At 40.0% G+C, this 139,298-nt stretch overlaps 1 protein-coding gene across 1 annotated transcript; it reads right to left on the reverse strand.

The window, feature by feature from the left end:
* Window positions 1-14,037: 14,037 nt before the first annotated feature.
* On the reverse strand, window positions 14,038-87,981 carry TPPP (tubulin polymerization promoting protein). The gene is made up of 4 exons (XM_086743087.1): window positions 87,891-87,981; window positions 75,049-75,363; window positions 42,299-42,452; window positions 14,038-22,636 (listed from the first exon to the last, which is right to left on the reverse strand). The coding sequence occupies exons 2-4, from the start codon at window positions 75,357-75,359 to the stop codon at window positions 22,442-22,444; spliced, it is 660 nt and encodes a 219-aa protein (XP_086599213.1). The 5' UTR covers window positions 75,360-75,363; window positions 87,891-87,981; the 3' UTR covers window positions 14,038-22,441.
* Window positions 87,982-139,298: the final 51,317 nt, after the last annotated feature.

Consider the following 139,298-nt stretch of genomic DNA (forward strand, 5'->3'; position numbering starts at 1 on the left):
TAATGAAATAGAAATCAAATTCAGTCTTCAAGTAGAAGGGGTTTTTTTAGCTTTTCAATTGGTGTCTTTACTGAAGAAAAGACTGCAGGTGTCTTTTTTTTTTTTTGCCTGCCTGTTACCTAGTCATTGCCTATACCTGTTGTGGCTGTCTCTGAATTGCATGTAGACTGGCCAAAAAGTGCTGCTTGCTTAGCACATAGTGTGCATGAGAGTACTTCAGGAGCACAGGGAGGTAATGGCTTAGGTAAACAACAGGTAATTTGCTAATAACTGGAGGTAGTCTTGTGGAGGAACAGATGCACATGGGCTGCATGAAAGAGGATACTGAGCTAATACTGACTGTTGGATACATAAATGAAAAGAACGTGTAGCAAATCTATAGGTATAAGGTGTCATACAGACTGCTAGATATTGACTCACAGTTTTACTAAGATTGCTAAATCTCTCCTACCTCACGATCTTCAGAGATATAATGGACACACATCTTGTGGTAGAATTGACCTAGAACTGATGCACAAGCCCCTGTACTTCATTCCTCCTGTGTGACAGAAGAAATAGAATCATAGAATCATGGAATAGTTTGGGCTGGAAGGGACCTTTAAAGGTCATCTAATCCAACCCGCCTGCAAGGAGCAGGGACACCTTCAACTAGATCAGGTTGCTGAGAGCCCCATCCAACCTGGCCTTGAATGTTTCCAGGGATGGGGCATCCACCACCTTGTGACCCAAGGTGGTGACCTTGGGGTGACCTTTGGGTTTGACCTTTGGGGTGACCTTTGTGACCTTTGGGTTTCACCTCAATGTCACACGTTAGCTATTTGGTAGTTCACACTCTCCTTGCTTTTCTCTAGTAACAACACATAGTTTGGTGCTTTAGGAGAAAAATCTTTGTCTATTTAGCAGAAAGGTTCTTTTTTCCTCTTGATGTAGTCAGTGACCGCGCATAGAAGTGAACTTGCATTGCCAAAGTGAGGTGAAATTTTCTTGTACCTTAGACTTTCCAGTGAGGTTTGTCATCAATAATTTTAACCTTAGACTTTGAGGTTTATTTTAATTATTTGTGATGAGGTTTGTTTTTATTTTTTAATTTTTTTTTTTTTTTTAAATAATAGAAACAGTTTCTAGGTCTGTTAGGACCCGAGACCATTGCCTGTCTCTTCCATGCCTTGTGCACCACCTCGTGGCCTCTTTTAGTATCGCACCAAAGAGTCCTCCTTTCACAGGTCCATGAAATGCAGTATTTGCTTGTTTCCAAAAAGATAACTCACACTCCAGGTACTTTGGATAGTAACAAAATATGTCTTAATTCATACCTTTAACTTCCAGTTGTGTTTAGCAACATCATAAAGAGTTCTTACCTTAACATACGGAGTAATAATAATTAGTGGCAATTTATTTTAAATTTAGCCTTCACTAATTTAGAGAATCAGGAAGGACAATACTTTCAAAAGTCTTAAATACTGTTTGCATGAAACCATGTGGAAAGAACTCACTAAGACTTGGCAGTGAAGATGTTTTACATGGTTGAAACTAAGTCTTGATATTCTTTGTTACCCCCATCATGCATACAATCAGATTTACTTATTGGCTTTTCACTTCTGTAAATTTAAATTTGTGACTCAGTTCTATTTACTATAGGCAATGTGTATTAAAAAATATTCCAGTAGTTCATACATCCCTTATTTTTCCTTAAGCAAAGATCCTTTTACGTCTAGTAACTTGTATACAAAGTGATGGCACTTTTTGCAGTTGTGTGGTATATATAAAGTAATCCAAAGCAAGTAAAATTTTACTGAAAGAGCTAAGCTTCTTCAAAATAATAATAATAAAAAAAGATACCTGAGAACTAGTCTGGAAGTGGTTTTATAATCTCCAGACCCAGTTTCAGAAACTAGGTGAATTTTCATAGTAAAAAAAAAAATCAATACAGATTTTATTCTTGAAAGTAATTTTAAAATAAGGATATTCTGTGGACATGACTGTGTATTTTTTTTTTTTTCTTTTCAGACTCACTAGAAATAGTGAATTACCCACTTGCTCAGAAGAGCACATGCAAGCTCAGGAGAGTTCTAGCACACTCTCAGCATCTGAACTGCCCAGCCATAGAAAGTTGTACAATGAAATAAACCAACCTACTGAGAAAGAAAAACTTAATAGACTTGCAGAAAAATAGTGAACAACCTAATGCTGGAGTGTCAATGCCTAAACAAAAAAAAAATCATTCGTCACCTCTCTGGAAACTGTACGTGATCAAAGAACAAAATTGGCAGACAGGTAAACACTAGAAAAGAGAGTTGATTATTATGCATTTCAAATGTTAAAATGGACCTTTAATGACAATTACATTTTCTTAGATTGTTTTTCAGAAATTAATACTGTTCTGTCACTCAATACCTTTTTTTTTTGCTTGCAAAAATAAGAACTGTTGAGCACTCTGTTCTCTACAACGCCAGGCTTAGGACTCTCTAATGTTTTCATTCATTTGGTAAGAAATCAGAAGACCGTGGTGATGGTATGCCAGTCCTTTATGGAAAGATCCATGCTCTTGTCCTGTTCATTGGAATAAGTTTTGCCAGAAGGCTCTCTGGCTTCTGTGGAACAGCACAGTAGCAATTTGTTTTACACATGTTTGCATTATTTGTGATCCCAGTTTGTCTTTTAGTAAAATCAAAGATGGAATTTTGTTAATTCTTTGTTTCACCTTTGGGTTGGGCAGGTTTGTAGTAACGTTACTAGGAACTTCTTTGCAGGACAAGTGAAACTGTATAAAGTGGAAGAGGTAGAGAAGTAGTAGAGAAGCTATGCAAAAAGCTTTTGCTTAAGGCTCTGTTTGAGTCTAAGAGATTAGAGTTTTGTAAAAATTATTTTAAAACTGAAGAATGAAAGTTTGTAAAGGAAATTTTTCAAGAGCTTTAATAAAAGTAAATGCATTCAGACTTTTCCAATGGCCAGCAAAGTGGTGCTTGGGGTTTTCCCGAATGAGCTAGAGCTTGTTGAACTCTGATTAATACTAGAGCTAAACATAGGTATTGTCATCTTGAAGAAAATAAATGTTTTTTTTTTTTAAGGAAAAAAACCCCTTAGAACTACAGAACAAAGTGTTGAGTATATGTTTTAGGGCTTTTTAATACATACACAGTATAAAGGCATTTTGGCAAAACCACCTGATTGAATCCATTTTTGTTGTATATCACATTTAACTAAGAGATTACTCCAGTTTGAAAAAACACAACCTTGAATTGAAAGTTTTCTACTTTTTTAGATTCTTTCTTGATTCTCTGGTCATCATTTATCATGATGCTGTTTAGGGACATTTGTTTCAGCCATGTAAATTACAAAAGCTATGAACAGACATGCATTCTGTTAAATGTGTATAACTTTTTTTTAAAACAAAAAAAATAGCCCTGCTATTGCTATGGCAAGATAATTGTAGTTTATGAAAATAGACACTCTTGCTGATAAGGCAAGGGTAAAAATAAAGGCAGGAGAAAATATCTTAATTATAACCCAAGATTAAATTGACTTTGTTGAGGTTAAACGGTTTTGTGTTCTCTGTTCATCCAAGGATTTCAGTTAGAGTTTACACATGGTATTTTGGAGTAGAGATACGAAGAGTTTTTTTTCTGTTGGCTCTTTTAACAGTGCCAACATCTAAACACTCTGAGCTGACTGAGAGATTAAAATAGCAGGCGTAATAGTGTCATATAAAACCATGTCTCTGTCTTCTCTTGTTCCTTAATTTGTGAGCTGTAAAAGTAAGTCTTCTGAACTAGGTAGACCGCTTGTAGTCAATTCCATAAGTGAAAATATGGATATACTGAGAAGAAGCTCTTCTCTGCTGGGTGAATATAAAAATGGATTAGTATTATTTTATAATTAATTGTTTGTATTAAATTATTTTCCTATAATAATATATTATTTATATAAGAGTTAATGATTTATATTTATTATTTCTGTATTATTAATTAAAAAGTAATATTTAAATATTATAAATTAAGTACAGTTTTGAACAAATATTTCTATAAAGTGAAAGTAGTTGGAAACACCACTTAATGTTTAATTAATGAAAATGTATGCAATTACCTGTAATAGCTGCTGAAGCTCACTGACTTTACATCACTGCTGCAAAACATGAAGCAAGGAAGCAGTGATCTGCGTGCGTGCATGCGTGTGCGTGTGTGTGTGTGTGTGTGTGTGTGTGTGTTTTATACAACATCACTCACACAACTGCAGATGAAGAAGAAAATGGTCACGTTTACTTACATCGCATAGTTCTGTGATTCAGTGGTGATGCTGAACTCCGTTGAAAACACTCACTAACTTTTTTTTTTTTTTTCCTAAATTTGTTTTTAAATATGCTCAGACTGCTTTGAAATAGCAGTTGGATCTGTTTCTGGAAGAAAGCACCGGTTTCAAGTCTTTGAAATATGGAAGGAAACACAGATATTTACAGCTTAAATGTGAGTTTTAAAGATACTCCTTCAGTAGTATTATCTAAAACAAATCTCAAACAACATTTTATGGTAGGTGTAATTCATACATGGTGGCCACATTGTGATACTTTTATTTCCATTTTAAGTGTAGCCAGCAGTCAAAAGGTGAAAGTATTTAACTGTTGACTGTGACCTCTCACCCAATAAGCATATTTAAATAAGCTAGCTTTTAGCTGATGCTTGCTTATTTAGTGACGTTTTGTACATAACTAGTTTAGATTACCTTAGCATCAATGAGGGTAATAGAATGAGAAAACACAAGTCTGCTGACTGTAAATTTAGGAATAAATTGTGTTCAAATCTAAGCTGTGTGTCATACTGTGCTTTTTTTTTTAGCCTGATGATCTAGATAACTGAGTAAAACAAGCAACGAGTTTAGTTTACCTGACTGCATGCATCCGCCTCCCTGTTTTTCTCATAAGTGTCATTGGATGATCAAAGTAGGGACCAAAATGGAATCTCTGCCAAAACAGTGTTTCTTCCGATGATAGCTTCATCCCTGTCTATATTCTCGAGTCAAGCCAGGATCACAGAAAAAGCATACCAATTGTTATTCTGTAATGGTAATGGCTAATAATATCCATCAGATGTTGGAAATGAGATGAATTTGCTAGTAAATGTGTATAAGAGGAACTCCTGTCTAAACTCAATCAGTCTATTTAATATCCAATCAATCTGCTATCATTCTTGTATTTTTCTCAGAAAAATCTGGTTTCTCCTTTTCTTGTGGATATAAAAATAAAAAATTTTTCGAATAAATCTTGTTATAAAGTAAATTAAAGGACTTGGAAATACCACTTAATATTTATCTAATCACTGTTTACTAACTCAAATATAAACTTGCGACATGAAAGATGTCTTAAGCGATTGTGTACACTGCTCCTAATGTCATTACAAACATCAATGATGAGAATCGCGTTCATTTTTTAATCTCTTAATTTTATATATAGAAAAATGTTAATTTGCTGTCTTGTATAATTATTTTGCAACATGAGTGTTGTACTTTGGATACTTTTAGTCTAGTTGGCTTTCATATTAAAGAATAGGATATATAACTTTTTTTTTTTCCTATGAACTAATGTTAGGATTGTTTTCACATAGTTGAAGACTTCAGTGGAGTCCAGCTAATGAAAATGTCTGAACGGAAATTCTGATGACACTTTTTCTTTCAGGAAGACTGAGGTTTTTAGAGTGTGGTTAATGGTTTTAAATAGATGGAAAAAAAACCAGTAGCAGAATATCAGGCATTTTTCAAAAATCTACTTTTTTTACCTCAGAAAAGACTGAGCTTTTGGGAAAGAAGTTGAAGAAATATAAACTGTAACTTATCTTACATTCTAGGCTCCCTCTTAGACAAGACTTTGACTTTTTTGGGATTTCTGTCCATAGGGCCTTGAAGCATTTTACAAACTAAGCAAAATAGTTTTCAGATGCAATGAAAATGACAAGATTATCAGTAAATGGCAGCTGTCCATTCTAACAACATATCTGCAATAAGTAAACAGGTTTAAAATAGAAAGTGAAGTTGCTTGATAATAAATACTGCCAGGAGAAGACCGAAGATAAGAGTACATTTAACTCTACTGGAATTTAATTGAAATACTCTGAAGCTGTATAGTTACATAGTTGGTGGAAAACTACGAAGTATTTGGTTATAATTTTAAAAACTGTTATGGAATCATTTGGCATGAAATTCCAAGAATTTCTTTAGGAATCATCCAGAAAATAGATCTTTGAATATTGTAGGAAATAGTCTAGGTTTTTCAGAACTGCAAGATCATCAACAGGTAACAAATGAAAATATTAGCTTGAAGGAATGACTTCAATACTGTGATAAACTTGAGGAGCCTTAAAAAACATGGCAATCACAAGTACATTTCTCAGTCCTAAGCATAAATGAAAGAGACAAAAAAGCAGCATATTTTTTTTTCTTCTCAGCATTCGTTCGACTGTTTTAAAAAGTTGTCTGTCCAGCATTGTAACACAATGGTGACTTGCTTTTTCTTCCAGTTCTGTTCAGTGCTATGAAGCGGTGTGTTGCTCTGCCTCTCTCAGTTGTGTATTCACCTTGCTGACAAGTCCCCTGCAGTGTTAGAATGACTAGGGGGCAAAAGGCGTACTTCTTTGGCTAAAAATATGCCTCATATTGTGAAAACCAATTTATTCTATCTCTCAGCAAGTAGCTGGGTGGTATAATGATTAAAGACAGACAGTGATTTCATATGAAATGTTGGAAATATTGAGGTAAGAGAGTGGGGCAAAGAGGCTTTGGGGAGGAAGAAGACAGATTTTTAGCAAAGGGCAAGCTGTTAACTTTTAAAAGTACAAGAATGGACAAGCAGCATTCAGAAAGATGGGCTATAAGTGTTGTTACCAACATTTTTCTCTGCTTTGTTCCTTAAATAAGTGGTAACATACAGAAAAGCATGGGTGGCATTTTGGGGAAGAATAGTCTGCCCCAGAAGCTGGGCCTGGACCCTGAGGCAGGCATTTAGGCATGCCAGCTGTTAGAAGGGGGCAGCAAATGACCCAGAGGTGGACCAGCACTTGGCATCTTTTCAGAGATTATTTTAAAAATAAGGCTATCCAACAGGTTAGATCGGATTTAGTCAGATTTTTCAAAGTGTCAGCTTTGATAGAGAAAGTTTACTTCCTCTATAACTTTCTTACAACTCTGTCACGTCTTGGCTCACTGAGTTCATTGCAGGGCTTTTCTTGGCTGGTGGGGATCTTACTCAGCATCTGTCTCTGCAGGTGTTCTGCTGTCGGTTTGCCCATGGTGAAACTGTCCTCTGCTTGGGTAGGTCAGATAAGAAGAGGGGATGGGGAGCAGAATCTTCAGGGCCTCTGCCTCAGGCCAGTAAGCCGTAACAATCAGCAGAGACAACACTTGCTTACTGTAGCATTGATTCTAGATTTAAACTTGTATTCAGTATTTTAAGGCCAAGTGTCATTCCTGTAGTTCTGAGGTAAATCAAATCTAAAGAAATGGGATTTTTCCATGGAAAGTAGGTACTTCTAAACTCATGTGAAGTGATAGTTGGAGGGTTTTCCTAATAGAGACTTCTGTAGATCGTAGATCAAAAGTTTTACAAAACAAACAAGCCCAAATTCTTGCTGTGTTTTGTATTTCTGCTGAAAATAGGCTATCCTTTTTGACCATCTGGTGACGGTCAATAGGCTGTGTGTGGCAACAGTATAGCTAATGAGGTGTCATTAGCCTGTCAACAACATGAAATGTATGTCCTCACCAAGATGTGAATGATCCAGACCCACGCATTTACTTTGAAAGCAGTCATTAGAGGGGACCTTTTAGGTGGAGCCAGGTGTACACAAATCCAAGAAAACTGGCAATATACATTTGCACCTATGATTAAGACTCAAGTTCTTGTTCATGAACCAGGAAATTTGTCCAATGAACTAGCAATTTATAAAAGTGGTGATAGTTTAAGCTCGTTTAGTGGGAAGAGGGAGGTGAGCCGTGCAGGGAGAGGTGGTTGGCTACATCTCAATTGCTAGGCAGGCTTAAGGTGAACTCTCTGTTCTTTGAGATCATGTTAACATAGCTGTATTTTGAAATAGATGAGCTTGGGCCTGTTTGTTTTAGGAGCTTGTCTGCTTTTCTGTTCATTTGTAATTTATGGCATTCTAGTTTGTATAAAATATCTGGGAAAAATAGCTACTTGTTCAGTTATGAAAATAAGGGTTGTTGTATGGTCTGCCTTCTAGTGGATCTATAGAGGAGTAAAAATTTGGGCTAAAATGAAATATACACAGTAATATGACAGTCTCATATTACTTCTAAAAAGAATTAGAAACACCACTTTGTTTAAAATTATCTCAGTGATGTTTAAATGAGATCAAGCCTGAGAGAAGATAGATAAGAAACAGAGAAGAGCAGAATGAGACACAGCTCATTGCCAACTGCTATTTATGAGGTTGCTGAGGTAATGAGAAGGTGATAAGGAGCACAGATTGTACATGGGACAAAATGCTGTGGTGCCGCTTTTAGGCAGACAAGATTTACTTTGGTAAAAGGAGATTATATCCATCAGGATGTCTCTGTCATGGTAATCAACTAAAATAGGATCTCAAAATTAACACAGAATATCACTTCATGCTGGTGACAGTGCCTTGGAGCAGAGCCAGAATTTCAAATAATGGGAAATGTTTTATACCTGTTTTTTATATATGTATTGATACATTATACATATAATTCTAGTTAAAGATATAATATATTTAAATTTAAATATAATTGTATTTATAATCTGTTTTTTAAAATATATTTTATATTGCATCTGGTCAGTGGTTCCAACATGTGGAATCTGCTCTCATTGGGTAGATATCAACGTATGACTACAATATTTTTTTCCACTAAGTAATTTACAAGAAATGTTTCTTTTATAAGTTTGCTTTGAAGCTAAAGTTCAAAATAGTAGTACTAAAATAGACTAAAACCACCAAAATACTACTGAAAATAAACTTTAAAAAATAATTTAAGTTAGCGGGGGAAAATGGACAAAATTGGTTGCCTGATTTTTTCTAATTTACAGAACTTTAATTTCTACTGAGAATCAGCAGACATGCACATGCCACAAGACTCAAGTTGAGCAATTTAACTGAAGCTATTATCAGTTAAGAAACACAATGAATCAATTTTTTTCATAACAACATAGGCAACAACAGCTATTACTAACATTGCAAAGGGGGCAAAGTATGACCATAGTATCGATCAAAACAGCCAGAAACACTCACCATTTACAAAAACAAAACCAGAACTACCAACAAAACCAAACCCAGCACTAACAGCCTGTCTCTGGCTGATCAAGACAAAGGGCTGTTAGGAGGAAACATGTTGTTCACTACAGACACTCCATCCAACAGCTAGCGCCTGGTTCCCTCTTTTCCCCTGCTGCTGCCACTGGGACACGCAAGCCTATGAGGGCCACAGCTATACTTCAGCTGCTGGTACAGCTTTGCCCACCCTTATGCATACCCACGCATGCTGTGAATCCCTTGAGTAACTGGGCTTAGATATGCAGCCAGCTCAGTAACTGGCCCCTGGATTCTGTCATCTTCAGTTGCCTCCCGTGTAGACACACACACCTGCAGACTTTACGGTCTCCCCAGTAGTTGGCCTGGACTGCCTGGTCTCTCCAATATGCTCGTCCAGTTGTCTCAGAGACATACATGTATTTGGCCCAGTCTTTGGGCTGCTTTGGTAGCTAAAGCCCCTTCACCTACTTGCTGATTAGGTTCAGCTTGGTGTTTGCTTGCAGTCACATGGCGGTATATATCCCCTCACTTCATCCAGTTGCTGGCACCACAGGTATATGGATTCCTAACACCCATGGTCCCCTCTGTAGTTGCTGGCACGTAGAACCTCACTCAGTTGCTGGTGCCACAGGTACCATTGGCTGTTGTGACCCATGGTCTGACTCTGATTGCTGGCAGTTAGACCTCCATATGCACATATGTACACAGAATAGTGAATCTCATCACTCAAGAAAATATTAGAAATGAAATTTAATGAGACAGGACAGCTGATACTTATGAGGTCCAGGGCATCACCAAACAACTCTACAGATCAGCCCCTTATGTCTCGGTTTTCCTGTACTTGTTCCTCCCCAAACCACCTACATCCCTGCCTTTGGTTCCTTCCATGTAAATCTCATAATGTTGTACAATTCCTAAATGGTCATGCCTGCGTAGGCCTGTTAGGCAGTAACCTGCCTTGATCTGTAAGGGGCTCCAGAGAGCCATTGACTCATCCCCGTGTGTTTCACACTTGGACAGTGAGGCTGATGGCTTCTCTAACAGACCCAGGAAGGGCTGTGACAGGGCCCCCCTCTCTCCAACTGGGTTATTTGGGTTCCCCCAGCTGCCATTGTGCCTTTGTGCTCCTTCGTGCTTGTGGAGACGGGCTATTTAATCACAGAGCAAATGATAAAAGTAGCTGCTGGACAATGACTGGCTACAGCCATAGTATGAAACCTGATCACTACTGACTTCGAAGCCCTGGAAACTGCCCTTCTTTTTCCTGGCAGTACTGACCCTGCTGCTTTAGCCATTCTAAACGGTGAATGAAAAAGAGGAAGATTTTCTTTGCTAGTTTATGATAAACTGGCATCCTGCCAGCTTACTGTCACTGCATCTAACAACTCTCTCCAAATATCAACTTAAATAACTGCCAGTTACAGCTACCAGAACAGTCCTGCCTGCAATGGGTTGGTTTTAGTATTCAAGTGCTGTCCAACAGGTAATCCACTTCAGTGGTGACAGAAGTGGTGACGACTCTTCTCTACTAATATTACGTATGTTTCAAATCCCAGTTGAGGCCATTTTACAATAGATGAAAAAATGTGAAAAAAAATGCGAGTAAAATAGAAGTATTTGTAAAATGCTGACCAGGATACTACTCCTAATTTTCAATTGCTCTTTTCTTTTTTTTTTTTCTTCTTAGCTTTCTTAGCCTGGGAAAAATAAAGCAGAGACAGAAGGAAACAAAATTAATGGGATCAGTAAAATAAACAATTAAAGGGCATGGTGCACAGGTTACTTCAGAAAATAAAGAATGCCTTTACTGAAGTCGCCTCAGTTCACCCACCTGCCCAACCCTATTATCACCAGAAAAAAAAATCTGATCTAACTTGTATTCAGGAGTGGAGGGATGGTTAAGGGCATGAATCCATCTCGAGCCAGATGGTGCAACACTAAAAGTAGCAGTTTAAGCAGAGTTGATCCTGAATTATTTTCTAAATCCTGCTTGTTTAAAAACAGCTGTAGCATCTGAAGTTTAACAGTTCCTTTTTAAATTGAGAGATTGTATTTAAATGCCAAGTAGATGGTCTATTTGTTTATCTTTTGTTGAAAAAAAAATCAGAATAACAAAAACAAGGGTAATGCATGAAATTCCACTGAACTATAGAAATACTACAATCACTAAGCAGCTTTCAAATGATGCCAAACAAATACATCAGCATAACATACCACATGTATTTTGTCTTGAATGGATGAGTTCAAAAAACCCACAAGGCCTAGTAAAGGCACTACTTTGCTGAATTAGCTTTCAGGTTGAATACATGGCATTTTCTTAATAAGGGACTTACTTCTCTAATACCTATTGGCATTAGATGGTCTTTTGTTTAAAAACAAATGTCAGTCTAGATATTTGGAGTTTATTCATGTTCCACCACATTGTGTAGAATTCCCAGCCTCTGCCTTTTGCTTTTTTTTTTTTTTTTTTTTTTTTTTGGTAGTCATTTAATAATGGCAAGAACGGCAATCAGTTAGACTCTCAGTACCTCAGCTGGAATTATTTCTTGGGTACAAACAAAACTACCTTGGATGAAGAGTGTAGTCTTATCCACTACTATAAAAGCACTTAATTAGATGATCCCAGGTACAGAAGCTATTTAGCTGGCTGACTCGGAGAAAATATTCCACGGTAGCCAATTTCTGTTCAATGTACAAACTTCTCCTGGTATTACAGTGTTCATAGAACTCAAGTAAAAATGGGATTAAAACCTATATTTTATTGTCTCTAGTATCATCTGGTATCAGGGATTGTTACAGAAAAAATTGTCTTGTTGCCACAGCAATGACATTACAGATGGTAAGAGTTTTTTTTGTTATAATTCCAATGAAGGTGTAAAACTGATGTTCCAGCTGACTAGTTTACCCACCTCAAAGAGGGAAGACACTCTTGTGCTAGCTGGAAGCAAGATTTATGATGTGATGCATTCCAGCAACTGCACTTGGCTATTCTTTCCTACTATCCCTGTCACTCCTTATATTCCTGCATTCGTTCCTGAAAACCCCTGTAGCTCTTGAGCCCTTAAGTGACCTATGGATGACTGTGTAATCTCTTGAGTTCACAGTTTTGGAAATAAAGTGATGTAGACCTGGAATAAATTTCTGGTTGGAATGCAAACCAGAGCACCAAATTTCAATGAGTTTGGTTTAGTTTACTGTATTAATAAAGTAGTGTAGCGATATAAATAGGAAGCTGAGGAAATGAGAAAAGGCTAACAAGAAGACCAGGTTTTATGAGTCCCCTTCCCCTGAAGACTCAGATTTGGCAGATGTAGCTTTTGTTTCAGCCTTTCTCAGCCTCCCCCCCCACCCCTTTCGCCATGCAGTCCTGGCTGTGGTAGAACACTCAGTAGAACCTGGAGAGATCAGCCTGCATTTGGCATATGGACGTGAGAGTAGGAGACCTAACTGATGCTGATGCGAGTGGTCAGTTCTGACAGTCTGGAACAGAAAGCCAGCAAGGGTTAGGTGGCACTCTGTCAGTCTCATCTCAATAGGACTGTGTCTGCACATACAATCTGTGTGTAGTTATCAACAGTAGCTACGCATAGAGAAAAACTAGCCCAAATAACAGTATTCCTGGAGTAAAGAGAACACATCCTGGCAGATGTTTTTTCATTTTTTTTTTTTTAAATAATGATGCATAAGTGGCATGTAGGGTCAAGTGGGCATTTCTAAAGGCTCCACAGGAAAATAACCAAAAATCCTCAACTCTTTTGAAAATACAGATCTTAGTGTTTTAATATTCTTACAGAGATTAATATTCTTACTATCTCCCCTTCCTTAAGGGCTTTTTTTCAATGGAAAAGAAGTCTCAATTTTTCCTTTAGTAATCCCTAAAGGTTTGGCTTCATTAGGTTTTTACAGTTTCAGTAACCATACATGCTCAGAGATAAAAGGAGCTTTAGCTGGCAGTTGTACTACAAACAGTATAAGGTCTCTATGCAGGAAGAAAAGCTATCTCAGGACACAATTTTATTAAATTTCACTTAAAAGGCATTTCTAAAGAAGGCTGTCCAGTGTGTGAGAACACCACTCCCAGTTCAAGAACAACTGGAAAAGAGACAGCATAGCTGTAAACTGTTTATTTATGTTTCCTTGTAGTTGCTAATCTAATACATTTCCAGCACAGCACTGTGCCCCGGTTATGTCACATTATTCATTATGTTATTATGATGTTCTGAGTTTAATTAAATAATTTCAGTCTTCCGTTTCTTGAAAAATCATGGTATTATTGCTACTGGGAAGCTGAAGAAAATTGTTATTTATGAATAAAAGGTCCATATTTGAACGTAATAGCCTTAAAACAATGTTCTGTGTAGCAACTTATTTTCCTTGCAAGTAAAACATTTTCAACACCACTCAGAAAAGGTGAGAGAAGTAACTCAGGCTTGTGAGACTGAGGACCAATCCATGTTAAGTAGCTAGCTAAGAAGAAATTGTTTCATGCCTGACAGATCTCACTTGGGGGATCACTATCATCATGGCTATTCAAGAATCATACTAGAGTTCTCAAAATGTTAATGGTCAGCTTTACTCATTATTAAAAGTAGGAAAATAAACGGTAAAGAAGAAATATATTCTTCTCAGAACCAGAGCGCTGGTTGTTCAGAGTACTTTGATGTAATTTATACATTCATTAGCAATTTGCTTAACATCTAAACTGTAAAATAACTGTTGGTAACAAAGTTTATCGGCAAATATAATTTACTTCAAGAAATCCAGGAACTGATGTAGTAACACATTTATTGATCACTTTACCAACTAAAGATACAATTTTATACAGTCAACAGCAGTAACATAGTTTATGAGAAGCTATGCTTTAAAAAATGGTGTTTACAATACAGATTTCACTACAACTTTTCAAGCCAAGCTTTTACAGTGCTAATCAAACAACTGCTGTACTTGAACTTTTTAGCCTAAAACATCAACAATAGTGTTGTAGACAAAGTAGCTTTTCCATTGTTAATGTGGGTTTAGAATTTAACAAGACAAGTTTAAAAGGTTTAAAACATCCATAACATTGTCATTACTTTAACATTCACACTGATAAAGTGATACATTTAATACTTTCTAGCATTAATAAACAGTGTAAAAATATATTGCATATATATATATATATATAAATTTGTTTCCTTTTCCTGAAAAAAACTAGTACAAACTAGTAGTATATGATCCCCCCTTCAAGTTTCTTTTACTTATTTTAAAGATTGAATAGTAGTAGTTTTAAATTAACAGAAACAAAGATACGGAAATAGGGGATCACTGTGGTGCTCCCCCATAACCTCTCATCACGGTTACTAAGCATATTAACCCCTTGGTAATGGTGGTTCCATTTTTGCTAACATCAGTTAGAATTTTGGCACTGACTGCAGTGGGGATAAGATTTCACCCAGTGTGCTTTGCACTGGATGGTGCCTGGCCCCCTTCATCAAGTGGTTAAAAATCTTTGCTTAGGATCTGTGTATCTATTATACTTAAGATCAAGAAATGCTATGCTCAAGTTGTTCATTTGCAATAATGAAAAAAAAAAAGGTTCAGTGTTAAATTAGTGAGGAAAAAAGTAAACTTGTAAGGTTAAATGATCATGTAAAATTTTTACCGTGTTGAAAATTTCACAGTGGACACAGTAGGCTAGTACAGCTGAATGTTAATGTTTGCAATGCCTGCAATTACAAATATTACAGGTAATTATTAGCACACAGCAGCTTCCTGGTCTTCTGGACCAAGATGAAAGACAAATGAAAATAAGAACAAGAAATAGTAAGATTCACTGAAGGTTTTTATCATGCTGTACACTGCTCCAAGGAAGACTATGTCAAGACCTATCTCCATAGCACAACTATTTAATGATTATATTTTTATAAGTGCTGTAGGTAACCAAAGACAAAACAGTTTTGTCTCTACACTTTATGATCTGTTCCTGACAGCATGCACATCCAGATTTGTGAAAATAAAGAATCAAAACATCTTAACCAAATTAGAAATGGATGTTGGCACAGCATGAAGAGATAAACAAGCTAGCAAAGGAATAAAGCATAATGTGGATAAATAAATGGTTCATGACTGAAGAAAATCAACCTCAAACATTCAAAAATTATACTTCTGTATAAATATATATTTGTCTTGTAATATTTAAATATGTGAAACATATAACCTCGCTAAGAATAAACTTCAATATACTTATCCAACATTGACCACTTACCTGCTTTACAGAATGTAAAGACAAATTACCTTGTATTATAAGCATTATACAAAATATTTTCCCTGCTGCAATAGTTTGACAAAGCTGATATATTCTGAACTTAGCACAAAGATAAACACAAACGCACTTTTGTTGCATCCTATAACTTGTGGTTTGTCCATGACTTTGCCATTTCATACACTACAGTGCTAACAAAAGTATTTTGCCAACAGGATTTTATATGCGACATCAGAGTTTGTAGGTTAACTGACCTTACACAAAGCCTTTGTAAAGAGCTAGTGTGTATTTAGCATGAATATTAGAGACATACAGCATTTCAGTTGCATTAACATAACCCTATTTAACAGAGCCCAGGCTACATTATTTCACATTATTTAATTTGTTTAAAAGTAGCATTTGAGCAAATGCAAATATACACAAACTCATCTGATGTAAACTGGAGCTTAAAATAATTCACCATTGAGGGGATACAGATTGCCATCTTTTTTTTCTTATTCTGTTGATCATCCATACTATAGCTTCTGATCAAAATGTAAAGATGGATGAAGTATGAGAGTATTTTTAGGGCTATATTTTTACTTAATTTGAATGTACTTCTGTTCATGTTTGTCATCTGTTCTGAAAAATGTGCAAAGCAACAGAAAAATCTTGAATAAAGATAAGTGAAGGTAAGGGCAAATTATCATAAGCGTTATCTTTAAGACCTTTACAAATGCTTACAACAAAACTCACTTCGTACAGTGCCATAAGCTTTACAATAATTAATAAAAATAGATGTATAACTATATTTGAAAATTAATTCATTGGCTGTTTACTTGCAATGGAATATGGTAGGTGCTTAACATTTTTCCAAATCAGGTTAGTTAGTTGGGTATTTCAATGTCAATTTCCAAAAGTAAGGTATGTAGTCTTGCCACTCATGTATATATATGCCCCAAAGTAGCACATACGTGCATGATTACAAAAGACAATTTATTTTTAAAAATACAATTTCAGACTACCAGTACTGCAAATGTCTGTCAAGAATTTGACAGACAGCAAATAGGCTGGGGTTTTTCCCCTTTTATTTATTATCAGGCTTGCTCTTGCCAAAGTCTACCTAAAGTGGATGATCAGTTAGTTTGAATGAAACAAGCCAATTCAAATGTTTTCTGACAACAAGGTAAAGAGTTCTATCTTAAACTTGTTTTGAAATCCACCTTCTCCATATGGATTTTGACGCAATATAGCCAAAGTAATATATTGAAAAACATGAAAAAATACCTATTATATTACAGTTATTTCTCCCTGCAAAAACAAATTACTTGGACAATTAAGACATGAAGGTTCTACTCTGCAATATTCCTTAGCTTCCTGAAGCACCGTTCTTAGCTGAGACATCTTTCAATGCATTGTTTTTTTAGTTTAAGGAGCAAGTATGAACGCAACTAAAGGTGTCTCACTAGTTTTAGGGTTCTGAAGACTGAAAATGAACATCTCAGTCCATCATTTCCACCTTACATCAGGTAAGCCAAATGGGCACTTTGGTATACAACATGAGTAACTGAATGTCTAAATGCTATTTTTATGGGCAAACACTCCAAATACAGGAGGTACACATGTATCAAGTTGAGGCACTCCAGACTGTGAGAATTTCAGACAAGTCTGAGATCTGTCATTACGCTTCAGGTATTTAATTTTACAAAGCTCTATGCCAGACTCAAGTCCATAGGCACCATATGACAGTCTTTTTTCCTGTTCCCACCTCAATACACCATGACTTTGTACATACTAACTGATGATGAACAACTGCCATGTATACACAGAGAGTGTCAACTTGTTTAATGAGGTTGGGGCAAAGTTAAATATAGGGCCCATACAGGGCATAATATTAAATGTTCTCTTTAGAGCACTGAGAGGAAATCTTGCTGAACAGCATTGGCTGCAGGACTAGAGTTTGGCCATAATAAGATTTAAGGTTTGGCTCAACATTTATACGGTTTAATTACCTAGCTGGAACCAAAGAGTATGAGTACGCACACACAAACCTGTACAAGCCTTGTGTATTACATTACTTATTACCAACTAATAGAGGAACCAAGAACGTAATATTCACACTACAAACAATGTACACAAAGGTGTAGTTACTTTGGCACACATGCAAGGCTAACAGTCACTTAAGAGGACACATACTAGTGCAATACATTATATCTGCTGTGTCATGAAGGTAAAAGATTTGTCTCTTGTCCAGTGGAAATAGAGAACTCTCATTCATGAATGACAGGCACATGCCCTCAGAATATATGCATCACTGAAAGGCTGGGTTATGTTTTAAATATCATACATGCAGGCACAAAGAATTAAAATTTATTTTATAACTAAGACAAGCCTTAAGGAAAAAAACCTACCAATGATACCTTTGAAATTTTGGTTTTGGAGAAAGGTACATGAGTATTTTCTCTACAGGTGGTTACAGATGGCTGGGATACCTATCACTTGCAAGCCAAACCCATAGCAATCATTTGCCTTTTAGTTCTGGCTAATTCCAGCTACCAAAAAAAAATATTAATTGAGCCAATATAGGGAAAACATGGGTAACTGAAATGCTAATTATTGAACAAACTTTCTATAATACCAAAAAGTTGTCAGAGGAATTTTTAATTTTTAATTTATGTAAGGTCAGTAAAATCCAAAATATCTTTGAAGGACAACCTCTATGCTGATGAAAAACACAAGTTGTGATATGCGAGTAGTTTTGAAATTTCCCTTTCCCTTCCCTAAAGTGAAAAAGAGATACGAAATAATGTAGGGTTTTTTTTAAAAAAAACAAGTGGCTAGATCTTGACCACTGTCCAATGTTCAACATTCCCTTTGGGACTCCAAATATTTGATTACCATTAATGACAACTGTTCACATAGGACTGTTGAAACAATGTATGTTTTTTAATATCTGCTTCTCAGTAACACTCTTGTGATAGCGTTGATAGCCACAAATAGAAGGACAACAGGTTTTTTATTATATTTCCATATTGATAAGATCGTTGCAAAACTCTCAATAAGTAGCTAAGCACATGGAGTGACTAGAGGGAATTGGTAAGCAAGCACTAATAAGAAAATCCATTTGACTTCTGCATATTTTATTTTAAAACTAAGTTATTTTTAGAAAATTATTCATAAAGACGATTCTTTCGCCTCAGTGAGGATTTTTATTTCTTGTCCTCAATCTTGCAAAGGCTTTGATGGTCAGGTTCAGCCTCAGTGGAGATACAGGTAAGTTTGTGTACTGCCATAGTATTTAAGGGTTTAATTTTAAATGAACAATATTCTTTAAGGCAGTTATTGACAAAAGCTACCTGAACTTTCTGAACACATTTCTTTTGGTAGCATGTTCAGCGGTAATGAAAGCAAACATAATTAGGAACAACATGGTTTTATAAAAGATGCCACATAGAAGAGTGCTGCATAGTATAAGATGCTGAAAATCACACTGGAAAGTTAGATGGAATGAGTTGAGATGCCCAAAAAAGGAGATGAGTGTAAACCTTATTAGGTATCTATGTCCTTACTTCAGACATGACATTTAGTTACAGTCTGGAGTATGGTGCACAGGAAGAGCATATGCTCTACAACACTTCAAGAGTTGAAAGTGGGTCACCTCCTGAGCTCTCCCTTCCCCTCATCTTTGAGGTACCAGCTGCGCTTGCTGTCCTGAGAGTTGAGGGAATGGCAGATGAACAAGAAAATCTACTTTACCTCGTCACCAAGCAGGTCTGGAACTTAGGCTAACATTCAAGCTTGTATTTAGGCTTTTAATTTCCTACAGATGTTAGTGAAAAAGTAAAAACTTAAGTAGGTGGCTGAACCCCTAATACACAGCTGCATGTGGTGCTTTTATTCAGAGCCCTTATCTTCCACACCAAGTGTAGTAAAAGGGAAAAATCTTTCCAAAGTACTATATTTCTAGCCACAACTACCCTTTGTCACTGTCATGTCAGCATGGCTCTTTTCCTGCGTCTGTTTGACTGAGTTTTAAAACTATCCAACTGCAACAACGAAGAAGAAACAAAGTGTGTTCCTCAAAATAAAATACTGCTATCTGAAGCATCTTCTCAGGTCCTGATCCAAAGCCTACTATGCCATTGAAAGTATTTCAAAGAACTTTGCATCAGGTCCATACAAAGTGCTTTGGTTCATGGTAGGGATTTTACACTGTACAAGTAATGCAAAGTAAACTCTAGCAGAACTCCAGCTAGTTCCACCAGCTTCTTCTCAGCAAACAGAGTAGCTCAATTTCTAGTCAATGTCAGCTCAATTCCTTTGCATGCCTTCTTTCTAATGAATGTGTTAGTCTCTCTCACACTGGGAACTAGCAACTTAAAACCTACTTATACCTTAAAACCTTCCTAACCAATCACTCCTCCTTTGTAGCAACAGCTTGGCATTACTGGAACTCAGTATTTGGGTACTTGAGAAAGCCTCTCACTTGTGTACCTCACATTAAGCATCACCTGATGTTCCACACAAGGCAGCTAGCTCAGATCAACAGTGTGCTGAAAGGGCTTTGCAGTAGACTGGACTTCACTTGGGCTGCGTCCAGATCATTTCAGTTACAAGTGAGTTATGAGTGAAGGCTTAAAGACAACAGGAAGAACAGGGACACTGGTTTTGCCTGTAACTTAGCTGAATGATTTATCAAGGGTTAGAGGCTTAGCCTTTTATGCATAAAAAGCCAGGACTACCCTGGAGCCTTCTTCAGGTGCACAGGTACCAGTGACCTAGAATAAGTTTCTCTACATTTAGACAGTTCAGTTTAGCCATTGTTGGTATCACAGTATGCTATTTTACATCTCAGAGTGTGACAGGTCACCAGTGCATCACAGGAGTGAATAATCCTTCCTTCCATGGACATTTTCCTTCATGAACAACGGGTAGCTCTTGGAAAGGCTTCACAAAGCTGGATGCTTCTCATCCTGACCATCCTTACATACATCAAAAATCTTCTCAGGTAACCAGAGCCAACCATGGGAAAAGCCATTTAAATTTTTACAAGAACATGTACTGAGTTTTGGCAAACTTCCCCCTCCCTTAAAAACAAAACCCAAAATAAATTATAAACAAATAAAAAATTCTCCAAGTCCACAAGGAAGTCTTTGCCTTTGTTTGCTATTGCTGTTTTGGTTTCAGGCTGATGTACAGGCTCAAAGGGTCACTGGAGGCAAAGTTACAAGAAAGGATATCATTCAATGTCAGAAAAACAAAACATGAACAGTTTAAGGGCTGAAAACCAGTGCTCTGTTTCCAGACACTGGCTAAATACAGACTGTTGACCTGCATGGCACATGACCACACACACTGCTCACTAAATTTTATGTACTCTGAGTGGGATGCTGATATGGGTTGGGGAAGAGCAATAAATTTATTATCCTTTATTCAGAGTCAGACATGAAAATCAGTGCATGAGCTCTTTTTTGAAAGAAAGCAAAGCAAAGTCAGAACTGATAGTTGACAGTTTTGAATACTGAAAATCTTGTCTTTCATAATTTTAGAGAAGCAGAGTAATACATTAGGGTACTCTCTTGCAGAAAGTTGGACCAGCCTTTTCTCTCCTTTTTACTCAACATAAAAAATGAGTTATTTTTATTCCTATTAAGCTGTTTCAGCATTCTGGGCCCCAGGGAGGTGACACTCAGCTGCCTGTACCGTAAGCCTGTGGAATTGGTTCTCCTTCTACAGCAGTGGAAAGCCATTCCCATCAATACTACTACTCCCAAGTTAGGCAGCAAAAATGAACAGATAATCAAATCCCTTGGCTTCAAACAAAACTAGCACAAAATGTAGCCCAGTTATAATAGTATATTTTTGTGGACAAATCGCACCTAGTTACATGGATATTAATTGTAAATGTCCTTATTCCAAGGGGATGGACACTTTCCTTACATATGTTATAGCTTAAAGGGAATATGTGCCAAGGTACGTGCATAACAACATTAACTTAATAGCAATCTGATTGGCAGTGTTTAGTCATAATCATTATTTTAAAGCATTGTTAGCTTAACTCCCTCTTCATTTCAAATGTGAGGCAGTGCAAACTTGAAAACTTACTGCAAAAAGTGTTAATAGACTTTCTTAGTACTGTCTTGTCCCTCAGGGGGACTAACCTCTCAGGTTAGTACAACAGCTCCACCCAAATCCAGCCAGCCAGAACCATGCTACAGTACACACAGTAACAAGCACAAAGTATAGACAGGAGGAAAGTAAGGGCTGGTATTTTCCACATCTTTCTGTTGAAATAAAATACTTTAGAACCTATATTGTCCTAGAAACAGCTTTTTTTTTTTTTCACTTTTTCATGAGTGGTGTATGTCATTACAGGCTAGCACCTTGTATATTACAACCACTTACTTCCCAATAGTATATTGTTGAATATTTTAAGGAAAGTGCCAGATCCATACAAGACCTTTTAAAAAAGCCCCCAAACAGTAGTCAAATCAAACTGCATAAATAATGGGATATTATTCAGAAAAATTGCTGTAAAAGACCCTCTTTTCAAGAGGTTCTCTTTGACATACTCAGGGCAACTGGACGTTTAGGAATGTTTGAGATCTTTTGCTTGAATTGATGAAGTGTGGTATAACCGCTCTGGACTTCGTGGTTTTGTTTTTTTTTGTTTTTTTTTTTTTCTGTTTAAAGTTCAACAAAATTATGGGGTTTTTTGTACCAAAATATTTATTTTTGCCAATATATGCATGAGGAATGTAATGAAGTGGCTTTGTGCTGCAAAAGTAGCTCAGCAGATGTTGAAATCAGTTCCAGTTCCTGAAAACAACTTCTTGATAACATAGTCTCAGCATTCACAATAACCAAAACATGTGGGATTCATCTACCTCATTCTTAGAAATATATTCTCTTTTCCCCTCTCTTTCTTCCTGTGTGTTGTAAACCCTCAGCCTTACTTGCTTCCTTGTACTTTATGATCGTATGTGCCTGCATGCTTATAGCCAGATACATATCCTGAAGCATCCACCAGATCTTCTCGGCCAGCTTTGCCTTTTCCTTTCCCACTGGGATCAAACCTCTCTTTGTGAGAACCTGTGAATTTTGATGTATCTGTAAGGCGCGATACAGTTGGAGATGAAATGGCTTTCTATTGGGAGAAAGAAAAGAAACAAAAAAAAACACATCAGAAATCAGTTACTACAGATATTTGTACATGCTACTGACATTTAAATCTTTGCTAATGATAGAGACTATGTAAGTAGCTACTCACTTCCAGCAAAAGGATATTAAAAATGTTTGTTTCTTGCCATTACATACAATGACAATAATCATATAGCCAAGAACAAAATAGTGCAAGTTATGTCAAAAACTTCTGGAAGACACTTTCAATATGAGATACTTCTGATTAATAATAAAGTTCTAAGCACCACAGATATGAAGAAGTCATAGGGAACAGCCATGTTAAAAATCCATTATGTCAACATCAAAGCATAAAAGCCTGGCACCACCAATAGAGAAAAAGCAAACCAATACACCTAGAATTCATTGCTTCAAGAGATAAATTTATTTGAAACTCTAGGATTCATGAGAGAAGTTAACAAACGAGAAGGACTTAAAGTTATTTTCAATCTTAGCAAATTAGCCATCTATGAAATGGCATTGAGCAAAGACTTTCCCCTACATTGCTTCCACTGAGTCATATCAGGCTACTTAAAAAAATCAAAGTTTTGCTGTCATTGAGACAAATAAAATTTTGACTACACAAACAGAAAGAAAAAGATGCTTCACAGAACAATATAGGAGCATGCTAACCTGTGTGCTTGGACTGGGAGCAGTCTCTTTGATCCTTAAGTTTACATTTTTACATCAGAAGAGAAAGCGCATTAAAGGAGAAGGGAAAACACAAGATTTTTGTGTAGTAGTGGAAAGGGAGCTAAGATGAACAAAGGTTGATAAAATTTGTGTATTTTTCTTATGTGTGCCACCCTGTTAGGCTGCATTTTAGAGACAAAAGTGACATGGGCTTCACCGTAGAGAAGTAAATGTTCTGGGAAATTTATCTGTCATCAAAAACCTCATTTGTCCTCTACCCATCCTCAGCCCAAATAAATGCTCATTAATGAGACCGACCAAACAGGCTTTCAAAGTAACATATAGCTCTTCCATAGGATGACATATGTCACACATCTTTTAATGCTGAACATTAAAAGATCAGAGACTTGGAAAAGATGCTTGAATCTGTACCAAGAACAGGATACCTGGATTCAGTTAGACTGGGAATGAATGCTGTAATTTATACACTACGGAAGACACAAGTCCTCCACACCATTTAAATAAAAGCTGTTTTGAGGGAGTTTGTCCACATACATAACTACTTAATTATGAGAATCTCAGGTGGTAAACTTCTGCTTTTCTTCCTCCAACCACACCTAACATGCGGTACTTAAAATACTGCACTGCTCTGCAGCGTTACTTTCAATAAGGCTCTGAGGGGAAAGGTGTTGTGGAGGTATGAGTTCTGTCATTATTTGCAAGAAAATGACCACTCGAGTATTTATTTATCAAGACAGCATTGCTGAATGACCTCTAGGGACTTTTGCCTTGCAGTCTCAGAGTACTGTTTGCAGAAGTCGTTATTTTTCTATATTGAAAAACAGAAATGAAGACAATGCTTAGGAAGAAGTATTACTTCTTAATACATATAGTTTTCTTGTTCACTCTGGCCTACTAGCACCTTATAACCAGGAAACTTGTATTCACACTAGAGCTAATTTTAAAAAAATATACCCTGTGATCAGTAATTGTGTTAGCAGCCCAGCAGATAAAATTAAATTGCAATAAAAATGTATAAGCTGAGACATCAAAAGCAGCAAAGTAAAAACTCCCAGCCTGGGGCCCAGCTAAGAATTTATTCTTTCTGTTCCTCAGGGTATTAGTAAATCAAACAAGTTGTACACAACAAAACCAAAGGATTGTCTGGCCACTGTAAATTACTCTGACAACTTGGGGAAACAAAGACACACATCTCTAAGAGTGCATAACCTCTTCGCTTCACCCTGGGCACTGGCACTAGGAATTCTGTGCTATTTTAAGTCTTACTTACGAATCACTGTTTTGTTTTGTAATTTAAGGGAAATGTGGGGGCTTGTACCTTGAACAAAAATTCTGCTACAAACCAGCAGGAATAAGCTTTTATGTGGTGTAGTGTAGTGTTTCCTATCATGTAGTATTCATGAGTAAGAAACCAGCCACCGCTTGACTGAAGAAAATCAGACTGCTTGACTGAAGAAAGTCTTCCACCAACCACCATTTTGAACCATGAAGCATCTACCGTAGCGAGCAGTACATGTGCCTCATCTAACTTGTGTAAATACACAGGCTTCCCATTTCATTTTCATTTTATGACCCCTACAGGTCATAACAGCTGCAGGAGGATACTAATAAAGGCTGACTGTAGGATAAAAATACATATGGGGAAGTTTCTTATGTTTGTTTAAATTATTACTAGGTCATTCTCCCTCCCAAAGAACATATGATGCTTCTTATTAAAGGCATTTTCTTAACTATTATAATACTTCTTGTGTGTTCTTAACAAACTTACTAAGAAAATTAAGATCCCATCCATGACACACCACCCCCCCGCCCCACGCTATGTAAGCCAGCAAGGAAAAAGCTAGAGCACAATACTTGCCAAAGTATCTTTCATCATCCCTAACACCGGAAGAAGCTGTTATAGAAGATGCAAGAAAGCTTATTGTATCAAAGGACTTATCAAAGGACTAAACTTTGCTCTGTGTTTACTTATATAACACTATTGCTAAAAGCCACAGGATGCTACTAATGACAAAAGCTGTTTGTATTGTAAACATGGAAATACTCCAAATGCCAGCGAGGAGCAGTATTAAGTATAAGTTGATTAAACTTAACATATATTTACTTTGCTTGTATTTCATCACCACTACTTCATGGAGAATCAGTTTTCTCTAAATGTGCATACACTCTGCATTCTCACATGCAGAGAGAAGTCTCAGAAACTCTAGTTGACTGCCTTTTTCTTTACCAAATTCATTCTCAGGACAGACTGCTATTTTGAGAATTTGTAACAGTAAGTTTAATTACTATTTACAAAAAAAGAGGACTACAGCTTCTGTCCTTTGTTTCAAAGAAGTGACATGATCTGTATGAAATTTGCTTCAATACCCAAATTACAATAAAAATAAATAAGAATTTTGGTATACCAACATAATTGTAACAAATATACCAAGACTTGTATGAGTGCAATATGAAAGGAAACGCACTCATACTAACACGCAAGAAAAAATAGTAGTAAACCGAAGATTAATAGAATGTCCTGTGTCAATAATGAAGAACATTCCCAGGGAACTGCTCCCAGAACATCATTCCCAGTGGTAAGCTTGGAGAACGTGTTGTTTATATCAAGCCAGCCTGTAGTCTGGCAAGACCACAACACAGATGACTTATCAGAAAAAAAAAGTTGCATCCTAACAAGATGATAGCAGTAAGGTTGCAGCATGCCACATGAGCCCTTCCTTTTCCTGTTAGTGTACCGGGAAAACAGCAACACATTTCAAGCCAACAAGCAAAACAGAGGATGGGCAACAGCTTGGTCTACAATTTACGAAGGCCAAACTAAGCTCCTGAAGCAAAGAACCAGTCTGTAACAACTATTGACTCTTAAAGGTCATGAAATATCTATTAAAAAAACCCCTAGTTTGTCATTGTCAATCATGAAGAAGCCAGGACACATAGTGATATCTCAGAGTGAGGTCATCTGCTCCAAATCCTCGCCCCCTCACCTAAAGCCAGTTGCCCAGGATCATGTCAAGACAGCTTTTGAACACTCCCAAGGACAGAAACACAACAACCTTCCCAGGCAACCTGTGATAGAGCTTGGTGACCCTCACAGTGATAGAACCTCCTGTGTTTCAGTTTGTGACCATTGCCTTTTGTCCTATCACTGGCACACTGAAAGAGCCTGGCTCCATCCTCTTTGCACCCTCCCTTCAGGTACTTATATACACAGATGAGATTCCCCCTCGAGCCTTCTCTTCTCCAGGCTAAACAATCCCAGCTCTCTCAGCCTTTTCTAATAGGAGCGATGCTCCAGTCCCTTAATCATCTTCAGTTCTCTTCACTGGACTCACTCCAGTAGCTCAATATCAGTGTTCTACTGAGGAGCCCAGAACTGAATGCAGCACTCCAGATGTGACCTCACCAGTGCAGAGCAGAGCGGAAGGAGCCCCTCCCTTGGCCTCCTTGGCAATACTTTGCCTAATGCTGCTCAGGATACCAGTAGACTTCCATGCAGCAAGGGCATACTGCTGGCTCATGTTCAACTTGGTGTCCACCAAGATGCCCAAATCCTTTTCTGCCAAGCTCCTTTACAGCTGGGTGGCCCCCAGGTGCAGGACTTTGCACTTCTCCTTGTTGAACCTCCCAAGATTCCTATCAACCAATGTCTCCAGCCTGTTGAGGTCCCTCCAGATGGCAGCATCTGGATGACTTCTCCTAGCTTCGAGTCATCAGAAAACTTGCTAAGAACACACTCTGGCCCATTGTGCAGATCACTAATGAAGATGTTAAACAGGACTGGACCAAGTATGACCCCTCTGAGGTACACCGCTAGTTACTGGCCTCCAACTAGGCTTTGTGACACTGGTCACCACCCTCAGGGCCCAGCCATTCATCCACTTTTCAATCCACCTGCGCTCATCCAGCCCCTACAGCAACAGCTTGAGGGGCTACGAGACTCCTATGAGAAACCATGTCAAAGGCCTTACTGAAGTCCAGGTAGACATTATCCACTGCTCTTCCCTTATCTACTAGGCCAGTCATTTCATTGTAGAAGTCTATGTACTTCCCCTTGGTACAGCCATGCTGACTATTCCTGATTACTTTCTTGTCCTTCATGTGCCTGGAAACGATTGCTAGGATCAGCTGTTCCATCACCTTCAGTGTCCTAAGGTGAGAAGTTTATTCATAAAGATTCCTTTAGGAGCTGATAACTTATTTCTAGTGAACTGCCTTTATGAACTGCATGTGCACTTAAGTTCTTTTTATCAAAATGCTGTTTATGAAAAACAAAACCAGCTATGGAGACTAAACTGGCAATTGAGTTAAGGGCAAAGATAATTAAAAGGGCAGCTGGGAGCTCATTCTTCTGTGCAACCCATCTCTTCATTACTAATTGCACATGGGCATTGAGAGGCACATAAAAGAAAAAGGCAGGTGAGGGAAGCTGACTATCTCTGATCAGTGAGGAAAAATGTAGGAAGAAATATAATGAACAGCACAAAGGGCTAGATGAGGACAATTTCACCTTAGCAAGTCAACACTCTCCCTTCTTTTTCATAATGAATCACAGACAAATGATTCTGTCTTGTCATATAGCAATTCTCCTTGAACTGTTAACTATCTAGAGTAAGTTAATCTCTCTAGTTACATTTCTCTAAAGGCAATAAATTACCTGGAACCCACCTCTTCCTTTCCTTTCTGTGAGCCCACAGAAGCCTCCATTTTCCTTCTCTTATTAACATACAGTTAACCACAAAGTTTTCGTATCACAGAAGATGCAAATGAATTCATTTTTTTTAAAAACCTTTCTCTTTAAGAGAAAAGTTTTACTTAGCACAAAAGAATCAAATATAATCAGCATATAAACTAATTTTTGAACACCAAAAGAATCTATCAAAGACACGTTCCAAAAATATCAAGACTTCTGTTCTCTAAAACTGACCATTCTTCCCTTCACTCAGTTATTTCCATTAACGCAAGCCAGCACCTATAATTTCTGTGTCTCTATCAAAAGAAGAGATCACTGACAAAAGACCTGTTCATTCACCAAGCTTGTATTTTTACTGATATTTTGCTGGACTGTTGTGCTCCTCCCAGCCTTAAGAAAAAGGTATTTTAAACATGGCTGTTGCTCCTTCACTGTCAGTTTCCAACCAAAGATGTGGCTACATGACTTCCAAGTTCATGGAAACATCTCGAATGAGTCAAGGAAGGTATTTTTGCCTCCTGCCTCTTCCAACTGAAAAATCCTTTCACACCAAAACCTCACTAATAAGATCAGAACAGGCCACAGTCTCAGAAGCAGCTATGGGAAATAAAAAGAAATATTACTTAGACCAGTAGATTTGCTAATTTAAAGTGATGACACATTTTTTTTCTTAGGAATTCAGTATTTTTCCCGCTTTGTGTCAGTGTTTTCAGAGAAGTGCTGCTGAGACAGTGGGGAGGAGCTTGGAGTATGTGGCAACCAAGAAGATGACAGAAGAGTGTGTATTCAGACTGAAAAAATTAAAAAAGGGGAGGCAAATCTTATTCCTGTCCTCAACATAGGTATTATAGTAGAAATAGAACCAGTACAGAAGTACATGGCAAAGAAACCCCAAACCAGTCAAAAACTGCCCTTGCCCTCCCAAGATAACGGACACAATTTGGAAGATAGGAATTCCAACTAGACACATGGGAAAAAAATTCTTCACCACTGTGGTTCGTCAAACACAGAAATGATTTATCTAAAGAGTCTAGGGATTCTCTGTTCCTGGAGATTATAAAAACTTAAAAACATAAAGTGACAGAACAATTTGGATTGGAAGGAACCTAATATGTGTCCTTATCCTCCATAAACTCCTGCTCATAGCAAAGCTCAGATAAGCTTGCACAGAAGCTTCTCCAGTCAAGTCCTGAACACCTCCAAAGACAGAGGTTCCACAGCCTTTCTAGGCAATTTGTTCCAGTGTTTGACCACACCCAGGGCAAAAACCAAAACCAAACAAAAAATCCAACATCTCATCCAACTTACAAATTACCCACGTTCCAACTTCTGGCTGTCTGAAACAGCCCTCATACCAAAGACAGGAAGTGAAAGCTGTAGAGTCTTTTTAAGCTCTGACTCTCAACAACACTGCCACATGCCTCCCTCCTCCTTTCCTATGTAAGACATCTCTGCAAACTTGGGCACACTTTGCCTTCTGCCTCAAGATAACAGACAAATCAAAGAGCAGTTTACAGAGCAAGTAGAACATTCCATTTTATCAGCTTTGAGAACTAGAATAAGTTTCAGAAACGTACTATCAATCTTTATGAAACAGAAAGGAACTACAGTAAAAAGGAAATGAGAGCACAGAAATCAAGAACATAAATTCAGTCAACACTACTGCAGAAGAATACAGCAGTTTGGTGAAGAAAAATACATCCACTGAAAGCCATGCTGTTGCACTCGCTTCGTCTGCTTGAAGCAGAGAAAGTGCATTAGATCAGCATGAGTCTTATGGACTCAACAGGACATCTAACTCAACTTTGGTGTCAAAGGCTATGAAGCTTGAGCTGCAATCATGAAAATCGAGTAACAGTATCAGACTAAAAGATTCTCCACACTTTCAGGACCCTTCCTTCCAGAACAAAGTTGAGGCAAAGAAGAGGGAGGACAATTCAGGGCTGCTATGGTCATGTTCTTCATTTTCCGTCAGCACTCATTACCATCCTGTAATAAACTGTGAACTGTTTGTTCATCAAACCTTGTCAGAACAATGGAAATTTACATAAAGTATGCAAGGTTGGCCACAGGCATCCCGCTATGTAAAAACGGCATGCAGGACTGCGAAGGGGGGGAGGGGGGGGCTCATGAAGACAAAGGGTATAAAACCAGTAACTTTCTAACCATATAGTCTGAAGAAGCAATTAGTGGGAGGGGGAAGTCTGTTTTCATGAGGAGTGAGAAACAGTCTCACATTATCTTGAGGGAGTGATTAAGAGGAGCAAGGATTCGAAAATAGGATGGCATCCATCACATAAATCTCCTTGCTCAAGGAAAACAGGTGGTTAACAAGGACATGAATTGGCCCAGACTGATAAGGACACTGCCAACTTGTAGGATCAGCACATTCCAGGCAAAGGTGAAAAGTACACCATGAAGAAGACCTACGGCCTTCCTCCCAAAAGACCCCCGAAGACCCTCGCCCACAATTCCTGGGAGAATTTGCGCAAGCGCGAAGGAGTGATAAGCTCATTAACATACGAAGCGAGAGTAGGCGGGTTTAGGTAATGAATATCTATAAGCGTCAACGAAATATTCATTGTTTTACTGTATAAGAATGGGCGGTTTGCTACCTCGGTGCGTGCCGTTGGCGTAGCAGGAGACTCCCTGGCCACCCAGTGCTGTTTTGCTTACTGGTTGCTTGCTTTAATAAACCAAATTTTTAATTGGCCAATCTCTGTCATTTAATTGGACAAAGAGGACAGATAAACTATAACAATCCTTTCTACAATGAATACAGTATAAAACACCAAGCTAATGCCAAGAAAGCTGGAGCATTCACCTGGCACAATGCAACAGGCTGACAACCAGGTCAGTGCAGCACCGCACACTTGGAGCTGCATTGCTTCCATTTCTGCAGCTAGCGCAGCGTGTGGCAAGCTCGTTAGCTGTGTGCCGTGCAGCTTTGCACAGAACACGGTACCATTCGCAAAAAGGCTCTCCAGAACCAATTACTGGGAAGGAAACACAGCAAGAAAAGCTACTGGACTTCAGGAATACCATACATTCAAAACAGACACAAAGGGCAATGGTTTTCACAATGAACTCCTGTCTCCACTGGAACAACTTGCCTGAAGACATTTTCCACTGCTTGCCATCACTGACAAACATCCAGGTTTGATCCAAAGCTGGTCCGCAGCTTAAGCTGAAACTTACTGGCTTGATGCAAAACACTGCACTAAGGTTTTCCAGGTTTTTTTTTTGCCTGAATCATGACTGTCCAGATAGTACAGAAACATTTCTTCCTGCCTTAGGTACTGTGTCTTTTTAGTAACCAGTCGATAAAACAAAGCACTGGAGACAAACGTTACCTAACAAAATGGCAGACCGCGAGCATTACTCCCCCTCACTTTTTTTCTTTGGCTTTTTTTTTAAAAATCAATTACCTTTTCTCAACTCGTGCTAAATTAAATCAACAAGATTCACACTCCGATGGGAGAGCTGCAAAAATGGGTGCTGGCTATTCAGGATACACTGCTGCTTGTCAAAATAACAGTAACTCAGTAACAGCATTTCTGTGTGGAAAAGCAGCAGCGTGCTGGGAGCGCTTGCACTGGTCTTGCTGGCTACGTGCTCTGTCAGCCATAATCATCCTTCCTCAGTTCCTCACCCAAAAGAAATGGCTTTCTGTATTTGCTCCTTCAACCATAAAACTTCAGTATCTAATAGCATTTCTTCCTAGAAAAGATTGCCACAGAGATTTGTTTTATGTCACAAAAATGTTCTGGGAGCCTTCAGAATAAGCACCAATGTTAGCAATCTTAATAAGGTTTTTAAAATTATTAATTTGCTGGTAACATCCAGGACCTTTGTAAAGAATAAGAACCTAAAAATGACTGTGTAATGGAAAAAAATTCTCAAAGGGAATCTCTTCCCTTTTGGGGAGATTAAATAGAGCTTAATTACAACATCTATGGTATATTAATCTTCTTTACGAGATGGATGATTTCCAGCTCATGTCCTTATTTAAGGAGTCAAACAACGTACACACATACACACATGGTTTGTTCCTATAAAATTTCCACTCTAACTCCAGAACAGCAAGTTAATTTCTATTGTCTGTATAGGAATATAAAGAAATTAATATTTTTCTTCCTGACACAGTCCTCATGTACCGTAACCAGCCCCCAACCACCTTGGTGGCCCTGCACTGGGCTTGTTCCAGTCTATTAATCTCGCTCCTGCACAGGGGAGCCCCAGACTGGGCACAGCACTCCAGATACAGTCTCACAAGCACCAAACAGAAAGGACGGATCACTTCCTCGGACCTGCTGGCAACGCATTTACCCAGGCAGCCCAGGATGCAGCTACGCTTCCTTGCTGCTCTGACTCACTCACTGCAAGGACTGCTGCTGACTCATGTTCCACTGGTTGTCCATCATGACCTCCAGAGCCACTTCCTAGGCTGTCGGCCCACTATCCAGACCATACCTCACCACTTTGGTGGCGATGAGACGGGGGCCAAGGCCTTGCCATAACCAAGGGATACTACAAGCCTTGGCCCACAGTACCAGTCACTTCTTCATAGAAAGCAATGAGGTCGATCAGGTATGACTTGGCCTTAGCAAACCCACGCTGGCGGCTCCAAATCACCTTCTTGTCCTTTGTGTGTGGAGAAAGGGCTTCCAAGAGGATTTGCTTCACAACCTCCACAGGGACTCAGGTTATGCTGACTGGCCTGTAGTTACCCGGATTCTCCTTCTTGCCCTTCTCAAGGATGTCTGTGATGTTTGCCTTTTCACTGGGAACCTCCCCCAGCTGCCATGGCCTTTTGAAGATGATAGGCAGCAGCTTTGCAATGACACTGCCCAGCTCCTTCAGCACCCTGGGATGCATCCTACCTGGTCCCATGGCTTTGTGTACATCTAATTGGCCCAAGTGAGTCTTAACTCTTCCTTTACTGCGGGTACTGCTTCTTGCCCACAGACTCTGCAGCAGGTCTAGGGACCCATGAACCCTGAGGGCAAGCCCTACTGGTGAAAAGGGAGGCAAAAAAAGGCATTGAGTATCTCTGCCTTTTCCAAGTCCCTTGTCACTAGGTCCCCTACCACATCGAGCTCTTAAAAAGCACACTTTTGCTACCAGTGTACTTACAGAAACCTCTCATGTTGTCCTTCACCTCCCCCGCTAGCCTCAACTCCAGCTGAACTTTGCATCTCCTTTCTCTGTTCCTTCGTACGTGGGCTATATTCCTCCGACATTGCCTCTCCATGCTTCCACCTCCTGTGTGCTTCCTTTTTGTGTTCAAGCTCAGTCAGAAGCTCCATGTTCATCCATGCTGGCCTGTTGCCATGCTTGCTCGACTTCCTGCACATGGGAATGGACTCCTCTTGTGCTCCGAGGAAGCTGTCTTGAAGATCAACCAGCTCTCATAAGCGCCTCTGCCCTCCAGGGCACTTCCTTGTGGGAAACTGAGCAGGCCAAGATCTGCCCTTCTGAAGTCCGGGGTTGTAATTATATTGTTTATCTTGCTTACTCCTTTAAAGACCTTAACCAGTCACCTCGCTGCTGCAGCCAATGCTGTCTTAGCTCTTCCATCTTTAACTAGTTCTTTGTTTTAAGTGTGAATAACAGGTCCAGAGTATCTCCTCGAATCATTCATCATCCACATTAAGAAATTTTTAAAATTTATTTTAGAAATCTTATGGATCACTTACTGCCAGTCATTTTAGCTTGGTTAGTGTCACCCATGAGTACCACAGCCTGGGATTGCAAGGTTTTTTCGAACTGTCTAAAGAAGGCTTTATCTATCTCCTCTTCTTGATTAGTAGGTCTGTAGTAGATGTCTACTACAACATCATCTGTGCTGATCTGTACTCTGGTCCTTACTTGCCAGTTCCATACTCACTCGTCACCTGCCCCAAGGGAAAGCTAGATGCAGTCAAGCTATGCCTTTACATAGATCACAATCTCTCTTCTTCATTTTCCACAGAATATTTCCTAAAGAGCCTCTATCCATCCATTGCAACACTCCAGTCAGAAGAGCTGTCTCACCACACCTCCATAACCCCAGTGAAGTCATAGCTCTGCAACTAATGTGTCCTGCTTGTTCCCCATGTTATGTGCTTTTGTGTACAGGCGTTTGGGATGAGCTCCAAGTTCTGCTGCCTTTACAGAAGGATGATAGCCTCCCTTGTCAAGCTTGTCTCTAGACACATCTGCTCTGCCCCTTATGCCCTTTCCCCTTCAGGTTACGGTAGCCTTCCATACCCAGTTTAACACTCTCCTCAATAGATTAGCAAGCCTAGTTTTCAAAGACAATCTTGTTCCACTTCATTAGATTGAATCCATCCCTGCTCAGCAGCTCTCATTCTTTCAGTCACAGAATCCAAAGCCCTGTCTGCAGCACAAGCCATACAACCAGGCATAGTCCATTTCCACCCAAGCTTTCCTCCTCCCTGTAAGGACTGGGAAGTCAAGACCAGAGCTCCATGTCCTTCACTCTCACTTCTGAACCTCTGTAGTCTCCCTTGATATGCTCCAGTGTCATAGTTCAGCCTCAGTCGGGGCCAGACTACGCACTCTCTCTGTCCCCACCCTCCGAGAGAACAGGGAGAGACAATATAAGAAAAAGGCTCAAGGTTTGAGATAAGGACAGGGAGAAAATCCTTCAAGTTACTGTTATGGGCAAAAAAGACTCAACTTGGGGAAAACTATTCATTTATTACTAAAGCCAGCAGGATAACGAGACAGAGAACAAGATAACCTACCCCCACCCCTCCCTCTTCCTGGGCATCCGCCTGCCCTGATGTGGGGTCCTCCACGGGCTGCAGGTGGATCTCTGCTTCTCCATGGACCTCCAAGGGCTGCAGGGGGACAACCTGCTCCACCATGGTCATCACCACAGGCTGCAGGGGAATCTTGGCCAGGAGCCACATTACTCCTCCTCCTCCTTCTTCACTGACCTTGGCATCTGCAGCCGTTCCTCTCACAAGAAAAATTCTTCACAACAGGCTGGCAGACACCTTTCAGGATCTCTTCACATCTCATCTCCTCTTCACTTCTTGCAGCCGGGCCAACTCCGGCCCAGTCGGCCACCCGACAGGAGGCCAGAGGGTGAGGCCTGCAAGGCCCACAAGGCTCACGCCTCCCCCTCTCTGCCCCTGCTCAGCTGCTTCACATCTCCCTTTTTTTTTTTTTTTTCTTCTGTTTTCCCCTTCTTAAATACGTTATCACAGAGGTGTTACCACAGAACATTCCGCTACCAATTGGCTTGGCCTTGGCCAGCAACGTGTCCGCCCTAAGCCCGGCCGAGTCCACTGAACAAAGGGGAGCAACTTCTAGCAGTTTCCTACAGAAGCTACCACCTTCTCTAAAGCTACCTTCCTCTCTAAACAAAACCAGAACATTCAGGTAACCTCTAGAGCAGTACTGTTGGTACCCATCAGGAAGAAGAGGAAGAGGTCCTTATCAGAAGGCTGGACAAATCTTGACAGTGCATCTACAACAATCCCAGATCCTGGCACCTACCAAACAACAAAACTCCTGAGACATGAGGTGGAGTCAGAAGATACATGCCTTGGTCGTTCACAAGAAGAATCTTCAGTAACCATCTGTGACTAGTACTGCTCCTGACACCTGGTACAGCACTGTTGCCAGGATATGGTGACACCCATTATGGAACAGGGAAGTGAGATACTCTGAGATGGCAAAAGTCGTGATCCCTCGGTGGTCAAGGGTGCCTCCTGTGACTGTTCACTCAACTCTGGCTCAAGTTTTCGGCCAACACACAGCTCATGCTAAGGCCTGATGTATGCTGGGAGCAGGGCCATTAGGTCAAAGCAAGGGCAACAGGTAGGCAGGACACAATGGACAGGAAGAGATAAAGATCATTATGCAGCCATTTCACTTGCACCTTGCTGTCTCCTGCAGCCAAAATTTTTGCATACTGATTGTCTGGCAGCCTCTTCAGAATTCACTAACTTACGGAAATTGTACAGACCAAATCGCCAAACTGAGAGGTGCAAGTACATCACTTTATCCAAAAGGTTTTTGAAGTTGATTCAACAACAGACAGACTGCTACTGCTTTTGTGCTTCCTAGCGTGATACAGGGGACACTCACACTGTGATAGAAGAGGAAAGGGGGAGCAACCTCACTGTGGTCTAGAGTACCACGATAACACTTCCGTCACTATTCTTCTGAAGATTGAGTGAGTGACTCAAGTGCTTTTTAAAGTAATGAGTCCAGATTATGATTAATCTATTGCACGCTGATTATTAAGAATTTGACCTGATCAGCAGAGGGTCCAAGTGACTGACAAGTACAGGTAACTGCAATTTTTGGTAATAGGAAAGCTATCCTAATTGCTAGAAATACTGTGTAACGATAAGTGGCATTGACTACTAAACCATTTTTATAATAACAAAAGTCTAATTATAGCTACAAACCTGTGGCTAGTTCAGGAGAGGTGCTATGCTGGACCTTCTTCTCACCAACAATGAGGTGCTGGTGGGGAATGTGGAGCTCAAGGGCAGCCTTGCCTGCAGTGACCATGAGTTCAAGAACCTTGGTGAGGAGGCAGCGAGGAGGCAGCGAGGAGGATGCACAGCAAGTTCTCTATCCAGGACTTCAGGAGAGCAGACTTCGGCCTCTTCAGGGATCTGCTGGGCAAAGTGCCATGGGATGAAGACCTGGAGGGAAGAGGGGCCCAGGAAAGTTGGTTGATAATCAAGGAGCACCTCCTCCAAGCTCAGGATCAATGCATTTCAGCAAAGAGGAAGTTGGGCAAAAACACCAGGAGGCTTGCATGGATGAACAAGGAGTTCCTGGACCAACTGAAAAACAAAAAGGAAACCTACAGAAGGTGGAAGCAAGGACAGGTAACCTGGGAGGAATACAGAGAGGTTGTCTGAGCGGCCAGGGATCAGGTAAGGAAGGCTAAAGCCCTGACAGAATTAAATTTGGCCAGGGACATCAAGGGCAACAAGAAAAGCTTCTTTAGGTATGTCGGGGACAATAGGAAGACCAGGGGGAATGTGGGCCCTCTCCGGAAGGAAATGGGAGACCTGGTTACCCAGGACATGGAGAAGGCTGAGAGGTACTCAAGGACTTTTTTGCCTTAGTGTTCACTGGCAAGGGCTCTAACCACATCGCCCAAGTCGCAGAAGGCAAAAGCAGGATCTGGGAGAATGAAGAACTGCCCACTGTAGCAAAGAGCAGGTTCAAGACCAACTAAGAAACCTGAAGGTGCACAAGTCCATGGGACCTCATGAGATGCATCTGCAGCTCCTGAGGGAACTGGTGGATGAAGTTGCCAAGCCACTGGCCATCATAGTCGTGGCAGTCTGGTGAGGTTCCCGATGACTGGGAAACGGGAAACATAACCCCTATTTTTAAAAAGGGAAACAAGGAAGACCCAGGGAACTACAGGTCAGTCAGTCTCACCTCTGTGCCTGGCAAGATCATGGAGCAGATCCTCCTGGAAACCATGCTAAGGCATATGGAAAATAAGGAGGTGATTGGTGACAGCCAACATGGCTTCACCAAGGGCACACTGTGCCTGACCAATTTGGTGGCCTTCTATGACGGGGTTACAGCATCGGTGGACAAGGGATGACCAACTGACGTCATCTCCCTGTACTTGTGCAAAGCATTTGATACTGTCCTGATCGACATCCTTCTCTCTAAACTGGAGAGACATGGATCTGATGGATGGACCACTCAGTGCATAAGGAATTGGCTGGATGGCTGCACTCAGAGAGTGGTGGTTAACGACTTGATGTCCATGTGGAGACCAGTGATGAGTGGTGTTCCTCAGAGGTCAGTATTGGGACCAGCCCCATCCCAAAGATAACATCTTTGTCAGCAACATGGACAGTGGGATAGAGTGCACCCTCAGCAAGTTTGCCAATGACACCAAGCTATGTGCTGTGGTCAACACACTGGAGGGAAGGGATGCCATCCAGAGGGACCTTAACAAGCCTGAGAGGTGGGCCCATGCAAAACTCATGAAGTTCAACCAGGCCAAGTGCAAGGTCCTGCATATGGGTCAGGGCAATCCCAAGCACAAATACAGGCTGGGCAGAGAATGGATCAAGAGCAGCCCTGAGGAGAAGGACTTGGGAGTGCTGGTGGACAAGAAGCTCAACATGAGCTAGTAATGAGCCCCTGAAGCCCAGAAAGCCATCCGCATCCTGCACTGCATCCAAAGAAGCATGACCAGGTCAAGGGAGGTGATTCTCCCTGTCTACTCTGCTCTCATGAGATCCCACCTGGAATACTGCATCCAGTTCTGGAGCCCCCAACATAAGTACATGGACCTGTTGGAAAGAGTTCACAGAAGGGCCATGAAGATGACCAGAGGGCTGGAGCACCTCTCCTATGAGGACAGGCTGAGAGAGTTGGGGCTGTTCAGCCTGGGGAAGAGGAGGCTCCGGGGAGACCTTATAGCAGTCTTCCAGTACCTCAAGGGAGCTTATAAGAGAGATGGGGAGAAACTTTTCAGTAGGGCCTGTTGTGAAAGGACAAGGGGTAATGGTTTTATAATAGAGGGAGGTAGATTCAGATTTGATATAAGGAAAAAGTTTTTTACAGTGAGGGTGGTGGAACACTGGAACAGGTTGCCCAGAGAAGTGGTAGATGACCCTTCCCTGGAAAAATTCAAGGCCAGGTTGGATGAGGCTCTGACCAACCTGATCTAGTTGGGGATGTCCCTGCTTCTTGCAGGGCGGTTGAACTAGATGACCTTTAAAGGTCCTTCCAACCCTAACTCGCATCCTACCAAGGACCCTTAAAAGAACAGGCCTGTCCCCATAGCATCAAGGTAGTGTTGGGTGACACTATCACTCTTTTTTTTCCCTTTTGTGTGGACACTAATTTCAGGCTCAGCTGACTCCAACGAATTTTGTTGATCCTCACCAGTGCTCAGAGTACTGTACCTATTATTAAATTAGAGATCTGTAGGCTGAACAGATCTGTGACTTCTTGTTGCCAAAAGTCACAGGCTTCCAGTCTTCTCCATCTTGATAGTCTCTGTCAACTTGGGTCTCCAGCTGTTGCTGGGTAGCTTGGGTTTTCCACAAATACCGTGTCAGTCTTTTCTTCATATTCCCTTCTAATCTGGAACCTCATAGCCTTGACCACGGCACATCTTCCACAAGAGAGGCCACCACTGCCCTGACCTCCAGGGAGAGGCAGGAGCACTCTGCAGCACAGGACCTGGATAGAGGGCTCCTCCCTCTGGAGCCAAGGACTCTGATGTGCTAATGGTAGTCCTGTGGACAACCATTACATCTTAATGGATGTTCATGTGCTGGACAGTATGTCCTGCAGCATGTTGAGACCACCATTGTACAGTCTTCAAGTAGATCTACATAGTCTTGAGTGAAGTTTCTGAGCCTCTCTGCACAACTGCAACAACTGCTATGCCTCATTTGCTGTGCTCTGTGGGCTGTACTCTAGCTTCTGTGCTGTCTTCCTAACAGGTCCTTTTTTTGTGAGGCTACAAAACTGTCCACATCACCATCACCCTGAGCACCCATCTTTTAAAGCTTTCAAGGTGCTGTTGCGGCTGTACTGGTCTGTCACCCACACCACTCTCACAGAAAATTTAACTGAACTGAGCCCTAAGCAACCTAATCTAGCTTTGCACTTAGCCCTCCTGTGAGCAGAAGGTTGAATGAGATCATATCAGGTCCCTTCCAATTGAAATTATGCTACATTTCTATATCAGGGACCCTGTTGAACATATGCTGAGGTTAAATTGGTTTCATTTTAAGAGCCAGCAATGACCAAAGGAAGTAACTGTTCCACAGGAGGTGTAGAAATGCATCCTACATAGTTACAGCACACAGCTTTTGGTTCAGGAAAAGGAAGAACCTTAGTCTTACTCTTGTAGCCTTTGCATAGGAGTGAGGGCAACTAAGGCCCTAGACTTTGTTTATATCTCTGATTGTAAACTGTCAAAGATATATGACCTGGACTGTATATTCTAGTGCCAGATCACTACCAAATGAGCTAATAAAACCATGGCTTTATTAAACCCTATCACTTGCCTGGTGTTTTTCCGCCTGTGTGACCAAGTCAACCATACACCTTCCGTTGCAGATTAGAAAGCAGCCCAAAATTTCATTCAGTTTCAATGTCTGGCTGCTGAGCCTTCTCAATCACATCAACCACAAGCAGGGATTTTTGTAATTCTACAACATTCTGAAGGAGAAGAAAAAATAAACAGAAAAATAAAAAAATAATCTTCTATCACAATGTACACTAAACTACTCATTGTCTGATGTGAAAGTAAACTTTCTAACCATTCTGTTGAAGCAGTGGTTTCCCCAGGCAGTATAGACTTATTGCCCTGCCCCTCCACCCCTCCCCAAACACAAAGCACAAAACATAAGAAGTTAAGACACAAAAATCTCCAAATGCTGCTTAAGTACGCTTATCCTCAAGCCTCACTTAATCATGCTTTCAACTCCCTCTCTAATATTTTTAGATTAATGTGTCAGCAGTCAAACTAAAGTTTTCTGCTGGAAACCTGAACCCATGTCCTACAGCAGAGCTATACAGAGCAGGGTACACACTACATGGCATGACTGAGTTATCCTAGAACAGATTAAGAAAAGCTTCATATAGTCTGTCTGACCATATAGAAAGCAGTCCAACTAAAAATTTAAAATTTCCAGGACATAGACTTCCCAAAGAAAACAAAGCACTAGAACGCTTGTATACAGATTTCATATCTGTGTTCACAGGTTGCTGGAGGGAGAGTGGCTGTGTATTTATTTTAATGCCTTTAACATCCAAGCGTTTGGGCCATTTTTACCACCCGAGAACTAAATTGGCATGATAAAACAAACATAAAATTTGGGATTTTTTCCCCCCACACTCCCAGCTGCAATGTCCCTCCCTTTTAAGCTCTGCCTCCTGCTCCTAACTTTGCCAGAAAGTACGAGAGAATATTGTGATCCCCCTACTTCTCCCATTATTTCTTCACTTCTTCTCCAAGTCTCTCCAGGACTGCACGTAAAATAGGAGTACAGGCAAGCCTCATACTGTTGGCTCATATTCCCTCTCCATTTCTCTCCTCCTGCAGCTGGCACATTCCCATACCTCTGCCAGCACCTACATGATACTACTGTGCATCTGCAAAGCTCTCTCATCACCTTGTCCCTGTCATCCACGCAGAAAGAGGCTGTTCCCTTATTAGCAGTCATTGATCATTTCAACATCTGACTGTTGAAATACCAAAACAGAATCTGGAGTAAGGCCTAGAAAAATGCGCACAATTCAAAGGGAGAATCCCTGGTAGATGAACAAATTATTCAAACTCACTAAAATGAGTGAAGGCCAACAAGAAAGGTTCATTATTTTAAGTTTGTATCAAAACTATCACTTGTTTCAAATGAGAGTACAAGAGTAATAAAACAAAATCTTGTAAAAATCTGACAAATTGTGCAGCTCAAAAAGAGCTCCCTCCACTTCACATTTCCACTGTTCATTTGTGCAGAACCAATTTCTGGAAAGCGTATTTACAATTAGATTTTCATTCACAGCTCTACAGTCAAAATTATGGAGGATCACAAATTTTAAGCAGATGAACTGAACCGACAGGAATATTCAAATTCATGGTAAACACTCCGGTATCTCCTAAACTACAGGGAAAAGCTTGCCTAACACCTGAGCATTTAAAAGGGCAACCAAACTTACATACACTAGGCTTCATAACTTCCTTTTCATATATAAAGCTTAATGTCAATATTTAAAAAAGAAAAAAAAAGAAAGAACATTATAGTTCTGACAGACTTGGAACAAACTAAAAACGAAGACCTGACCACATGATAATTATTCCCAGATTTCCAGTTTTCTGGAATTCACACGGTGTATTAAATGTATTTTAAGATATCTTTACTTTAGTCTTTTTGGTATTTCACACAATATCTTAGAACTATTTAATGAGGTTCTAAACATAATTTCCTTCTACACTTTTTGACTTGGATTCACCATTCTTTGCGAACATTTCTGTTCTAACCACACGCAAGAGCTCTCCTTGAATTTTCCTGACTGTGCTGCTAGGTGGTACTACAGTTCCTACCGGAAGCAATGACAGTGGCACACAAGAACACACAGTAGTGCAATAGTCAGCTGTTGCATAATCTTTCCTCTTTGCACAGCTATTGCCTCCAGGCCCACAGAGGCATGCTGCTGGGATTTGCAGATTGTAAAGGGAAGCAGGTGAACGTAACAACACTGCAGTAGAACACAGACAGTTAGAACAATCTATCTATTAGATCAGTAGCATACCGTTACTCCTGATATAATCGGGGCTTTTCCTTCAATTAGTTTATATATTTCTTGAACTGCTTCCTCATCACTCTTGTCTTTAAATCGCTTCTTGGAGAGTTCTTGAAGAGCTTCCTTAAACTGCTCAAAAGTGATAGTTCTGGAAGACTTTCCCCTGTTGAAACACACAGAAATTGAAAGAAATTACAAGGGAGCATAACAAGCATTCCAAGAATAGCAGAATGGTGTCAGTGCACCACAGTGAACAACAGAAAACTGCGACAGAACAGAACATGCAGCCCATTTAGGGTGGCAAATAAAACATATCCCAGGAACATAACTTTCTTTTTTTTACGTACATCAGTAGGATAGTGCTTTAGAAATGTCCCTTGATGAACATTCAGAAATAAAGAGGAAATAAAGGGAACTGGCCTGCTGTCTAAATGCCTACAGCTCATCAAATCAAACAGTCTCATTTGGTTGATCACTTATAAAGCTTGGATGTATAACAGACAAGAACTGAAGCATCTTAGGTGAGTTTTGTTATTTAAGATTTTTTTTATTCCTCTTTGAATAACTGGTTATGACATATTGTTATTCATAGATCACTATTCATGCATTCACAACTAAATTAAGAATAATGCTGTTGTGTAAGGCAAACTATTGAAAAGCTTTAAAAAACTTGAAATTTCTCCTCTATTAGACTATTATTAAAGTGATGAATTTAAATTCAATAACCTGTTTTTTTCCTTCTTAGATTACCACCTTCATAAAACATTCACAGGTTCATGGAAAACACAATATAGCAGTCTGATAAACTCATAAACCCCCCAGAAACTCAGAGCTGAAAACTTGCTGTTTTTTTCACTAATAGGAAGCCCATATTTCCACACTAGTAAATTACTTGCTTAGGTTTACTTTTCATGGAGAAGATTTTGCTACAGCAGTGTGCAGTGCAAAATCTGACAAGTAGAGTGAGAAATTCACACTTCACAAACACCTATTTATACAGTCACTGCTGCAGATCTTTTACACCCATTAGGTCAAAGGGTTCAAATAATAAAACTCATACAGAGAAATTCAGCATTCACATGTTTAACACATTCATGTGTTTAACCGAAAGGAGATTAATGCAAGTCTGTTTTCTAGCATTTGAAAATATTCAGCTTAGGCAGGAGATAACATAGTGGAGTACACACTGTTCCTTTCTTTTCCCTAACACAAAACTATTTTTAGGGTTCCTCATTTTAAAATTCAGGTATGAGGCTACAGCATTAATGAGATTACTTACCATTAAAAAGAAATAATAATTCTTTGCTATGAATTATATCACACACAAAACACATCTTTTCCTGTGTTATTAACTTACAGATTCCCTGATCTTTAGAACAAGAATTTACACACCAAAATTTAGCCATATGTTCTAAGCTAAAATTTAATGGATCAAATAGAAAAAATTTCAAAAAGATGTTCTGATCTTTACACTGAAGTAACCCTAAATGGTACCATCTTTAATACCAGAAGATGTTTTCCATTGCTTACAACAGTATGAAACCCTCAAAGTCAAAGAAATATTTGGGACACTATGTTGCTGGGAAACAGGCTCCTACATGAGTTTTGTTTGCTGCTTGAGCATTTTTTTAATGCCAATTTAGAGAGCATTTCAAGTAAATTAAAAAACCAAAAAAACAAAAAACACCACACCATACAACCCAGACCAGTCCTTTCAACAGTGACAGCTGTTTATACAGAAATAAATGATAGATGCAAGAATAGAGAAAGTGTGCACTGGCAACAGAAATCTCAGGCTAGAAAAACTATGCATAGAAATCTAATTTTAATTCAAGCATCAAAAAGAGCGACTGTAAAGAGCAATTCCTCTATCTATCATCGATTTATCTTTAATCTTCTCTCAGACACCTTCAGAGTTCAAATCCCCCTCACGTGGAGTGTGCCTCCACTAATCTAAGGGGGAAGGAACATATCTCCGTTTTAGACACCAACAGTTAGGAAGTAACTCCTACTTCAATTAATTAAACACAAAATTAAATTTTATCCCAGGGTTTTTAAACAAGGAGAAATTGATTATTCACAACAAAATTCAACACTAGCACAACCCTCTACATACTGTTCATTACTAGTATTTTTTATTTCCAACACATGTAGCAAATCCCTACATCTTTCCCACTCCCTATTTTAGACAGAAATAAACTTTATCTGTTTTTTGACCAAACTTTGCTCTTTGCAACTACTTTTCTGCTTTAAGTGAAGGATGTGCTGGAGTATCTCATGGAATTAGCTAGTAAAAGAACATCATGACAGTAGAAATTAAAAATATAACCTAGAATTTCATTAATCAGAAAGACACATGGAAAAAACCACAATTAACTACTTGGGATTTGTCCAAGATTCTCATTAATAGGACTAACATCCCTCTTCTGATGAAACATGTCCAAGAACTTTTAACTAGCTCAAGAGGTCAGGACTTCATTTTGTTTTGCCTCTCATTTAGAAAAAGACAGCACTGGCAATCACTGCAAAGCTTCAGCAAAACACCACACTAAGGCCCTTGTTCACTACAGACTCACAGCCAAGTCTAACATACAGACCTTTCAACCAAAATTTTCTGTAGCACACAGATTACCTGGAAGTTTCCAGTCAGGATTGCTACAGTATAGCTTGGATCATCAGTCAGGATCACCGCAATGGGAAAGGGAATACCACTTGCAGCAAAAACTGTTGAAGTTCATGTTGACTCCTTTTCTTTTTCTTAACATACATAGAATTTTTGGTTCTGCACTTACCAAATAGAAGAGTGTGACTTTTTTTTTTCTGTATTAAAATGAAAAACACATGAATAAGGCCGCCAGGAGGAATGAAGAACATCTCCTTCTGGTCTAAGACACAGCTATTCCTACCTCTCACATTTGGTCTTTTCACTATCACGCTAAGATGGGGAAAGGAAATGAGGGTTTTATTTCCCTCCAACTTACGGTGTAACCACAAATTGGATACATATATGAGCAACGTAGTATCACTGCTGGACCCCCTTCAAAAAAAAAAACCAAACAAATGTGCATAATGGCAAATATTCTTTACCAGTGAAAAATATGAATTGGAGTAACACTAAAAATAAATTTGGGATTAAAGGAATTTTTGGAACTTTATCCCAAGTAAAAGTTTCCTAAACAATGCAGCTTTAATTTTGAAATTCAATATCTTTTTCTACACTCCAAAAACATCCTCTCTCCCTCTTCCATCTATTACAATAATATCAAACCCATTTGAAAGTCATCACAATTAACTAAAAAAATCTACAGTTGCAAAGTACACCAAGTCTTGTAGAAAACCCTAAGAACAAAACTCTTGATTAACAATGTATTCTGGCACTTTCAGTATGCCATGTACCATAGGATCTAAATTACCAAGTAGCAATGGTACAACCCCTGCTTGTTGCTAGAGGCAGGTCTCAAAGAGCTCTAAGCAGCTGCTGCCATCATTGTTACTCAGCAGGACAGCATGCTCCTACCTGCTCTTCTATCTGTACAGTCACAGGTTGAATGCAGAGGAGAAAACAGGCTGCGTAGGTAGAAATGACAGAGGCAAAGTCTCTCAACAAACCTATCTAGCTCTTGATTTACACACTCCTAAGCCACAGGACCAGCCTCATCCAGGTCCAGAAAAATGTCCTGTGGAGAAAGACTTGTGGGTACTAGTGGATGAAAAACTGGACATGAGCTGTCAATGTGTGCTCACAGCCCAGAAAGCCAACCACATCCTGGGCTGCATTAAAAGAAGCATGACCAGCAGGTAGAGGAAGATGATTCTGCTCCTCTACTCTGTTTTCATGAGATCCCACCTGGAATACTGCATCCAGCTCTGGAGCCCCCAACATAAGAAGGACATGGACCTGTTGGACAGAGTCCAGAGAAGGGCCACGAAGATGATCAGAGGGCTGGAGCACCTCTCCTATGAGGACAGGCTGAGAGAGTTGGGGCTGTTCAGCCTGGGGAAGAGGAGGCTCTGGGGAGACCTTATAGCAGTCTTCCAGTACCTCAAGGGGGCTTTATAAGAAAGATGAGGAGAAACTCTTCAGTAGGGCCTGTTGTGATATGATGACAGATAACGGTTTTAAAATAGAGGGAGGTAGATTCAGATTTGATATAAGGAAGAAATGTTTTACAATGAGGGTGGTGAAGCAGTGGAACAGGTTGCCCAGAGCAGTGGTTGATGCCCCATCCCTGGAAACACTCAAGGCCAGGTTGGATGGGGCTCTGAGCAACCTGATCTGGTTGAAGATGTCCCTGGTCCTTGCAGGGGGGTTGGACTAGATGACCTTTGAAGGTCCCTTCCAACCCTAACCATTCTATGATTCTATGAAAAATTATAATACCATGAACACTGCATGATATATAAAGCAGTTTTACCCTCAGTTTACTTCCACTATTTTTAATGTCCTGTTCACATTCAGGAAAACTCCTTCCTGACATTAGCTTTTCAGAGTTCATGAAGTTAAACTGAAAAAAAAAAAAAAATCCACTAAAAAATCCCAAACAAACCAGTTTCTTTCTATGAAGCAATTGCTACAAAGAATCGGCTGCTTTCTGTATATTTGTAACATGGTTTTAGAAGCTCATTATAAATATCTCGTTTCCATGGGAATAACAAAACAAATATATTTTGTATCCCAAGTGTTACAAGTTCAAACAACTTATCTACAATTAAGTATGCTAAGGGGGATTGCTCAGCTATTAACACTCTTCTCTTAGGTTTGGCACTCCAGATAGTTAATAGAGACCTAGAAAGAATATAAAATATTGTACATAAAAAAAAAAAAAAATAAAAAGAAAGAAAGGAAAAAAGAAGAGGAATGGAATAGAAGGAATGTGTGAACAGCTACAGAAATATGACACAATCAGACAGTGGAAATGCAAATTAAAACTAGCCAACCAAAAAATGAAACAAAATGGAAAACAGTAACAATAGAGGGAAGGTAGGGAGAAGGAAAAAAAAGGAAAAAAAAAGGCTTTTACAAAACAGATGTCATAAGGTTGGCCACATCAATGAAAAGCACAAAATGAGGGACATAAATAATATAAATTTCTAAAGCCCTATACTTAATTGTGACACAAAGAAATCTTTATATTTAGAAGGACACATTCTTACATGCCATTCTATTTTAAGCTCTGCTTCTTACAAACAGAATTACTCTAATGCATCATCCTCCAGTGGATGAAACAGTCTATTCATGGTACATTCATGAAAGTTGCTTGTATCTATGCTTACCTTTGGGAACAGATTGAACACACTCAGAAGAATTTTAGGAAGCTTCACATCACTTCTCCATCCTTGATGGTCTCTCCCACATGTAACCACTATAAATGGGGAGATTCTGAACTATAGCTGGAATTCCTCAGTTTGCTCTTTGGAGCCCAAGTTCACATATGTAAAAGCAGCAGTTCTGAGCCTGGACGTCAGCATAGTGAATATAAAGCTTAAAAGATCAAACATTGACCCAAAGTGGATCGCAATAGCAAGTGATGCAGTTTTTCATTTGCAAATATTACTACTAATAGTGTCCTGTGTTCACAAGATTGGAACAATACAGCGTGAAAATGTACTGTTGCAAATTAATACTTCTATGTTATTTGGACTTGAATACTATTTGGATTAACAGTTGTCTACAATTGTAGCTGAAAAGAAAAGCTATACAGATACACTCCAGATACCCAATACACAAAATCCTTGACTAGCGTTAGAAGTCTTTACCTCCGTAGCACTATTGAGTTCAGTGTTAATATAGCAAAGTCTCCAACTTAACAGTTTTTTGTCTTAATCTCTGAGCCACTAAAAGTCATCCCATAGTCCCATCCCAAAAGGTAACTTTTCTTTTCAATTTTTAGATTGAAGAGGGGAAAGAAGATGTAAAAATACTGAGAGAAGCGTCTATTCTTGCTAGCATGCCAGAGAGGATTACAGCAGGATACACTAACCAGGATTGTTTTGCCATGGAAGTTGTCATCTACCCACAAAGGTCTAAGAAGTATAGAAAGTCTGACAAGGATCTGAAGACAGAGTAACTGGAGATGGGAGCCTAACAACTGTGTTTGCATAAACTCTTGTACAAGGAGTTTTGTTTGTAAGGTTTATTTAGTTTAAATTCACCATGGACTTCGGTGTCTCAATCAACCAGGTGGTCAAGTAAAACTCAACAGCGTCATCATCTCTTGTAAATGAGAACAAACAGGATTTTGGGTACTCCCTATATTTATTCCCTTCCCAAGGCAGTCTCATTCATTCAGAAGACAAAATGAAGGATTGCACTGGCAAGTGGGTTATTTGTCACAGTTTCTGACTTACTGGCACAATAAGTTTAATCAGGCTCTTTCCGATTTGCCACTCCCACATCCATGTAGGTAACTGCTAACTAATTAACAAGAAACAACTCTGAATTATCAGAATTAATCATTTAAATTATTCATATTAATAAAAAATAAAGGTGACATGAGAACATTGAGAGACCATAAGTCAGACTTTTTACTCCAAACCCTAAAAAGGCCTATTTCTTACCCAATGACATTCAGACCAAACTTTGAACTTTAGCTGTTTCTACTTTATCTTAACAAATAAAAAGGGAAATGGGAAGTGTTTCTTCTAACACATGTGGGGGGTTTTTTTGTTTTTGGTTTTTTTTTGTTTTTTTTTAAGTTAAGAGAAGGATTGGGCTCAACTTGTTCAGAATTTTTTACTTTTCTTCCAAGAACAATCTGCCATACTAAAAACTCAGTACAGCTGAAATTCACTGATTTTCATACAAATAGATTTTTCAAATTTACCAGTTGACAGCAGCAACTTTATTATTATTACTGCGATACTTCCCAAAGCATTCACTCCTGTTAATTTAGTAGAACTGACATTTATTCTTTTCTTGCTACTTGTGATAACACACCAAGTCTCCCTGATGTAGTCTATAAACATAATGTACATAAATAGCAATGGTTAGTGGTATTTGTATTGTACACATTGACAGTAAAAAGGTACCACAGACAAAAAAGTTTCATACTGATCTCTGCAAAATACATCACTCATCTAACAGATGCATTCTTTTTTCCAAGAATGTCTGTCTGTAATGTTACCAGCACAAAGTCTAAGGCTCAGCTGTTTAACCAAGAAGCAGATTATGCCACAGGGCTATTTTTTTTCCTTTTGTGGTTCACAATTTTCACTTTCTGCTCTCTTTGCACTACACAGCTCAGCATTTTTACCAACCATCAGCCCCACAATTCACAGGCATAAAAGAAGTCCCAAACTAAAGCTAGGTGCCTAGGTAGGCTAATCAGGCTGATAGAACCTTGCAATCTTATGGAGTATTTAACATATCCTGTGAAGATCTGTTTCTTGCTATATATCAGTCAAGAAGTTACACGGAGTTACAAAATGTAGATATGCAATGCAAAAAAACTTACAGAAGAAAAAGAGAACACAGTTCTTGGATAAAACTGACTAGTGTATGACTAACCTAAAGCAGAGACTTCTGTAAAAGTTTTACAAATATAGCTAAAGGGAGAAGGTGAGGTGGGGCAGGAAGGAAATATACTGTAATGCAATTCTAGCAGGTCCTTTGCACTGCAGTATCTAATAGTTCTACAGAAAGGTAGTTGTAAAAGAATCCATTACAAAAACAGAACTTGAGATATGACCTTGCATCAGAGTCTTCTGCCCAATTTATGGGAAGAACTGGGACATTAAAATTAGACATCTGGATGTTGATGCAAGCAGAAGTAAATTGGCAAACTCTTAGGAAAGAAGATATCCTTCTAGAAGATATCCTCAGAAAAACGATCCTAGGAAGAAGATACAACAGAGATCTTCAGCTGAAGTAGTGGTCACTTCTGGAACACAGGCATCTGAGTGCATGACTATTTACCAGAAGTGGATTCCCTTGAGAGAAAGATTAAGGCTGGCAAAGAAGACATCCAGATGACCTTCACAATTACTCCACAAATACAACTTCTAGCATCTTGGTCAAGTCAGACATAAGAAGTTGGACTGAATGGCTTCATATAGCCCACAATCACAAGGCAATGCCATCATCAGTTTTCTCATCATTCCAGGAGAGCAAAGCAATAAGAGAGGCACAACTCAAAATGCAGTGCAAAATGTTCTCTCTATATCACAGCAACAGTCATGACTTGCAGAAACCTTGCTGGAGTCAGGGAGTGGGCAGCAAGGGCAGAAGAACACACATCATTCACTCAGGAACCAAACCTGGAAGTGCCATTTTCCCCCAGGTGCTTTTTGTCTCATTACTGAGCAAGGGTAAAGCAGAGTGCACCCAGTTCATTCTAAGTATCTGAAACTGTGACAGCTTGTGAACTGCCGTGCTTTGAGAACCTGAAGCAAGAGGATCTTGCTCTTGCTCTGAAGCAAGAGGATCTCAGTAGCTCACTACACCAGCAGCTTTATTTTAACCTAAACATTTTAGGCTTCTCTTACAAAAATTCTCCTCTATATTTGAAATTAATCTTTTTCTGCTCTTGGCTTTATTTTTGCAGCATTTCCTTCTTATGTCCTTCACTCATAGTGAAAACACATTTCCATTAAAATAAAACCTGAGGTTAAAAATAAAAAAAAAGAGCAAACTCAAAAGCTATGAGCCTATCAGATAAAATAATACTGGGAAGGGAATGAAGAGGGGGGCTGCAGAAAAAAAAATACTTGGCAAAAGCATGTAGTAAGTAAAAGCTTCCAAAGGAAAGCAAACCCCAGAATCAGTTAAAAGGATTAAAGAGATTAATGGGACTGAAGGAGGATGAGAAAAAGAAAAAGTCCAAGCAGAAAGTAAGTCTGATGGTTACATAGGACTTAGAGGAAGAGAAGAAATTAGCTTAAGAGAGTAGCAGAATCCACTTGTTAGGGGTTTGTTTGTTTTTTTTTCCATTTAAGAGAACAAGAATAATGTTATATATGGATATTTAAGAACAAAGGTCCATGTAATGGTTAGCTACTGATAAAAAGCTGCAAAGGAAGTATTTGGAACACAGTGAAGCCTGAAGAAAGTGCATGCCTCAACTTTCGTCGAAGGAGTTTGCAAATGCCTTTCTCATGACAGGCATGTACCTGAGTTTGAAAACAGACAGAAACATGCGCTACCAAGCAGTCTGGGAGGACTTCAACTTTTCTAGCTGTCAATTCCCCTGGACTCTACACAAAGAAGGCAGTAACTGTACACACACAATGGATAGAAGACAGTAATTTTATCACAATTGTATTGCTTTTATCCTTAGAATGCTGTCTACTTCTGCAAAAGAATCCAATAAATGACATGCAACTTACAAAGCATGTTGTTCAGTAAAATAAAAATCTATCTTTCAAGTGTATGAAGGACTGTCTCTATTTGTCAGCACAACTCAGCAGCAGGGAAGTTAGCCGAAGTACAGAAAGATGTAAGAAACAGAAAAAAAAAAAAAAAATAGAGGCTGCAGACAGGTCTCAGACTCAAATGGTAGACCAAACTAATGCTGAAGCAGGAACACAGTGCCTCAGAATAAGGCTTTTGCAGATATGCAGGTTTCTTCGCCAGAAGGCCGTTCTCTTTGGTTCTTGTCATCTTATGGATGTGCAGTAGGCTGGGCACACACACACAGATCATAGAGGGAGTAGAAACTGATAACCACAGTGCAACAACCTAAAACAGTTCACAGCTGCCAGGGACACTGCTGAGCACATCCAAAATATGAAAAACATAGAATCATAGAATAGTTATGGTTGGAAGGGACCTTAGTCCCACCCTCCTGCAAGAAGCAGGGACATCTCCAACCAAATCAGGTTGCTCAGAGCCCCGTCCAACCTGGCCTTGAATGTTTCCAGGGATGGGGCATCCACTACCTCTTCTGGGCAATCTGTTCCAGTGCTTCACCATCCTCATTGTGAAAAATGTTAGTGCTCATTAAGTCAGCCTCATATCAATAAATGAGCTATTAGTCAAGGATAGCTGAAGATTTACTAACAGTTCTCAACAGCTAATAATTTCATCTGTCAGTCTTCTCCAGGCTCTGATGAGCTTACTACATAACCCAGTCATAAGAAACTATTCTCTTACAATAATACTCAGCATCCTATCTTTCAGAGGGCTGAAGAAGCTGATACAGCTGCTACTATTTCACAAGCTCTTTCTGCTGTTGAAGTGCAGTGACTTATGGCAAAGACATTACAGCTGAGAGGGCAGGGTAAAGAACCAACATCACCTGAACTTTCTCTGCTAGTTAAAGCAGTGCACACCAACTCATTGCTTGATAACCCAGGAAAAGAAAAGTAGGGAACACAGATAAAGCATCCTTCTAGAGCTCACATCTCATTCATGTTCCAGGGGAAAAAAAAAAAAAAAAAAAAAAAAAAAAGAGGAGCTAGATTTATTTTGTTTCACTCCTTCCCAGCAGTGTGAAAGTAGAAACTAGAATACCAACACAAGTCATGTCCATGGGCAAGGTCAATGCTGCATGACCAAACATCCTCTAAGCAAAAGTGAATGCATTTGATCCCAAGCAGTTAATCCATAGAAACTATATAAAATTGTTCTTAAGCGTGAAAATAAAAAGATTCTCACACACAGCTATCAGATTATTAGCTATTTTTCAGGACTTCTGTTGTATTATTAACCTGAATTTGTATAAATACATGACAATCAGAGATAGAAAAAGAGATGTAACCCAATGAACATTCATGTTAGCACCCAGTCCCCTCAGGCTTTTGATAGCCTGACTGCTTTCTGTCCACACGCAGTATCTATGTTTTGACTGTGTTGACATTCAGGGAAGACAAGTTACCTTTTGATGATGCCACTTAACCAAGAACAGGATGTGGGATTTGATAAAGGTAAGAAAAATGAAATCTCCACAGCAGAAATCAAATGGTTATATAAGTGCTATTTTTATTAATGAGACTCAGAACATAAAAGCTCACTATCTAAGGACTAGATATTTTATGACTATATGATACGACATCTTACTTGATTCAGACAGAAGTCAAACAGAACTACAAGAGGTCAAGGAACAACGGCATTATTACATAGGACTACATAGCAAGATCTTAACTCATTAAGTCTCAAGGTATTAGAGCTTAAATTATGCTTTCATTAGAACTCAACTGGACCTTGAAAGTAAACCATTGTACACAGAAAAAATAATAATTGAATCCAATTGATCATTACACAATAGGGAGGATCCAAGCTTCTTTCTAGCAATACATCATCTAAAAGTTTTTCTCCTCTCAGTTTTTCCTTAAAATTACATTTAAAAAAAGGTCCCCAAACTTAAGTGCTGCTAACTTCCCTAGAATTTCTTTTTTGTTTTCCTCCTGGGCTTTTGTGACGTTTCACAGCTCCATATCTTTGCAATGTCTAATATTATCAGAGTTTTTTTAATTCCCAGGTAGGATTTTTAAAGCTACCAAAATGGCCATTTCACCTACATTGCGCCATTCCACATCAGAGCAGCATGAAAAGAACAATGCCAGATGGTGGCAAAGTGAAGGGTGTGTAACAGAGGAACAAGTTTTTTAATCAGTATGAAGCTCAAGCAAAACTAGAAGTGCAATTTGAACATTTTATTGCTTGTTCCTATAGGGAAAAATGTCTGGAACGTTCTGTTCCAATAAGGCCTCTGACAAAACTCCATCCTAATTCAGAAAAAGCACTAGCTGATAGCTGAGGTACTCAGCTCCCCTCCAGCTCCAGGACATTCCTCCCCACTCTCCAAGTAAATATTTCCCATTATAGATTGGTTTGGTTTTTTTTTTTTTGAGAGAGAAAAGCATAATACCATTTAATACTATACTGTCGTAGTTTAGCCCCAGTTGGGACCAGACTATGCAGTCTCTCTCTCCAAGGGTGGGGGGAGTGAGAGAATAGGGAAAGATAATATAAGGAAAAAAAAAGGCTCGAGGTTTGCGAGAACAGGGAGAGATCCTTAAAGTTACCGTTACAGGCAAAACAGACTCAACTTGGGGAAAACTATTGATTTATTACTAAAAACAAAGCAGGATAACAATAAAAAGAACAAGATAGCCTCCCCCCACCCCTCCCTTTTCCCAGGCTTAATATCATCTCTACCTCCTTCCCCCCACCCCGAGCAGCACAGGGGGGAAGAGGGAATGGGGGTTATGGTCAGTTCATCACACATCGCTTTACACCGCTGCTTCCTCATCAGGGGAAGAACTACTCACATTCCTCCCCTGCTCCATCGTGGGGTCCCTCCCCATGGGCTACAGTCCTTCGTGAAACTGCTCCGGAGCAGGTCATCTCTTCCACGGGGTACAGTCCCCAGTGTGGGCCCTCCATAGGCCACAGCCTCCTTCAGGCATCCGCCTGCCCCAGCGCGGGGTCCTCCATGGGCTGCAGGTGGATGTCTGCTCCTCCATGGACCTCCAAGGACTGCAGGGGGACAACCTGCTTCACCATGGGCTGCACCATGAGCTGCAGGGGAATTCTGGCCAGGAGCAGCATTACTCCTCCCCCTCCTTCTTCACTGACCTTGGCATCTGCATCTTTCCTCTCACAATAAATTCTTCAGAATCGGCTCAGGCAGGAGCCTCTCAGGTTCTCTTCACATCTCCTCTCCACTTCTTGCAGCCAGGCTGGGTTGAGTCGGGCCCAGACGGCTACTTGGTGGGAGGCCAGAGGGTGAGGGCCACAAGGCCCACACCTTCCCCTCTCTGCCCCTGCTCCAGCTTCTTCACATCTTCTTCCCTTTTTCTTTCTTTTTTTTTTTTTTTCCCTGTTTTCCCCTTCTTGAATACGTTATCGCAGAGGCGTTATCAGGGAACATTCTGCTACCAATTGGCTCAGCCCTGGCCAGCAGTGAGTCCTCCCTAGGCCCAGCCAAGTCCACTAGACAAAGGCAAAACATAATTTAAATGTTAAGCGACACAGCTTGATGTATTTGGAGACTGTGATAGCAGCTCATTGCTTCCAAAAATGCTGATATGGAAGCCAGAGCATCGGTCTCATCTAATCCAAGGTCAGACTTTCCTTTAGAGTTTAATAACACAGAACCGAAAAAACCCAGATTTTTATCAGACTGTCCCAATAAGAAAATATCATTATCAGATTGTTTTACAACAGCAACATTCCAGTTTTTCAAAGGATTTCACAAAGTTGGAATTTTATCCATGGCAAATGACATATAAGCATGAAAGCAACTTCTGAACCCAGTAACAGCTAAATGATAGTGAACCCTCCTGAGAGGTCAGATATATCCAAGTAAGTTTAAAAGTGTGCGTATATACGAGGAGTTGTTTTAGTAATCCTGAAAACAGGGAGAAAACATGGATGTACGTATATCTGCTAACATCTGCTGGCAATATGAGAAGGTGGCAGCATTAAAAATAGACAGCTGGCATTAACTAAGAGCACAAGCTTAGTCTATGGGAATCACTGACCATGGATAGAGATAGAAAGGTGTGAATTCAAGAATGACACACCAAATAAAAGAAGAAAAACTAACTACAATGGCAGTCCATATCCAGAGGTCACATGCAGAGAAATCACAAGACATCTGTTTGTCATAACCAATGGCCAAGGACCAAATCGCAACCTTCAAGAAAGGAGACTCTAGACTGCATATATGCACAGAGCAGAAATATCACAATTTCACTTTCAAGCAAAACAAGACATATAATCCAAATAACAAAGAAACTGCATATACCTCCCCTTCTGGAAGATTGCCTTCCCATATGAAAGGGAAAATTGAATGGTCACAGGAAAGCTCTAAATATGCAGATGGTCTCCAAACTTCTCATTTTAAGTTTGTTTCTTGTATGGGAGATTTAAATCTCCCATACAATCCAACATTCACAACAATGTCCTGCTCTTCGTATCCCTCTAATCTTCATGTCTTCTGAAACAGTAGTTAGAGACTTAAAATTACTAAGGCAATTGTCTGCATTGCCAGCAGTCATTCTCATTTTACAAAACAAAAAGCAAGACAGAAAAACAGGCAGACTATGGCCAAAACAGTCTCCCAAACTGTTTAGAATGACAACAGGAGAATATTTGAAGGGATATCCAGCTGAAGAGAACTGTACTATTTTTAAAAGGAAAACAGGAAACCTATAGTTGTGCAAAATATTCCTCCTAGTCTTTGCCCACAAGTAAAAAAAGCACACACAGAGGAAAAAAAAAAGTACACAATTGACATTTCAACACTTTAAATCATGTTCATGCTTTTGGTATAGCATTATTCAATCAGCTATGAATTTGCAGAAGCATCAAGTTACTTCAACCACGGACAAAGCTAGTTAGCTCACTTGAAAACTGAATGCACACAAAAATTAAGGAAGAAGTATTTTTCTGTCATTTGGGGAAAAAAAAAATCGGGAAAAAAACCCAGGAGATGGGAAACAAAACAGGAAATCTACAAGGCCAATCTAATTCTTGCTGATAGAAAAAGCTAGGAAGTAAACTGAACTTAAACAAGTATTGTAAGAATTTTTTCTTAAAACTTCCAGTCTTGCATTTTTTTTTTAATCTTCTTCACATGACAAAACAAATTAAAAGCCAAAGGTACTCCAGATACCAAATCTGAGTTTTCAGAAATACCTCTAAATTTGCTCTTGTTCTTATTTGGTAGACATCATGCTTTCTAGTTCAGTTTATATACAAGTCGTCTAGAACACTATGCATGTAAATGAAGGTTTTTAAGCAACAAAGAGTTTTAATTGGTGAATATAGCATTTTTGAAAACCACACATGCAAAATTGTAACCCTCTCAGAAATAATGTTGAAAACTAATTCTCTAAGGTGGGGTTTTTAAGAGAACAACAGAAGACAAATTCTATATCAAGAGGACAGTTTTGCTCAGTTCACCTTCACAATAGCTTCAATATGTTCTTACCACAGTGAATGAATATAGGAACACCAAACACATTGAATTCTTCTCATGGCACATAATAAAATGCTTTCAAGGTAACCTAAACTTAAGTATATGGAGAAATATCTCAACAAAACTAAACGGGACAACAGTTTTCAGAGAGATGATGCTGCAATCAGGTGACAAGAAAAAAAAAAACCCAGCAAACCAAAACCATAAATAACCTAAACCAAGGCTGCTTCCATTCAGACCAAAGACAGTTGTCATGTCAATAGGATCCTTATTTAAGCACAGTGCTTTAATTTTTTGTATGGATCCAAAGAACCTAATTTGACTTTGAGTCGTCTGACTTCATACATATCCTACATTGTTGGAAAAAGCTCTGTTGCAACATTATCATAAAGCAATGATGCACATTATCTATTACAGAAGTTACTTCCCTCTGCTGATTCAAGCATCAATGTCATTTTCAGAAAAATCTTACTGTTCTTTTGCAAAACAGGCACTGAAATAACCTCTATGAGAATGTATAGAGTGATGAGCAGTTTCTAACTACTGGAAGACTGTGCAAGACTTTTCATGTAGAAGCAGAAAAGGCTCACATTACTAATACTCATAGTTGGTCTCAAAACATCATTGCTCACGTGTGCCATAGAGACATACATAAATCAAGAGGTAAATATTTGTTACACATACCTTCTAGTTAAGTACCAGTTCTGGACTGTTTCCCTCCTTATAAATTTCTCTAGTAGCAAATTTCTCTCCCCTACAGAAAGAGAATTAAGGCTAAGGGTAACTGTCAACACAGATAGGAAGTTTTCAGGTTAAATTATACAGCAGCAAAAGCTATGTAACACTTGCATATAAGAAAGGCGGTGCCTCATTTCTTCTATGGATCCACAAGTCTAAAGACAACTCCACATGTATGCTATTGCCAGTGCAGAGATTATTCTTTCCTAAGTTACTCTGCTATGCCTCTATCATTTCTCCTTACCATATCTTGAGGAGACACGTACGTTTGCACAGCTGAGGGAAAAGATAGCTAATGTATCTACCTACTTATTTTGTACACCTCAAGAACCATCTATTTGCACTTCCCATCCCAACACAAAGTTGCAGTAATTGACAAGGTAACCATCAATCTGAATGAAGATTCCCCTACTAGTCGTAACAAGGAAAATTTGTAGGAAGCGCAGTATACCTCACAAGTGGTAAGTGCAGGCCCTTGAGCTCTGACACCTATACAATTCAACGCAGGCAAAGCAGAGATCGAAGACAAAAAAAACAGAGTGTTTGCAAACCACAGGGCTCTATCCATTTCCTGATAAAAATCCTAAGCTAAAGTTAAAAATCCTCAGATAACTCTACCAGAGAAAGTCTGCCAAACAGTTACAGTGAAGTGACATCCACCTTGAGAAAAAAAAAAAAAAGCCATTTTGATTGTCAGGTAGTCCTCCTCGGGGTGAGAGACTGATCCTCTCCTTGTGTTCAGAGGGAAATATATTTTACTAATGGAAGTTTCAGTGGTACCACAGAATCTGCAGAATAGTCCGTGCCAATGACGTCTTGCTACTTCGTGAAAGCTATGACCATATAGTGACCAAATCCTCTAAGGGAATCCGTCTCCTCCTCTGGATTAAAGGTTTGTTTATCAGCCTTTACAGTGCTGACTCATATGCATCTGAAAACCATCCAGAAGAAATACAGACAATTATGACAGTTAACATCAACACAGATATTCTCTCATTTACATCACACTTCTCTCAATTCAAAGCACTAGCTGTATTTAAAAGATCCAAAAGTTTACAGTAAATGGAGTTTACTATGTTGTGGACATCATCATCATGAAGCAAAATGACAAGGAACAACTGGGAAACCTCCAAGATGATGGAATGAATTGTCAAAGCAGAGAATAGACTATGAAAGAACAAGTGTACATTCTTTTGGAAATCTGTGAAATCTAGATCAACAGCTACTGAAGAAAGGTATCAAGCCAGTGCTGGGAAAGATTCCAACAAGTTTGGAGATGTCTAACATAACTTCAGTGACTGAACTAAGGAAGCAGCTAGAATTACTGCACTATCTGGGGAAATTTCTGCCAAATTTAGCCTGTCTCTTACATCTGCTGCAAAATCTGTCAGGGTACAAGACCCTGGTGCATTTCAGGATGAAATTGAAGCTGTCCTTAGATAAGTCCAGTTGAACAATGTTGCTGTGATCAGATACCACCAAATACTTAACAGCACTTAGAAGCTTTTCCTTAAAAAAAACCAAACCAAACCAAACCAAAACAATCAGACCCCTCACAATGTAACAAGCCATACCAAACATCAGAAACCTTCTTGAAGAGGAATACAAAAATTCCTTTTGATGCACCTTTCCGTTCTTTGTCAGATCACAACTCTGCAGCTTTTGAACACAAACTGCTAAATATGTGCTGCCCTCTTGACTTTTGCTTTGTACAGAGGCCATTTTCTGTTTCATTTCCAAACAAGAATTATGACATTCTTACATTAGCAATAGTTAGCAGCTCTTAGCTACTTACATTCAGAAAATAATACTTCACATCTTTTTTTCCTGAATTATTGTCTCAGTTCTGAAGCTGACATTTTCTTCAAAGCCACTGATTTTACCAGCTGAAGCAAGAAATTCAAATATTGCTCCAAACTGTTATTTGCTGACAATATGATATTTTGGTGCAAGAAGGATATTCAGTGTAGTAAAATCCATTCCCACAATGTTTGTCACAGGAGGGTAAGTCTTCTAAATTGTGGCCAGTTAATGGTGCAATTAGTATTAGAATTCTGTGCTCTTACTCCAGTGCATATGTCAGAAGACTCCCTTACCTACCAGATTCTTATATATTCATTTATTTTCAATATAAAATATTCTGAATAAGGATTGCTGATGAATTTCCATGGGAGCTAATCCAACATCTGGTCTCTCACACTCCACTAGAACTGCTTGTAGGGTAGATTGCTGTCTATAAGCAAGTCAAGTATATCCTTATAGCCTATAAAGCAAAACTGCAAACTGAATCTTGCAAGAAAACAGGAAGACTTAAAACCAACAGATTAGGACAATGTCAGACAATACCATATGTACAGTGTACATATGCACTGTAAATCTCTACAGTGCTGTGGAAAGCCCCCATAACAAGCAACGGACAAACATCTTTGTAAGGTTACTTGCTGGTCACCTTAATAACAAGACCTCTATATTAGGTATGTTTATACAAGTAGTTAGTTTAAAACTAGCTTAAGCACTTGATGCATGTATTTATAGCTGAGTTAACTTCTCACAGTAAGAACAGCGAAACCAACAGGAGCTCAGCAGCAACTGGTTCAGGCCAATGCTCTGCTTTAATCACTAAACAAAGTCTGATAGGGTAGCACATAACCAAAGCCAGCTTGACGCAATGATAAACACCTTATCCTACACCTTTATAGGTCAACAAAGCCCTGTGAGACTACAGCTACAAAAACTAATATCTCTTTGTGCCTTTCTACCCTGCAACAGAGGTAGGTTGTCCACCCCTTTAGAGGCATTGGAAGTCAAATCCTCTCACTCTTCAAAGCTCCCAAAAGTGTCACAGCTTTTCAAATGGAGCTCAACAAAGCTGACAAGCAGAAATTTTGAGTATGTGCTAATCAGGCATGTGTGCTTCATTTTCTTAAAACAACAGCAAATGACAACTCAAAAATGCTGTTGAGAGGTTAGTTAACACTATACTTCCTCTAAAAATCATCACATATGTTGGAGAAGCTGTGCTGTTCAGCAAATGACTTCTTCCAAGATTAAGAGATTACACTTGCAGCAAGCACATATAGGGATCTAATTAACACTTAGCATAAGTTATTTGGATAACTGTCTCCAGAAAGTACATCTTGTCGTCTTCTTTATCTTATGGCTTTGACAAATTGAGTTGAAACACTTCCAAAAAGTGCAAATATCATGGTAGATAACATCAAGTCACTTTCCCTAACATTAAAGAAATTCATTTCTCCATGGGTAGCTCTTAAGTCTGATAGCTCTTATGCACCTTTACGGTTTACCTCTGATGACTCACTTCACCGTCCATCTGGACTATGATTTTCACAGATTAGTACTTAGAGACATAGAACTAGAATTTAAGGAAGCCAACGACTGGGTGACACAGTGCAGCATCTAAAAGGAGAATAAAAGGAACAATCTCCCAAGCATGCAGGAGATAGTGTATTGTTGGTCACAGAATACAGGACTAAATCAGAAAAAGAGTTATTAAAATCAGACAAACTGTTCAAAATGGCCAATGTTGATTAAAGTTGCAGTCAGCTGGCTTTGCAGGTCAAACTCAAAACCAGACTGTTAAATCAGCAAAGAGTTCATCTTATTGGTACAGCAGGAGAAAAACCAAGCAGCTTCTTTAATTGACTGGTCAGTTCCAAAGCTTTCTTCATCTGACTAGAGGAAACCCAAGAGGACACAGTCTGTTGTCTTGACAGAAAAGAAAATAATCTAGTTCTGTGCATTTTAGTTCAACAACTCTCGCATCTATGCCATCTACTTCAGCCTAATATAAAGCTCTACGATTACTCCAATTTGAGGTGAAGCGATGAAAGAAAAGCAACCTGTCTGGAAGAGGAAATCACAATTCCAGGTTTCTGTAAAAGTATGGAAATAATTTATATTTATTTTTATTATAAAAGCTTAGAAAACCAACCATATTATTTGTGTTTGCTTAATAAAGGATGAGCTGCTGGAACACATGGCAAACGTATTGGTCCTCTCAAGGAAGTACTAAACTGAGTACTCCTCACTGTCCATTTTAAACCACTACCAGGACTTACTGGAAGCAAAAAACATTTAATCAGATTATAGTAACTACTCTCAGATTTGCATTTATACCACTCATTTAATTATTAGCATTAAAAAAGTCCTAAACTCAAATCACAGACAGCTCATTGCTATTTTCGTCCTACACCTATTTCCAATATAATGCTTGAAAAGGATTGAAATTCTTTACTTTTGGATATACAGAAGAATATAAACTATCAGTCGCTATCAGCTACCATATGGAGTACACATTTTCTTTCATTATAGCTACTTTTCAGTACCGTCTCCTATTGTTTTCTTATATTTGAAACCTATCTCTCAACTTATAAAGCGCTTCAGATAAAAAAATGTAGAGCTCTTGTAGAGCTATAAACACTAATGAATACATACTGCTCGCAAACCTGTAAAATCTTCCATTGACATCATGCCAAATGAGAATAGTATGACACATGCCATTTTACCCATAAGAGCACACTGATCTCCACTTGGATTACAAGTGCCCCAGGCATCTGTTTCCATATAGCCTCCATCACAGGAAGAAAATGTAAACAGCTCAGATTTGGAAGAAAGGTTACTACCTGTTTCAAATTGAGACATAGGAAGACTGAGCATAAGGAGTATGAACCCAAAATAGCGTTCATCATGTTCCCCATGTGCCACAAACTAGCTTGGTGTTCAGCAGTGGTAGCTGCTATACACACAGAAGTGATTGGATAAGATGGTGCAGACTGCAGCCACCATTTTTCATCTATCCCAGACCACAGAGCTTCATTCTTGCACAAGTGAACACACAACACCTTTTTGTGAAATATAGGCTGCACATGATAATGAGTAGGAGCTGCCTACCCTCTCTCTCCTCTGTGATAAGAGGATCATGACCATAACCTCTTAAAGTACTCTGGGTCACATAAACTCTCCATTCCCAGGACTGTCAGTTCCATTCAGAAGCTTAGCAAATACCATCCCCACACTGAGTAACAAACACCTCAGATAACACAAAACAGATAAATCCAGAGTTAATTGGTACTGCACTAGGAATTACAATGAGTGTATCTGGAGATCTTACATAAATGAGTTAGATTTCAAACAATTAGCAAAGACCTATCTTGTTTTCTCATACTGATTTTTCAGTTGTGATGTAATGCACTAGTATCACGTTACAGTATCACTGTATATCTGCTGTTAGCTGAAAGAAAAACAACCCATCCTTGTACACATTTTTATGATTATATAAAAGCTATCAGTTGCATCTTCTACATAGCATTAAAAAAACCCACAGTCGCTGGTACCACAACTGCTCCTCTCATTAGCTTCCTTCTTTTTTTTTTTTTAAGAAAAAAAACCAACAAACCAATATTTGGAACTGAAGGGCGTAGAATAAAGACCCAAGACATCTGGGCAGTGAAGCAATTGCTGTCATGTGTCATGAGAGTCACAGCCTGGTGCCAAAGATCACCACTGCTCTGCAGCTGCTGGTGCCCATGATCACAAATGGCACTAAGTGGTACAATGCTCTGCTGTATCTGCAGAGACAAAGAGCTGGACACGCCTACAGCACTAACTTCTTCTCAACAGATGATACTGGCTTATCCTTTTATGTAGAGTCTTCTACTTTTATGTCTGCTGAAGGAGCACTCCAGAAAGCTTTTTGCTTTTCTAAACATTCTACGAAGCTTGTGCCACAATCATGAAAATAGGGTAAGAGTGTCAGACTAAAAGATTCCACACACATAAATATATGTACAAGTCCTGAAAGACTCGTCCTTCCAGAACAAAGTTGAGGCAAAGAAGAGGGAGGACAATTCAGGGCTGCTAAGGTCACATTCTTCAATTTCTGTCAGCACTCATTACCATCCTTTCTACAATGAATACAGTTTAAAACACCAAGCTAATGCCAAGAAAGCTGGAGCATTCACCTGGCACAACGCAACAGGCTGACAACCAGGTCAGTGCAGCACCGCACACTTGGAGCTGCATTGCTTCCATTTCTGCAGCTAGCGCAGCGTGTGGCAAGCTCGTTAGCTGTGTGCCGTGCAGCTTTGCACAGAACACGGTACCATTCGCAAAAAGGCTCTCCAGAACCAATTACTGGGAAGGAAACACAGCAAGAAAAGCTACTGGACTTCAGGAATACCATACATTCAAAACAGACACAAAGGGCAATGGTTTTCACAATGAACTCCTGTCTCCACTGGAACAACTTGCCTGAAGACATTTTCCACTGCTTGCCATCACTGACAAACATCCAGGTTTGATCCAAAGCTGGTCCGCAGCTTAAGCTGAAACTTACTGGCTTGATGCAAAACACTGCACTAAGGTTTTCCGGGGTTTTTTTTTTTGCCTGAATCATGACTGTCCAGATAGTACAGAAACATTTCCTTCCTGCCTTAGGTACTGTGTCTTTTTAGTAACCAGTCGATAAAACAAAGCACTGGAGACAAACGTTACCTAACAAAATGGCAGACCGCGAGCATTACTCCCCCTCACTTTTTTCCTTTGGCTTTTTTTTTTTTAAAAAAAATCAATCACCTTTTCTCAACTCATGCGCTAAATTAAATCAACAAGATTCACACTCTGATGGGAGAGCTGCAAAAATGGGTGCTGGCTATTCAGGATACACTGCTGCTTGTCAAAATAACCAGTAACTCAGTAACAGCATTTCTGTGTGGAAAAGCAGCAGCGTGCTGGGAGCGCTTGCACTGGTCTTGCTGGCTACGTGCTCTGTCAGCCATAATCATCCTTCCTCAGTTCCTCACCCAAACGGAATGGCTTTCTGTATTTGCTCCTTCAACCATAAAACTTCAGTATCTAATAGCATTTCTTCCTAGAAAAGATTGCCACAGAGATTTGTTTTATGTCACAAAAATGTTCTGGGAGCCTTCAGAATCAGCACCAATGTTAGCAATCTTAATAAGGTTTTTAAAATTATTTATTTGCTGGTAACATCCAGGACCTTTGTAAAGAATGAGAACCTAAAAATGACTGTGTAATGGAAAAAAATTCTCAAAGGGAATTTTTTCCCTTTTGGGGTGATTATACCAGGACTCCACACCAAACAGTTTTGGTTTGTTTTTTGGTTTGGGAGTGGGGTTTTTAATTTTTTTTTTCTGCAAAATTCATGGGACTGTATCATATGCATTAAAACAAAACGCAGAAAGTCAGGAACAGAGATCAAGCGTCAAGACAACTGTTTCTTCAGTTTATCACACACAAAGACACACACACACACAAAAGAAAGCGATAAGGAACACCACTTCCATAAAGCCGGAAAGGAGTAAGTAACACCATTTTAATTAATCAGGGTGATGACTTCCAAAGCAGTGGTTTCCACTAACACCACTTGGCTCTTCTAGCATGGCAAGTCCTAACTCTATTTATAGCACCTAAAACTTCTCACCGATTTTGTAATCTGGCTAGAGCTAGACCAACATACATTAAGAAGGTGCCTTGTCTGTGACATCCCTTCCAGGAACAATTTCAAGCTAATAAGTGAAACCTGCCCGGCTGAGATCTAACCCCGTCACCAAAAAACCATGTAGTGCCCACCCTCAAGGGGCAATCAGGTGTTGCACACATAGCATTTACAAGCGACTCTTTCTTTTCCTCCTCTGTAATGTTAGCAGCACACTTCAGCTCCCAAGCATTTCAAGACTCCAAGCAACTACAAATCATGGGATCTGGCAGCCTGATTAATGTGGCCTTCCACAAAGTTTAAAACAATGTGCCAACACTTCTCAGAGGGAGAGTCTTACATTCCTATTGGTGGTGAAGACAAAACACAATGGGGAAGGTAGTACAGACTCATGGGCTTTTTTAAGCTGGGGTGTTGGCGAATCCTTCTTCAACTTAATGTTACAACCAATCGTTAATGATATTTGTACTGATTCAATTGTAAAATAGTACTTTTAAACTTTTAGATAAAAGGAAGAACACAAGAACCGGGGTCTCCCAAATCAAGCCCCCCCAAAAAAGCGGACTACATCTTAACTCCTTTAGTAGTTTTATACACATAGGCAGATTAAATAGAGCTTAATTACAACATCTATGGTATATTAATCTTCTTTACGAGATGGATGATTTCCAGCTCATGTCCTTATTTAAGGAGTCAAACAACGTACACACATACACACATGGTTTGTTCCTATAAAATTTCCACTCTAACTCCAGAACAGCAAGTTAATTTCTATTGTCTGTATAGGAATATAAAGAAATTAACATTTTTCTTCCTGACACAGTCCTCATGTACCGTAACCAGCCCCCAACCACCTTGGTGGCCCTGCACTGGGCTTGTTCCAGTCTATTAATCTCGCTCCTGCACAGGGGAGCCCCAGACTGGGCACAGCACTCCAGATACAGTCTCACAAGCACCAAACAGAAAGGACGGATCACTTCCTCGGACCTGCTGGCAACGCATTTACCCAGGCAGCCCAGGATGCAGCTACGCTTCCTTGCTGCTCTGACTCACTCACTGCAAGGACTGCTGCTGACTCACGTTCCACTGGTTGTCCATCACGACCTCCAGAGCCACTTCCTAGGCTGTCGGCCCACTATCCAGACCATACCTCACCACTTTGGTGGCGATGAGACGGAGGCCAAGGCCTTGCCATAACCAAGGGATACTACAAGCCTTGGCCCACAGTACCAGTCACTTCTTCATAGAAAGCAATGAGGTTGATCAGGTATGACTTGGCCTTAGCAAACCCACGCTGGCGGCTCCAAATCACCTTCTTGTCCTTTGTGTGTGGAGAAAGGGCTTCCAAGAGGATTTGCTTCACAACCTCCACAGGGACTCAGGTTATGCTGACTGGCCTGTAGTTACCCGGATTCTCCTTCTTGCCCTTCTCAAGGATGTCTGTGATGTTTGCCTTTTCACTGGGAACCTCCCCCAGCTGCCATGGCCTTTTGAAGATGATAGGCAGCAGCTTTGCAATGACACTGCCCAGTTCCTTCAGCACCCTGGGATGCATCCTACCTGGTCCCATGGCTTTGTGTACATCTAATTGGCCCAAGTGAGTCTTAACTCTTCCTTTACTGCGGGTACTGCTTCTTGCCCACAGACTCTGCAGCAGGTCTAGGGACCCATGAACCCTGAGGGCAAGCCCTACTAGTTGAAAAGGGAGGCAAAAAAAGGCATTGAGTATCTCTGCCTTTTCCAAGTCCCTTGTCACTAGGTCCCCTACCACATCGAGCTCTTAAAAAGCACACTTTTGCTACCAGTGTACTTACAGAAACCTCTCATGTTGTCCTTCACCTCCCCCGCTAGCCTCAACTCCAGCTGAACTTTGCATCTCCTTTCTCTGTTCCTTCGTACGTGGGCTATATTCCTCCGACATTGCCTCTCCATGCTTCCACCTCCTGTGTGCTTCCTTTTTGTGTTCAAGCTCAGTCAGAAGCTCCATGTTCATCCATGCTGGCCTGTTGCCATGCTTGCTCGACTTCCTGCACATGGGAATGGACTCCTCTTGTGCTCCGAGGAAGCTGTCTTGAAGATCAACCAGCTCTCATAAGCGCCTCTGCCCTCCAGGGCACTTCCTTGTGGGAAACTGAGCAGGCCAAGATCTGCCCTTCTGAAGTCCGGGGTTGTAATTATGTTGTTTATCTTGCTTACTCCTTTAAAGACCTTAACCAGTCACCTCGCTGCTGCAGCCAGTGCTGTCTTAGCTCTCACATCTTAATCATCTTCTACTTCAGTCCATGAAAAACAAAAGACAAAGTCTACACTGATGTTTAACAGTCTAGAAAATACTTGCTTGTTAATCAGCAAAATCAAGTAATTTTGTAACTAACAAATATTTCACATAGCTACAATTATAAATGAAATCCAGGTGATTTTAAATGATGGTGCAATACCATAAAATTACTTTGACTTGCCCAAAAAAAAAAAAAAAAAAAAGAGAGAGGCAAAAAACCCTGTAAAAACCCACAAGATAAGATCTCACAGCAGAGCCCTACTTCTACTCTAAACCCATAGAACTTTGTAGTCCACCACCAGCATATGCCACAAAGCGTAGCAAATACCAAGCAAGCTGTTATACAGTACTGTGTATGAGATCATGCAACATTCTGTATCAGCTGGGAAATGAATCATCCACTACCATATCTACAGGCTTTCATGTGATTTCTACTCACACGAAAAGGTGTTTTTAAAATAATAGTCAGCACACATCATTGGGGGTACAGAATTTATCCTTTCCACATGCACAAAATAAGCCTGCATAACAGCAAGTTAAAATCCACCTTTCTTCTCATAAGTGATCACTTTTAGAATTTATGCCTCTTGGCAGAGGGGGAAGAAGAGTTGCTTTGTTTTTTTAAAATATAAGGCCTTCCAAGGATAAAGTGCAAAAGGCTTATCAGACGAAAAAAAGAAATTGTGTCTTAATTTCAATTAAAACAAAGTATCGATGATGTGGTGAAGAACACTTTCTGTGGTAACTTACCTACATTTCTATCTATAACTGCACTACTTCACAATTTGCCTTGAAGGGAAATATTTATTAGCACAGATTATGCTCTGCATACCATTCTATATCCACTTAAAACTTATTTCCTGATGCAGATATATTAAAGTACACAAGTTAACTGTTATGCCTACTTCATGCATAAAGTAGGATTATACAAGTCAGATTCTGTGTCACTATTAAAAGAAACTCTCCAGTAGGGAAGTAGAACACAACGTACAACTACGATGTGCTTCATTTATATATAAAGACCATTTCATACCTATTTACTTATTTAAAAAATTTAAGAGAGGCTTCAGTAAAATCTCTGTTAAATACAAACTACTTCAGAGAAACCTCATGGAGAGATATTTGTTTTGAATGAGTGCAGGTGTCAAAGTACTACTCCTTTCAAATATATTAAGAAAGCAAGAAGTATCATAATTGTTCAATACAAAGAAAAGACAACAATCATATTGTAGTTGACAAATGAGGAAAGCATGTACTCATTCTTGCCAAGAATCATCTTGCCAGCTGCTTAGAGCAAACATTATCCATTTCAGTTCTTCCACAGTCTTGCAGCAATGGTGAACTACTGCTGAATTAAGACCCCGCTGGTCTCAGGTGGAAGTACTCCTGTAGAGACCTGACTAATCCAGACTGTGGGAACCAGGCTAAACAGCTGACTGTGCAAGATGTGCTAAGGATAGAGTATGGGTGGGACTGCTCAGAAGTCAGGGCACAATAAAGTGTGTTATGAAGATTCTCCATGGGAACAAAACCTTCCTCTCTCAAAAAGATGGAGGAGAGTTTTCTGGCCTTTAGAACACATGGCTTCCTCAGCAACAAGAAAACATGTCAAAGCAACATAAGAAACTATTAATGGAATTTGAGAGGACAATTATGCTTTCACTTGATCTTTCACCAAAAATATTTTAGAAGGTGGGGAGTAAGGTATATTTACAAAGCTTCTGTAGATTAACTAGTCTTCAATAACAATCCAGTATAGAACCACAAAAATTTGTTTAAAATTTAACACATAGTAACATCAAAACAAACAAATGTTTCCATAGAGACAACTACCTAAATAAATGCTCACAATAGATCCAAGGCATGACGTCACGCAGGCCTGCTTGCAACCATAGTAACATGCCAGTGTAAACAGAAATATTTTTATTTTTCTATCTAATAATGTCATAGAATTAGTAGTTTTATGGCAGTGCTTAAACCATATTCTTGCAATGCTGAGTGGTAACACTTCTAAAATAAGAGCAGAGGTATTTATATCAGGGCTATTACTATTACCATATTAACTATGTACAACAAGTGGAGTATGTGTATGGCATAGCTAACATATCAAATTTCCCAGAGCAGTTGTTGACCCCAATAAACAAAGAAATTTAAGTTCCTAAGGCAACATACCAGAATACTGGTCAGAGATCAGTAACCTCTATTCTTCTTGGGTATTTTGCTTTCCTTAAAAAAAGGTTCTTAGACTGTTGTGTCTCACTGTCTTGCTGGATTCAGAAGACGAATGCAGCCACATGTTCCTTTTCATAGCAAATGCAGAACACTTATGCACCCTTCTCCTGTGTCACCAATAAGCTTGCTTTATCCAAGGCAACAAGATTCATTAAACCCATATTTGCAATCTGCAAAGCACAAGACAAGACACACAGCCTACAAACTTCAGCAGCTCTGGAAGAGTAACGTACAATAAACAGTCAGTTAATGAGGAACCTTTCCAAGAAGCAAGGCAATTGTTTCGGCTACTAAAAAGATACCTACAGAGTTCCCATTCTCATTAAACCAATCCATTCTCAAATGCTATTGCATGTCTGCAAGTTGTATGTCTCTAAATTCAATAGACCCAGATTGTATTATCACTCTTAATTTGAGAAATATAAAGAAAGATGTCTATATAAGGTTCAGATAGTATGTGAAAAATGAATGCTTGGAATGATGTAATATTTCTAAGATATTTGTACTATTACCCTACATTTTAGCAGAAGCCTGAGCTACAGGGAAATTGAAGTTATTACTATTACAAATATGGTAAAACACTATTTTTGGTCCTGTCATGTAAATGTCACATACAGTAATTTATGAAAAACTTGCCTTCTCATAGAATATGATTGTGACTTATGCTTGTCTTCAAGCGTGGCAGTGAATTTAGGGACCAATTAAAAAAAATGCTTCCTAACTATTTTCAGGCTTTTTTTTTTAGCAATGATGACTAGGTTTTTCAGAGAAGGGGTTGCTTCATTTTTGCCTTGTAAAGTGACAAAGCTATCCTGATACCAACTAGCAAAAGAGACTTCTACGTAACTTTAAGCAAGGTGCTAGCTTTGAAATGAAAATTTACCCTTCAACCATAGTGTTATCGTTGTATGCAATCCGATGAACATATGAAGAAAACAGTTAAACAACTCAAGTTTTGACAGTGAAACTACAAAATACAGTAAGAAAAGCTTACTACATAATTGTATTTAGAGTAACGTACACGTTTGTTGATTCTGCTGCATTTTTAATAGATTTCATCCTGTAAGATACTGTAAAACTTTGTAATTCACTCTTCACAATTTTTCTTGCTTTTCCAGGTACAACATGCATAGAAAGATATAACTATATCGTATGAGATGTCTTTATTGTATGTTTTTATAACCTAAAAAAAATTTTACTTTTCTACTTACTATAGTAATGTCAGTCTATCCCAAGTGTATGAATGGAATCCAAATATTTGGCATAAATATAGGTGGTTTTCCTCTGATCTCTAGGGATGCAACTTACAAATATTCACACACATGGCTACTCTCACAAGTGGACTTTGGCTTTTCATTTCAAAATTAATTTCTTAATTTCTTGTATTTTCTGACTTGACAATAGAAAGTTTTTGAAATAGAAAAGCAAAAAAAAAAAAAAAGGCAGAAGAAGACACCTATTAAACACACACATCTTATGTTAAAATCCACTTTAAGGGACTCAAGGGTCTCAAGGGCCTCACAAATCCTTCCAAAACTACAAATTGCTGTTAAACAAAAATACTTAGGGGGGTCGGGGGGAAGGGGGAAATCACACAATTTACATCTTTTCTTACCAACAATGCAATTCTAGCATGTCTACTGCTGTGCATTCTTTGCATTAGACCATTCCTCCTTCTTATCCTAAAATACATACAAATGTTGTGCTTAGATAAAGGCCTTCAAATGGACCTTTTATGCAAGACAAACAGACAAATTACACATCAGTCTGACCCGACATCCTCATGCAGAAGGAAAACAGCATTCTACACTTATTTTCTTATTTGTAACAAAGGTTCATCAGAGTTTCCTCAACCTTTATAAAAATATAAACTTAACCTTAAATGAACTAGTATCTGAAAGACAGACACATAGTCCCAACTTTGAAGAAGTATCAATGACTATTCAAAATTTTCAGAAGTTTCAGTCACCTGGTTTGATGGAGGCAGAGAGGAGAATGTTGAGTCTACAAAAATGTTCATGACTTCTCAAGACTAAACTGATAAAATCTCTCCTACAGCAGAGAACATTGCCAATCAGTGAATAAAACACTATATTTCAGTAGCTCTTAGGTAAACATATCTGTTACTAATTTCCCTGTCACTTTACCCTGACTATCAACCACGCATATTTCCTACCTATTTTGTCAGTATCTGTAGCAGAATAATAAATGAGGCCTGGGAAAGCTAGCAAGATAACAAACATTGGCTTTATACATAGACATGGTAATTCATAAACCCAAAGAACAATTCTATCAGATTAATTATTTTCTAGCATTTGAACAACATGTGCCATTGTCATAAACTGTAAGTAGGGCTGGCGAGAAAAAAAAACCCTGCTAAACACTGTGGCTTCCCAGTAATAGACCCAACAGAAAACCTGTTTGGAAGTTCTACCACAATGCTAGATGGCAATTGTGATTGTGTATGACAAATATCTCCTCTTATCTTTGGATGTGCTCCCTGGCCAGACTACAACTGCCAAGATGCACCAACCTCATTTCTCTGAACCACTACTTAGGAATGCCAGGCCAAAGTCTGGCTTGTGAGAAATAGTCTATCTGAAGAACCTAAAAACAATAATGAAGTACAGACCCTTCTGATATCCGTAAGCATAACTCTCACTGAGGCATGGAAGCAGTACTCTGTGCTTTCTGGGGACTCTGAGGCTCTTTTATAGTGTTTATGTTTTTCATTCAACACACAAGAGGAAAAACTTGGGTTGTCAAAAAATCTTAGCGGTCTGCTGGGAAAAAGATGCTTGTAAAATGGAAATGAGTAAGAGTTTATTTTGTGAGTATGCATCACAAAATCCATCATTATCCTTTAGCTTAGGGTTAAATGTGAAGCAAAAGAGAAAGCAAGGAAAAGCAGTTGTCTGAACACGCCTGAGAAACCCTGCATACTCAGCCTATGCATAAGCCTCCAAAGTTACAGCATATTCCTAACACTCGAGTAAACTACAGTCATTAAATCTTCCCTTGTTAAAACTCAAAATACTATATGTGAAATAAATGTGATCTAAACTAAAAAGAATTGCTGACATATGCTCTCAAGAATAAAAATGTTTAAAAAAAACACTTAAGAAAATGTGGAGATGTACCTACCGAAAGCATGCACATGACAAAACAGACCTTCCTAGTCAGGATAGCAAATCTCAGCTATTGTAAGTTTCCCCATCTGCCATTTAAGCAATATTAATTTAAAAATAATGTTCTCTTAAAAAGAAGAATATATAAAATACACGTTATATGTATGTGAACAGGTGAGGAATGAGAAAGTAATTCATAAACAATTAAGATCAAAATGCTTTTGCATTTGATGTAGTTATCTTCTAAACTATTAAATACTAGACAGGGAGAGGAAAAGGCAGCGTGCTGCTTCCAAGAGAAATGACAACACTTCACGGTGGTCATGGTCTGACAAACTGAACAGGCACCTCCCTACAGCAGCAGAGACAAGAATCCCCAAGCTGAGCTGAGACTGCTGAATAACCACAAGGGGATATGCTGATGTTCTTCTTGAGCCTCCGACATTCTCCCTGAACCTCAGGTCCCCGCCACCTCACAACTCATTCCTGCAGAACAGGCAGATTCCTTCTACCCCAGCAGGCATCAAAACTGATATTTCTTTATATCTGCTAATGTTGCACAACTGTTTATGCCATATCATGGGGTTGTCCTGTCACTAACTTATCCAGATACTGACATGAGGAAATAGCACTGAGATTTATTATTTCCTGTGATGATAGATACAGAGAGATTTTTAAGTCGATGAAAGTCAAAGAAAATTTAAAAATAAATGCCAGCATTGTCTACCATAGATCAAGGATGAAACAAAACAACCCTATGCCTGAACATGCATTTCAAATAAGCTAGTTCACTGATAGTATACCTAACTCTGGCAACACAACTTCCAAAAAATCCAAGTAGAAAAATACAGGAGAAAGTGGACTGATACAAGAACAGGAAGCTTGGAGTGTACAGATATAGTGTTTTTAATTGCCTAGATAAGATCCCTGAGAAGAAAAGAAACAAAGAAAGAAAGAAATCAAAGAAGTAATGTTGTTCTAACTCTGTATGTTACACTGTACAACCTTTTAATATCAAGGGCCTTTTCTTCTCTGCCTTTCTATGCTTTAATGCACTCTAAGCGGTCTGTGCTTGTAGCAAGTTTTCCCAACCATCCTTGTAAGCAACTCAGTTTGCATGTCCCTCCAGCATTAGACCACAGCAGTTGAGAGCACAAACCAAATAAATGTTCCTGTAAGTACAAGTAAAGGACCTTCCTTAAAGTATATCCATCAGCATAATGAGGTGTGAGACAATTTAAACAATTACTGGAGTAATAAAAAGCAGAAAAGACAAGGCTATCAGATCAGATAACCAGGGGGAGGGGGAAGGTGAAAATGATCCAATTCTACACATAAAGCAAGAACAACAAAAAAAAAAAAATTATGTGAGGCTTCATATAGAACATGCCAGAACAGTTGAATGTCTTCCCTTGGATTTGACGAGCTTCTGGATCAAGTCTGCCTAGGTTTCCAGTCTAGGGAGAAGGTTTCACTAAACCTCCAGTCTGCTCACAAGAATAAGCTAGTATCACTGAGATAATTCTAACTAATTAATCACAGCCATAGGTCTGCATCACAATCAGTTTGGCGTGGCCCTACACTTTAAACTTGCATAGGTGGCCATTAAGACTGTTGTAAAAATAATGGCTTTCAGTATATATGCCACCTTAGCCTCAGTCCTCTGAGGCTGAGTTTTGGCAAGATGTAAAACTACATTGCGACTTCATTCAGATATCCTTCAGGAAACATTCATATCATTTACTGCAGTCAAAAAAGAACTGTTTCTTAGAACAACCTGCATTTGTCCTGATCACTTCATACCTCTCTGTACAGCATAACACCTGTGACACTGAAGTCAGTTTAAGATAGCAGGACAGAAGCTGAAAGCTGTATCTTCAGACAAAGCAACACAGTTTCATAAAGGAATAGGAAAGAGATCAATTGTGACAAAGACATACAGTGCCTCACAACATCTGTAAGCAACAGAAGATAAATTTAGATGATTATCTACAAAACATGTCGAAGACACAAGGAACCGATGGCAGAAAGGAACTTACTTGATTTTACTGAAGACAATGTCAACATCTGTGATTGTCACGTTCTTACCATCTATCACATGACAGTCCTTACATAGCTTTGACCAGTTCTTCCCATGCATTTCTTTTCCTGTGGCTCTTGTATCACCATGGATGGCAAATTTTCTAAAGGCCTCTTCCAGAGCACTTATTTCCCCTGCCATAGCTCCCTCATGGGAGCTGTTCGAATCATAGGATAATCGTTTTGCTGCTCGGTCCTTGGCTGGATCTGAAGGAGACTTTGGAGGAGTCTTATTCACAGGTTTGGTCGACTTCGCTTTATTGTCAGCCATTGTGCTACAAATAAGAGAAGGGTAAACTTATTACATGAATTTGCACTAGTTTATTTTCTTTTAAGCTACAGTCCATATCACAACATATGAAGAATATGTGGTCTATAAAGTTAGCAAGAATGCAGTGCCTTCCACTGTCAAATAACAGTCTATCTGTAGAATTCTGTAACTCTCTGCCCATGTTGAAAAAAATTCTAGCATATGAAAAAAAAAATCAGGGAAAGAAAGTTCCCAAAAAGAGCACAAACCTAATTTCACCATCATTATATCAGCCAACAAGAGAACACTTAGTGTTTCTTTTCTTTTTTTAATGGCAATCACCACAGTCACTCTACTGATTTGAATAAAAGTATTCCCTTTACATTGTAGGCATTACTACCTACTTTTATTTCTGAAGGAAAAGTAAACAGCCCTTTATTTTCTGGACTGTGGCTTTTAAATTCTTTTTTTTTTTTTACTGAAAAAAAATGAAATATTCTGCAAGTGCAGCGAAAATATTAATGTTATAACTCTTATGTTACTAATGTAAGGGCTAACAAGTAAGGAAGCCTCAGAAATGCTTAGACAAGTCTCTCTTATTAATAAAACCATTAATTTCTCAAGTTTATGCCCAAAGAACTGTAGCTGTGGAATTCATTTTGAATTAACACCATCTATGATGCAGGAGCACTGAGAAAGGATGTCAGTACTGCAGAGAACAACTTTCAGACTACACTATGTTCATGTAGCACAGGTTTGCCTTTTAAAAGAAAAATTAAACTGAGAAACAGAACACTAAAGTTATTTTCAGGTTTCTTCATAAAGAAAAAGCCCCTAATATGCGAGAAGCACGGCATAGGAGCCTTTGCTTTCTGCCCATCTGCTCTTAGCTTGGCAGAAGTAAGAGGCACCGAAAAGCCTAGGGATAGGGTGCACTGTGTGCCTATCCCAACAGCTACGTGCAGACTGTTGCCCAGACTCGCATCTGTGGTGGTGCTACAAATTTTAATCCAGGAAAAGGTGCTTCAGGAATCAGAAGTTTGGCAAGTACTGGATAAGGGCTGGAAATCCCAACATACTTACCTCGTGCATTCTTCTAAAGTCACAGTTGTACATTGTGTGTGACTAATTAATATAAGCAAAGATTGGTATGTATGTCTAGCTAAGGTTTTATTTCTGCATCAGACAGAAAGTTCTTTTCACTTATATAATGTACTTCCAGACAAACTCCTCAGCAATGGAAACAATTCTAAAATTCTGCCTCTTCTGATATTGCTTAAGCTCTGTCACCTGAACAACCAAGGCATACCCTTTCCTGCACGCTGCAACAGGACTAACCATAACAACCTGCTATGCAGCAGTTATTGTTAAGCTTCACGATTACAACCAACCTTTTAATAAAAGCAATACTAAGGGACCTTTGTCCTTTAATTTGAGCAAAAACAGAATAGGCAAAGCACTATTTAAAACACTTTCAAGTAAATGCTTAAAAATCTTGTTATATCTTAAGCCTGGGTATCCTTTTGTCAGCACAAGTTTTGGTTAACAAACCAAAATGCTAAATTAAAATTAACATGACAGTTACATGTGCACCTATGAAATAAGAAGAAAAGCACAGAGGGGAGTGGAAAGAGTTCGAAAATTTAAAGTTCATTAAAAAGTTTAAAATGTAACCAATTTCCATTTCTAGTTCCTTTGCACCCTGCCCTCCAAAGAACAGCAATTTTACCTCAGTAAACTTTTCTGAAAGTCTCCCAACACTAAAACTCCAAACCAGTAAGCACCCACAGGAAATTGTAAGCCACTAAAAGTATAAAGATGCATACATTTTTACTGAAATAGTGTCTACACATCAGTCTAAACTGTCCAATTCATCAGGCTACATACACTCTTCTCCTACCAAAACAGTGGTGACAGAATGTGAGAAAAAAACAAAAACACTGCTGATACAATCTACTCAAAAGAGAATTACATTAAAAATCAGATCATGAAGATCTATGGTCTACCTCAATCTTCGAGGAAGTTTGACTTCCAAAAGCAGAAGTCTCTTCCAAGCTTGCACCATTTCAAACCCACTGGAGCTGGAAACTAGAACCAGAAATTTTCCAAGCTAACACTAGCTGTCTAGAGAAAGAAAGAAAGAAAGAAAGGCAGTACACATCAGCAAAAAGCAAAGTCTGTATTTTAAGACTGCATAGGATATTAAAAACCAAAGTTACCTCCGTAAGCAAGTAACAGGACAAAAAAAAAAAAGGTGGAGATCTTCTATAGTAAGGTAAGTAGAGTTCATATAATTTCACAATTTTACCTTGTGCCAAATAAATCTTCCAAGAGATTTTCAGGGATAGCCCCCTCTTTCTCTTAGCAATTCTGTCAAGAAGCTATACTCAGTGTGAATATTCTTGAAAGACACAACAATTGCACAGTTTACAAACTATAAGCAAGAAAACCTTTGTGCCACACTGTCTCAACTGAAATTAGAAAAAAAAATAACCACATGCCTACATTTTTGAGTATCTCCTGAACAAGATCTTTTTTAGCCAGTGTCAGTGCCTTGTCAACCAACTATGCCTAATCGCATGTCACCCATAACCATAACTCAACTTTGCCCAGCACAGCACAAATGTGTTTTAAAAAGCAACATGATTTCAAATCATGAGCTCAAACCCACATTTGGGATGCTTCTGATTTTCTGAATCATGTGATTTTTAAAATGACTAAATTATTTTTTGTCTGCACTACTGTCTTATACTGTCTTCAACATGATAGCTGTATCTATTGAAAATAGTTTTTACTTACTTTCAGCTGCTAACAAATTCAAAGTTTATAAACTTGGTACAGGAAAAATGCTTCAAGAAATATATTTGGCCTTGAGAAAGACAGTTCATTTCTAAACTTAGTTCTCTCAGATGTCAATAAATGAACTTTGTATTGGGTGTTTTGAGTAGTTCTGGGTCAGGAGGCAACAGGAATACTCTGTAGAAAAGGCTTCTGTTTTGAGTGATGAAATCTAGTATGCAAAGAAGACTCATTTCAAAGAAAATCTCAGCATCAAAAGCAGAAGGTCAAGGATAGATTAAAACTAGGGCTCTGCTGTGGTTGCCAAAAATTGTCATGGATACTCCTTGTCTTGTTGAACTGTAAGTACAGTTTACTTCTTAAAATCTCACATAATAGCATTAAATTCACTAAAAAGAAGCTATATCATTTATGAAAATACTGACCTAGCCTCAACTTAAAATTTTGTTTCTTAACACTACAAACAACACACTCTGAAGAGAAATATATTCATTAATATACTATATTAGAAGGTAAAGAATTGCAGGATATGAAATAAGATTTTTAATAAGGTCAGCTCCTTTCACTTTGTTTAGCAATTAGAGACAAGGAAGGAAGTCATGCCATGTTGAAGAAATGATCTTTCAAACAGGAGTACGGAATAACCTATTTGCCAAAAATTCAAGATCAAATGCAGTTTTGGGTACTCCTTACCCTTTTTTTTTCCCTGGACAAAGGGATCAGAAGGTGCCTGCTAGCTTCTTCTAGAAGTAAAGGCTAGCAGTAATTTGGGGAGGGGTCATAGCAGGGTGCTAGATGAAAGTTACAAAAGAAACTGACTACTCTAAAATACCAATTTTAAAATTCAGTAAAACAAAATTAAGCCACTGTTCAAAAGCATGAGCTGTGTAGATGCAGACTATAACAATTACAGTTAACCAAAGAAACACCTTTCATCACCATCCAGAAAGTCTAATATGCACACAGATAACACTACAGTTCCATAAGCAGTAGATGGAAGGAAGGAGAGACTAGCCACCAATCTCATCCTATCCAAATACTGCTGGCTCCAACCTAGCAGGTCAACATCACCAAAAGGAGCCATGCAAGACATTAAGAAAGAGGTATAAGCAGATGCTAGAGTTCAGAAGGCTTTGTGAAAGAACAACTGTCCCAAAACACTGGAGTTACAGAAATCCACAGACTATTGAGACAACTAGGTGGTGTGCTAGGAACTGCTCTAGTTTGTGTCATGTAATACTCCTTTAGTATCATGAAAAAACAGTTCTTGTCCCTTTTCTCACCCTGCAATAGGTAAGTAATACAGCACATCACAGTGACAGAGATATCTATACAGATAGAGATTAAGCTAGGGATCAAACTGACCAAGGTTATGACTAATTCATGCTAAAAGATACTGAAAGGACAGATCTGTGTTCTCAGCACATGCTTAAACCATTAGAAAAAGTTTTCTCATATCATCAGACTTCCTTTCAGCCAGAGACTACAATACATACTCATCTGCAGACAGACAGCTGGTAGAACTCCCAGAAATAAAGTCACATATTAATCTTGATTCTTCCAAAAAATGAGGGGGCAAGCAGCTATTGTTTCTGTGAATTCCAGTTGCTGATGCTCTACAGCTGCATGAATACCAGGTACATAAAAATAAGCCCAAAGCCTCAGTACAGCAAGTATTACAGAACTAGTCTTTAACGTAAGTCCTCTTGCAGCATTAACTGCCATGGAAATGAGTAAGAGTGTATTTGTCTAAGCACAAGAGACTAGAACACCACAGCAGATAGTTATTACAGCCTCAGATACAACCCAGTTAATAGAAAAGATAGCTTATTTTAAAACTGTTCGTTCTTTAGCGTATTTACCAACCAAGAATTGGCTAAAATGACATCACAAGTCCTGTGAAGTAAGGAAAACTTTCAGTTCAAACTTTTTAATGGCAGAAAGCATTAAAGCATCAAGCAGAACTCTGTTCAGGAAACTGCTGAGATTGGTGAATTTGGAGAAAAGATTCAATAGCACAATGGCACAGTTGCAATGCAATAATGGTATTACCAACATCTACTCTTCCTTGTAATGTTCACCTTTGCATATGCCAACCTTATTTCTCAGACGCAACAAGTAGGTCCATTGTAACTTGCAACATAACTCCACAAGATCCTAAAGTTATGTTTACACTGAGCATCAGAGTCATCCTCTAACTAAAATGCAAAGCCTACCGTGCAAATTCCTCATCTGGAGCCCAAAGACAGTAACTTGGACAAAACAGCCCTAAAATAGAATCTCTGCTCAAGTTCTCAATCTTAGCCCTCATCCCTCCCTAAGTTCTTAACCCTTCCACCATGTTCCCCAAACAACTAAACAGCAAAAATCTACATATTCTGTCCTTGACTTCCTTCTGTTCTGCCATTCCTTTTGCTGCTGTTTTTATGCAGTTCTGCTTTGCTTACAGTCACATCATAGAGCTTTGGCCACAAGGTAAAGTGGAGATGGTACCCTAACTGTACCCTAAATATCCACCAAGATATAATCCAAAACACAGATTCCCCAGACAGTCTTTCTGCAGCCTTCTTTCCACCCAGCAATTCTGTTGTACGTTTTGTCTCCGTGATCTGTTACGTGAGAAGGGCAAGTAGGTAAACCACAGCTCAAACCCTAGACTTATAAGCAAAGATATTGTTCTAATATCTGCAAAATGTCACTAGCAGGTTAAAAAACTCAAATCTTTCAAGCACTGTATTCCCTTTTTACTAGTCCTTAAGCCAAATATGAGTATGCAGGCTTTCCAACACTCTTGCTCTTTGTGGTGGGTATTCAGACCAAAAAATTCCCTAGCTCTTAGGTAAATTTCATCCAACTGATCTTCCTTGCATCCACACCTTCCAAAGATGGGGGTAAAATATAACAGATTAATCTGCAAAAGCATCTATACATCTCTTTAGTTGACCAAGAAAAACAAGGTTCTACATGCAGTCAGACAGCATCTTTCGTGCATGTGATCACATCAGACATTTGAATGAACTCTCAAGAAATCTACTGATTTTACTAAGAAATAAAAATAGAGTAGGGGAAAAGGAGAGAGATGGTGGACCCCTTGCAATGCAGTTAGTTCAGCCAGCAAGTTGAGAAAAGTCTGCTATTACACAAAGATTTGAAGAACCATATGTTGCTAGCATTAACATTTTTACTTGTTTTAATCTCACAATAAACTTCCTATTTCTGCACCATTCTCTTCTAAAGGCATCAGCCTCAACCTCTCCACACCTACATTCTCAGGCCTTCAGCCTAGCCAAACTACTAGCCTTCCTAAAGATATTTCTTAGATGATCTTAAATCTAAAAGGTCATTGACTTTTAGAAAACAGGCATACTACAAAGAATTCTGCCCACGGGCGCACAATCTAAGTTTTATGTTAATTGTTACCTGTTTTTACCTTCCATTCTCCTGCTAATCCTTCCTGCACATCAAGTGTTGGTAAGCATGCAAGTGCTTAAGGTGTAATTTTTATCAGAATCTGTTTCTGCACTGTTCGTAAAACTTCTCCACTGCACTACAAATAGTTGCCATCCAAATTTTCTTAAGACCTTCCAGCCAATCCAAGGAATAAAGAAAGCAACCTTTCAATAAGCATGAGAGGTGCTATTTTTATGAGTGAATTGGATTCATAACATTATCAAACTGTGCAAAGCATATGAATTTGTCTCACTGCATCTGTTTTATTTTAGTACTTGATCTATCTTCCTCATGTTTTAAAAATGTTACAGAATTGCAGTTCAAGGGAATTCTCATTTATTTTCTGTCTGTAATTATTTATGCCAAATAAAAACAGCAGAGACAAAGTACAGCAGATGGAATCTTTTTCCCACATTTTTGCATAAACATTCAAGCTGAGGGAGGGGATAGACAGCTGGAGAAACGCAACATCCTCCTAATAAAATGCAATGCTTTAGACAATGACTTAAAGCTTCTCTTAAGCTTCCTTCACAGCTATCAGTAGGAATCAGAGTTAAGGCATTTCTCTTCTGAGTTCTGCTCTGGGCATATTTCTCCACATGTGATGCTCAAGTGAACAAGAGCCATCCATTTTCCCTAGCATATAACACAGAAGGAGAACAAGCAGAGAACACTGCAGACCAAGCAAAGCTAACACAACTCTACCTACATTTAAACCCATTTTTACTTAGAAAATTAAGTCCTTTCATAGGCTTTATGAGGAACAGCATGGCTGAACCTCGAGTCCTCTTAACAGCATAGGTGTATCTAGCACTATGGACAAGGACAAGGCTGGCTACATCATACAGCTACATTCAGACCTTCAGCAGGACACATACAAAAAAAGTATGGGTAACAAGAGTAACAAAAAAGGTGGCTACTCAAGCTGTCCAGTGTTTCTCCTTAGCAAAACAGTATTTCAGACTGTGATGAAGTTACATATACCACTAAAGGAACAACCTTAGAAAACACGTTATCAAGCACAGAGATTATTTTTACTGCTGACAAATGGCTTTCAGCATTCTATTTCTAAAAACTATTGCTATCTGTCTACACAGTTAATGCTACAATATCACTTGTATACAAAAATAAGTTTAGTTCTTAGTGAATTACATTCCTCCATTCCAAAGAAGCACTTCATAAAATATCACTTATTTGTATATGCATAAGTGAAGCACCTATACATAGACACACGTCTTTATCAGCAATAGTTCTATTAGAACTTTTTTTTTTGCTTTTAAAAGACACATGTTCACCTGACAACACTTAAAACTACAAAAAACCCACCCCTCTTTATTTAATTAAATAAGTCTCAACTAGCTCTACTACTGTATATACTGTAATACCACCATGCCACTTAGACAAGGTTTCAACTACGAAGGCAAAAACATCAATACAGGCATCCACTACACATTTATGTACTGATAAACTCTTATCATGCGTTTTTTTTTCCATTATGCAACTATCTCTTCCAAGGATTCCACTTACTAAGTACTCTTTCCTGAGCTCTGCTGGGCTGCTGTCATTGGCAGATGGAGAAATAATCCGGACACAAATATTCTGCAATTCCACACACAGGCAAGCATACCAGCCAGTGTCTAGAACAGCTTTCGCAGAAGAAAGCAAATATGACAATTTTGAAAAGGAAGAAAAATATATTTACACTGATTAAAACAGAACAAAGGAGGAGCCTCAACTGTTTAGATGAGGTATTTTTTCATGGCATATGAAAAAAAAAAGACTTCGGAATAATAAAAATTAAAAAAGAAAAAAAAAAAAGAAAAGCTAACCTTTAAGTACAGATTTTTTTCAACTGCCCACAGCTCAGTGCAAAATAGGAGGGGAATACTTCCTTTGCTAAATCATCAATAAGTCCTTTCACATCTATAAGCTCCTGTAAGATTAACTGTTTAAGAACTGGTCCTTCTGACAGTGAAATCAGATGAGATAGATGTAAATTCATTTTTAATTTAAAAATAAGAAGAGTCATCAATAACTAAAGAACGCTTTTGTGAGCAAGACCTCTTAGCGTTTGAATTTCCATTGCAATAATTTCCTCAGCACTGATCAAATAGAGAACACCGTTCCTCAACTGTGCATTTGAGAACTTGTTTGAATTAGGACTGCATCCCTCAGAGATTCAAGTAAAAATGGTTACATCCTTGATTTTAATTTTTTTAAGTTTCTCTGTGCTCATTTTGCCAAATGCTCCTATATATGAACACTGACATGCATATTCTTAAGCTTAGCCAAACTAGGCAAAATTAACTTGATAAGATTATTTAAGACAGTTGTACTGCAGATTCACATTTGTATTTTCATCTGCCACATAATGCATTGAAGCTTTGGTCTGTATACTCTTGGTTTCTAGCTCTTGGATTTCTATCCAGGACAAGGTAAGTTCATATCACACACTCAGGACACCATCAGGCAGGGGAAAGATGAGCAGGAAAAGAAAAAGAAGAGGGAACCTCAAGATAACTGGCAAGAGTAAGACCCTAGGTTTCTCCACATCTGCCTTAGAGTCCTGACACAGTTCAGATTCCCTCTTAGCAGGAGCAAACTGAATTGCCCACTCACTACGCATAACAACTAATAACAGAGAAAAATCTCCCATCTGTTTTGATGGACACACCACTGTGAGCCAAGAAAAACGACCAGCACAAAATCAGTCTGTTCTGCTCTGTCAGCACTTCAGATAAACATCCAGCCAGAAAAAGTGCCCTGAAACCTGAACAGGCTATGCATATTTGTCCTGTACCATATGTACAGGCCCTCTGTACTTAAAAATCATATTTATATCAGGGAACTTTACCTATAACATCCTCTCCACGTACAGTTACTTTCACTGCTCTTTCAAATACTCCAGTAACCAGACTACATTGCAATGGGAAATTCTTGCAGTACTTCTATGTATGGGCAATTTGTGATGGGCAGGAGTGAAGCATTCACCAAGAAATTTCTTTCTGCTGAAGGCGTATTTGTTACTTTTTTGTGGGTCTGGGCGCTTGAGGGAGATAAGAGGAAGAAAGAGCTAAAACAGCTTATAAAAAACTCTGGGGAAACGGCAAAGTAATGTGATTTTTCCTGTACAATGCTTTGATTTTGAAATGAGAACTTCATTTCAAAATTTTTAAAAATTACCTTAAATTTAAAGACTGGTAAAAATTAAGTAGCCTGAAGACAAAATGATTCATATTGGGTTGATGTAGATTTTTGAAATTTTATTTCAACTTTCAGCATTTAGTCAAGTTAAATACATTTTAAAAGCCCCAACAACCAAGCCATTATTCACATGTCCCAAGAGGGCCCTTTGATACCAGAACTTTCCTTAGGGAACTATGTGAGTCTTACATTAAGTTCTACAATTGCCTTTGCTCTAACGTACAAGAAAGAAAACACATAGCTGGGTAATGAACACACATACCAATGCTTTCTTCTTAAGAAAAGCTGCATTCCCTTTTTTGTACCACTTACGCTGTCTTGTTCTGTACTTTGGATCAAAATATTTTGGGGGCCAGGCCCAGGTTTTTGTTCCACGCACCTAACACATTAGTTAAGGTCTCTGCTCATAGCTCCCAGACTCGACAGCAACACAAACAGTAAGCAAAATACTTCAGCTAACTGGCAGCGGCACCTAAAAGCACATATGCCCACAGCAGTCAATGACAGGATGATAGAGAAACACTAGGGCTGAAAATTACATACCTGCATTTAATTTCTCTTACGCATGGCATAAAAATGATTTTCTGAGGGAGAAAAAAAAAACATTTGTTGCTTGCTGAAAAGAGTCTATTTCGTTTATGCCAGGGTTGCAAGTAGTATGCATGTACAAATAGAAAGGACATCACATCATCAAATGATTACGCCATAGGAAAGACTGTTCTTGTTACAGATTTTTCTTCATACAGTGATACAAGCTTCTGAATACAGTCACACTGTCATGCTGAAGACTTACATAATCAAAGTACGCAATGCCAGAAAAATATCTGTTATTATTTTAATGTGCATTTTATCTTATAATCTGAGAGCAAGTTATCAAGTTTAAACATTGTATGGTTTATTCTCTAAAGCATTCTGAGATAATAAAGTACAATTAATTGCCTCTACTTATACCCAGAATACACTAATCTTAACATAAATTGACATAACTGCCTGCCTGCCTCCCTCCTTAAGAGGTTTCTCTTTTTTCTTTTTTTTTTCCCCTCAAATTAAGATCAAAGTATAAGAAGTAAAAATAACCTCATCATACAGCTGCCTACAGAAAGTAACTGGAGTTAGTGTATCTACCATGAAAATTAAATAAAAATATATTATTTTTTTCACCACAGTCAATTCACAGTTTAAATTGGGCACAGAAACAACTACTTGCTGGATGTGTATTTCCATTTATAAAGATCTTTTCTTACATTTACATGGGTCAAGTGCAAGCACTGCAGGAGATTCCTATGTGAACTTTATCTGCAATTTGATCCTTGCATGGCATGCTCCCTAAGCATTACACTGTACTATGATTTAATACTGGACATATACTTCAGCAGTTACAAATGATGGTCTATTTAAAGGCACATGACTGTGACCCAGAGAGGTACAAAATCATTCAAAACAGCCTTTTACTACGGCTTTGGGAGAGGTTGAGTTGAAGTAGGGCCTGTAAAAAAACATAATTTGAAAAAGAAGTGGCTCATCACAAAAGGGTGGAAAAAAAAGCCGTTGACATTTTGAAAATAAATTGTATAGAATTGATAAATAGTCATGCTGTTTTAAGCTGAGACCATGAAAGTATATAGGTATCTCTCCATTTTTTCCCCCAAGTTTTCACAACACTAGAGGAAAAAACCCCACAAACCTTCATTTCATTATCATGCTAACTACCTGCCAACCTTCTAAAGCATGCCATTTAACGATACTAGTTGAGAAAACAGTGTGAAGGCTCAGTAAAAATCAGTGAAAACAGTCCCACATCACGTGCTTCATTTCAGGCTGGGGGTTGGCTTTGCCCCTCCTTTTCTTCATAAATAATCATAAGCAGTTATGCAATCCTCTGTAAAATCTGAAAGAATTCCCCCCGCTAAACCTGCTCACGCAGACCTTGCAAAACGTGAATAGGGAAATTGCTCGCCAGCAGCATCTCCTGCAGGATTCAAAGCTGTCAAGGTTTAAGACGCAGCCTTTTCACATGTGCGTTCAGCACCTCGCAGCACACACGCAGCTTCCCCGTGGAAGAAGCTCACCCATGTATAAGAGCTGTCACCCAGGACTGAAGAAATACTTGCAACCACTGCTGATTTAAACGGGGGGGCAGGGGGTGGTGTGTGTATTTGTTTTCAAACTAGCTAGCTGGGGTCACAGATTAATTCACGGGATTTTGTCTCGTCCTGTTTTTCACCCTAAAGTATCGGTACTTCGCTTTATGCTGCGGCTATAAACACTGCGGTCCCTAAACAGCCTCCCACACCTGACGCTGGTTTTCACGGAGGACGCCATACAGGCGCAGTTCTGGGAGACAAAGCCTCTTCAGCTAACATCTGGGCATTAAAAAAAAAAAAATAAAGCAAAAGACAAGGCAAATCGCCTTTACCCATCAATCTCCATAAAAGGGGGCCGTTCGCTCCGCACAAGAACACGCAGGAGCAGCTGCAGCGCCTGAGGCGTCGCCGCCGCCCCTAGACAACGGAGAACCTTCGGGGTGTGCGCAAGGTGGATCTCGGCCCCAGCTCCTCCGGGAGCTGCCCGCAGGCACAGCCGGGCTGGCCAGCCACCACCACCGCCCGCCCATCGACCTGCTGCCGCGGTGTCCCCGGGAAACGGCTTTGTACAGGCTGCGGCCGCGCACCCCGGCGGCGGCGGGGCGATGCGGTTGCCGACGCTAATCCCGGCGGGATGGCAACGGAGAGCAGCTCTGCACCAAGCTCCTCTCCCGGGGGAGCAGGAGGGACACAGAAGAACGGCAGAGACAGCGAGGGGGTTAATCCTGCGGAGGGAAAGCAGCGGCCGCCGCCGCGCCCGCAGCCCCCAGCGGGCGTTACATAATGGCTGCGGCCGCGCGCGCCCCCCCGGCGGGGAGGGGCTGCCGGCAGCACCGCGACACCGGGGGCTGCCAGCCCAGGGCAGCGCTGCCCCCTCCCCCTGCGCCTCGTTACCCGAACAGAAATCAATTAGCCAGCGCGCTGGAAGGCGGGGGAGGGGGGGGTGAGACGGCAAGGATGGCACCCTCAAAAAGAGGCACCTGTCTCGCCCGTCCCGCAAGAGGTGCCCACTCACCGTCGGCTATGGAGGGGCGCCAGGTCCCGCCGGCCCAACCTGCTGACACTCGCCCACACTCCGCCGCTGGCTGCGGCCGCTGTCAAGCCGGCCCGGCGGCTCCGGCAGGCACCGCCCCCGCTGCCCGGGCATTGGCGAGGGCCCGGCACCGCCTGCCCGCCCCTCCGCCGCTCGCCCTCATAGGCCGGGCGGGCTGTCCGGCGGGCGGCCGCTCACGCCCCCTGCGGAGCCTGAGGTAATGAATTAGCGCAGGGCAAGCTGCTGCCTTTGCTGCCTTAAATGGCCGGTTGCGGCTGGCGGCGGCTCTGCCCGCTCCACTCCGCTTGCTGTCCGGTGCTTGGGGGCAGCGGCCGGGCCGGGCGGCAGCGGCTCCCCGACCGCTCCCCTCAGCAGGAGCGTGGGGCAGGACAGGCCGGTGGACCCCCCGCTGCGGCTGGCTCTGGAGCCGAGGCCGGATCCAGCAGATTCCGCCATCTCGAGCATCCCATTCCCCCTCCCTGACGGAGAAGGAGAGGCCAAGGAGCGCCGCAGTCCTCTGTGCCCGCTGGGCTCCGGCAGGTTTGGCTCTGGGTTGCTGCTCGGCTCTGCTTGAAGCCGTGGTTGTTGACATGCAGTAAACAGAAATCATGTAAAAGACTGGGCTGTGCAGTGCAGTAGGTATTCCATAAAACCTCATCTTCCCTCAGCTTGCCACTTGCCTAGGAGCGGAGAGATGCAGCCACTAACCTAGTCTGGAACAATCCCATCCAAAATCTTACAGCACAGAGACAGTTCAGGAGTCAGCAGATATCTAACAAACTGTTGTGTGTCCTCATTCATTAATTTATAACCAGAGTCCAATGACCCAGCAGAGCTTGGTGGACCATAACTCGATAGCTGCTGTGCTGGAATCAAGCTAAAACAATCTACCTGCAGCGGTGAGCGAGAAAAGCTAAAGGAAGCCGCTAATGTGCAGTGGAGTCCCAATTTTTGAAATGCAGGATACATAGCTAACTTTTAAAAATAGTCATATACCTGTACCTGCCTTAAGATACTGAAATAAGAGTTTATAAACTATTTTTATAAGAGTTTATAAACTATTATTGTGCATCTTAAGGCAAATTTTGAAATGATACAGAATGTCATAAATGCTTTGAGGCCTCTTACTGAGTTTGGCTGCACTACTAATTAACTTCTTGTGATAGAGTATGGCAAATGCACTTGTAATCTCTCATGAAAGCACAAGCCAAAATCATGTTGTATTTTTTTCCAAGTTTTCTCCTTCACCATGCAGACACAAGAATCATAGAATCATAGAACAGTTAGAGTTGGAAGGGACCTTCAAAGGTCATTGAGTCCAAACCCCCTGCAAGGAGGGGACATGCCTGACTAGATCAGGTTGCTCGGAGCCTCATCCAACCTGGCCTTGAACGTTTCCAGGGATGGGGCATCCACCACCTCTCTGGGCAACCTGTTCCAGTGTTTCTGTAAAAAAAAATTTCCTGATGTCTAATGTGAATCTACCTCTTTCTATTTTAAAACCATTACCCCTCATCCTATCACAACAGGCCCTGATGAAGTTTCTCCCAGTCTTTCCTGTAGGCCCCCTTGAGGTATTGGAAGACCTCCCCAGAGCCTCCTCTTCTCCAGGCTGAACAGCCCCAACTCCCTCAGCCTGTCCTCATAGCAGAGGTGCTCCAGCCCTCTGATCATCTTCATGGCCCTTCTCTGGACCCTCTCCAACTGGTCCATGTCCTTCTTATGCTGGGGGCTCCAGAACTGGACACACCCTTTACGAAGCCTGAGCTGGCCTGAGGGTCAAGAAGTGTCCCTACCATACAGCTGAGAAACAGATTAAGACAGGTACAACTTTAAATCAGACCCTAGTTTTGAAGGCAAAAATGAATGCAATATAGATTAACATGAAAGAAAGTATGGTAAAAAGCCCAGTGGAGACTATTCTCGTAATGTTTAATATGGGGCTGGTTGTACATTATTTTCAATTATTTCCTCCATCCCACACAGTTTAGAATAAGTCTCTGTTTCTTTAATAGAATTTTCTGTCACAAACCATGCCGTCAGTCTTTGGAAACACGCAGAATCAGAATTACCCAAATTTGATTCTATGACAGACTTCAAAGAAATTTTACAATTTATTTGTGCTTCATTAAAAAAAAAAAAGAGAGAGAGAAAAAAGCAAACCTCATAGAATCATAGAATCATGGAATGGTTTGGGAAGGGAACCTTTAAAGCTCATCTGGTCCAACCCTGCCCTGCAAGGAGCAGGAACATCTTCATCTAGGTCAGGTTGCTTAGAACCCCATCCAACCTGACCTTGAAGGTTTCCAGGGATGAGGCATCTACCAGGGTTGGGCAACCTGTTCCAGTGTTCCACCACCCTCATTGTAAAAAATTTTTTTCTTATATCTAGTCTGAATCTACCCTTTTTTAGTTTAAAACTATTAGCCCTTGTCCTATCACAACAGGCCCTACTAAGAAGTCTATCCCAATCTTTCTTATAAGGCCCCTTTAGGTATTGAAAGGTTGCTATAAAGTCTGCCCAGAGCCTTCTCTTCTCTAGGCTGAACAACCCAAACTCTCTCAGCCTGTCATCACTGGAGAGGAATTTCATTCCTCTGATCATTTTCATGGCCCTCCTCTGGACCTGCTCCAACAGGTACATGTCCTTCTTATGTTAGGAGCTCCAGTACTCCAGGTGAGATCTCACCAGAGTGGAGTAGAGGGGCAGAATCACCTCCCTCCACCTGCTGGCTTTTTATGTAGCCTAGGATATGATTGGCTTTCTGGGCTGTGAGCGCATGTTGATGGCTTACGTCCAATTTTTTGTCCACCAGTATCCCCAGGTCCTTCTCCACAGGGTTGCTCCCAATCCCTTCATCCCTCAGCCTGTATTGATATCAGGACTTGCCCCAACCCAGGTGCAGGACTTTGCACTTAGCCTTGTTGAATGTCATGAGGTTCACCTGGGCCCACTGCTTGACCTTGTCCACGTCCCTCTGAATGGCATCCCATTCCTCAGGCATGCCACCCACATCACTCATCTTGGTGTCATCTGCAAATTTGCTAAGAGTGCACTTGATCCCACTGTCTGTGTCATTGAGGAAGAAATTAAAAAGTACTGGTCCCAGTACAGACTCCTGCAGGACACCACTCATCACTGATTTCCATCCAGACACTGATTTGTTGACTGCTACTCTCTGGATGCAACCATCCCTTATCCACTGAATAGTCCATCCGTCAAATCCACATCTCTCCAATTTAGAGAGAAAGATGTTGAGGGGGACTGTGCCAAGGACCTTACAGAAGTCCAAATAGATTACACCAGTAGCTCTTCCTCATCCACTGACATAGTCATTGCATCTTAGAAGGCCACCAGCTTGGTCAGGCAAGACTTGCCCTTGGTGAAGCCAAGCCAAGCTTGTCTTTAATCACCTCCCTATCCTCCATGTGCCTTAGCATAGCTTCTAGGAAGACCTGTTCCATCATCTTCCCAGGCACAGAGGTGAGGCTGACAGGTTGGTAGTTCCTAGAGTCCTCCTTTCTACCCTTTTAAAAAATGAGTGCAATGTTTCCCTTTTTCCAGTCTCTGAGGACTTCACCTGACAGCCATGACTTTTCAAATATCATGGAGAGTGGCTTGGCAAGTACATTAGCCAGTTCTCTCTGGGATGCATCTTCTCAGGTCCCATAAACTTATGTATGTTCAGGTTTCTCAGGTGGTCATGAACCTGATCTTCTTTTACAGTGGGAGCAACTTTGCTCCCCCAGTCCCTGCCTTGAGGTCCATCTACTTAAAATGTGTGAGGACAGAGATTGCCAGTGAAGACTGAGGCAAAAAAAATTCCGGAGTACCTCAGCCTTCTCCTTGTTCATTGTTACCAGTTTGCGAGTTGTGTTCATCAGGAGATTGCACTTTCATTGACCTTCCTTTCCTGGCTGACATACCTACAGAAGCCTTTCTTATTATTCTTTGCATCGCTTTCCACACTCAGCTCCAGCTGTGCCTTGGCCTTCCTGACCCCCTCCCTACACAACCAGGCAATCATCCTTATACTCTTCCCAGCATACCTGCCCCTGCTTTTACTGCTTGTGCATTTCCTTTGTGCTCTGACCAGCAGGTCTTGACTCATCCATGCCAGTCTCTTGCCTTTCTTTCCTCATTTCTTGTAGCTGGGGATCAAGAGCTCTTGTGCCCTAGGGAAAGCATCCTTAAAAATCTGCCAGCTCTGTCCTGCTCCCTTGTCCCTGAGGGCAGTTTCCCAGGGGGTCCCATTGACTAGCTCCTTGAACAGCTTCAGATTTGCTTTCCTAAATTTCAGGGGCCTGACTTTACTCTTTGCCTGACATATTTCCCTCAGGACTGCAAACTCCACCAGTGCATGATCACTGCAGCTCAGACTTCCTCCAGTGCTGACGTCAACAATTAGCTCACTTGTGTTGGTGACCAATAGGCCCTCTGGTAGGGCTGTCTGTAACCTGGCTTGAGAATATGTCTTCAATGCATTCCAAGAGTCTCCTGGATTGCCTACAGCCCTCCGTGATATCTTTTCCACAGATGATGGGGTGGCTGAAGTTACCCAGCAGGATGAGAGTCTGTGAACATGATGCCTCCTGTAGCTGGAGTAAGAAGGTTTCATCCAATCCTCTTAATCGGATGGCCTGTAGTAAACACCAACCAAAGGTTCCCTTTGTTGGCTCTGTCTCTGATTCTCACCCATAAGCTTTCAACCTGCTTGTGGCTGTTCTTCAGAGACCACTCTTCACAATCTATCCATTTCTTGACGTAGAAGGCAACCTCCTGTTGTATAGAGGCACCTGGGAAAGTGAGGTAGGCAAGGAGGGCCATAGAGAGTGTAGACTTGTCTCTATTCACACCTTTTCTTTAAGTTTTCTGCTTGGTGGGGGGAGGATACAGGATCCCCTTCGTGATGTTTTGTTGTTTTTTTTCTGGTGGATGTTCCTGCTTCTGTCTCAGGGAGGGCAGAGCACGCTTCCAAACTTGTCATATCCTTGTCATATCCTTGTCTGATAGACGCAAGGCTGCTGCAGCTCCATGCCTCTACCTCCAACCAGCAGTGAGACTAAACCTGTATTCCCAGTAGGCACAAACATACAAACACATTTCTGCAACACATACATACACATACACACATGGACAACTGCATAGATCAGTACAGACAGAAACACTCAGCACTCACACAAACACAAAGAGCACCAATGGCCTCATCTTGTTCCACTTTGGCTGATCAGGATGAAGGTCCATTAGGAAATATATACATATATATAATATAGATTCCTCTGGCAGCTGAGCTTAGATATCCAGTCTATCCCTGGATCCTCGATCTCCCCCACTGCTGTACCCTGGGCATATGAGCCCCTAAGACCTGCAATCCCACTCCACTTGCTGGAACAGACCTCTCTCACAGATGCATACGCTATGGATCTGCTGATACGTGGATCCCCGATCTCCCCTGCCACTGTAGCCTAGATGGACGAGCCCCCAAGGCCTGCAAACCCACTCCAATTGCTGATACAGACCTCGTCACTCACAAAAACACGCACTATGGATCTCTCAGTAGCTAGACTTAGACACACAGTCCGTCTGGTAACTGGCCATGGATCCTTGATCTGACACTAGTTGCTGACACCTGGGCATGCTAGTCCCCAGACCCCACAGTCCCACTCCAGCTGCTGGTACAGATTTCCTTGGACACAGCAGCACATAAATATGCATGCTGTGGATCCCTCCAGTAACTGGGCACACACTACCCAATAGCTTAGACATGCTGTCCATCCATCCTGAATCCTTGTTCTCCCCAGTTACCTCCCACACAGAAACACACACACATGTAGTCTCTCAGTTGGCCTTCAGATCTTACAGCCCCTCCATCAGGTGGCATAGACCTCCTGTTCCCTTGGAAGCCAGCTTCTCCAACTGCCTTACTTCCAGAGACACACTTTGTTCTCAAGCCTCTTAACCTATTTTCCACCTAGTTTGGCTTGATATTTGTACTGTTGCTTGGTCCAATTGCTCACACCACAGACACATGACCCCTGATCTGCACTGCAGTTGTTGACATTTGTTTTCACTCACTCCAGTCTCTCCAGTTGATTACACTGCTGATAAGCAGGCCCACTGTGTTAGTTTTGTGTAGCGGGGGGCTACACTGGCAGCTTCTGTGAGAAGCTGCTAGAAGTTTCCCATGAAGGAGGCTGTGGCACATGGAGGGCCTGAGCTGGAGCAGCCGGTTCCTGAGGGAATGTACCACATGCTCCACCATGCTGGAGCAGTTCGTCTGTGGGAGGGACCTCACACTGGAGCAGAGGAGGAATGTGAGGAGTTCTTCCCCTGAGGAGGAAGGAGCGGCAGAAAACAACATGTGATGAACTGACTGTGACCCCCATTCGCTATTCCCCACTCTGCTGGTCAGGGAGGTGGGGAAGGAGGTAGAGATAATGTTAAGCCCAGGAAGAGGGAGGGGAGGGGGGAAGTTGTTCTTGTTCTCTCTCATTATCCTGCTTTGGTTTTATTAATAATAAATTGAAATAGTTTTCCCCAAGTAGAGTCTGTTTTGCCTGTAATGGTAACTTGGTAACTTGAAAGATCCCTCCCTCTCCTTATCTCAAACCTCGAGCTTTTTGTTATATTATCTCTCCCCGATTCCCTCAGAGGGTGGGGAGAGTGAGTGTAAAACTGCATAGCTTGGTCCTGAGTGGAGCTAAACTAGAATGCCCACATAGGCCCGTGTTCTGATTCCAGTTGCTGGCACTTAGACCTCCGTAAGATCACATCCACACAGAACAGAGAGTGCCCCCATCTGGGAAAATAGTTAGAAATGGAATTTAAGAAGGCGGCAAGACAGCAGGTGATGACTAGGTGCAGGGCATGACCAGACACGCATACTGACCAGCAACCTGTCTACATGAGTGACGCCTTTTGTCCTCTTAGCCCTCTATTTGCTCACACTTGTTCCTCTCCAAGTCACCGTGATCCCTCCCTTTCTCTGCCTTTGGTTTGTCCCCTAAGTGTGCCTAAAGAAGTCTTGTGCAATCCTAAGATTCTCTGAATGTCAGGGGAGGTTCAGACTTGATATTAGGAAGCATTTCGTTACCAAGAGGGTGGTCAAACCCTGGAGCAGGCTTCCTAGAGAGGTGATCGATGCCCTGTGCCTGTCAATGTTGAAGAGACATTTGGACAATGTCCCTAATAACATGCTTTAACATTTGGTCAGCCCTGTAGTGGTCAGGCAGTTGGCCTATATGATCATTGTAGATACCTTCCAACGATCCGATCCGATTCGATTCGATCCGATTCGATTCGATTCGATTCGATTCGATTCTATTCTATTCTATTCTATTCTATTCTATTCTATTCTATTCCCCTGCATCCCATAATATGTCCTATACCCCCTGGCCAGTAGCCCTGCATTTCAGTCCGTAAGTTGCTCTGAAGAGCCTTTCCAGACTCATCTGGTGGGCTTCAGACCTGGATGATGGGTTTTGGTTCTCTTTTGTGACATTCCTGAGGGGCACTGGGACAGGGGATCTGTTTCTCTGAGTTCACCATAAGGACAGAGTATTGCCTGTTTGCCATTGTTGCTCTTTGCTACATTTAGAGTGTGGAAATCAGCTTTTAATCAAATATCCTAACAATGCTTAATTTCTGGTCACTCTTTGAAGACCCTCTGTCCTCAAATAGAGAGGGATTTCAAGGTTTAATTTAACAATCTAATTTAACTAAACTTATGAATTTAGTTTCTAGTCCTGAATGCATACTGTTGAAAATGTGCCATCATCCAGTTTCAGTAAAGAGAAATGAGTCACAAAAAGAAGTCAAGGACACCTCAGGGCAAGCATGTTCTGCCAACCTAATCCTCGCTGGCCTCCATTCCATCATTCAGTTCACAGTCTGCCAGGTAGCTCACCCTCCAGGGGCCAGAGTGAAGACGAGAAAAAAAGGTTAATTTCTTTATTTAGTTCTTCAACTGATGTTTATTGTTCAAGACACTTGTTTTTTACACCTCTCAAACTAATTTTTATTAAATGTAGTATAAAATTACAAAAGCCTATTTTAGGGTTATCTTTATTTGGTTCACGTGGCAGCAGTTTGGTAGTGGGAGGGGCTACAGGGGTGGCTTCTGTGAGAAGATGCCAGAAGCTGCCACCATGTCAGACAGAGCTGGTTCCAGCTGGCTCCAGGATGGACCTGCCACTGGCCAAAGTTGAGCCCATCAGCGATGGTGGTAGTGCCCCTGTGATTCAAGAAGGGGTAAAAACCACTGCACAATAGCAGCAGCCAGGAGAGAGGAGTGAGAATATGTGAGAGACAACCCTGCAGACACCAAGGTCAGTGAAGAGGGAGGGAGAGGAGGCGCTTCAAGCAGAGATTCCCCTGCAGCCTGTAGTGCAGCCCATGGCAAGACAGGCTGTCCCCCTGCAGCCCATGGAGGCCCATGGAGGAGCAGAGATCCACCTGCAGCCCGTGGAGGACCCCACTCCAGAGCAAAGGAGGCTGTGACCCTGTGGAGAGCCCGCGCTGGAAGAGGTTTTCTGGCAGGACTTGTGACCCCATCAAGGGACCCACACTAGAGCAGTCTGTCTCTGAGGGACTGCACCCTGTGGAAAAGACCCATGCTGGAGCAGTTCTTGAAGAACTGCAGCCTGTGGGAAGGACTCATGTTGGAGAAGGACTTGTGAAGGACTGTCTCCCATGGGAGGGACCCCATGCTGGACCAAGGGAAGAGTGTGAGGGGGAAGGAGCAGCAGAGACAAAGCGTTATGAACAGACCGCAACCCCTATTCCTCATCACCCTGTGCTGCTCGGGGGGAGCAGGTGGAGAAGTCAGGAATGAATTTGAGCCTAGGGAGAAGACAGGGGTTGAGAGAAGGTGTTTTAAGCTTTGTTCTTATTTCTCACTACCCTACTCTGTTTACTTGTTAATAAATTAAGTCGATTTCCCCAAGTCAAGTCTGCTTTGCCTGTGATGGTAATTGCTGAGTGTTCTCCATGTCCTCACCTTGACCCATGAGCCTTTTGTCATATGTCTTGTTGAGCAAAAGGAGTGATGGAGTGGCTTAGTGGGCACCTAACAGCTAGCCAAGGTCAACCCACCATATTATCATGCTACCTTAATAAAGTAATGTAACTTTGGATTCATTTTAATTATTTGTGCAAATTAACTCTTTCCTTATTTTAAAGTGGGAGATTGGACAGTTCTTCTTTGTCTGCATTTCTTTTCATTTTTAACTCAAGAATGCTATCATAGAGTGCTATGTGCACCTTGGATATTTCTTCAAAAAATAAAATAATGTGAATGCCAACATGTATCTACGTTATTAATTTCTGCAGCACTCAGTACACTTGCTTTATATGATACAATTACACTGTTATAATAAATTCCCTAGAGCTCCCAGCAGCCTTCTCTCATCCCTTCACAAAGAATTATTTCTCTCCGTCCAGAAAATAATCTATTGAGTTTCACACTGGTAAGACGGAGAACAGGGCCTTGCAGCAAATAATGAGAACAGTTCTATGCTTGATTAGCTCAATCTCCCCTCAAAGTCCATTCCCTCACAAGAATAAAAGACTCTTGACCATGGCCTTAAGATCTCACTATCTTATCCTAAGGTTAGCTGCTATCCCAAGAGGACAGGACAGCTGTGTTTGTAGGCGGTAGCTGTGGGTGAATCTTTTCTTCTGAGCACAGACCACTGTGTAAGTTCACATGCGACCTGACCTGATGATTTGTCAGTGTGACCTAGCATTTTAAATTTTCATTTGCTTTTCTAAATAAACACTTGAAAATATGCTTGATCAAATGTCATTTTCTCTGATATACTCTTGCTAGACATTCCCAAGCCACTTCAGCAGGAGCTCATTTCCTTAGAATCCAGGAATGGAGCAGAGGGCAGGCACTGGCCATACCCTGGGTCCCACAGGGACATTCAGAACACAAAATTCCTGCAAGCTGAAGTTTAAGGATGAACTTTCTTGCCTCTGGGCTGATGATAACAGAGAGTAGACAGTCTGGCCCTACAGTTTCCCTTTTCAGAGCTTCACAATAAGAAAAGCACAACTGGATTTCATGCTGAATTCCAGAATATTACAGATTTTAATTAACACTACAAGAAGTACATAGACCTATTCAAAATAAAACTGTACATATTTCCCTACTTTGTTCTCTCCATCAGTCAACGCGCCAGTTCTTTTATTTCAAGACAAAGTCTTCTAGGAGGGATGCAGACCTACTTCCTGCAGTTTACACAGCTTCTTTTCAAGTTTCTATACTTACTACCCATCCCTGTTATTGCTATAATGCTTATCCTTATATGAATTCTGTTCAAAGGTTTTGCTGTTTAAATATTTTTTAGCTTTTTCCTCCTTCCTTCCCTAGCTCTCTACAAGACAGAGAATTCTTTCCTGCTTAGGCAGCTCCTTTGCTAATACTTTAAGCCAGTTCCACCAGAGTTCAAAACCTTCATGGCCAGACTGAGAGACATGAGATGCAACACTGACAAAATGATAAGTTACCTAAACACTAGGTGTTCAGTGGATCAGTGGTTACATCATATCTTGAGTCAGATACTATTAAACAGTAAGTAAAAAGTTTTTTTCAAATCATCCAGCCTGAACAGGAAAATGTATCTCCAGGATCGCATTATTATTATAAAAGGTGACTTTAGTTTGCTTGCAATTTTCAAATGTGATACGTTTTAATCAGAATATTTTTGTGAATCAAAAAGTTTTCATTTCGTTGAAACTTCCATCAAAATGATGGAATAATTTTTGAATGCCAGGTAGTAACTCCATTTAGAAAAATAGGGTTTTATTTTTTTTTGCTTTTTTTAACCACTTCTTGGAATAGTTACAGAAACTAAAAATCAATCAAGCCTACTTCAGTCTTCGTCTGGTGAAAATAAAGTACAAGTTTCCAAGTTATACAAACAGTCATAAATATATTATCATTTGTATATGTATGTGCAACATACTTATTATCAACATGTCAAACTACGTTACGCATAGTCCATTTATGTGCAGCTATGTGTATAGTCTCAGTCATTTACAGGAGGGCAAAACTAGCTACCTGCCCAACCCCCACTAGCAGTACAAATACATTTTTATATATAAAAGTGCAAGAAATTGTATATATAATGTGTTAGAATTTCAGGTAGGTAGACAAGCATGAAGGGAAGTTTGCATTCTCATGCACAGTAAGTTTGACTTAGGACATTCTGTATTTTGCAGTGTGCTGTCCTGTAACTTTGTATAGAAACTAATCCAATTATGCTTATGGAATCAGTGCTGCTTATCAATTTTCCTGAAATATAAATTAATAATAAAATCATGCAAATATAGAAGCCAGAGTTCAGGAGATGTGCACATGTATTAATAAAATAACTTTATCGCACTAACAATGCACATGCGCATCCTGCAAATGCCCAGCCGTGATAGAATTCCTTCTTTTTTTTTTTTATTGTTTGCCAAATCTCCCATCAAAAACCAATGTTAACAAAAAGTTGAGCTTGAATCAGAGCACATAGAGCTTCAGAAGGTATAAAGTTAAAACCAGCCCATCTATCTCACTCATTCTTCTCTGTTGCACACAGACCCATTTTGGAAGTACCTTATCACATGCTCTTTCTTTCAGATGGAATGCTATTCTAATGCATATTATATTATCTTACGCAGCCCTCTACCAAAAAGTGAAAAGGAAGAAAGTAGAACAATACAGAACAACACTAGGAAAGGATAAACTTCTGCAGCAGATCCAATAATTTGGATCAAGATTTAAGAAACCTGGATTCCAGTGGAGTATTTTGTACGGGCTTTTCATGGAGCAGCTAGCAACATCCTCAATCTCCCTCTGCATCTGTTTCGTAGACATAAATTGAGGATAATCCATTTTACAGTAAGAATATCTGAGAGGCATAAAGATATTGTAGCACAAAGCCATTACATAAAAGGAAAAAAAAAGTCTTTATTAGGGAAGTGTTCAGTGATGTGAACGTTATGACAAGAGGTAGTTCTTTTAAAGAAAAGCTTTTTAAGGCAAGTCTGTCTTTCACTGAATATCTTAGCTCTATGTGAAGTGACTTTGTAGTTAAAGCCACAACTTCATAGTTAAAGATGGCACATTCAAAAGCCCAAAGGACCTAAACACTTCTAAATATCTATATTCTACAAAATTTCATACAATGGGCAAAAGATAAAGTGGTTGCTGCAGTATGAATTCATTTTCAGATTTTTTTCCCCTCAGTTAACTGTTGAAAATAATTTTGTTGCCCCTTTTTGGTAGTTTATTCAATTTAGCATGTATAGCCCCAACTTTATCTTTGTTAGCTCAGCATTTACTCAGAGCCGTAAAATACTTTCAGGAGGAGGTATAAATCACACTTTTCATTTTGGCAGGAGGGGAAATGGCCAGGAAGTGAACCTCAGAACTGCAGAGATGGTAAGCATCGTAAAGTCTAATAGCAAAGATTCAGCATTACATTTAAGACAGTAAACAAAACCTGATGGCATTTCTATGGAAATGGCCACACCAAGGTATTTCCTTAGAGCAAGACTTTTTCAGCACTGTTTTGCCTCTGGTGACCTACATTCTCAAATGCTTCAGGGAGAGGTGGGGAAGTCAAAATGAAAAATAAAAAACTTTACCAAGACTGCCCATAGAACAAAATAAGTTCCTTCAGATACTCACAGCAATTAGCTGCTAGAATCTGAGAAGCCGGGTACTTTTTAATACAGTTTAGTTTCAATTACTTTGTGTCAGCAGATATGATAACATATTAAGCATTTCTTAAACCCACCCGTTTGTTCATCTCAAATGTCACTGACTGCCCCAGCACAAAATTCCACAACTATTTTCTTTGTGTAAAAGTAAGAATTCTTTTCTTTACTGTGATATTTTATAACAGATTACTGTTAATAAGTATTCATTGATTAGAAAATGAAGTGATAAGAGATGTAGATTTGTGTTAAAACTAAGTGATTGTTATCCAAGCAACTATCACGTCATCTTTTTTCTTAGCTAGAGACAATAATATAAGCCTACCCAACAGTCTTAGTTGTGATACTTTCTTTTTCTAGTGGTGTTAACACAAGCAGAGCTTTGTTAGAGCTCATCCCATCAGCATGAATATATGCTGGTACCACTTGTGAACTTATTGTAATTCAGCCTAGAATCAACATGTGAAGTTCTAGCCCCACTAAAACTAACAGTTTTACCATTAACATTTGCTACCCAATGGAGGTGAAGGCTATTCTTTTCACACTAAAAGGCACAGACATACTCTTTTGTCAAATTTTGCTAAAGCTGATCAAGATATCCTTGTCTGCAGGTGTTTAGATTAGATGACTTCTACTTTTATCACCACTGTAACAAGATGTCCGAGTGGAGTGTCTGTCCATGTCTCAAACAGGCAATTTCATACTGTCTTGTGTCATAGTACTGCTACAGGTAGGTGACTTTGTATCAGACTATTCATGCAATACCTGAAACATGGTAACACACTCTGCTGCTTCTGCTTTAGGAGTGTAAAACTCCTGCACTAAGCAAGAGCAGATCAGGATAAGGAGGAAAAGAAATCAGGCATTAAACTGAGGTTTAATCAGGCGTGAATTGCTAGAAGACATTCAAAACCTCAGATCTGGAGGTTTGCTATGTCCTGTTCCCTCTCTTTCTTTTTTTTTTTTTCTTTTTCCTGTGTACATGGAGCAGCCATACAAGTCATGTCTGACAAGCGACAAGGCTACACTGTATTACCAGAGCTTAGCATAGGATCAGGATTTTTCTAGAATTGTCTCAGATCACATTTAAATGCTGATGGTTAAATGATTACTCAAATCAAGTCAGTTGAATTACCCAAAGAAAACAGTACCTAGTTTGTCAGCTTTGGGCTTTTATGTTTGGTATATATGCTGTTTAGGAGAACAATAACTAGTGCTCTGATTACATCACAGACATGCAGAGGGATAATACTTGATGTGCTGGGAAAAACAGAAAAACAAAACAACAACAACAACAACAACAGAACCCCTTTAGTACTAAATTATCAAACAAAGAGTTTCAACACTGGAAATTTGTTTGATATGCTCCCGCACTCTTTTATTACAGCAGCAGAACTTCTAATGTGAGCCATAAAAATGAAGTTGTCTCATAAAGCAGAGAGATGTGAGAATAAGTGGAATCAGAGGGGCAACTTCTTCAGGTTTCTGAGGATATCAAAGTCCTTACAGTAGTTGACTGCAATGTACTCAAAGCTTTGATTTAGCAGCTACCATTTCAACTGAGCTACATAGCTCAGTTTCAAAAGTTCCGCTTTTTTAAAGCACTGTTGGTCTACCACTTGGATAAAGTAGAAAACAGCTAAGCCAAAAAATAAAATTAAATATAAGGGTTAAAAAAAAGCATCATGCATTATAGAGAGAAATTTCTGTGAAAAATATTTGGCAAAGTTCTATAATGTGCAACATAGACTACTTTTTGTCCAACAAACATCAGCAATAAAGCCACTAAAGTATGCACTGGTATTCTTTATATATTGAACTACACCCAGAAGCATCTAAAAAAACTCAGGTTACATAATGACTGTCTCAGAACACTTCTGCCAGTTATTCATGTCCAGAATAGTTTTTTGTATAATAAATCAGAGCACTATGTTTCATGGCCACCAGTCCAATAACCCAATCTTGTGCTTCTTCTGATGGCAAGAGGGAAAGATGGGGTACACTGATAGACGCAGCTCTGTATTTTGGATTTTAGTGGATTTTAATTTAAAAGAGTTCTAGTTTCACAAATAGGTGCTTTTTCAAGTAAAACCTTTCAGAGGCTAAACTCGTTATCTCATACCTGTGTTGAACTGATGGGAAGAAAAGCACCGAGTGAAAGAGACAGGATTTCACACTGTGCTTCCTGAAGCAGCGTACAAACATAGTACCGCAGAGACACAGAAACATCAAGACTGGTATGAATCAAGCATGAATAGAAATGTGTAAGTGTGAAAGCAGAGGGAAAAACAAATTGCAAGTGCTGATAACACCTAGGTGAACTGGTGCATTTATCCTGACTGGGTTACTGCTGTACGCGGAGGTGCTGGTGATCGCCATCACAGCTCGCGTGAGCAGGCACAGGCCTGCGCTGCACTGTGCTGTGCTGCATGTCCAGTGTGGCCTTCAGGCTGTGTGCTGTGTCCACAGGGTCACCTCAGCCAGCTGGTTGCAGCAGAGGAGCCTGAAGGCAGGTAGAGATCTTACATTAAAGATACAGAATAAAGAGAAAAAGTAAAAAAGATATAAAATTATTTATTCAAGAATATACAACAAAACAAAATATTGTATTTCCTACTCCATGCCATAACTAGAGGGATGTTAAATGTTGTGTTCCTTTAAGGGTCTAAGTATTTGGTTTAATATCTGGGCCTTTAGTTTAACATGTTCCTTAACTGAGAAGCCTGAGAAATGAGAAAGCCCATATAAAGCAGCTAGGAGACACAGACAGTTTAGAGAAGGAAGATATCAAACAGTAAAACCAGATGACTCAGAACTGTAGCAACACTTTAAAAGTGGACAGTATAAAATACGAAAACTTGAGCACTAACTGAAGAAAAATTGAAAATTAATTGGAAACTAAACATAAGGACGTGTATTAGCTGTTGATAAGCTAAAAACACAGTGAGATTATTGAAAAGGCAAACATACCCTAAAATTGTGTTGGACAGTGTTTTCCAGTAAGGCTGGAAAGTATTCATGGCCATTCGGGCTCATTAGTGAATCAAAAGGTGAATTCAAGCAGCACAGAGAGAAAGAAGGGCTACTGCAAGGTTCAGGTGAATGGGTAACCTGTTTTACAAGAGAATAATACAAAAAGGTGGCTGGATTTCAATAGACTAACCTATTGAAACAGCTGTCTAACTGCTTCTCCCTACACAAAGACAGAGATAGAGGAGAGCTCTTTAAGGTGGCACACTGGCAGATCAGGCATTCATTGATCGTGAAAAAATTTAAGTGGTTTTTAGAACATGGTTCCCAATCAGGCAGCTGAAACCTGGGCACGTATTTCTGATGGGAGCAGAGAGTACGTGCCCTGCTCACAATAGTGTGCCACTGACTAGCGGCTAGGGGAGTGGATTTGCCTCTGCTAATACAGATGGTATTGAAAGGGCTAGGAGGAGCAGGGCAAACATACATATGGCTCTGGAAGGTTTATTTGGCCTGATAAGAGCTGTTGCTGAGCACTTGAGCATGTTTATCTCATGTTTTCAGCGCTCATCCTCCTGGCACTATGCTGGGCTCAGGGTGGCTCTTTACTCTCATCTGGCCTGGCAACATTATGTTCCCACCCTGGAAAGACACACTCCAGATGCATCTCAGCACTTCTGCTCTCACTCAGGCAAACATACGCATTCTTGTACACCTGTTCTCTGCTTTCCTTTCACTTCCTTCTGCAAGGCCACCAAGCCCAGTTTTACTTTTTCAAATGAACTTAATAAAGCAGCACTAATAAAGGTCTGCCATCTTTGGACCCACAGGCCTGTTCTTGCGGGCCTCATATCACAGCACTATACTACACTTCCCTGACATTACATTACAGCCCTGAAATGGACATTTCACTGCACCCTGTGAATAACTGCACATAACTGCTTGCCCATAACTGCCATAACAGAGGAAGTGTGGCCACTGTTGGCAATGCTACTTAGTTCCCCTCCTTTCCCTATTCCTGTCTACTAGGTGATATCACAAACTGACAGAATGGGTAAGACTGGTAAGGAACTCTGGAGGTCATGTGATCCAACACCCCAGCTCAACCAGGGCCACCTATAGTTGGTTGCCCAGGACCACATCCAGATGGCTTTTGAATATCTCCAAGGACAGAGATTCCACAACCCTTCTGGACAATCTGCGCCAGTGCTCAGTCACCCTCACAGTGAAAAAGTAGTTTTGATGGTCAGGCGGCACCTCCTGTGTTTCAGTTTGTGCTTCAAGTCTTGTCACTGGGCACCAAAAAAAAAACCAAAGCCTGGCTCTATCATCTTTGTACCCTCCCATCAGGTATTTATAGGCTTTAACAAGATTCCCCCCCTGAGGTTGCTCTAGTCCCTTAATCATCCTCATGGCTCTTCACTGCACTTGCTCTAGTAGCCCTATGTCTTCTGACTGGACACAGTGCTCCAGGTGTGGCCTCACCAGTGCTGAGTAGAGGGGAAGGATCACCTCCCTCAACCTGCCAGCAGCACTCCTCCTACTTGCAGCCTAGAATGACATTAGCCTGCTTTGTATGAAGGGCACATCGCTGGTTCCTGTTCAGCCTGATGTCCACCGTCACCCTGGGTCCTTTTCTGCCAAGCTGCTTTCCAGCTGGATGGTCCCCAACACGTACTGTCAGCCCATTGCTCCAGCCTGTCCAGGTCCCTCTGGATGGCAGCACACCCCTCTGGCCTCCCAGTTTTGTGTCATCTGCAAACTTGCTGAGGGAACACTCTGCCCCATCATTCAGATCATTAATGAAGATGTTAAACAGGACTGGACCCAGTAGGTACTCTGCCCCCCAAGGCAGGTACACTGCTTGATACTGGCCTCCAAATAGGTGATTTGAATCACATTGATTTGGGTACACTGCTGATCACCACCATCGAAGCCTGGCCATTCAGCCAGTTTTCAATCCACCTCACTGTCTGCTCAGCCAGTGCCTACAGCAACAGCTTGTCTATGAGGCTTTTCATAGAATCATAGAATGGATAGAGTTGGAAGGGACCTTCAAAGGTCCTCTATTCCAACCCTCCTGCAAGGAGCAGGGACATCCCCGACTAGATCAGGTTGCTAGAGCCTCATCCAACCTGGCCTTGAACGTTTCCAGGGATGGGGCTTCCACCACCTCTCTGGGCAACCTGTTCCAGTGTTCTACAGCCCTCATTGTAAAAAATGTTTTCCTAATATCCAATCTAAATCTACCTCCCTCTAGTTTAAAACCATTACCCCTTGTCCTATCGCAACAGGCCCTACTGAACTTTTATATGAGACAGTCTTACTAAAGAGCAGCTAGACAACAGTTTATCAGGATTAGAACAGTAGATTAAGTACTCTCCACCAGCTTTTGGACAGAGAATAATTCAAGTTATTGGGTTTTTTTTTTGCTAACATCTATTAAATAGGCACAATGACATAGAATGAGTGCAGACCAAAATGGCTTTGTTTAAAATTTCCCATTTAAAAAAAAGACAGTTTCCAAGGGCTAGTTTTAGGATCTATCCACCAGTGAGAACACTTGCTTTCGTGCAGAATTCCCTTTCTCTTCCCCTAATTGAATGCTCCTGCCTCAGTCACCACCCAACCCCAGCACCAAAGATTACACGATGTTGCTGACAGCAGCTTACTTCTCTACACTTTTGTGGTCCTTCATGCTATTAGGAGTTTGATTCTGACGCCCATCTTGATCTTCCATCCCAATTCACTCCTGTGAGGCAAAGACCCTACACGGGAAGTTTAAAATCTTCATCCAGCAAAGCCTAGCACATAACTTTATTTGGAAAAAGAATATCAAGTAAATAAAGAAGGTGAAGAAATGTCTAGAAGTTAAATTGCACTATTTGAGAAATAATATTATATTACATCCTATCTGTAGTAGACAAAAAGAGATATATCCTGACAATCCTGTCAGGATAGTCAGTAAGCGCCTGTTTTGCATGTGTCTACAACAGACCTATGGGCGCAGTTGCCTTTAGTGCAACTTGTTCTTCCTCATGTAAGCCACTATGAGTGAGATCCTCAAAAGCTTTTGGTCATTTTGCTATTACACAGAGAATTTCATATGCATATCCTATGTGTCTCTGGCCACCCAGTTAACCATTACAGAATAAAAACAAACACCCAAACACTGATAGAAAATGGCCAAAGGCTATGGAAAAATTCTCAGATTTAGATCAGCCAGTTCTGAGCATACAGAACAGCAATACTTTGTACACTCCCCAGAAAATTCAGTTGCTTGGACAAAACTCTGAAATATTGCATTTTCCCTCTTTCTAGTTTTGTACAACTATTCTTCAAATTCTTCAGCAAAGCAGTACAAATTAAAATGAGTACAAATGTTTGAGGTTTGACATTCTTCTAATTAGTTGTTAAAGTCTTTGTTAAAATAGTCCAGTTTTCCACAAGACTAAATGCTAAAACTATAGAAAGTTAGATTAAGGGAAGATTTAAAATAAAAATAATTGTATTTAAACTATAATTAATTTTAAAGAGTTAAAACTAAAATTTCTTCTGCTTGCATTTTATTCATTAAATACCAAAAACCAAGGCAATTATAAATACCAGCAGCAAAAAAAACCCACTGCGTCTAGAACACACTGCAGAATTTCAAAATCTGTACCTTGAAGATAGACTTAAAAATCTGAAAAAAAAAGCTAATGCATCAATGATAAGGTGGGTGAATCATAGAATTGTTTGGTTTAGAAGGGACCTTTAAAGGTCATCTAGTTCAAGTGTTTCACTTTTAAAGTCACAAGGAATCCATTTGTGAATATTGTGTTAATAGTTGTTGCATTATTTGCAGAGGAATTAAATAGCTTCCAGCACAGTTTCTCAGTTGCTCACCCACACTAAAATTGTTCACAAGACTAATCTTATAAAGTAAAATGAAGTTTTAGGTGAGAACAGTCAGGGTTACAGGGCCTGTCCTAGAACGAGTGCCAAAGTCCACTTCAAATTAGAAGTGGAATCCTCTCTCTAAATGTTTTTTTACTAAGTGGAAAGAAAAAGCCATGGTCCCACTGGTGTACAGGCCAGAGCCACTCAGCAGCCTGACAGGCAGGCAAATCCCCTCTCTCAAAGGAACTCTGTGGTCAATCCTTAGTTTTTTTCCTTTGACCCAACTTAGAAGTGATTAGAAAGCACATTATGTCATCCTGTAAAGCTGCTGTTCCAACAAACTGTTTGGCTGCCAGTCTGTGACAGCCTGAGTCCTTCCCAAAGGCAACAAAGCAGAGAATATAATCTACTTCATCATGCGCTCAGCATACTAATGTTCAGTAATAAAATAAACATACAAATGCATGCTTATTACTTCCCCACAGAACTAATTTTAAGCTAAAATATTGGAAAAAAAACCCCCAAGCTCACAAAGACAACACTGACTACAAAAAGAAGGCAACACTTTTCTCCCACATAATGATTTGAAGGGAGTTGATAGAGCTCAACAAAGTTTTTCTGTCATTTCTTAGTAAAAGAATGTGCAGTGTGGGACAGATTCATGACACTCTTGTCAAAGGCAGTGTGAGCATAGATTTTAAGTAAAAGCAGAGGTGAGGAAAGGAAGAAGTATCTCACATGCAGAAAAAAAAAAGTTGTGCTTTTACACAAATATATTTCTTCAGTTAAGCCTACTTTAGGGCTTTGGAAGCTTGTACATGATTTCTACAGCTCCTTATAGAGCACCCATTTATTAATGGATATAAATAATGAAGCAGTTCTTACAGAAACCTGCATGATCTTCCCATCGAGCCCTAGAAGGATGGCCAGGAATATATGTGGAAAATCCTTTAAAAAAAGGTGGCATGTGGGCAGGGGTAAGAGGAATGAAAGTGAATTTCCATTTTCAGGATTGTCAGATCTTCACCTCAAGAAAACAGCAAAATTCATGTGATATGCTCACTTTTCAACGTGGTACAAATTCTGATCTTTTTTAGTTGGATAAATGTTAGTGTGAAATAAGTCCCACTTCTTCCCCTTTAAAATACGGATAGTTAAATCTTAGGACATTCTTTGAAGAAAGATATCTTGCTTTTTTACATGCTATTTTAGAGCTGTAAATTTTCTCCAAGATGAAGTACACAAGCCCTGTTTTATAATTTTCTTGATAGAAGTTAGGAAAAACATCAGGACAAGCCTCCCCTAGGAGTAGTAGTTGTGTAGCCCTGGAACAATTTCCCAGAGAGATTTGAAATCTCCAGCCCTGGAGGTTTTCAAGACTCAGCTAGGCACAGCTGCAGCTGACCAAGGTGGTGAGACTAGCTAACTTTCAGAGATCCAGTATTTCTATGGCCCTTTGTAAACAGAAAAAATGTTACAAACAACAATGAAACATGGAAGAAAATTATGGTACAGGCATGGAAAGAGGAGATCGAAGTGATAATTTCACAGAACTCTCATATTGGCACCCACCAGCCTCCAGGAACAGATAGGGATTCTCTCACATCTAGAGTTTAGTTAGTTTGACAAACAAATTCCTGGTAAGACTAAGAACTGATAACGTCGGCTATTTTTAGCCATATCTGTACAGACAGGAGCTCTTTTGGAATTTAACTTGGTAACTTAACACCTCTGTTACCACATGATTTGACATAGGACTGCTAGTAAGGAATTGGACCATTTTAAGGCCAAGGATTTTAAAGAAACCATGGGAACTTAAATCTTCAGTACCCTTCTTGCAGAACTGCTTGGTTTCTGATGGTGTTTTTTTCAACCCCAACTTTTTCAGAAGAGAATTTTACAAGAGTTATTAATATTGGAACATTAGGAGTGGTTAGAGCATCTTTCTGGTAGATTACTTAGTTTAGTGTTCCTTGATGCTCTTCGGTTAATGCCTGTCAAACCAGACAATGATTATCCTGGACTAATAGTCTGCCTCCTTAGCACTGGTCATTTAAATTTTACATTTACCTTCATATTGCAATATGGTTATAATTCACATACAGCTAAGTGAATGTTTGAAGTTCATTTATAGACATTTTATGTTTATCTAAAACAGGAGACTGATAAGTTACTGATAGCAGTGGAAGTTGGACCCTGTACTTGTCCATTAAACACCTTTCCTTTCAAGTTCCTAGTGAAATGGGGACCATGCTCTTTGGTCATGGTACATAGGTCACATTATGACTCTAGCCTGAAATTCTTGTAATTATTCTTTTCAAATAGTTTAGTTGCCTAAGTAAATGGGATAAGTAAAGTAATAAGGATCAATGGTGTTCTTTAACTGAAATGAACTCAGTGTGACAGATTGTCCTGGTTTCAGATAGGACGGAGTTAATTTTCCTCTCAGTAGCTGATATGTTTTGGATTTGGTGTGTGAAGAATATTGATAAACACACTGATGTTGTTAGCTGTTGCTAAAGAGACCAAGGTCACTGTCTGCCCAGGTTTCCCTAATGTGCAGGTGCAGGAAGCTGGGAGGGATATAGCCAGAATAGTTGATGCAAACTGGCCAAAAAGAGTATTCCATGCCATAAATGTCATGCTAAGTACTTAAGTGGGGGGGGTGAGCCGGAGAGCTCTGTTCTTTTTTCTCTCTTGCTGTTCGGAATAATTCTGGGATCATTTACAGGTTTTTTTCATTCTGTGATTGCTGCTCAAGACAGGCTGTATCTGTCATCGGGTTGTCGGGTAGTGAGAAATTGTGCATCATTCGTTGTTCTTGGTTTTTTAAATTATTCTTCTTATTATTTTTTTCCTCTTAGTATTATCATTATTATATATTTTTTTTTCTTCTGTTATCCTAATAAACTGTCTTTATCTCAACCCATGAGTTTTCTTCCCAATTCTTTCCCCCATCCACTGGGGAGGGTGATTGAGCAGCTATGTGGTACTTGATTGCTGACTGCAGCTAAACCACAACAGATTCACAACTACAAACTTCAACAGTTTCATTCTAGCTGCCCTTTATTCCGACCATACAGAGCAGCTCAGCTGCCTTAACTCAAGTGGAGAAAGCCAATTCCTGAAAGTAGAGTAGGTGACCAGTTGTATCTTAATTTTTCATTCCTGTCCTCATGCTTGGAAAAAGAGAAAGCACAGCCAAGGAGGCATAACAGTCAAATTATTCTTAACAACTATTTCCAGAACTACTCATGTAAACACAACAACAACAACAACCCTGAGGTTACTTTATCACAAACCAGGAATTTGGGGCCTACTATGCAATATGGAGCCCAGAACAGAGGAGCTACAGCAAGGTAACTGAAAGGTGTTGGTCAAAATCTCCTTTTTAAGATAGTATATTTCAAAGAAGATTAATTTATTCATGAAAATTCTTTATCTTAATGCCAATGCATTAATGCAATGAAAAATTGGGAAACACCCTAAAGCATTTTTAATCAAAATATCTTCTGGTTTACTTTAAAAAGGCCTATTGCATGTATATTTCTCAGCTTTATAAAAGCCACAGGCACGACACTTCAAGATTTCGTGTACTGTCCAGGTCACTACACTGAGTGATTATAACAAGTCAGTGCATTTACAGCCCAGACTAACAGCAATTAGATATCTTTGGGACTTTAAAACCCTGTATGCTATTCTGATCCTGACTGCTGGTAGGAAAAGAAAGAACAGCACGTCAAAATCAACTAAGCAGTCACATAGCTTAGAATACAGCCAACAGCTAGGCTAATGAGGTCAGGAGAAGATTGATTCCAATAATAAACAAACAAGGTTTACCATTGATGACATGGGATCACAATCACCAAGTAGAGAAAAATTAAAGCCAAAAGAGCATTTTGGTAATTTGTGAACACTAATAGACTTTTCCCATCTCTTCCAACCTCTGCCTTCTTTTCCTTCAGCCGCAGATGTTAGTGTGTTATCTTCCTCCTTTTTGTTATCATTGTTTTGTTTTGGTCTTGTTTCAAGCACAGAGAATAGGGATTTTTAAAGAAAAACTCTTGCTTGCTTTCTTTGTGTAGCTCCTAGGACACATTTTGACACTGGCTAATCAGCACCCAAGAGCTGTTTGAGTTAACTGAGAAGGGACGGTCTTCTACAATCTACAAACACAGATGAGAGCAATGAGATGTGTGATCTGGTTGTCCAGTGATTAAATGGTTAAATGGCTGTGTCTTTTAATGAAAAAAGCAAACAGCCAGCCTTGTTCTAAAGAGTAAAAGCTTCCCTTTCCTGCAAAGACATTGCGCCTACAGCAGCAAGTTGTCACATTGAAGGACATGTTTCCTTGAGTCAGTAAAATGAATGCAAGCAAGGCAGGTTTTCATGTCCACTTCTCCAATGAGTCATTCACAGGTTTAACAGTTCATTACTGAAATCAAACATCCTGATGATTATATAGGCTGCATAAGATTTTTTTCTCCTAGTACTAGTTTTCTGAGCCAGTTCTAATCAGATAAGTGATGAGAGTATAGTCTTTAACCTCGTTGTCAAGAAAAGCAAAGATATGCAAGCCGTAACCATGGGACAAAGTTGTACTCTGATATCAAGCACCCTAGCAACTGGGATCTACAAACAGCAGCTGGAAAATACATTCTCCTAATTATTTCAATGAATTATTGTTTTTACACTGAGATTACTGCATTCATTTACAGGGATTTTTCTACTTCCCTCCCTCAAGTAAACAAGTTTCATTACAAAGCTCAAAAGACAAATATTTCAAATACAGATGAACAATTTGGACTTTGAAAGCTGCCCTGTAACGATGCAACACAACACAAGGGCTTATCTCTGTTGGATAAGGAATGATGTCAACAGTAGCTATGTTAACAAAGAGGTCAATAATGACTAGTAAACATAACCCAAACAATTGAGTAAGCCATCAGCAGTTGGTGCAGAAGAGAGGCTAATGCTTTTACAAGGCCTTTAAAAAAAAAAAAATCTTAATTGCTTCGTATTTGGAATACACAAAACAGGGACAGGCAACTACTTAGACTTTTTTTTTTTTAAATCACCATCATTCTCCTTACATACATTCCACGGTAATCCACTTCCAGACTCTGCTAACCTCAACCACTCAGCAGAAAAGATGGTCAGACTGGTATCTTGAATGTACAAATATCCCCCGTGGCATTTTGTGAGAGACTGTATGTGTGTATACAAGAGAAAATTAGTATTTCTACTGACCCGGCAAAGAAGTCCAGATATACATTGAGAACACACCATGATCTCAATAGGTCAAAATACAGTGCAACAATAAACAATTCACTAAAAAAACCTCAAAAAAACGGCAAGTCACTTTTTCTTTATTCTCTGATCTCCCTTGGCCAATTATTGAAAAAAATTGTTAGCACACTAATTTTAATTCATGCTCTTGATAAATAATTATTCTGTCTAAGCACCTTGCCCAAACCTATGGTCCCAGAGTGTACTGGGCAAAGGCTACTTTTAATAAAAATGCTAAGACAAATGTCAAGGGAAGTGCTCCTCATTACTGTTCTGCCTTGCAGACTCCATCTGAAGGTTGTGAGAACTATTCATACCAAACAACTGAATCTTCTCTGATGAGTCTCTATTTAAACAAGTATCAATAAATGTCACAACTAAAAACAACGTACATTCATTTTTAGATTCAACTTTGTTTTCTTTAAGGGCTTTGCCAATCATATTGTACAGTACTGCACCTACAAGGTACCTTTCCATATGAACAAGAAATAAACACTAGCAGTTGTCACACAAAGATATTATGACATCCATGTGATATGTACCTTCAAACTGCTGAACACACCTTAACTCAGCCATTCAATGGGTGGCTGTAATTTAAACTTTTTGTAACTTTTGTAAAATCTGTTTCAGTGCCTCCACATTTTTGACAAACCATTCTGCTTTTATCTATTTTGCAGGCAATATTTCTGAAGTGCAAGTAAGTGTACCAAGACAAGAATCCTGAGAATCAGCTAAAACAAAAAAAAAATCCCAGCCTTTAAAACCATTATCTACTCCATCTCAGGATTTTTTCACCACAATTCTGTGAAAGTGCTTATTTGTGTCTTGGTTTGTGAGAAATATGGTTGCCATCAGTTGAACAACAAACAGGTGATTCCATTATGTCTTTACTTGAGATACTCCCAGAAATCCACACCTTGCACTAACAGATCTGACTCAGGGCACACAGGACTCGAGGGAAAAAAATTAATCAAACAACAAAAAAATGCACAAAAAAGTCTCGAACAAAATTTCATTCTAGATCCAACATTTAAAAGAAAGACATTGGGAAATCCTATAAAAGTAATTAAAGGAAAAAGACTGTTTTGTTCTGTTTTGGTTTGTTTTTTCTTTTTTTTTTTCCTAAAAAAAAAGATCTAATATAAATTGTGTCCTAAATCTCAGCAGATACTACATGAAGTGCTACAGTTAGATAATTATCACAGGTGTTTACAACAAATACTTGCATAATTAAACAAACATTGACAGTAATTTTCAATTCAGTGAATATTCCAACCACATAAACTTTGGCAGAAAGCCCTATCAAAACAAATAAAGACTACAAAAAGCAGGGAAACACAGAAAGTACGTTTCATGCTTACACTCTTGAAGCTATTCAATTGTAATTAATCATGTAATAATGGTGTAAATACCTAAATATAAAAAAAATTAAGCTCCTGACTCTTATCCAATCAAAGTGGCTTGAACAGAGAATGCTCAAATAAATTTTTTGCTGTCTGTAATCTGCGACAAATTATTTGCACTTCACCAGTGCATAAATTGTGCAAGTGACTTCTGCAATATTTGTCACTCAAAATAGCATTTAACTAGGGTTAGTTAATCAGGACTTGCAGCCCCTTGAAGATCTTACCAGCTTTAGAAAGGCAGTTGAACATGAAGGAATGAAATGTAAAGGAAAGACCTTGCAAACTAAGCTGTCACTACCTTATTCTTAGTTTGGTATCTCCAGATCTTTCTGACTGAAGTAACCCCTTGCTCCACCCCATTCGACCGAGCCACTTTTTGTTCAGGTCTGTGGCAAAAGTGATTGATAACAGGTAAATGTTGCAGAATCCACTAAAAATGTTAATGTTACAAAACTATTTCATGCAAAAGTTGCACAGTCAAAGGAGGACAGAGACCACTAACAACTTATGATATTTAAGGTACATTAACACAGCAAACTCAGCTGTTCATTTGGTGACAGTCTGGCTGCAGACAACAGCCTTTAATGTGAAGGACTGAGGTGCAAATCCATTGCCTCATTCTCACAGCAATTATTTCCCAGTTAAAGATGCTGGAATGGATCACACGTAGGTCCCTATTAAAAACAAGCAAACACCACCATCCACCTCTAGTCTCACCAATTTCTCAACAGCATAGAAAGAACATCTTCTTTCTCCTCTTAAGGCACAAAGAGCCACATGATCACTCTCTCTGGTTTGCACAAGGTTTTAATGAGACTGAAATGGCTCTTTTGGTACTCAAAGTCAAGCAGAGAAATCAGGTATATATCCTCATAGGACAGAAAATTTATCTCCTTGGTTCCATCACCATACATATGTGGAGTAGAAAAAGTAGCAGGAAAAGGCAGACTGAACTACAGGATACTCTCAAAGGTGCCTGATGCCTCCATAAGAATTTTGTCTTTGCAAGTTTTCAGTACCTTAGCAAATACTCTTTTAAAGCGGTTTACAGTCACTCTGATTAAACTCTTCATGTATACTCAAGACTGAGATCTAAAGATTGGCAGAGTTTATGGTTCTTGTTCATCAGCAGAACAGGAAGTAGCTGCCAGACTTGAGGTTTAGGGCAGTGGACTAGCTGCTCCCGAGCCAGACAGGTCTTTCTACTAGTCAAGTTGTTAATTAATGAAATGTATTAATTTTAAAGCGTATTTGTACCTGCTCAAACCTCTTACCTATTAGGTATATCAATGATCGAAGTACACTTTCATTTTCATGTGTGCTAGAATACATTCTTTTTAGTTGTATATGCACAAACGCACACTTACCGTGTAGCAGAATACCCTCTAGCCGAAAAGGGAGGACGACAAGATACTTCTGATCTTGCACAGCAACACAGGTCACAGAAACAAGTTTGGCCACTTCTTTACATTGGCATCTGTAATCTGCTGGGGGAGCAATGCCCACCTCCCCACAAGCCAATGGAATTTCTAGGTGAACAAAACAATGCTGAACCAGAACTAAGGCTATAAAAGGAACATATAACTACCTTTACCTCTCATAATTTTGTTAGCACACCAGAAAATACCTATACAAGCACTCACTGCAGCTTCAAAGTTAAAATAACATATCCTTAATGAAAGAACATTTACAAAATATTAGGTTTGCGTTTTCCAGAATCAATACTTTTTCCCACATAAAGATTCTAATCGTGAATCAAAGATCTAGAGAGAAGTAAATTCACCTGCTGCTTCAAATGAATTTGTAGGAAGAACATGTAGAACCTGCTATAATTCCACATATTAAAAAAATATGTATTTTTCAATACTAGCAGGAAAGTATAGAGCTCGGCATCTGATATACCAGTGTTTTGACACTGTTGTTTGTATGGAAAGCTTCTCTGAGTATTTACTTCTCATTTTAAAATAACTGTTCAATTCTGTATGTCCTGGACTAGGAAAGGGCGGGGGCGGGGGGGAATATGTAAAACACACCATTTCTTTCAGACAAAAAAAAAAAGAAAATAGTTCACGAAACATTCCTTCAATTTAACAAACAGTTGCCAGTATCTAGGAGTAGAATAAAGAACTATCAAACAAAATGAGTTGTCTTGATCTTCACATGTAATGCAGTAGGAGCAACATCAAAGATTAGAAAGATTTTGTTTTGTTGGAATATCTTTGTCCTGTATACACATACATATGAAAAAGTCACTACAGATTCTAAACACTGTTTTAGAAGATACCTTTGCAATTCAGTTGCCTGCCGTAGCTCATCAACACCATCTCTTTCATTTTCTGTGGTATAAAGTGATTTCTTTAGGCTGATAAGGCCCATGGAAAGATCTCACATAGGCTAAAAAAGTGTTTCCAGCCTTTGCTGAATTCAAGGACCACTGAAATATTTTCTGGAAAACCATTAAATATATCAGTTTTTCCTACCGTGCTACCACTTTTTCCTGCTAAGAATATCATGAAACTTGATCTAAATTTTGAACACTCTTTTCTGAATTTTTTTCCTACTCTTTTTTGCCTGGGTGCAAGAATGTTTTTGTATAGTTTTCGCATTTCAGCCTCTTCCCTCTGCCCTGCAGTTGTTTTGGCCCCATATTTCCAAGCATTGCCATGCACAAGTCCAGCGTTCTGCATCAAGATAGCCAAGAAGAATATTTGTACCTGTGTCAAACCATTTCAGTACTGTAGCTACAGGGGGAAAAACAAAAGAAACAGACTAATCTAACTTAGTTTAGTGAATGATATGTTTAGCTTCAAATTCTCTGAGGATGGATTTACATCTTTCTAGCATTTCTGCTAATGTGATTTTCCATGTTTCTTTTGCCCTTTACAGAGTGTATTTAACTGAAGATACAAGTATAGTTTGACAGTTTCAAACGATTTTTAACACAGAAAATGACTGGACATTATGTCTGCAGGTTTCCTTTGCAGCTGTAGACTTCTGGGAATTATTCCTCAAATAATACATAACACTTCTGAAAGTAAATCTGATCTATTCACCAAATATGGGTATGTCTCAAAAATAAATCAAAATAATTCTGTTTATCATAGAACCAGTAACAAAAAAAATGCCCATCCATAATAGCAGTCCTATTACTGTGTCCTCATTTAATTGCCTCCAAACTGGCTTGCGATTTCTCAGTGGCACAGGCAAGACTGAATACAGCTGTCCTAAGGGTGAGTGAGATGGGTCTAAATTACTTCTGCAACCACAAAAGAAAATCATCTAATATGAGGCAAACATGTGGCTAAAACCTGGAAGTGTTGGCTTAGTTTTCCTGCTGCTGTTTGGGAGACAAGGAAACTAGGAGGGGTGGCAACAACTTGCTTCTTCCCCACTCTTTCCTTGCCATGCCGTATTCCTATGCCCCTGACCTCAGCCGTTCTCTCAGTGGCAGGAAAATTCCCACTCAGGAGTCCAGAAGTCTTTGCTATAAACAAAGCAAGCAGCAGAAACATGACCATGCTCTTGCTTCTAGCCTCTGTCAGTGCGCTCACTTCCAGAGTCTGGAGCAGCTCCCGAGTTGTACAAGTTTCACTTCACAATTCTCGATTCACAGTTCTCACACATCAGGAGGATTGGTGAACATGCTTAAGTGTGAAATCTAATTGTGTACCACGCAGGAGGTTTTCATCAGTCAGGATTCACAGTTCCTGGTGCAGATTTCAAAGCCTCCCAGAGCTTTAAAATTAAAAATAAATAAATAAATAAATGACATATCCCCAAAGACCAGAAGGCTTATCCAAAAAGAGGAAGAATGAAAATAAGGTCAGTAATTTTCATCAGGAAAAGATACTCAGAGCAGCACAGTGCATTTCTCTTAAAAAGTAACCTGTTCATGAAGACTATAACTGTTTCATGCCTTTTTAACATGAGTGACTGCTTTAAATACGTCAAAACCATTTACCCACTAACTTCCTCTCTTGAAAAACTGGAAACTGTTCTGGCAAGTTAAAAGATTTGAATACTTTCCCCCCAAATACACTTACCTGCTCTCTTACCCTTAGACTAGAAGCTGAAGCATTCTAGGCACTAGAACAAAGAAAGGTTGCTAATTTATTAAGATATGAGTGCTGAATAATAAAAATCCAAGACGTCATGTCCAGTCTGTAGGAAGCTTTTGTTCTGATTTTTGGATTGCTTCCATAGCAGGAAGTTGCTTCAGTTGTTGCTCTGGAGTTTTCTCAGAATCACGATAGCAACGGAAAAAAAAACCTTAGAGCAATTAAAGTTTCTGATGTTATTAAATATTCATTGCTTTGTTTTGTGTGATGATCACAAAGTTACTATGAGATCATGCATGTTTCCTACTAAGTTCATTTCAAAATGCTGCATCAATTTAAGGAAAGAAAACTATGTAATTTTTTTTTTCCTGTAGTACACAGTTTAAAACAAAGAAAAAAAGGCTAAGCTTCATAACTTTTGTCAAGTGTTGAAAAATAGTGCTTTTCTTTGTCAAACCTGCTGTAAATCTTATTGACAAAAACAGAGTGCTAGATTCTGGCAAAGATAAAAAATAATCTACTTCAAAAAATTCTACCATTCCTGTCAGGAAAAACACCATTTTCTCCATCTCAGGCTTCAGGCAAATTCCAGGTTGTCTCAAAGTTAAACATTCAAAAAGCTGAGAATTTGAGGGGATGAAAGAAGGAGTATATTTGCTTTAAAGAGTTTAATTCATTCTGTTTGATGCAAAAAGGGAGTACCAGGACAATTCACAGAATCTTAACTTTTTTTTTTTAATTTACATTTCTATTTAAATATCATCAGCAAACCTTAACATTATCTAAATCAAAACTAAGTATTTTTGGTCTAAGTCAAATAGAAGACCAAGGTTACTCTACAGTCATGGTTGATCTAAGATCTTGTTTTTTCCATTTTCCAGATAAAAATTCAAATAAAAACTCCCAAAATGCCATGGTTTTGATAGTTTTTAAAACTTCCTCTTTTTTTTTTTCATAAAAAGAGCAAAAATTCTTCACACACATTAAGATCTGCCTGCTGTCTCAGTGGAGGCAGAGGTGCAGCAGCAAAGACACAAGGGTTATTAATATGTTAGAAACCACAGAAGCACATGAGAACAGATACATAGGAATTATGGCTTCTCTCACATGGGACAAATAGCCCAGCTGAAGTGCATCTACCCCAACGCATGCAGCATGGGCAACAAACAGGAGGAGATGGAAGCCATCGTGCAGCTAGAAAACTATGATATAGTTGCTATCACAGAAACATTGTGGGATGACTTGCACAACTGGAGGGCTGCAATGCATGGATAAACTCTTCAGAAAGGATAGGCAAGGGAGGAGAGGCAGTGATGAAGCCCTGTATGCTAGGGAGAGTTTTGATTGTCTAGAGTTTAATGATGGTGACAACAGGGTTGAGTTTATATGCGTAAGAATCAGGAGGAAGGACAACAAGGCAGATATCCTTCTGGGATTCTGTTACAGACTACTCAACCAGGATGAAGAGATAGACAAAATATTATACAAGCAGTTGGGAGAAGTCTCACAGTCTCTAGCCCTTGTTCTCATGGGGGACTTCAACTTACCAGACATCTGCTGGAAATAAAATATAGCAGAGAGGAAACAGCCTAGGAGGTTTCTGGAGTGTGTGGAAGTACGTGTGGGTGATATGGTTGTTTTGCTGACCACCCTCCTTATTTCACTAAGAATTGAGAACTCTGTCATTTTCTGGTTGCTAAGCCCAAGATGGACTCTGACCACCACACCTCCCACCAGTCTTTCTCTGTTTGTAAACAGCAGGTCAAGCAAGGCACCTTCCCTGGTAGTCTCACTCATCAGCTGTGTCAGTAAGTTATCTTCCATACGCTCCAGGAACCTCCTAGACTGTTTCCTCTCTGCTGTGTTGTGTTTCCAGCAGACATCTGGTAAGCTAAAGTTCTCCACAAAAAAAAAGGGCTAGCTATTGTGAGACTTCTCCCAGCTGCTTGTAGAATGCTTCATCTACCTCTTAATCCTTGTTGGGTGGTCTATAACAGACTCCCAGAAGGATATCTGCCTTGTTTGCTTTCTCCCTCATCTTTACCCATAAGCACTCAACCTTGTCATCGCAATCGTTGAGCAATATACAATTGAAACACTCCTTAACACACAGAGCCACCCCACTGCCTCTCCTTCCTTGCCTGTCCCTTCTGAAGAGCTTATAGCTATCCATTGCAGCACTCCAGTCATGAGAGTCATCCCACCATGTTTCTGTGATGGCAACTAAGTCATACTATCCCACTGTACAATGGCTTCCATCTCCTGCTTGTTGCCCATGCTGCATGCATTGCTGTAGATGCATTTGAGCTGGGCTATTGATTTCACCCCCAGCACTGGCACATCACCCCAGGGCTCATCTCTAGTGAGCCTGGTTGTATTCCCTTCCCTCTTTAAGCCTAGTTTCAAGCCCTCTCAATTGGCCCTGCCAGCTCATGGGCGAGAATCCTTTTTCCCCTCGGAGACAGCTGAACTCCGTCTGCTGCCAGCAGGCCCGGTGCTGTGTAAACCTCCCCATGATCAAAAAAAAACCAAAATTCCACCAATGGCACCAGCTCCTGAGCCATGCATTTATCAGTTGAGTTTTCCTGTTCCTCTCAGTATACTTCCCTGCCACTGATGGGATTGAGAAGAACACAACCTGCGCTCCTGATCCTTCAACCAGTCGCCCCAGTGCCTTGAAGTCCCTTTTGATCACTTTTGGACTTCTCTTCACAATCTCATCACTACTAACCTGCACAACCTATAGCGGGTAACAATCAGAGGGGCGGACCAGACTACGGAGTTTCCTAGTAATGTCTCTAAGCCAGGCCCCAGGGAGGCAGCAGACTTCCCTGTGGGGTGGTTCTGGTCAGCATATGGGGCCCTCTGTTCCCCTCAGATGGGAATTGCCTACGACAATTACCCTCCTTTTTTTTTCTTAGCAGCGGCAGTCACAATGCTTGGGGCTGACTGGCTCTCCTTAGGCAACTCCCTGGATGGACCTTCACCCACATCCTCACCTCATTTGCCTGGTCCTCCAGTTCCAGAGCCCCATATCTGTTGTGTAAGGGCAACTGGGGAGGTGAGAGAGGCCAGGAGGGGATTTGCCTGCCACCCTGAGCAGGGATCTGTTTCCATTCCCCTCCATCTCTTAGGTCCCCTCCTCCTGCATGGTGCCATCTGGGTCGCCACACTCCTTCTGGCAATGGCTTCCGGACAGCTGGAAACCACAGCTGGGTCCTCTCCTGGGAGGGTGGTGACCATGAGGTGAGTTACCCGTTGGGGCCAGGAAGGGTGTTCGCTAGTATTCCGAGCCTTGCCTCCACTTTATAAATGGATAGAGCAGTCAAAATAATCAGCGCTCTGGCTTCAGATAACAGCAAGTCCATGGTGATCTGCTAACTTAGACTGCTAGAAAATCGTGTCTACAGCATTACAATTTGGCAAAAATATCAACAAGCATTTCTGTGTTCATCGCAGCCACAATGTTATAACTTTCTCAATTCTGTTCAATGCTAAAATCAAGTTACAACACCATCTGAATTACAACAGGAATATTACTGAAGAGTGTCATAAACCACTGTAAGCCAGTTTGTTTAGTAGTAAACTTCAACAGCATTGTAGACCCTGTACCCTAGAATGGGCTAGGAGATTATTTGTTCTGAAGCCTTTCCCAGCATTTCTGGCAGCAAAGTGGCATGTAAGAGCAGAATGCTAGAGATAACCTCCAATGTTATCTCAGTTGCTAAGCTATTGCTTGAGTCAGTTAACAATTCAAAGGCCAGTATAAATATTTATATTTTATTAATATTGGCCAAGCCCTAAAACAAAGGAAACACCTTAAAACAGAGGACCTCAAGGTGCAAGTAATTTGAAACAGAAGCTACACATTACTGGTAAAGAAAGCCTGTGCACACAAATTAGTCTGTTAGTTCATTTATTGTCATGACCCAGAGGATTTTAACTTTGTTTTAAAAGAGGCAATGACAAGTTAATCCTCCAAAAATTATGCAGTAATTTAATTAATCAGCAATGATATTACAATCTTTCTGTGTGTCTCATGTCAGAAGCAGTTTAACTTGTATTCCATCAGTTCAATGGGAGAGGTTTTGTATCATAGTTTAATGACCAGAAGATAAGAAAAGAAAACCTTTAGAACTCTGTTTTCACAAGTGTCAGAAAAAGAACAATGAAGTGGAAAAGAGCAACAAAACAAGCCCTCAAAAAATATTACAAGCTTTAGATTGTTCTCAAAGCACGAAAGAAGAGCCTTTGTTAGTACCTTATTAAAACATATTAATTGGAAGATCTGCCACTAGTAGAACCTGTTAGTGGCTGATAAACAGAGTGCAGTGTTTGTTGTCCAGATATTTCAAAATGCAACCCTATGTATACCTACTTAAGTGTGCGGATATTTAATTTCAGAGCTATTTACATGGACTAACCAAAATGACAAAGCAAACAGATGACCTAGAAATGGAACCAGCTTTCTCTAGCACTGTGTAGTGGCAACTCAGTTGGGCTAAATGTACAATATGCAACAAAAGACATATCACCCAGTAGGCAAAGGTCCAAATATGCCCAAGGAAAAATACAAATCCACAAGATCTCAAACAAATCTGAGGAACTGTCACTTCACTTCCAAGTGTCAAAATGGAAGGATCTTGTAAACTCCAACAAAAAAAAAGTTTCGGCTGAGCCTTTGCACAGTGTGGCACAAAGGGGAGATTGTCTCTTGTTATTTTAGCAAAATATTTACTTTTTTTTCTCCTCTCTCTCACACCTACATTTTTTATAACAGCATCAATCACGTTCCACAGCCTTACTGATCTACACAACTCACTGTTTTTAATTAATAGTTTTCAAATACTCATCCTTTAAATAATGGTTAACCTACAGATTTTTTTTACTTTAGTCAATCACTGCTCTCCTTAGATGGAGGCTGGGCAATGAGAAAGAAATGTCATCTGGTTGCTTACAACAAAAAATTAGTCAGACTTAATGTGAAGACCAAGGCCCATCCTGCCCCATTTCCCCATTGCAGGCTCCTAATACAACATCTTGTCCTTCTCTCTCTCTTAGCTAGTTTCAAATTCTTTTGACTAGCATCCTCTTACTGTTCCTAGTTTGGCAATATATAGGACAGAAAATGGAATTCTAGGTATCTGCTAGAAATTTTGTCTCCACTTAAGTCAAATCATCTTCACTGTGATCAGGATTTTGTCCACAATGTTAGCAGAAAAATGATCAAACAGCATACAGAATATGTAAGATACCAATTTCAACTTTTTTACAATTCATTCAAATCTTGCCAGTGGGCACTTGACAGAATATTGTATTTTTTTTTATTTATTAAATTAGCATTCTTCAGTTGAGTGACGAAAAGACAAACTGGGATCTTCAATAAAATATCTGCATAATAGATATAATATATATTTCTGTAGGCTTAATATTGTAAAGAATGAGCCCCATACATACAAATTTTTAGATATAATATCATGCACACTAGCAGAATAGAACATAGAATATTTTCCAATTTTTGTTTATATAAACCAAATATATGAAATTATAGTTAGTTTTAGCTTTGTTATAATACATCCATTCAACACTCAGCTTACCTAAACTTAGAAGTTCAAACTTCATATTTCTTCTGCAACCACACTAAAGACATTTCAAAAACTTATACTTAAAGGCTTGCACACCTCCAGGAGTACTATTGGGTTTTGTTTGAGGTTTTTTTTTTTTTAAAAAAAAAGATATTGTCATATATCTTCCAGAAAATGAGATAGAACAAATACTTGTATAGTGCAAGAAAAATGCCCAGGTAGTGAAGGAGGTACATCATAACACATGCCCGTTTGATATATTTCTTACCATGGTAAGTAAACCCCACTGTCTTTCTTGCTAGGATATGTGCAGAACTGGAGTAGGACGGCTGTGAACTCCTGGAATGCAAACCCAGCATGATTTGTGCTAGTCCATGTGTTTTCACTAGGTAATGAGTTTTGCTTAGCAGGGTAAATGGGCAACCATACTAGATTGGAAATACCAAGCATATTCCCATTTGCAGGACCAGAGGGATAAGGGAGAAGACAAGGTTTTGAATTCAGAACTTATTTGAAGAAAAACAATTCCATCAGATGGCTTTCCTTGTGCTTCCAAGTCAGTTGTATAGTCCCTGCTTTTCAGGACAATGAACTCCAAAACCTGATGATGAGTTGATGTTATTCTAAAGCAAACAGAAATCAAAGTAGGTGGTACCTAACTTTAAGATATTTACAGATAGACTAGAAACAAACTGGAAGCACAGTAAGAGCTGGAAATTCCTGACATTTGTGTGTAAGGGAAGTGAAATTTTCTAAGCTGATTTCTTTATAAACTGCTGCAAAAAGGCTGATGGTATTATTTGATTTGCAGTTAATGTGTTTAACCCTGCCAGAAGTGAGATATTATCCAGAAGACCACTGGAAAGAGAGATAGCATCTCTCACTCACTGACTGACTTAAAAAAAAAAATTGTAGGGATCCATAACACAAGTAGAAACAATGCTTTAATCGATTTTCTTCCTTGGAACAGCAGTAAGAAATTATTTAAAGAAAAGCACTTCTGAACATTTCAAAGCAGAATACCTTGTCTCAGTTTATGAGTTTATAAATTCTAATAAAAGGTTTCTCTAATAAAATATACAGATTTTTAAATGTATAATGGCAGTATATGTAGGAAAGACCAGCAAGTCTTCTTACTATGGCCAAGCCACCAGAAAAAAAAAAACAGAAAAACCCGTCCCCTCTCTCAAATCCAGAACTTATTTGTTTCCTTAATCCAATAATTTACACGTCGGTTTTGCACAAATAACAATGCTGATTCTGGATGACACATTTATGTTTTTTTCTGTTGAAGACTGGAACAGGTTTGTTCAAGTTTTCCTTAGCACATTTTGCACTGCTGAGTCAATTGTAACAGCAACAAGGTGAGAAAGTAAGGTGATGAAGAAAAAGTAGACCAGTGACTTGTGTTAAAACACGTTAAGAAGGCATCAAGCATTTTAACAACGAAGTGTCACTCAATAGAAAATGAACTGTGACCGAGTACGTACCCCTTCTAACAGTTTTGTATCATGACTTAAAATGTCTGTTTTGTTGATATGAGCTTCAGTAGCATAAGGGAAAAGGAAAAACATAATTTAGCATAGCTTATCTTCCTCTTCTTCCTTATCTTCCTCTTCTTCCTTATCTTCCTCTTGTGCAAGCTAGACCTATGTTCATTTTGCACATTCCCTTCTCAACTGGCAAGAGTGTATCTTCAATATTATGAAGGGAGAAAGCATTTTTTTTCAGATTTTTTTATACTTACTGACTGAAAGCTAAATATTACTCTCCGCCCTTCCTGAGATTTTAGGTAGCATGTGACATGCCACAGAATTGTGTGAATTAAAAATCTAATGAATAGTATTAGGAACTTATTAAATCTCCAGTACAATCTTATTTCTTTCACCTCTTTGAAACCTCCCCTGTCGAATCAGATCCAAATATGACAAGGTCAGTGTATCTTTCTCAGAACAGGAAATAAATCTGCAATTTAAAAATAATTTCAAGCTCCATTTTCTTCCCCAACTCAGTGGAATTACATCCTAGAACAGTAATTTACAATGAAATGTTCTCTAATATCCAGAAGTACATGAATTGCCTTCCTCAGAGTTAAGTGTTACAGGCTGATCTTTACAATTTTTACAAGCCATTGTTAGCTGGTGCAGCAAAGGCAGAGAAAAAAAAAAGGCATATTACCATTAAATTGTTATTGCAGAAGCCCAAGGAAAGAGTCACAACTAAAGCCATCCAACTCTTGGCTCATAATTTTCCGCCATTCTTCACAAAAGTGTTCCCTCCCTGCCAGCTTATCTCACGTTTTTTCCCACTGTTTTCTCGGCTGTTTTGCTACAGTAATCTGAGGAACCTTTTTTTCCACAAGTTGCGTTGTGACCAGCACTTTCTTGTGAAGCTCTTGTCTTAGTTTGTTGCTTTGTTCTTGTGCTAAAGAACACAAGGGCTAGGTTGGTTATTGCCTGAGTCCCCAAAATTTCAGTGCCAATCTCATCCCAGATTGCAGAGGTGTTCTGGACAAGTGCAAATAGCTACTAGGAACAAGTTGATTACTTTGCACTGATTGGCCTGTCATTCTCCTCCCACTTCTAAAAATTAACCTGTTACCCATCTGCCTAAAAGAATCCCAAAAACCTTCCCATAATAGTACAAAAAAACCCCACACCTGGACCATTGTTCAGAAAAAAAAAATGGTCTGCCTATGCTAAGTTTAAACTAGAGGACACCTCTTGTCCTGATTAAAAACTGAAGTATTTCACAGTCAGAAGAGATATCAGATGTGCAATGCTGGAAATAGTTGCCACACCATGTTTTTGTTTTGTTACCATGACAGCAATTACCAATATTTTGAAGAGAATGACTGCTCACTGACACAACAAAAGGACAATGGGAAGGTGTGTTTTCTTCACCAGTCCAGGAAGTCTCATTGTATGCCCAAATGCAATTATTTCCTATGATGTTTAGGCAAAGTTATTCATCATCAGAAACAGAACAGCAGCTAAGCTGGTGACAAAAAAAATTCTAATATAGAAAGGAACAATGCAGATACAGCTGTTTTAGGACTTTGACTCTTCACATATCTGTTAAAAGAGGCAAAAATTTCAGAAAAAAAATTGTTCAATATTTCTTATATTTCATAGAATCATAGAATTATAGAATGGTTAGGGTTGGATGGGACATTCAAAGGTCATCTAGTCCAGCCCCCCTGCAAGGAGCAGGGACATCCCTGACTAGATCAGGTTGCTCAAAGCCTCATCCAACCTGGCTTTGAATGTTTCCAGGGATGGGGCCTCCACCACCTCTCTGGGAAACCTGTTCCAATGCTCTACAATCCTCATTGTAAAAATTTTTTTCCTAATATCTAATCTAAATCTACCTCCCTCTATTTTAAAACCATTACCCCTTGTCCTGTCACAACAGGCACTACTGAACAGCCTCTCCCCATCCTTCTTGTAGGCCTCCTTTAGGTACTGGAAGACCACTATAAGGTCTCCTCAGAGCCTCCTCTTCTCCAGGCTGAACAGCCCCAATTCTCTCAGCCTGTCCTCATAGGAAAGGTGCTCCAGCTCTCTGATCATCTTCGTGGCCCTCCTCTGGACCCTCTCCAACTGGTCCATGTCCTTCTTATGTTGGGGGCTCCAGAACTGGATGCAGTACTCCAGGTGGGGTCTCCCCAGGGCAGAGTAGAGGGGGAGAATCACCTCCCTCGACCTGCTGGCCACACACCAGGATGCGGTTGGCCTTCTGGGCCGCAAGGGCTCATTGCTGGCTCATGTTGAGCTTCTCGTCCACCATCACTCCCAAGTCCCTTTCCTCAGGGCTGCTCTCGATCCATTCTCTGCTCAGCCTGTATTTGTGCCTGAGATTGCCACAACCCAGGTGCAGGTTCCTTCTGTCAGATAGAACATAAAAACAGTTTGCCAAATAGGTGACAAATGCCTGTTTTGCCTGCATTTTCTTTTATATTTTTATCAGTGTTAGAACCAAAACCTCTTACTACATTCTATGTATGTGACAACTATGTTTTGAAAATGGCATAAAAATCAGGCTTCACAACAGTTAGTAGGATCCTGCAAGTCTTCCTAGCTTAGACCTGTCTCCTCCTCCAGAGAGAGGGAGAAATGGGAAGACCTTTGAATGGACAACCTGATCTGCAATCTCATTTAGGAATTCCTGAGCAAGAAATGCAGCATGCTACTGGGTTTACAGATCTCTGTCTTCCTTTCCTAGATCTCTCCTGCATTGTAAATGCAACTGTATTTGTACTAATATAGATGTTTCACAGTCAAGTAATTCACATCCATCTTAATTTGTAGATTTTTATGGCATTTCCGTTACAAAGCAGGCATTACTATATAATGAATTTAGCTTCTTTCACTCAAACTTACATAAAGCATAGGTTATGTGATACATGGTATTGTGACTATGGCTCCTGCCAGCATAAAGACTAATCAAATGGTTGTGGGACATGACATAACTGAAGCATAAGTCCTCAACTGATGGCACAGAGGATGCACATGATTGAAAACACAGGACTGCAGATATATCAGAGCTTCAGCAAGGCTCTTAATTACGCAGATATAAAGACTGATGGTATTCATCATCGTCTTTTTTCCAGTGTATGATAAACTTCTCTTTCGAAAGAAGAAAAAGAAGGCACACAATTAATAGACTATTTTCTTATACACGTTGCAAAAAAACCTTAAGACCTACAGCTGTGCTGACTGCTCAGCCTCTGTTTCAACAAGAATTACAGTGCTGTCATAAGAGTGCTCCATTGACACCTTAGCATTTCTTAGCAACAATCAATACTGTTTTGTACATAAAAAAGTGGATGAAATACTGTCTAACAGTATTTTCTTTCTCATTATGCTGTTTATGTAAAAGGAAATGAGTCTTATTTGGACATAACGCAGAACTTCAGACTGTGCTCTGTAATGCACTGAGTTACCAAATAACAAGCAATCAGATTACAAGGTGTTTCACGTTATTCAAGTTGGCCTTTCTAAAAATCAAGTTAGTGTGAATTCATAAATCCACTACAGATTCACTGATTTTTAATCCTGCAATGGACAGCGTGCCCCATAAGCAAATAGAGAGCTGGGCATTTTGCTTTTCATAGGGCTGCTTCTGAGCAGCTTTTCCCTGTAAAAATAGTATCCTGTCTTATAATTCAAATTCTTTGTGAGCCAAAGCACTAAGCATAAAGAATACTTCATCAAGTTTATTTCCAATAATAAGTCCCTAGTAACAATGGCAGCATACCTGGATTGTCATACCCTTACTCCTGCAAAGCAGCACTGAAGGCCTCCCAAGCACACAATGGCAGCCCAGGATAACTTGCTTATGGTATTGCTGCAGGATACCCTGATGTCTACGAGTAGAGAGACCTGGGCCATGATGGGCAGTGATAGAGATGCATGCGATTTTGCTTTGTCTATTGTTTCTTTTATCAAATGTGTGAAGGAGGAACTTCACTCTGCCCTGGCTTCTTGCAGATTCTTGGTGAGCAAGACAACCTCTCATCTTCAGTTAAGAGATGGGACAACAGCTGCTTAGGACTTATTTCTTTCCTGCACTGCTAGGTGCGCTGTGGAGTAGGCGATGAAAGTGTGCATAGTTAAGAACACTTTTTAAAATCATGTAAAGATATGCTTTCTTTCTAGCATATTATTTTTTTTCCAGTACCGGAAAATCTCATGATTTAAACAAACAAACAAACAAAAAGACAAAATAAGTGCACCTGTTTTACTAGTTCAGAGACTAGCACTTCTCTGTACGAGGGTACTTTCTGTGATTAATACATCCCTTAGTTATTTTTGACTAGTCTAGGAAAAATCCTTCAACTGCAATGCATTGTCTCCTGGCCTCTAAATGACTGTAGCTCTTTTCCCTCTCTCGCCCGATGCCCCTCTTCTTCCAGCTACCACCTAGTTAAAGGGTCTTTCAAAACATTATTAACTGTAATATGTACACACACAGAGTTACATACACACATACACTTCTGCAAGATGGGAACCAAGATAAACACCACTAATCTACATAAAGCCAGTTCTAAAACATTCAAGCAAGGGTTTAAACTCACTGGGAATAACTGTCATCCCTTTGGAGATGCCCTAGCCCTTACTTGTAGCATAATTAGTGAGGTGGGTGGGGTTTTTTTTCCTTCCCTTATTTGGACACAGATTAGCATTTATAATAAAACATAATTCAAACAGGATTGTAGAAGGTCAGAAAAAAAAAAGATACCAAGAAAATAGCCTCTTCCCATCCATATGGCAGCAATGGTATGTAGACTCCAAATCCTACAGTAGCCAGGTAGACAAAAAGCAAGAAAGCAACAAACTCAAAAAGGAGTGGCATGGTAAAGACTAACCATTCACTCTGGAATGTAGGGGTGGAGAAATCAGGTTATTTCTGCTGGTCAGCTGTTCAGGTCTTGTCTGCATTAATCTCTTGTCATAGTAATTCATCTGCCAGAAAGCAAAGAATTACATGCTTTTAAAGAATGTTTCTATGCTTTTTCATTTTTTTTTCTTAAAATAAAGAGCAAAGGAGGCACATTAGAAAGATGTTTTAATTTATTCCTAATATGTTTAATAGTTCTATGATTCTATGATTTCCATGTAAGTTCTGTGCCTACACTTGTGTATCTCAAAACAAACAGTGGAGGAAAATTGCTTCATGCTTAATCCCTGTTTACAAAGTGTTTGCAAATGTATGGAATACATTCTCAGCATTCCCTTTGCTGCCACTGATGGTGGCTGTGCTAAAGCATTATATTGATGAGGGATGTCAAAAAAAATTCACAGTTATTTAGACAATTATTAATTTTCACTGGCCTATTTCTATCTTGTGGAAGAGCAGAACTAAGCTAATTTCTCTTACGATTGCTCAGTTCCTTACTTCAATACAACTTTTGATACAGCAATTACTAGAGGAAAAAATAAATTGCAAATCAGTCTTCAGTGTTTCCTTAAATTCCTTTGGTGCATTTAGAACAAATGCATTTAATGTTCTCAATTTGTTATAGAAAAACTGGGTTGGTTTTAAAAAACATCCTGGGAAATTCAAATAAATTTCAATGGCAGCAACAGAAAAATGAATTCAAACTGGTGGTAACTTGCATAAGGTTTGTTGACATATGGTGCCACCTAGCTAGAAGATTTTATGCATGTCATGTTTTATGTATATCGTGTTGCCATAAACATATAGTCCTCTTCCAAATGAGCTAAACATTAAATGTCGACCAGATAAACTTCAAAACTTGTCCCTTTCTAATGTGTCTGGGATTACAGAAAAACAGAGAGGTAGCTATATGTTGGCTAAAACCACAGTACTAAGTAAAGTGTTTCTAATTCTTAATGTTTATATTGGACCATAAGATTATAGGCCATTACTGATTATTTGCAAGCTTTTCAATGTATTTTAATATGAACTTAGAACCTGCATAGACAAGAGCAAATGAGACTGGCTTAGGATTTTTTTTTCCCCCTTCAAATAAGTAGCAACAGGACTGGCAGAATTGCTTTCTAAAGCTTTTCTTGAAATAAAATAGATTCATTTTGAAAATGCACCAATGTACCACTGGCGCAAGGAGAGGTGCATACACAAACAGCTACAAGGAATAAGAGCAAGAGATTTTCTTTCATCTTAAGAGTCAGTAAAAATGCATTATTACAAACAACTCAAACTGAAAGAAGTGACTTCAACTACTCACTTTAAGACTTCAGGAATCTTTTTTTTTTTTTTTTTTTATCAGAGGCTGCAAACTCAGAGTCCAACCTTTCTATAAAATATAGGAGAATGAGATTACTTAAAGAAAAATGACAGCTTTTCTTGAGGCATTTAGTGCGCCCAGTCATGCGTATCAGTACATTCAGCAAACAAGTTACAGGTCAGTGTCTACCATTTATGGGGAGACAGGATAGTATGCAACCAAAAACATTTATATTTGCTTCTGGGAAGAAATTTTGTCTTAAAAGCATTTTTTTTCCCTTGGAGAATGTAGGCAGTAGGCCCGTTAAAAGGATTGTCTAGCATCGTTAGGACTGGAGTTAGAGATTGCTGTGCATAACTCATGTTGCTTAAGGGTCAGATAGGCTGAATAAATAAGCAAAGCTTCCCCAGGCGCAAAGTGCTTCCTGGTGTGGTAATGATACAAAGAATATACAGCCTTTTATACATCTAACCCATGGAGCCCATAAACGCTGCTTCACAGAATTTCAGAAAGTTTGAATGCATTCTGTCTGAATCCCAAGATGAAGATATCAAATAAGTCAGTGCATGTTATTTCAGTTTTTAATAGTATACACAGAAGCTTAGGCAAAAACCAAACCAAACTAGTACATTCCTCTAGAGGAATATTTTAAACACTCTGCTGTGGAATTTTATTCAAGAGCTAAGGTAGGCAATTCAACAGTAAGTGTTTCAATAAAGATTTCCTCACCAACTGCAACTATTACTTGAAGTGTATTACAGGAGTAAATTTATATTCACCGTACATATTCACCGTACATTTATATGATTATGTATAAATCAGACCTACTATACTAGAAGCCAAAACTATATTAGTTTCAAAGACGCTTTTAAATTAAAATTATTTTAGGGAGGTACAGGCCAAAATAAGGCTGCGTGTCCATGCAAACAGTTCCCAGCAGACAACACTGTCACAGTGCAGCAGATCATACATGTTACTTCCAAGAACCCACAGGCCATGATAAATCAGAATGCATGAGCAGCATGAGCTCAAACACCTTGCCATAGACACATTTCTAACAACTCCCACACAGAAAAGCTTAGCTGTATGCCTTCTTCAGTGTTGCTGCTGAGATAGGGATGGAAAACGCCAAAAAAAGTAGCATGATAATTAAGGATAATCTTTGACAACAGATGATAAAATATCTAGCTTATTTTATCTCACATGATGTAAGTATACAGAATTAATCACAAAGAAGGAAGATAATACTCAAACTAACAAGGACAGTAGGATAAATATGGAATAAACACGCTACTGGCGAAACATCAGGAGCATGGACGGACAACAAACAGCTGCCATGAGCAATTAATGGCATACCAAGGCCCAGAGGTAAAAAGTTTAACCTCCTCTTCCTCGCTCTTCCCCGCTGCCTTCATCCCCAAAGACCCCCACACGCAACCACCAGACATCACTGCGCAGGCGCAAAAAGGAGGAGTCCGGGGCGTGGACTAGGGAAATGAGTTCCAGGAATGGGTCCACCTTTTCGGGGAAAGGTTATGAATATGTATAGGCATTTCACAATCCTTATGAATATGTAAACACTCCTGTGTATAAATATAGAAAGGTCAACTGACACAGATGTGCACTTTTTTTTTTGGGAAGCGATTCCCTGTGCGCCCGGTGCATCGAAAATAAAGTATACCTACTTTACAACCTTCTGGGTTGTGGAGTCTCTTTCTCCGCATGTCACTGCAACTGATGGGAAAATGTATGTGCAGCAGAGGTAGCTATTTAAGTTATTAACAACAAAACATATCCCTTAAGCATGGAACTTTTGCAGTTCATCTAGCATAGGTTCCCTTTCCACAGCTGCAGATGATCCTTGGAATATTGTCAAAAGCTCGGAGAAGGTAAGTTAGATACAACAGCAGTTGTAGAAGAGGAATCATATTCATGACAACATTCAAATCTCTCAACAGATTGCATAAATCTTCCAAGATGTAGTCACACAGAGAGGAATTTCAGCATTAACATTCTAGCTCATACCAACAGAAAACAAAGAAACAGAGTAGAGATGGGAGCAAAACTTCTCCTTGCAAGACTTTAATTATCTTTGTCATTATCTTTTATTTCCCATCTATCACATGGATGGAGGAGCAAGACAGGAGATCTCCATACCCTGATACAGAGACCAGCATACATGCAAAGAACGTGCAATGCTCCCCTGCATGGCCATTCCCTCTGCATAAGTATCCCTCAGCTGATACAACTGATGTAGCACGACATCTGCAAAGAAATAATGGAATATATATTTGCAAATAAAGCTGGGCAGAAGGTGCAACGCTTTCCCAGAAGAATAAATTCTGGAAGAAGATGGCACCCACTGCTTACCAAGCAGGACACAGTCGTTTTGCTTTCAATACTTATTTCACCATTTCTTATTGCACAACCATCAAGCTCACTACTCAGACTGTAAGAAGGCCCAGCTCCTCCTGAAAGTCTTGTAAGTGCAGAGGAGACAGAGAGCTCAGCAGAAGAGTTGGAGGTAGGGCTGCCAGAGGCCTCTGCTGACCTGGTGCTGGGCAGATGACCCAGTGAAGATTCCAGAGCACCTGTGGTGAATGAGAAAAATGCCACTGAAGAAAGATTCCAGGACAATGCTTCTCCAGGAATCAGATATAGATGGAGTTCAGACCACCTGTCAATATTAGATGCATCAGGAGATTTGCCAGAAGGCATAAGTGTGCTTTAGAGCAGGAGCAGAATTCCAGCTTCAGGGCCAAAAAGCAGTCACCATCCAGCTGTAAGTGTCCTGCACTGGGAAGCCCAAACACTTGGTTCCAGCTGAGCTGCACATGGTTGTTTCAAAACATAACTCTGTCCACAAGCTCCATTTGCTGATCCTTTTAAAAACAGATAAGCATGAAAGTAAATAGGGAAATAGCTATGCTACAGACTTGTGCATCACTGAGGTCACACCTGAATCATAGAATCACATGGTTGGATGGGACCTATAAGATCATCTAGTCCAACCGTCTTCCCACTACCATTGCTGCCACAGCTACTAAACCATATCCTGTAGCTCCTCATCAAGCCACCTCTTGAACACTGCCAGGGACGGCGACTCCACCACCTCCCTGGGCAGGCAATTCCAGTGCCTGACCACTCTTTGGGAGAAAAAGTTTTTCCTCACGTCCAATCTAAACCTCCTCTGATACAACTTGTGGCCATTTCCTCGGGTCCTGCTTGTTGCCTGGGAGAAGAGGCCAAACCCCTGCTCATCACAACCTGCCTTCAGGAAGCTATAGAGTGCAATGAGGTCTCCCCTGAGCCTCCTCTTCTCCAGACTAAACAACCTCAACTCTCTCAGCCGCTCCTCATAAGACCTGTGCTCCAGACCCCTCACCAGCTTTGTTGCCCTTCTCTGGACACGTTCCAGGGCTTCAATGTCTTTCTTGTAGTGAGGGGCCCAAAACTGAACACAATACTCGAGGTGCGGCCTCACCAGCGCCGAATACAGGGGGATGATTACCTCCCTGCTCCTGCTGGCCACACTATTTCTAATGCAGGCCAGGATGCCGTTGGCCCTCTTGGCCACCTGGGCACACTGTCAGCTCATGTTCATCTGAGCATCAACCAACACCCCCAGGTCCCTTTCCTCTTCACGGTCCTCCAGCCACTCAGCTCTGAGCCTATAGCGCTGCATGGGGTTATTGTGGCCAAAGTGCAGGACCCAACACTTGGCCTTGTTGAACCTCATCCCATTCAGCTCAGCCCAGCGATCCAGCCTATCCAGATCCCTCTGAAGGGCCTCCCTACCCTCAGGCAGATCAACACCACCCAACTTGGTGTCATCTGCAAACTTACTGAGGGTACACTCAATCCCCTCGTCTAGGTCATCAATAAAGATATTGAACAAGATGGGCCCAAGTACCGACCCCTGGGGGAGACCACTTGTAACAGGCTGCCAGCTGGACTTGGCTCCATTAACTACTACCCACTGGGCACAGCTCCCTAGCCAGTTCTTTATCCAAAGAATGGTATACCTACCCAGTCCACGGGCAGCCAGTTTCCCTAGGAGAATACTGTGAGAGACCCTGTCAAAGGCTTTGCTGAAGTCCAGGTAGACCACATCAACAGCCTCTCCCTCATCCACCAGTCTGGTCACCCAGTCGTAAAAGGAAATGAGGTTGGTCAAGCACGACCTGCCTTTCGTGAACTCGTGCTGGCTGGGCCTAATCCCCTGGATGCCACGCATATGCCGAATGATCTCACCCAAGATGATTTGCTCCATAACTTTCCCGGGTACTGAGGTCAGGCTGACAGGCCTGTAGTTCCCCAGATCCTCCTTACGGCCCTTCTTGTGGATGGGAGTCACATCGGCAAGCCTCCAATCCTCCGGGACCTCCCCAGATAACCAGGAGTGCTGGTAGATGGCCGAGAGCGGCTCGGCAATCACCCCCACCAACTCCCTTAGCACCCTAGGATGGAGCCCGTCCGGTCCCATGGACTTGTGGCAGTCCAGATGGAGGAGGAGCTCTCTAACTGTCTCCACCTGTACCATAGAGGGTGTATTTGGCCTGGCATCCCAGACTTCCAGATTATGGCATAAAGTGCCCTGAGGATAACTGATCTGCCTGTTAAAGGCAGAAGTAAAGAAGGCGTTGAGGACCTCAGCCTTCTCCTTATCCTCAGTGGTCACATTCCCCGCTGCATCAAGTAAAGGGTGTAAATTCTCCTTGTTTCTTCTCTTACCACTGATATATTTGTAAAAGGATTTCTTGTTCTCTTTTACTGCAGTGGCCAATCTGAGTTCATGCTGAGCTTTTGCCTTCCTAACTTCCTCCCTGCATACCTTAGAAACTTCTTTGTAATCTCCCCAAGTAGCCTGTCCCTTCTTCCAGAGGACATAGACTCTCTTTTTCTTCCGGAGCCTCAACAATAGTTCCCGGTTCATCCACACCGGTCTTCTTCCCCTACGGCTTGCCTTATGGCATTCAGGAACAGCCTGTTCTTGTGCCTTTAAGATCTCCATCTTGAGGAGCGTCCAGGCTTCCTGGACCCCTTTACCCTTAAGGAGCGACTCCCAAGGGAGTCGCTCGACCTGAACATGCCACAGGATGCTGGTCTCTCATTTTCTCCACTTGAGAATCCTCTGTTGACTGTTTGACTAATTAAACTTGTTTTAACATCTTTTCAAGGTCTACATCAACTTCATTTTTGGTAATAATTGCTTTGTTTATCCTTACATTTTCCAACCAGTATCTTTACTCATCATTACATTCCTTATGAATTTTTTGAACACCCTCTATAAGGATCCTGGGAATAAAGAGATCTGAGCTGAAACTTTCTTCCTCTGTTTAGGCTATAGATTCTTCACAATTTCAGTGTCTTCAAATTAAAAGATTCCAAATCTTCACAACATTCAAGCTGCTGATCTCTGTACCAGGGCAGGCCAACAGGTTCCTGTATTCTATTACCAGAGTTTGTCTTCATGCAAAATAGAACCTTTGCTATGGACAGTAAATTTCCCAGCTTAATTCCAGATGGGACAAGGTTAAATGTCAACAAATTTACTTTCAGTTCTCCTGGAAACAGAACTCTTTTGTGAAAGATATACCTTATTTTTTAACTCAAGCTAAATCAAGTCATGCTTCTTCAACCCAATAATTTTGTAAAGAAGTCTTTTCTGTTACTCATCATGTGCCATCATACCCCAGGATGGACATTCTTCAAGAAGGAAGTCTTAAAGGCACAGGGGCAGGCTGTCCCTATGTGCCAAAAGACAAGTTGGCAGGGAAGAAGATCAGCCTGGCTGAACAGAGAGCTTTTGCTGGAAGACAGGGAGAGTTTATGATCTTTGGAAGAAGGGGCACGCAACTCAAGAGGACTACGAAGATGTCATGAAGTTATGCAGGAGAAAATTAGAAGGGCCAAAGCCCAACTAGAACTTAATCTGGCTATTGCTGTAAAAGACAATTAAAAAATATTTCTGTAAATACATTAGCAACAAAAGGAGGGCTAAAAAGAATCTCCATCCTTTATTGGATGCAGGGGGAAACATAGTGACAAAGGATGAGGAAAAGGCTGAGGTATTTAAAGCCTTCATTGCCTCAGTCTTTAACAGCAAGAACAGTTGTTCTCTGGGTACCCAGCCCCCTGAGTTGGAAGACAGGGATAAGGAGCAGAATGAAGACCCCATAATCCAAGGGGAAATGGTTAGTGACCTGCTACACCACTTAGACATAAACAAGTCTATGGGGCCAGATGAGTACGCCCAATAGTACTGAGGGAGCTGGTGAAAGTGTTCATCAAGCCACTTTCAATCATTTATCAGCATTTCTGACTAACCAGGGAGGTCCTAGTTGACTGGAAGTTAGCATACGTGATACTCATCTACAAGAAGGGCCAGGAGGATCTGGGGAACTACAGGCCCGTCAGTCTGACCTTGTGGCTGGGGAAGATTATGGAGCAGATTATCTTGAGTGTCATCACATGGCAAGTACGGACAACGTTGGCACAATCAGGCCCAGTCAGCATGGGCTTATGAAAGGCAGGTCCTGCTTGACCAACCTGATCTCCTTCTATAACAAGAAGACCAGCTTAGTGGATGAGGGAAAGTCTGTGGATGTTATCTACCTACAAACTGGCTTCTCATAGCTTGGAGGGGTATACTCTCTGTTGGGTAAAAAAAAAAAATTGGATTGGTGGCTGAGCCCAAAGAGTTGTGGTGAATGGAGTTAAATCAAGTTGGTGGCTGGTCACAAGTGGTATACTCCTCAGGGCTCAGTATTGGACCCAGTTGTGTTTAATATCATTATCAATGATCTGGATGATGGGATCAAGTGCACCCCCAGCAAGTTTGCAGATGACGCCAAGTTGGGTGGGAGTGTTGATCTGCTTGAGGGTAGGAAGGCTCTCCAGAGGCATCTGGGCAGGCTGGATCAATGGGCTGAGGTCAATTGCATGAGATTCAACAAGACCAAGTACCAGGTCCTGCACTTGGGTCACAACAACCCCATCCAACAGTACAGGCTTGGAGAAGAGCGGCTGGAAAGCTGCCCAGCAGGAAAGGGATTTGGGGTTGTTGGTCAACAGCCAGCTGAATATGAGCTGCCAGTGTGCCCAGGTGACCAAAGGGGGCCAACAGCATCCCAGCTTGTATCAGGAACAGTGTGGCCAGCAGGAACAGGGAAGTGATTGTGCCCCTCTGCTCGGCACCGGTGAGGCTGCACCTCAAATACTGTGTTCCTAGTTTGGGCCACTCAGTACAAGGAAGACCTTGAGTTGTTGGAGTGCGTCTAAAGAAGGGCAATGAAGCTGGTGAAGTGTCCAGAGAATATGTCCTATGAGGAGTGGCTGAGGAAACTGGGATTGTTTAGACTGGAGAAAAGGAGGCTCAGTGGAGACCTTATTGATCTCTACAACTACCTGAAAGGAGGTTGTAGCAAGGTGGGTGTTGGTCTCTTTTCTTCTATCACTTGTTACTTGGGAAGAGGAAATGGCCTGAAGTTGCACCAGAGAGGTTTAGATTGGATAGCAGGAAATAATTATCCACTAAAACGGTTGTCAAGCCACCCAGGGGAGTGGTGGAGTCACCATTCCTGGAGGTATTTAAAAGACATGTAGATGTGGCACGTAGGGACATGTTTTAGTAGTGGACGTGGCAGTGTTAGGTTTACAGTTGGACTCAATGATCTTAATGATCTTTTCCAACTGTAATGATTCTACAGCAATCAATAGTGTTGGTTGAGCAATTCTTCAGTGAAAAAAAAAAAAATAGTGGAAATTTCAT

Source organism: Chlamydotis macqueenii, chromosome 2 (genome assembly GCF_036417535.1).
Source record: "Chlamydotis macqueenii isolate bChlMac1 chromosome 2, bChlMac1.mat, whole genome shotgun sequence".
NCBI lineage: Eukaryota > Metazoa > Chordata > Aves > Otidiformes > Otididae > Chlamydotis > Chlamydotis macqueenii.

Coding starts and splice junctions, on each gene's coding strand:
- TPPP (XM_086743087.1), bottom strand. CDS start 75,359: ATGGCTGACAATAAAGCGAAGTCGACCAAACCTGTGAATAAGACTCCT. Junction 42,453..75,048: donor ATTGTCTTCAGTAAAATCAA/GTAAGTTCCTTT, acceptor GTGTTTCAACAG/GGGAAAGTCTTCCAGAACTA. Junction 22,637..42,298: donor CGATTATATCAGGAGTAACG/GTATGCTACTGA, acceptor TTCTCCCAATAG/AAAGCCATTTCATCTCCAAC.